Source organism: Agelaius phoeniceus, chromosome 3 (genome assembly GCF_051311805.1).
Source record: "Agelaius phoeniceus isolate bAgePho1 chromosome 3, bAgePho1.hap1, whole genome shotgun sequence".
NCBI classification, from domain to species: Eukaryota; Metazoa; Chordata; class Aves; order Passeriformes; family Icteridae; genus Agelaius; species Agelaius phoeniceus.
The window spans coordinates 58,414,913-58,538,495 of NC_135267.1; the positions used below are offsets into that span (position 1 = coordinate 58,414,913).

The following is a 123,583-nucleotide window of genomic DNA, read 5'->3' on the forward strand; positions in this document are numbered from 1 at the left end:
CCATGGACTGTAAGCTATTTTTACTGTCTTGATCCCAGGAGCAAATATAAATAAATGTAGTACTTGGAACTGTAGAATACAGCAACCAGAGGAATCTGTACTCATTGCTAAAACAGCAGCTGAAACAGCAGAAGAAAATAGAGACATGTGGAAAGAAGGGAAAATCAAAATGAGGGGAAAAAAAACATGGAGAGTGAAAGGAAAAGCAAAAGAGTAGCAAAGAGGTTCCTGTTTCTCTCCTCATAGGATAGGAAAAATCAGACATGACCATTTTGAAGACGAGCCTATATCTGTCATTTTGAGAAGCCATCCTAAATCTGCAGTGTGTGCTCATTCTCACTCTCCCAGCTTTTCCCCCCACTGCCAAGGTGCAGGAGGTGGGGGTCACTTGGGGTTTAAGTGCCAACAGCCCCTGGGGCTCCCCCAGGCTCGTCCTCTCTGCATCCACCAGGTCTCCCTCCCTGACACCCCACACCTTTCTTTGCACAGGCTCTTTCCTGGGGTGTAGCAGTCTCTGCTCAAGGCCAATGGGATCCTGCTGGATCCCATTGTGCTTTGTTACCCAAACCCAGTGCTGTTCCACCCCCAGGGTGGCTGCACACCACTCATCTTTCCTGTTGGAGAATATCAGGTACCACACATTTGGGTGCTTGCAGATGATAGCCTGACTCTCAGCATACTGAGGGAAAGCAGCAGAAATGTGTCTCTGCACACAGGGGTGGAAACACTTGCTTGCCAGGATTTCAGCTCAGGATCTGAGACAGGCTCGGGAACTGAAAGGGCTCACCAGTTTCCTCAAGGCCAGCTGAAGGAAAGGCAGCCAGAGGAAAAAAGGATTCCTACATATGCATTTTCAAAGTCTATGTCACCCAGGAGGTCAGTGAAGAGGTTACACCAGGCTCCACCTTCCTGTTCAGATAAATGTGCCATAATTCCACAGCATGTTTATCAGGTTCCTTGCTAATGACTCAGAATAAGCAAGCATTTCAGCCATAAGATAAGACAAGCCAAGTTCACCAGAGGATATTTTACACAATGGAGTAAACAGGGTGTATTTCCAGAGGTGGGTGTAAAGGTGTAATAAAATGAAAATGTTCCCTCTCACGTCATCAGACAGGTGTAAATCACAAAGTTGCTTCCTCTCTCAGCTGCACTGCCTCAAGTTCTGCTTAAAAGTCAGAAAAATCACTTTGGTTCTGTTTGTGATTTCTTCATTGTTGCACGTCCCTCCCCTATGACTCAGTTTCCACGAAGCTTGGAAGCCAACATTTCCAAATACTAATAAATGGACTTTACTTTAAAATTCACCAATCCATTTTGTGAGAATAAAGATGAAACTTTTAAATCTTATCAGTGATGGTGTCGGTGCAATGGAGAGTTCTGAGGGTCCCTCCTCTCTACCTTTTTACTTCCCTAGCTATGAAAAGGCAATTCCATTTTTTTAAAAAAGGAGAAAAAAAAAACCTCATGAAACCCCTTGCAGGATTTTTAACATTGGACTCAGTTATTTACTTTCATACTGATTCTCAGTTTTACTTTTATTTTCAGTATTCCCAGCAAGCCTCTTTCTTTTTGGCCTTTCTATTGCATTTTTTTGACTGGGAACCCTCAGGAATGTAAAAGACCACTAAGGTGGCCAGTGTAACAAAATGCCAGTATTCATATACATGAGAAGAAAGTAACAGAGAAATTCCCCCAGACCACCACTGCCCATCTTATGGGCAGCTTTAGGTAGAAGCAGTATGATCTGATGTAGGAAAGAATTCAGGTTCAAAATACCCCATGAACCTTAAGATTTAGTTGATCAAAGTCCACATGGGAGAATAAATATACATTTTATATTTATGTGAAAAATTATCTAATCTCAACAGATTTCTGGTTTCTATCTTTCCAAGACAACAGCAAATTATTTTTAATGCCACTGAAAAAGAACTGAGAAACAGCTCTGCAGAAACTAAAAAAGCTGCAGGATCAGGGTGAGTTCAGAGCAGCAGCAGAGATCCAGCACACTCCAAATGGACCAGGGAAAGTTCAAGTCATCCTGGAAGGATGGATGGGAACTGGTAATTTCTCAGTGCCTTTCTCTATTCTCCCTGTCGTTGCTTTTGGAAACCCTTAGCAGTTACAATCTATTTATAGTTCACTCTGTTTTTGTAGTTTATCTCTGCTATAACATCATGTCCCTTGTCCTGACTGCACAATATCAACCCAAAGGAATTCTTCACAGCTGGGTTCTCACCTCCTGCTTTATTAGTATGCTTTATTAATAGGAAGAGGGACGAGACTACTCTCATCAGGCCGCATGAACCTGCTCTCTGTTCATGATCCAGCTCTTAGCACACTACTTAAAATGGACATTTTTGGGTATGTGGCCCTACCACAGGGTACTTCAGTTACTCAGTTGTTTTAATGTTTATTTGATTTTAAATGTCAGTGTATTTATTACACAGGCTTTATTTTGTTTTCCTTTCCCAAGCAAATATTCCTGAATGTATCTGAGTATACTTAAGAAAAAAAAACCGTAAGGATGTAAATATCTGACGTGAAGATGCAAAGCAAGAATGATTCAACAAATTCAAAAATGAAGAAATTGTTTACATTGGTCTAAGAACCCCAAATCCTGAGTAAAGAGATGAACTGAAACAAAGGCCACACAAGCTGAGTGGCCTGAAAAGGATGCAGTACTTGTATCCATTTTCCCATGCAGTGACTGGATGGCCAGTGTAACACCTGTGTCACAGGGAGCTGGCCCAGCTAAAATAATGGAACTGGCAAAGGAAGCCCCTGAGACGAATTCTGTATTTCTAGGCTGAGCTTTCAGTGCCCAAACCCAGGCCTTGACAGAGGACCCTGAGTGAGGGGCGTGCAGGGACCAGGAATCTTGGAGAGTTGGTCCCTGGCAGCGTCACCACGATGCAGCAGGCGGAAAGCCCTGGGCGCTGGGAGCTGGAGGGCATCACCTGCAAAGATGCTCCTCCTGCTGCAAGGCTGCTCCCACTGGCATGGGCTGTCAGCAGGAGCAGTGCAGCCCTTGGCTCAGCCCCGGCAGACATGCAGTGGCCAAGAGCTGAGGCTGCTGGATGATGAAGGGACATTTTCAACCACAGACAAGGGATGGCACCACTGCTCCCCAGCTCCTTGCTGGCCAGCTGCCCTGGAAAGGGGAAACTGGGAGGTCTTGTAAAGTCTGGGATGGTGCCATTTGCTGCCAGGGTGGATAGCACTCCTTGGTTGCAAGCCCATCCTTCATCCTTCAGGGGAGCAAGGGTTTCCAGTCCCACATATCTGCTCCTCTGCACGGAGATGAGGAGATGGGGAATAGACCAATTTCAGTAAACAAGAAGTTCCTGGACTAACTGCCAGCTCCTTGAAACTTAGATTTAGGAGACTGATTCAGAGATGAACTTTATGAAAATATTATTTAGAGGATTAGTTCATATGGTATTTTTAGCAAAAATGATAGCTGAAGACAAGCAAAAAGGATTGCTTTGAGTTTGTTTAATAAATGAAAAGAGCAACGTTACCACATAATTTCCATATATGCAGCAGTACAGCAGCTGGCACCCTCCTGACCCCTCAAATTACTGTCCCCCTCCAGTCCTGTTACAACAGCAAACTGCTCCTGGGTCAGTGGGGCCAAGGAAATGTTTGTGTTCCTACATAGTCAGCAGGCACCAGCATGGACCTCATGCTCTCCTCATCTGCAGCAGGACTGCAGACATCACCCCCTTCCCATGGGGTGAGAAGGAGCAGAGCCTATCCCAGACTCACATCCCACCCAGCACAGGGTGGCAGAGCAGGGGTGCAAGGTGATACACCTGTGGGAGCACTTTGTGCAGCTGAGGAAAGCTGTCTGTCACACACCTCATGCTTGGCAGGCCCTGGATCTCACTCTCCCAACATGGGGGAGGTTTAAAGGCAACTTCACCAACCTCCTTCTGCTTCAAAATCATTCTTCTTCCTTCCTTTCAGCAGCATGATTAAAATGGCAATTTATACTAAAGTACCAGGAATGCCTCATTCACATTCTTCCTGGTAACAGCTTTTGCTCAGACAAGTGGCACTGCCAAGCAATTTGGCAGCTTTCAACAAGGAAGATCCTTCTTTATCTTCTGGAAGTCTAAGGTGTTCCCAGCCAGTCATTCACTGACTTTTCTATATCCAAGGAAGCTTCTCTCCTGATTTTCCCATTACATAATGTTTTGTTCTTATATTATTCTGCTGCACTTCTATTTTCCTTCCTCTGAGAATGAATCTTTCAGGAAAGTCCTGTTTGCTCCTGGACAAAACCAGAAACTTGAAAACCTCTGTGTACAATATGAGAAATCCCTCTTCCCATTGCTCTCCTGTCCCATACAGCCAACAATCCAGGAGGAAACACTAGCCCTGTGACCAACATAAGGAGGCCTTGCAACCACAGTCCCAGTTGTGATCCCTGATAGATTATACTGTGCCAAGATCTTCTGGAGATTCATTGACTCAGGCTGTGTCCAGACTTCTGTGTACAGATTGCAGAATTTTTGCCAGGAGAGGATTAAAGCACATTCTTAAGAAGTCTGTTTTAAGAGGCAATAGGAACAGGCTGAACTGTTCCCTTTGAACACCAGGATATATCTTTCTAGCATGAGGATGACTGAGTGCTGGAACAAGTGGCCCAGAGAGGTTGTGGAGTCTCCATCCTTGGAGATACTCAAAAGCCATCTGAGAGTGATCCAGATTCCAGGTGGCTCTGCTTGAGCTGGGGGGCTGGAGCAGGTGATCTTCACAAGTGCCTTTCAATCTCAACCAATCTGTGATGATTCTGTGTTTCCTTTTCCTTGCAAAGCTCCAAGCAACTGCAGTCCTTAGGTAACTGTGTTACCTGTGCTAAGCCAATACACCGGAAAGGCAAGCTGGGCTTCTCTGACTTCACCTCTGCTTTCTTATGCTTTTGTCAGAAAATATTCTGTGTGTGCAAAAACAAGTACAGGACTGCCAAATAGCAGGAGGGACTAATGAGGTCACAGAAGTGAGGGGAAGCACGATTGCTCATCCAGTGGCTGTCACTGTCAAGTAGAGATAGATAATATTGAAACTCAGCACTGTTGACTGTTACAGCAGAATTAATACTGCCACCACCTCCATATGTCATCCACAGGGACATAGCATTCCTGCACCCTCCCATTCAGCCTCTGTCTCTGATCACTCCTGGTGCCTGCTTAGAAAACCTTGGCTCATTACTTTGGAACTTCTGAAAATTTTCAGACATGTTTCAGCTTCTCACTTGCTATGCAACAGTTTCATTTTGTGGACCTAGGGGCTATTCCTTAAGATTTTTTCAGAGATTTCACTGTTCCTGGGAACACCAAGAACACCACAGTGCAAACAGAAGTTTAAACAAAGTTGTTACGTGCTATCATATGACTTTCTCAAAAGCTTTCCTCTTAACTACTGCCACCTTTAATTATCTCAGAGCACACGCAAGTCTTATAGGATGTTCCTGACCAGGTCAGAGTTTGGGAGTCTGCAGTGTATTTCTCCCTGCTCAGTAGCTGTCAGATTTATTTTGCATTGGGCATGGCTCTACTATCTGTTGGATCAGCCCAGCAGAGCACCTGTATGTGAGCCACCACAAAGTACATCCACCCTGGGAAAGGAGCCTCTGCTGAGCTCTACTGTCCCAAACTCACTGAAACTCTGGCTGGGTATTGTCCTTGATTACTGTATTTCTATTTATTGGCCTGTGGCATTTAAGAAAACAAGGAGTGAAGTCACACATATCCCACACACCAGAAGTGCCTGATGCACAGAGTGTCCATGCACCACCAGCAGCAACATCAGACAGAGAGTCTCTGGTCAGCATGGCTGTAAGGCTTCTAGTGCTGGGTAAAAATGGTGCATAAACGTGCTCAGCTGATTTTGGTTTAGCCAGAAAGTATTGAAGAGACTTAACAGTATCTGGGCTGGCTGAGATCCTTCTCTGTCTGCAGGTTGGGTATGACCTGTCATGCTGGGGCTGGCCTTAAAACTGATGTGAAGGCAGAGCTGGCGTAGGTCCTGTGTCATGTGCACTCATTTGACAGAACCATGACTTGGGCTCCAGGCCAGTTTCAAAGGCTGTCTGAACTGGGAACCAGCCCTGGTGTCACTGGTATGGGACAATTCTGCTGCCGGTCACAGAGGAAACACACCCTGAAATTAGGAGGGAAAGCTGAGATCCCAGTATCTTCAGCTCTAACCAAGGGGCAGATGTAGTTAAATATTAACATTGCTGTGATACAGCTGTGACCTGGCCCAACAGTATTACATACACTGTGTTTTATGTGCATGTATTACACACCTTGTGGTTTATGTACTTTGTCGCACATGTGGCTAAGTGGGTGGTCTCCACAGGTATGACTAACCACCCTTCCCACCCACTTTCAACCTTAGGGACTCAGAAAGATAATTAAATGACAATTTAGGCTCACAATTTCTTGGTACAATCACAGTCCACTTATGGGAGCAGGCCAGTAATTCAGAAGTTATCAATAATCTCTTGTACTGAATGGGCAGCTTGCCCCATAGGAGAGTCAGGACATACATTTTACAAGGTCACTCATTCCAAAGTACCTCCCTGGAGAGCAGCCTGTGCATTGTAAAACTGCCTGTGCTGCTGGCTCTGCAGCCTCAGCCTTGGTAAAGCAGAGTTGCCCACCAGTGCTGTGGGCATGGCTGGCCATGCAGGTCACGGGGAGTCTGTTTGGCCATCACCTGCTGGGAAATGCAGGATCCCCCTGCACACACACTGTCCCGTGTACACACACAGGGACAGGCTGCTGTCCCACTGTGGCTCCTTCTGTGAATGCTGCCTACACTTGGTCCTTGTTTTTACCTAGATCTGATTAACAGGCTGAGCTCCAGTCACTTAACTTGCTTGAATTCATGCCTTAGTTTCAGGCCACTGAGAATGGCTCTTCCACAGGAGCTCCCCTGCCTTCACTTCACCAATTCCTCCTGAGTCAGAAGTGGACCTGCTCTGGCTCAGCAGTGTCCCTGTGCTGGCTTTATACTTCATCCATACAAAGTGCCAAGTTCAATGATCTCATTCCACCCACTCCCTTAGTGTAAAGTGACTCAGTTTTCCCTTGGATATTTCACTTCAAAAGATGCTTGTTGAAGAGCAGACCAACCCTATGGTGCTCAAGGGTCACATCTCACTGAAGCACATGGGCAATTTAGCACTGCTCCAAACAGGATATCTGCTGGTGACTATCACTGTCTCACTTCCACCACTAAGGTCCACCCACTGCCTCATCTCTTACCCTGCAGACCACTATGAAGGCATTTATTGCAGCAGGGAGGGAGCACCAAAGCCCACTGGGCAGCACAGACAGGCAATTAGCATGGGAAGACTCAACCAGAAAACATTGCTCTCTGTTTCTTATTTCGTGTGGCATGTGTTTGGCTTCAAATTTGCCTGCTAGCTAGCGTCCTTATGCTTGACTCCCCCACTGCCCTGAGCAGCCTCTTTTAGTGTACTTCTAGCTAGTCACACTGAAATTTAGTCCTGGGGCTAAAGTGAAGCAGGGCTGTCTGCATTCATGATAGATTGGCAGAGTTCAGTCTGAATTCCCTACCAAAGGTTGACTGTCTGTCTATGAATGTTGGGTCTGTACATCCCCTTTGGACTTAAACTATGACACCTTCTTGCCATTGCTCCTTGATGGTTTTCTTTACCCTTGAAGATCCTGAGAAACTGTGTTTATTGTGTTTGTATTAGCCCACTTGTAGCTGCAAGTGGATTTGCGTCATCAGTATATTTCATTATCTCTCAGACGTGTAGACAGACACCCAAATGTTCACAAAACTAAATTACAATATATCAAAACCCAAACATGAACAACTCAGACTAAGAAATGGAAATAAAAGTTGAGAGCAAGAACTCTTAGCCTGTCCTGAAAGGAAGACTTTGGAGCACCTGACATGACAAGTAGTGTTGGATCCCTCCTCCCCTACTGGGGCAGCACATCACTTCCAAGCACCTTGGATGTCAGAGGCATTGGGCTTGAACACAAAATCTCACAGACCAATGTGCCGTTTCTCAGCTACAAAATGACTATTTTTTAAAAGCAGTTTGAGCAGAAGAAATAGCTTCATTTCCTGCTGAGCAGAAAGCTCTTTTAGAAACATAAATGTCCACTCTAATAACAATTGTGTAAACAAACACTGACAAACTGCATCCCAGCTGTGTGCTTATGATACTTAACTCCCCAAAGATTCAAGTTTGCGAAATATATCTGAACTCCTTTTGCATTCAGAAAAAAAATATTCAAACGCAGAGTCAAGAAGTCTTTCCTTAAATCTGTTGCTTAATTAGGATTAATCCCCAATTACAATTTTCATAGGTCAGTATTAACAGCTTTGTTGTTCTTTTTAGCAAGTGTTTTGTGTTTGATTCCAAGCTTTTGGCAATTTAAAGAGCAATTCATGATGCCAAGAGATATAGGTGTGTTCACTCAGTTCACAAAAGTGCTACAACAATGATTTAGCTGAGGACCATATGGAAGATCCCAGAATATTGTTCATAATGACTCTGAAGTTGAAGTCTTCTGGAATGGTGTAGTTGGGAGAATTCTGTAATTCCCAGCCTCTCATTAGACCCCATTCACACCAGTGATCCTAACAGCTGCATGGTGATATGCAAGGAGCAAGGCTGTCAGAAATTCAGAAAAATCAGTTCTCATAATGTTATACCATCTTTTATTCTACTAGGGCTGGGTTTAGACAGCCCAGTCCTCTGGTTGATGGCATTTTGCTGCCTCAAGGATCAAACAGGATTTCTGAAGGGGTTGGGCCAAAAACAGGGACGGCAGGAGGAGTCAAAGGGGACTGTCACAGACTGAGGCAGGGCACAGAGGTGAGTTAGGGAACTTTGACTGGGAGCATTTGGTCTCAAAGGACAAGAGCAGTCTCTCCTCACACCCTCTTGTTCCTGTCCATCTTCCATGGCCAGGACACGTTGCTCCAGAGCAGTCTTGTCCGATGAAACAGAGGGTCACCACCTTCTTCAGAAGATGAAGCACCCCTCAGAGAAGCACCCCTGTCTCCCCCTCCCTCTGGGCACCTCTGCACAGCTGCCATTCCCACTCCAGAGGTGGAGAAAGGCGTGGGCCAGGACAGAGCTCCAGAAAGCAGGGATCTGGAGCCCCCTGATGATGGAAACTGTTATAGGATGTGCTGCTCCTTGTCACCTTCCCTCCTAGGCTGCTCAGAGCAGCAGCACTGGGAGCAGAGACCTGCAGAGGTGGGAACAGGACACCCCTGCTCTGATCCCTGCAGGACAGCCTCAACCCCTGCCACCACTTTTGGTCCTGCTCTGAGCCTGGTGAGGAGCCAGGGATGGCCCCATGCCTCCCCTCGAGCTGTGCAGCTGTGATATCCTGTCTGAGCACAGCAGTAAGCACATGATTGATATGTGTAATCTAGGAACCTATTAAGCAATCACAGTCCCAAGACCTTACTGCAAAATTAAATGCTTGTAATTAACTACATTTTAAAGTCTTGGAACAGGCCCAGTTCCAAACTGCAAACCTGCTCGCTACTTGCTGGTTTGCTTTCTCCTATTCTTTTGGTTTTTTTCTTTCTTCCCTTTTGAATTTGCAAGCTTTCTTCAAGCTTTGCTTCACATGACACCTACTTAACTTGACTCTTCCTTCTTATCTGGCCATGAAGCAGCTCCCAATCCTGCAGAGCTGGTGGTCCAAAAGAAGCTTCTACACATGGGACAGAAGGAGCCAATGTGCTTAAGCCAACTCAGGAGTGACCATGCCCAGGCAGAGATCAGTGAAATAGGCTCCACCTCAGCCCCTGACAGGTACCTTTGGGTGCAGTTACCCAGTGTGTCATGACAGCAAAGCCTGCCTTCATCACCAGCAGCAGAAATGTATGTTATGATGCAGCCTCAGTCCCCAGCTGATCCCAGCCAGGCTGTTTATCAAGTGCTCTGAGCAGGATCTAGCCTTGTAACACCCATACTGTTTGCACTGCTTGTCTCAGGCAGGTCCTGCTGCCTTTACAGCAGGTATCAGCAGTTGAACTGAGCAAAAGAAATAACAAAGCTAAGGCTTAGGCTGCAAGCCCTTGTTCTCTACAGTCACACTGGGCTGCTTACAGGGAGCTGAAGCCATGGCTATGGTGTCACAGAGATAACCATGGGTGATGGTGTGTGCTGTACCTGTGCTGTGACATCCCAGAGCTGGGAAGGCTGGTCCCCCAGCTCCATCCTTGACTCTGCTGATAGATGTAGTTACCCCTTCCAGACTTGGAGGAGTTTTGTGAAGTGGATGGGTGGATGGGCTCAGGAAAATTCTCTGATCAGCATTTAAAAAAACCTGTGTGTTTTTCCTGAGGTACCTAGCACACCCTCCAGGCTCTGTGCCATGAGTTACAGGGCTGCCTGGACTCCTCTGCTCACTTTGGTAACCTGTTATCAGTGCCCTTTGATAAGAGTAGCTCTACAAACCCCAAGCACACTGTGGGGTGACCTTGCCATCTCCTTGGGAAGTCAGAACAAAGCAACAGCACCCTAGGGACCATGGCACAGGTTCACAACAAGCCAATCTGTCCCAGGGTGAATTTCCTCTCCCTGGGCAGCACAAGCATCCTCATCCTGGCCAAAGAGTGCTCACACAGCACTGCAGCAGCCCAAGAGGCCAAATGCCAGTGGTACAGCAGCTCAGCATGCTCCTGGTCTTGGCAAAAGCCATGCCACCTCATGGCTGCAGAAATGAAACCTTCAGAGGACAAACTCCAAGAACATGTCGTGCTCTGTGCCACGGCAGAAGCTGAGGAGTAAGGACTGAGCACTGAGCTGTCTTTGTCACCAAGGGAGATATTCCTGGGTTGCACAATACTAAGTGGTAATTAATGTGCAAGGAAGAAATGAGCTCAAGCTGTGACTTTTGGATCTAGATGCAAATAATCTTAAACTAGAGGGTTTTGCCAAATACAAAGTGATTATCATCTGAGAAAAATGTGTTAGTAGTATATGAGCCAGCCATAAAGTACACTTTGTTTCTCTCAGTTATAAAATAAGTTCTCATGGTGCAAATAAATACCAAGTGCAAACATGAGCCTTTTGAAATAACTTAAGCAGCCTAAAAACAAGGTGCATAGGCTCCCTCTACAGTCAGTCCTTGGGTATCCAGCTCTCAGTGCTGACCTGAAGAGCTGAGATCCCATGGCTCCAGCTGCTATTAGCAGCTCTGGGTGCACAGATCTGCCATTAAGCACCGCTGTAGGCTCCTGCTTCGCGTGTGGATATATATCCAGAGGTAACTAGATGCTACATGTTCAGCTTTTACATGGCTGACATTAGCCCAGGTGAAATCCTACCAAAAACTACAAGGCAGATGGTTTTTCCATCACCACAGGGACATCCTGCTTCTTCCCTCTTCTTTCCAGCTTCCTTCTCCCAGCAGATTGAGCCATGTGATCCTGTGCCTTCCTTTGTGCTGAATTTTCCTCATCCCTTCACTGAACCCTACAACTACTACTGCAGGTAGGATTGGCCTCCATCTTCATAGCAAGCTGAGCCAGTTAATTGTCTACAGGATTAACAAATGCCACCACAGGCTGTAGGAAAGGGGATGGGGCTTTGCACCAAGAAATCGGACTGGCTCAGCCTGGCTGAAGTAGCTACATCCCAATGCACAGGCAGGGCATCTCAGTGGGTGCATTATTTGATGCTTCCAGGGATGTTTCCAGTGATTCTCCATCACATTCATGTGAATCAAGCATGTCCTGCTCAGGTACAGAGTAGCATGTGATTCTGACAGACAGCATGCTCAGAGCTCCCTGTTAAAAGTCTATGTTCTTGGTATATTCACAGGAAACAGAGCTATGATAAGATCCAAATTCACAGGGAAGTACTGAACCAAAATCATCACTAAGAATGACTCACTAGAAGGAAATCAATGCAGAAGTGTTTACTCATGCAAGAAGGTTTGTAGGACATGTCAGCATGCTCCTGGTGGGAAACTCTGAATGGGAAAGTCTGTCTAAGGTGCCTCTAGAAACTGTTTTAGCCTAAATTCTCAAAGATCTGAAAAGCAGTTTCTCTGAAAAGCTAACCTGCTAGATCTCTCTGCCTCAGTTTCTCAGTCTTCACGAGTGTGATTTCGTGAGAGGATGCTTTCAGATCTTTGAATTGGGGCTATTGTTTGGCAGCCAACAGCTATTTATACAATCATTATCAGTATGCCTTTCATCTGTAATTTTTTTACAGGAGTGTGGTAGGCTTGGCTTTGCTCACATTTCACCAACCCTTCGAGCCTACATCTAAAGCTCAGGAGGTCAGAGTACAGGAACGCTCACCCCAGCTTTTGAAGGCTGACTTGTTTTAAAGCAGGCATGGTAATGCTTCACTACTGCAGACTGAAGGGATTACTGATTATACCCAGCAAACCTGACACACTTGACAGTGTTTCATGAACCTGCCACTGCAGAGTGATATAGGTCTTCTGTCAGGGACATGGATGCCCTCTGCTAAAAGAGCTGCTCTGGCTTTCTTCCCTTTTCTCATCTGGCTGAATTACCTGCTGTATGGTGGTGGGTGCTGTGCTGCATCTGTGCTGATAAATGGAAAGGCTGGAGGCACTGGCTCACCTCTGTACACACCATCCCCAGTCGGGGTGATCTTTTCCCTCCTGACTGCCAGAAACAGCCTGCCTGACATCACCTCCCCAGACCTGCCTGGGTGTTGTGGGGTGCTAACAGGAATCAGGCAAAACAGTACTGGGGAGGGTGGAAAAGATGAAGCACAGTGGCTAAGAGACAGTGCTTGAGCCCCTGCAGAGTCATGTTCAGATTTTCAGTACAGATGTCAGCCTGGCCAGCTCTCATGCTGCCTCCACTCTCATGCACTCAGATCCACCAGCAGAACTGTATGCATGCTCCCTGCCTGCTCTGGCCCCAGCAAAGTAGAAAAAAACCACCCTAAAAACATCTTAAAGACATCGTAGTCAGGGATATCCAGGTGAGAAGAGTCGCCTGCCTTTATGTTGGTGGGATGGAGCACTCAGTTCCCTCAAGACTGGTGAGACCATACACAGGAGAGAGTCTGGCCAGGATTATTCAAGGGCAGCTTGGATGACAGTAGCCAAAACCTCTGGACATCCTGCAATATGTCAAGCTACCCATGGTCGCTCCCACTGTAGGACAACACTTTTCTTCCTGGCAATAAAAGAGAATACTCAAGTGACAGTGAAGGTTTTCCAGAAGAAATAACATTAATCACCCTCAGAGATCCAACCTTCTGCCAGGATAACTGGCTTGTGAACACCACACTGGCAGCTCTCACTTTCTCCAGCATGAAACCACAGTAGGCAGAATCAGGAAAGGGAGTAAAGCAGATTTCCAGAGTTTATGCACTTCCTGTTGCATTTAGTTCAGTTTTGGCTGGGACAGGCTTTAGCTGTTAACCACTGCATCAGATATGTGCACTGCTGAGCAGTCTGTGTGCAGGAGGGTGCAAGGTTTAAAGGCTGCTGGTGCAGTGAGCTCCTTGAGCATTAACAGGGGGAATAGTCCCCTCTCTGCTTCTAATGAAACCAGACTGAACAGAGATAGGTAAACTCTTCAGTTGCACACAGTCAAAGGGCTGGTCTTTTCTTAGACCAAAATGTCACAAATCACAAACGGGACTGCTCCTTTGCAATAAACTTCTGCAAAAGATGTTTATTGCAAAGGAGAAGTCTTGTTTGTAATTCATGACATTTCCTAGGAATGCTGGTCGTTGTAACTCAAGAGTGCTTGTTTGTAATAGCTCTTTTAAATATTATATTACTTATCACCTCTGTTTTCCTCATTATTTAGTTTTGTGCTCCATAAAACTCAGAGAGGGCACTGAGTGCTCCTCAGGAGAAAATTAACCCAGGGACAGCAGCCTGCTCAGAGGTTCCCTTCAGAAGCACTAACCAAGCTATAGAGTCTGTGTCTGGCTTAGAAAGATTTGCAGACAGAAAGATGGCAGAAAATTTTCAGGCAGAGTTCGTTGCCCATAAATTTTCTTTGTCCAAAACCACACTTTTGATTTTCAGCTGCACTGAACCTCTTCCAGTCCTCCATCATTGGAAGAAATGGGGAACAACATGAAAGTACCTTATGCAGTCATGGCCATGGGAACACAACATTAATCACCCTCTCAAGTAAAGGAGCTGAGGATGTCTCCATTGCTTAATCACACATTTACACATTAGCATTGTCTAATAAATTCTCATTAAACAGCTGCAAACTGTTTGTGAGATGGGGCTGTATCTTGCAGCAGCCTCTACCCTCTGCCTCCCCAGGGTGCAGGGCAGGGCAGGAGGCAGAGGGCAGGATGGGCATGCAAGGGCTGGTGACCAATCTCAGGGCCACTCTCAGTTCCCTGAGTGTGGGTCAGCTGCATGTGAACCTCTGCAACTTCAGTTTGGCCACCTTTGACTCAGAGGCCAACTCATACTGCAGTGACTGGTCTGCTTCCCATTTGAGGCCCAACACTATTCTTCAACCACTAAGTAGCTAAAAGAAATTTGCCCCGTTGTGGTTTTGCTGTATTGTATTCTCCTATTCCCTCAAAAGAGCATACAAGTAATTATCTATGTCCACTGTAATTTTAAGATTCTCCATTTGTATATGCACATGAGGAAAAGGATCACATTGCTTTAATAGTGTTTATGGCCTCTGAAAATGCTGAACAGAGTAATTACCACCTGCACCATCCTGTGCATGGGCAGATTGTCAGTGACAGACTGAAATGGCCATAAGCTAAGGCTACAGATCTTGCATTTCAAGTATGTCCAATAACAACAGAAGCCAAAAAGAAGAGCCAAAGTGTGTTTAGAAACAGCAGTTAAGAAACAAAAGTTGCAATGTGTGACTTGACAATTGACAAACTTAACTGATTATATGAGTTTAAATCAAACACCTCAGCTCTTATCTAGGCAGGCAGTGAAAGCCAAAGCTCTGGAAAGTTGGATACTTCCATGGTTTGTGACACACAAAGATGCCAGCCTTGGAGAACATTTTGGAGCACGTCAGAGAATTTGACTTCTTTCAGAAGAAAGCCTTCTTTATCTTATGCCTGCTTTCTGTTACTTTTGCTCCCATTTATGAAGGGATATTTTTCCTGGGATTTACCCCTGAATATCTCCAGCCCCGGGGTGGCTGAGCTGAGCCAGCGCTGTGGCTGGAGCCTGGAGGAGCAGCTGAATCACACAGTTCCCGAGTGGGATGGCCACGGGGCCAGCTTCAGCAGCCGCTGCAGGAGGTACGAGGTGGACTGGAACACAACAGGCATCAGCTGCACCGACCCCCTCGGCAGCCTGGGGGGCACTGGGGACCCCGTCCTGGTGTATTTTCAGGGATCCTGTGGCAGGGAGGAATGATGAATCTGACTCCATGTTCTCAGAATGCTAATTTATTGTTTTATGATACTATATTATATTAAAGAATCCTATTCTAAACTATACTAAGGAATACAGAAGGGATACTTACAGAATGCTAAAATGCTAATAGTGAAAACTTGTGACTCTCTCCAGAGTGCCAGCACAGCTTGGCACTGATTGGCCAATGAGTCAAAACAACTCACACCAGAATCTGATGAAACAATTACCTGTGGATAAACAAACAATCTCCAAACACATTCCAGATGAGCAAAACATGGGAGAAGCAAATGAGATAATAATTGTTTTCCTTTTTCTCTGAGGCTTCTCAGCTTCCCAGGAGAAAAATCCTGGGCAAAGGGATTTTTCAGAGAATGTGAATGCCACCCTGTCCCCCTTGATCCCTGCCAGGATGGCTGGGTCTATGACTCTCCAGGGAGCTCTGTTGTGATAGAGGTGAGGCATAGCTTGTCCAGAAAAATCACTCTTGTTTGCACAGCTTAAAGATAGAACATGCTGGACTAATAAAGTTTGCTTTTGGTGTACAGTCTGAGTTTGACTCCTAATAAACACTCAATGTCAGAACCTGCTAGGCACTTAGGGCAAACATCCACCCACGTAAACAAGGGGAAATGATTGCTTTTCCTGTCACATAATACTGCAGTCATAAATGGCTATTCTCATAATTATTATTTCCATCACCAAACTGAGGGTAGCACCCTATAGCCCAAACCAAGGAATTGCACTTTTGGATGATAATCCAGACACTCCTCCATAATGAACAAGAAGTAGAGGATAGGGCTACATTTCTCACATAATGCTTTAGCTACAGCAGTACTCCTTTATCTCAATTTACAGTATCTAAACCAGATAATCTAGAATATGAAAATTAGTGCAAAGCAGTACTAATAGTCTTAAAACCATGTAGAGACCTGAAGTATTGGACTATTAGAATGATCTCCAAACAGATCTCTTCTACTTCCCCTCCACTGCTAAGTCTGTATTAGATATACCTAAACTGTGCCTAGCAGATGTTTGTGTAGCTCGACCTTAAAAAACCTCCCAGCTTCCCTGGGTAGGGCATTCATATTTCCCTGCTTCACTATCATCACTGTTACAAAGCAAGTCCATCTCCTTTTCCCTTGGGGCAGAGGAGAGCACTCCAGCTGTCCTCCACACCAGGGAAACCAAGCTGAACTCTTTGGTATGGCCCCAGCAAACTTGTCTGCGTTAGGCAAAGATTAAATAAACAGCCAAATACATTCATGCTTCTTTCTGGGCTGAGGGCTAATTACACTTGAGTGAATACTTCCAGCTGTGGAGAAGTTATTACCAATTTGCCCTCCTCCCTTTGTGGGGTGTGTCCTGACAACCTGTTAACTGTAAATCAAAAGCAAGTTCACAAGTACCCCTTCCCTTCAGAGAAAAGCCAGCCAAATCCTGGGCCTTTTGCCAGTGCTATTGAGGTGAGGGTCACCCCAGCTCCTGGCTCCACCCCAGCAGCACCTCCACCTCTCTCACCTGGCACTGCTTTTGCAGCAAGCTTTTGCACATGGTTTGAGACAGGGCTTGGCATCTGGGAAGGAGATGATGTTCCAAGTGTCCTCCAAATTTCAAGCAGATAGGTGATGACAAGAGGATGAGATTTTTCTGAGTTTTTTGTTTGTTCTTTCAGAGTTTTCCTCCCTTTTTCAGTTTCCTTATGTGTTGTTATGCAATCATTTTCTGGGGTGAAACTTTCACAAGGTTGGGGAAAGTCCAAACAAGATGTAATGCACATGTCAGCTTAAGAAGATAGAGGGTTTCTTTCCCTCTGTTTTCTAGTTGATGCCATTGGTTTCCTTCCTTCTCAAACAGCCATGGTTTGGGGGAATGCCCCTGAGCTTCTAACTGTGTTTGCCCTTACAGTTTAATCTGGTGTGTGAGGACTCCTGGAAGCTGGAGCTCTTCCAGTGGTGTGTGGTGCTGGGATTTTATTGGCTACATGACAGACAGGTGGGTGTGTGTAGACAGGGATGGAATGAACTCTTTCTTCTGGTTGCTTTCTGATGTTGTTGAACAACCTTCCCAGTCCAGAAAGGAAATAAATGCAACCAAAACCTGATTGAAAAGGTCTGTGTGTCACTTAAAAGGGAGATGGGTGGTGGTTTCTAAGGTCCTACTTTCAATGGCTGTTGTGACCCAAAAATCCACAAAAATGCCAAGGTGTCACTCCACTTTTACAACCCTGAGGAATTCACACAAGTGGAGAGACTTTGTTTTCTCTCATAGGTGCAAACTGCAACACAAGCTCAGAGTCCAAGATGAAATAGTTCTTGCACCAAGAACTATTTGCTCATCTTTGCAATAAATTTGTTTCACATTAATTTTAACAGTATCCAGATGGCCATAAATCAGTTTCAAACTAGGAGAGTTTTTCTCAGAAAACAGAAGCAGAAATATTCTTCCATTTTCTACAGAAATAGAAGCAGTTGTTCCTTCCTAAATTTTATTTGATCCTTTTTTTTTTCAGCTGAGTCTGTATTTAGCCAGTTCTAGACATTATTGTCCTTCATTTCCTCTTTTCCATCATAATTATCATTGTGCCATATATCTGCCCAGTGAATTTTTTTTTTAGGTTAAACTTTGAACAAATTCAGTGTTTTGTAGCTGCTCTGTCTCTGCATATTTACTAAAAATAACAAGGGAGGATAAGAATGGAATTTCAAGAAATGGGGGTAAGAGGAAGTGAACAATCCTTCTGGAGATCCAGTCTGTCTTGATTTTTTTTTTCTTTGTATTCTCAATAGCCTTTTCCTCCAAAGACTGCCCCAATATTGTCTCTGTTGAACAGATATTGCTATTGTTCTCTTATTTTCACTGTCCCACTCCTCCAAGGGGAAAGGTCTATGGGAAGGGACATAGCCATTCCCCTGCAGAACTTCTGCAGTGTCACAAAATGAGGATGGGGCTGTGTTTGTGTGTTTCTCTCATTTGTCCCTGCTCCCTGGTTTCAGTGCAGGCAAACACACCATCAGTTAGGTTGTGCAGATGAATCTGCTTGTGAAGGAGCTCATTGATGCACAGATTGCTTTCCCATCCTCATTAAATCCTTACCATACTGCCAATGAACCAGACAGGCTTTTTTAGAAGCTTCCTGCTTAAATGGATTTTTCATCAGTAGATAGTGATTTATTGAAGTAACTTTTTGTGGCCACATCTTGTGTGTGTGGCTACACCTTTGGCAAAAGAAATTCTCAGGTGAAAACCATCAAATGGATACAGCAGTACCACAAAAATCCTACATCCAGTCTTCCATCCTGGGATGGAGTCCTCTGTCCCATTCCAAGGACAAAAGTGGACAGACTTATGACAATTTCTGCTTTTCTTCACATGCATTTTGGAAGACCTTTGTTTTGTTTTAATCAGAAACATTTGTCACCTCCCTCATCCTCTCATTCTCTTAAATCCAAGTTCTTGATTTCTGACTAATCTCCTAGTAAACTTGAAAACATTCCATCTTTTTTTCCAGAACTGAGGCTTGGGTGGTGATGCACCCACATCCAGGCATAACAGGACATGAAACAGCAGAGAGCAGATTTCATGGCTGTCACAAGCACCACTCTTCAGAGCACCTTTCCAAGCAATCATTTTCCCTAGCCAAGGCATTTCTTGCCACCATATGATGGTGAGAGCCAGCAGAAACCAGAGCTTCCAAATTCATAGCCATTTATAGCCAAAATGCTCTTCTGTCTCTCTCTGTCAAAATACTGCAGGATCTTTTTGCAAAGGCTTTTTGTGAAGCAGGATCATGGTAAGACATGAGGGAGTAGGATACAGTTCCTCCTAAGATAAAACAAATACTTGTCAGAGTGTTCAGAAGGGGTCTGCACCCTGCTCACACCACCCTGTCCCAGCTCACTGCTGCTCCTGCACTGAGAGCACCCAAGAGCAACACGAAATACTATAACTAGAATGTGTTGTGCTCAGGGTAAAAACAAAACCAGAAGTCTCAAACGTGGTCTGATGAGGCTCTCATGGGCTAAACTTTAAGTCAAGTCAAAAATGTCTCTATGTTGGGCTCATGACAGGATGAGGTTTGAATGATGGATTTACTGATGTTACTGCGAAAAACAAAAGACACTTATTTTGGCTGGTAGTTATTATCATGCTATTTTTGTTAGTGGATACTGACTAATTTAATGGCTTTTATAATTCATACTTCTAACTGAATGTGTATCTCTGTCAGCTAGAAATCAAATGCCTTTCCAGTGTTCCAGTCATCTTGTTTGTTTTGGAAACCCTCTATTTCTGACTACCGGTGAGTCACAGTGAAAAAGGGAATAACAAAAGACAGTGATGTACAAAACCCTACTCAAGAAGAGCTCAATAGTCAGCCAGGGTTGATAAGAAAATATGAAAAGATCACAGTTAGCAAACAAATCCCCATAAAAAAAGCTATGGCAGCTTTGAAAGATGGGTTGGGAAGCCAAATCAAAGCAATCTTGAATTCATTGGCCAAGTCTGAACCAAAAGTGAGCAATGATCTGAAAACACAAGGCAGGGTGTGACCGTGGTCACAGGGGTTTTCAGGATGAGAGGAGAGACGAGAATGTTGACTCCATGATCAGAAGGCTTGATTTATTATTTTATGATATATATATTACATTATAACTATACTAAAAAGAAAAAGAAGGACAGGTTTTCTCAGAAGGTAGCAAAGCTAAGAATAGAAAAGAATGATAACAAAGGCAGCTCTCTCAGACTCTGTCTGAGATAGCTCAGTCCTTGATTGGCCATTAATTATAAATATCTAAAATGGGCCAATCATAGGTGGGCCTGTTGCATTCTACAGCAGCAGATAACCATTGTTTACATTCTGTCTCTGAGGCCTCTCAGCTTCTCAGAAGGAAAAATCCTAAAGAAAGAATTTTTAGTGAAAAGATGTCTTCAACAGAGCAGGGGAGTTCCCTAGAGGGAAATTCCATAGAGGTGGTTAATGCTGCAAATGAAGAACAGATATAGACTCCTATTCAAAATCAGCTCTCCAGCTTCTTCAAACCCTTTGGTTTGCCCCCTACCCTTCCAGGACCTGAGCTTCTTTCTTCTCTTTTTTTCCCTCCATATTGTTGTTCTATTTCTAGAGTCCCATACTGTTGTTATCAGATTTCTAAAGTCCCATACCTCCTCAGTGTGTTCTTATGGCCGCAGATCTTCACAGCACAGGCTCCTTCTTCTGCATGCCATTCTTTCTTAGTTCAGGGCTCTATCAAGGCTCTCCCTGACTGGCTAACCCACCCCCTTTTATCCCAGTTATCCTCATTGGTCACAGCTGCAGCCCATCAAGGACAATCATCAAATCAGGGACCTCCCGGGACAAAGCCTATATACAGATATTCAAGTACAATACTTCTATTTTGCTAGGACTCAAAGGTGACCTCTACTATACCTCCACAGATTTGGGCACACATTCTGCCTTCTGATCACAGTTCTCACCAATGTGGTTTCAGGGGTTCTGATGGCTTGCACTGAGCTACACCTGGACAGTGACATTTGGCCGGATCCAGGGACTGGTCAGCAAGGGAGGCTGGCTCACAGGCTGTCCTCAGGTACTCAGTTTGCAATTGCACCTTCTGGGCAGGCACCCCTGGTTAGCAACAGGCCTGACCCCCACTGACACCGTCTGATTTTCAAAGCACTGTCTGTAACATGAGCAGACTTCCTGAGCCAGAAGCATTTTTCCTTTGCTCCCTCATGGACCACCCTGCAAAATTTTTCTATTTGCCTCCTGAACACTTTCATGTTTCTGATGTTCCAGAGCATCTGGCAGCAGCAGCTCATAGGGAAAAGTGGGAAATTCATAAAGGAACACTTTCTTTTGCTTCTTATAAAACTAGAAATTGCTTTGGGCTGCTCACAGCTCATTTCTGCAGCAAGCAGGAGTGCAGTCATGAGCCCAACTCACTTCCTCCAAACTACATCTGACTCAGCACAAAAGTAGTATAGAGGCAGTATCTGATTTACTGTCATTTACTGATTTACTGTATCTGATTCCCTCTACCGCCCTTAAAATCTTGGTGCTTTTGGTCTATAATTCAGCTCTGCCACTCAGCAGTGAGCACTGCCACTGTATAGCCCACCATGGGAGCCCGAGGCATCCACAAGCCCCTTTTCCTTCCTACTTCTGTTCCTCTTCTTCCAGAGAAATAAGTATAAAAAACAAGCACCTCTAAGCCCAGGCTGGCTTTTAAGATTTGGCATTCCAGAATTTGACTAGATATTAGGCAAGCTGGAAAATGAAAAAAAAAAAAGACAATCAGGAGTTGGAGGCACTGAATCCTCAGGACGTGTTGGGCCGTGTACAATTGCATCAACATTTGGGATCAGTGACAGGGAAGGGGCAGAAAGCCCCATCACAGACATCCCCTGGGACCAGCACAAACAATAACAGGACACTCTGCCCTGCAGATTAAAGCACATTAAAGTTTGTGTTTATGCATGAATGTTTTCCTAATGCCCTCAGCTTGATTATTTACATGGCCAAACTCCAAACATCTGTCAGAAGTAAGTACTGAGGCAGGGGGAAAGATAAGCCAAAAAAGGAGTTAAGGATGTGGCTTTTAAAGTAGTTTTCTCTCCATACCATGGTGGAAAATCACTGCTGTAGTGCCTTTGAAGGTTGACGAGTCCTCTCCATAGCTCTTGAGAAGCTGTGACTCACAACACGTTCATCAACTTATATTTATTCTCTGGATTTGAGTTTGCCTCCTGACCAGTGCTCATTGTGGAAGAAGGCCCAATTTCTCAATATTTTAAAATATTAAGGATGTAGGACGACACAGTGCTGTAGACAAGGGATGGGGTAGGAAAAGAGAAGTGTCCAAACAACAGCTATGCTTGCATGTTGGCATTTGGATTTAGGTGCTGACAGCAACAGCAGAGGATGAGAACAGTGCTTAGAAAAGTGCAGCCCTTGGCCACAAGATCATCTGCCCATCAGATGATGCCAGGGAGAACACCAGAAAATTTGTTAAAGTAAATCTGGTTGGCCAAAACCCATTTGGTGAAGGCTGGTGGGTATCCCAAAACATGGAGCTTTTAAGTTCTCTTCAGGCACAGCTGTTGTAAAGTCCAGGTTTAAGTAATTAGGTGAGGAGGAGGGTCTTTTTTAGGGGTCAGTCCCACTTTAATTAATCTGGCCCTGTTTACTCGCTCCCAAGCTCATTACCAGAGTCAGATGGTGCTTGGTCCTGAAGTGCTCCTTCCCAAGCTCCACTGGCACTGGTTATGTTCCAGCAGCCCCGGGAGCAGAGAGGCTCCAGCTGTTCTTTAGGGGAAGGGAAGCTGTCAAACTGTGTTACCTGAGGCAGGATGTGAGCTCCACCCCAGCCTGGGGGTGACACACTCCTGCCACCCCCAGAACACAGTGTGGCTGCTCCCCATTTTGAGAGCAGCCGTGTGCAGCTGGACCAGCTTTTACATCCCTCTGACTTCCCAGCTCCAGGAATCAATCCATCAATGGGCAAAGGTCACTAGCAAAGAAATGAATGAAGGACATTTGCCCTTGTGTTTATTAAGCTGCCAGCAGAAAGAGATGCCACTATCAAATGTAGGTGACTTCAAAGCGAAGGCGTGCCAGAGCCTGCCACCTCTGTAGCTCCTGCTGTGGCAGTGGCAGTGCTTGTGGGAATAAATACCAGTGTGATGGGTAAGGGTCTTGGGACTCAGCTTTTGTAATTATTTATTTATTCATCTCAGTCTTTGCTTTGCTTAACTTGTTGCTACCACCCCCATTTTCTACCTGCAGAGTTTTCAACAGGTTTTATATCGAAGAATTGTAAGTCAGAAGTTCTGACAGATTTCTTTTAGTGCAGAGAAGAGACATGTCTGCAACCAGAGCAGGATATCAGCTCTACCAGACACATAATTACACCCCCACTGTTCCTCTTGCCCTCTCAGGACAAGCTCATTCCCCTCTGATCCTGAAGCAAATAGTAGTTTTGCAACTGCCTGGGCCAAAGTCATGTCATTCCTGATCTGTCCCTACTCTTCTCAGGCAACCTTGCCATGGCCCTGCCTCTCTGGACAGCACACTTCCCTGCCCCGGAGGCCCTCACAGCAGCACTGAACATTAACTGAGGTTCAGGTCAGCTGAAAGCAGGTGCAAGGTCACTGGGATGCAATCCTGGGGAATTTCACCCTGCCTGCTAGAGTCCAGCAGTGTCTTGCTCAACTGGGAGTTCTCTCCCTGCAGCTGATTGTCAATGAGCAGAGGTGTATCTTGTACCCTGCTCACAGTATCCTTATGGAAAACCAGTGGTTTTTCCAGATAGGGACCAGGAACACAAACAGGGAAGGGGAGCCACAGGACCATTGTCCCTGTGTTGCCCTGCAACCACAGGTCTGTTACAGTCTCTCAACAGGGTGGACTAGGACATTTCTGAAGGTGCTGGACATTTCCTGGAAGACCCAGTGCTGTTCCTGATTCTCCTTGATGCCCAGGACCCTTGGTAAGGGTCCTGCATGTTCCCAAGCCTGATCCCAGCTCACTGCAAAGGAATGCCCCTGCAGGGCACATGTACAATGCTATTACCTCGTTAAGGATTAAGAATGTTTCTCCTATGCATGCTCTGGAGTTGCCACATGCCCATCCTTGTCAGTATACATCCTTGTGAGTAGCCAGTAAAATAGGAGAAAATAAAATCAGTCTTTTTAAAAACTGTGCAAGTTGTCACACGACTGAACCAGGTTTGTAGTTACCTTGATTCTACAATGGAGATAAATACCATATTATGCTGCTTCTACTTAAGAGAAACCAAAAAGTCAGACTTTATGAAGACTTACAAAGTTTTGTTGGTATTGATCCTACCATACTCAAGTTAAGCCTCTTGAAGTCCACGTTGGAGTCCACACAGCTGGTACAAAATTTCCCAGCCCTAAAATATATTTCTCTTAGTGTACAGAGGTGGAAGCAGCTATGCAGGAATTGGGACAATCCCATCAGAAAACCCTAAACGCTGTAAATAAAGGATATGCATAGAAATTGAAATAAGAGAGGCAAGATTTTGAGAGGGTATTTATTCTAAGTGGCATTTCTGTGTTACTGCCCTAAAGCAGACTACGCAGCAAGAGCTACACCTTCTTCAGCCACGTGTTACTTCTGATCCTTGGACGTGGAGATAGATTTTTTTGGCCATTGGAGCACTTTGCCTGCAAGAGTAATAAGACATGAACATCAACCAGGAATGAAGTTGTTCAGGGAGCATCCAAGTTCTTCACCTGCTCTGCCTTGGCCCCAATAAAATGACCATATACATTCCCTTAGGTTTGCTCTGGCTCCTCAGCAGACACTGGTGCTTCACATACCACATATGAAGCTGCTGTCAAGAATGCCCTTTTCCTCTTCAATTGTTAAGGCATTCTTTTAAACACAAATACCATTTATAATGGTGTTGCAGCACTTTTGAGAGACTAGTGCAGCTATTTACAGGCCAGTAAAGGCTTAGGCTACCTGTTCTCAAGATGCTTAGGTAGACATGGGATAAAAGGAGTCTGGAATCTGTCCAGTGAGAGTCTGGAAATTACCCAACAACTTATTGGAAACAAACAAGGCAGCCAAGTAACCCCTGGGATTCCCCCCGGACAGGGATTTTGCCCAATTTCAAGTGAAAACTGCTACATGTTCATCATCATGACTCACCTGTGAAAGTTTTCAACATCCTCCACAGTCTCAGGCAAAACTCTTCCTTTAGTTTCAGGCAGAAGCAGCACCAATCCACCCGCAATCAAGCCAAGCACAGCTTCAAAACAGAGGCACAAAGAGCTTGTAAGCATTTAGCAGCCACTAGCTACTGCCAGACTGAATGGACTTGTCACTGACACTTTATTTTGTCCTTTATACAAGGTGTGCACCTCAAGTCTCATATGCAAAACTGTCATGCTGCTGCAAAAATGGAGGATGTGGCTGCCCTGTGGAGACAGCACCAAGCCAAGTCCTCTTGTGAGTTATGCATGAACTAGGACACCTCAAACTGGGCAGATTCTTCCTCTGTAGAGGAAAGAACTCTTTTCAGTGCTAGAGCATGACAGGAAACACATTCCATCTTTATGCCATTCACATAAGATTAGAAAATGTACACTCAATGTATTATCTTCTAAGCAACACAATCAAATTCTCCTCTGATAATTTCTCTTATCCAGTTTGTACGTGTTTGGCATGCATTTTAAAACTACTAAGCAACCTTCTAGATGTCTTGTCTTTCAAAATCTGCATATTGCCATTCAAGGTATTTTTCTGAAAATAATGTGCTGACCTAAAGATTCATAAAAGTGTTGCAGGCCCTGACCTGAGAGTTCAGGTCACTAGTCTGTAAAACTTATCTTGCATTTATTTACCAGCTACTTTCCAAGTAGTTGGAGAAGAGCCAGTTGACAAAGTGTCAGAAAAGCTGAAGCATAACAGCCATACTTGTGCTCCATTAAATAGCGAATTACATAAAATTCTAGGGTTTGACTGCTGGACAAAGACAGTATAATTCACAGAAGAGCAGCAAATCAGCTTTTCATCCATCAAATATTAAGCTCATCAAAATTTTTATGAGTTCTTTGCCATGTGTCAAACACGTATTTGACTCAAACTTCCTTTAAAATGCAAGCAGAAATCATAGGGGTAAGGGAGACATGAGTGCATAAACAAGTTCCAGCTTGTCATAAACTGAAGGCTAAGGCCTTGTAGAGAGCAGGGGGCTTCTGCTGAACTTAAAGCAGCTGCGTTGGTGGCTTTTCCCTCCCTTTGGAACTTGGGTCCCCCACTGCACCCTGGAAGGGGCTGGCAAGGAGGGAAGGTGGCACTTACTGAAGACAACCAGTGGCAGATCATGCCAGATCTCCACCAGTCTGTAGACAATGAATGGGGCGATGACTCCACCAATATCACACAAAGAGGAGCAAACCATCACCCCAAGGTTCCTGGTTTGGCAGCAAAGGGATCGTGTTAGTGTCAGAGTACTGCAGTTGGAAGGGGATGGATCACAACTCTCACCCTCACATAGGACAGATCCAGGCACTGTGTGGAACTTCAGATTCCTCACCCACCCTGGTTCTCCCAAATTTTCCCTTTATTTCAGTCATGTGAGTTTCCCCTTGTCTAAAAGTACATTTCTTTTCTTTCTTAAACTACCTTTTTAAGCACTTTAATTGTGCTTCACCTACCTTATGTTCAATAGTACCTGTGTAGTTCTGAAACATTTGAGGATAACTGAATTTAGCATAAAACATAACATACACATCAGCCTCAACTATTTGTTTCCAGACCAAATGTCAACTGGGAAGAGGATGCACTTACCTGATATAAGTTGGATACAGTTCTGTGTTTACAAAGCAAACCATTTCAAAAGCCATTGTAATTCCCATTCTCCCAATGCAAGCAGTAATCACTTTTAACCAATGTATGTCTGCAGAGAAAATACATTCAACACACTTAAAAGCATCCCAATGATTAGCAGGTGTCAATTGACACAACAGTGTTATTCTGTGGGACCTCTAGTCCCATGTCAGTTGATGTTTCTAAGGGATGTTTGGTTTTTTTCTTTCACCCGTGTGAGTGAGGGAACGGGAACAGTGAGGACTCATGAACAGTGGCAAAGGGACCCTCACAAAGCAGCACAGAGGTCCCAGAGGACACGGTGGGACCCCAGAGGGTTTCATTCAGGTGACTCACCCTCTGGAATGAGGGCTGTGGCAAGGCAGGCAGCCCCAGCCACCAGGTTGGACACAGCCCAGGGGTAGCGCCGCCCGACCCGGTCAATAGTGATGATGATGAAGAAGGCAGCTGGGAACTCAACGAGTGCAGAGTAGAGGAAATCCAGGTACATGTTCTCAGCAGCCATTCCCATGTGCATGATGAGCCCCTGGTAGAGGACGGAGCTCGTGAACCTGGGCAGAGAAGAGCATCCTGGATTTGTTAGATAGTAAGAGAGCAGACATCCATGTCCTGATGGAGTGGTCAAATCCAGAGCTCCAAAACTAGCTGTCTAGTGCTACATTCTTACCAGTTGTACATCAAAATGAGTGTGTTTTTTCTTATCTGTGGTGTCCTGAAAAGGTCCATCAGTGAGGGATTCTGCTTTCCACAATCTTCCTCTTCAAATTTGATATCCTATGGAAGAGCCAGTACATAGCACATTAAATTTCTCTGGGTGAACTGATGCAAGGTACTGTCATGATGCTTACTTGCACGTACAAGCAAACCCTGAGCTCACCTTAAAATGGGAAGGCATCTTTTTCTGATTTTTTTTAGCCATATTTCTGACAATTTTCATAGCTTTGTCATTTTTTCCTTGAGATATCAGCCACCTGGGAGACTCTGGGAGGCACCTACAATGCAAGTGGATGCCATTATACAACAAAACATAAAGCCTACCTATTCTCCCATGGGCAGAGACTTTGGAGGGATTAAATAGAGGTAGATGGATTTTTTTTTGTTGGTTGATTGGGTTTCATGTGATACTTCCCACTCCCCCAGTGAGGAAAAGTAGTACATCCCATGGCTGAGACTGGAAGAGGAGGCAGCGGCTTTGGTCAAAGAGGAGTTTACTAAAGATAAATCAGGGAGAAGTTTTGAGTGAGAGTAGTGCTGTCAGCTTATCCAGCCCATTCACCACAAACCAGCTTCTCTTAGGGAGCCATTTTTCACTTCTGTCAATACAGGTTAAGAAGTACTAATTGCCAATTCAAAAATATGGAGAAAGAAGGCAACAAATTTCTTTCTACTATTCCTAACCCCTTGACCCATCCAGACAATTTCTCAAATCCAAAGCACTCAAACCAAAAAATATTTGTTAAAAAGAGAAGAGAGAAACGAAAATGAAGAAGTACCCAAGTGTTTTTTTTTTTCAGTTGGACCATAAAACTGCAATTTCTCTGCCTTAAAAGAACATGCTAACAGCCTGTTACAGTTATGTTAGCATTAGACAGTTTGTGAATAATCATATTTTCAGTGTAAGACAATTAAGTTATGCCAAAGCACCTATTTTCATTTATGAATTGCCTAAAGAAAGGAGTAAATTATACTAGTCCAATTTTCCCACAGTGTTTTTCCAAGTGGTCTGATTTTTAAACACAAGGTCAGATGAGGTGCACAGGCTAAGATTCAACAATATCTCAGCTGCTGAGGAGTCCCGTTTCCCTCTCCTTTGTGCCGGGAGCCTCCTCTTTGCACCAAGAGGTGTGTGCAGCAGAAAGGAGCGCCCTGTTCCTCCCAGTGCCAACCCTTGGGAGGCAGGAGGAGCTGGGATTTTTGGGTGGCGGGCAGAGGCGCGCCACAGGGCACTCACCAGTAGTAGAGCAGGAGGAAGCAGGTGGGCAGGGTGACGGTGAGCTGCAGCCACCGCCAGTGCGGGAGGGCGTAGGCGAGGCCGTCGAAGAGCAGGAGCCCGACGGAGAAGGCGGCCTGGTAGAGGATCCCCACCGTCCTGCGGTACTGCGGGCCCACCACCTCTGTCACTGCGGGCGAGCACAGCGACACGTCAGCGCCATGCCTGCCCCACAGAGCAGGAACCACCCAGGGCACGCTGCAGGACCAGTGCTATGGTAACTCCTTGGAGAAACCTCGGGCATCACAGGCTTCCCGGCATAATGCCTCCCAACAAAACCCCCTGCTGCACTTTTCCGGCACCCAGACTCCAGCAGAGAGGAAAACACTGCTGCTGGCCGTGCACAGGCCTGAGGCATCCAGGAGTGTCTTCTGCTGCAGAGATCTCAGAGTAAGTCAGGCATTTGTCACAGTGCACAGATGGATTTTGTTGTGAAATCTAATGCCAACATACGTAATGTCTCCAACCCAATAACAAAGCTGAATATTTTGTTTACAAAGAACAGGCTTTCAGCCTGCTTCTCCCTCCAAGTAATAAGGAAAACCTGTATCACAGGATGGCTCTGAGCTCCCAGGCCAGGGTGGGATCACTATTCGTCTGCTCTTTGCTACTCCACACCACAGCACAGAGCCATACATCTGTGGGTCTCTGTATCTTGTGGATACAGAGTTAAAAGTAACTATTCCAGCAGGCAGGCACAAGCACATTTTGCATCCAGTTGTGTGACTTCAAGAAAGCAAACTCATTAGAAAAAGAGCAGTAAGGAACTAATTAGCAGCCAAATGAGCTGCTGAGTTTTGGAGCCACAGATTAGCTAATGCTGCTCAGCTGAAGATGCACAAAGACATCTCTTGCAAAGATAGGCTCAGCAGCACTGAGCCAGAAGCAGCTGAAGGGTACATGAGCAGGATAACAAGGTTGTTCTGTCCTTGTATCCTTCCCTGGACATTCAGTATTGGCCACCCTCAGGGAGAAGATACAAATTTAAGGGAGTTTTGGGGCTGGTTCATGATCTTTTGCATAGGAGAGTTTCAAGAGATTCCAGGAGTAACAAGACATAACAGAGAGAAAATACCAGGATGGGGGAAAACATTGTCCTGAAAAGGACTTCATGCTCTAAAACAGGTTCAAGTTCCCCAGAAGAAGGGATAGAGCTTTCATACATGCCAGGAAAAGATTTAAGAGGCCAAGCAAGCACCCAGAAATGCACAGGAAGGAATAATCATGTCTTAGCAGAAGACAGTCTGTAGGTGCTTTTATTTATATCAGACATCTGGATAACTGAATTAGCAAGGTGCCCAAAGTGAAAGATTTCATGGAAGTTTAGGGCACTGACTTTTACATTTTTACCACTATCACAATGAACTGCATATCTCTCAGAGATATTTGTTGGAGCCACCCGCCACCCTAACCCAGTTAATGTTCTGTGGGTCAGCTTTTAAAATACTTGATCTGCTGCTTCAGTGATTGCTTGCAGTTGGGTATTTTGGACAAGAGATGGAACTCCACTCCAGAAAAATCAGAGAAATCCCAGGCAGCTCTACCCTGAAGCAGAAAGAGGTCCTGAGATGGTCCCAGACCCAGCCTGGCCACCCAGCTGTGCCTCACCAGCAGAAACAGCTGGTGCAGGGCACTGGGAGAGAGAGGCATCCACACGGGCTGGCTCCTCCATGGCTTGGCCTCTGCTCAGCCCAGTGCATACACACAGGTACACCAACACCTCGCCTTCTTATCAGCAAATACATGCTGTTCTTCAGTTATTTTTATGTTCTCTGTTTCCCTCCTTGTGTCATAAAAATGTCTCAAGTTTTCCCCACCCTCTGCCTGCTTCTTTAATGGCCTCGTCTGTCCCCATCCTGTCTGCACCTGGACCAGAGGGGCTGTGACTGCCTGGTTACCTTCCCTAGCCAGAGCCTGATGGAAGGAAGAGGAGCCATGGGGCCCAGACAGATCTGCAAGGGTGAGCTGCACCATAGGCAAAAGCCTATCTCGAGGTAAGAGCCCTAATACACCACCACTTGCTTGAGCTTTGAAGGCTACTGTTGTTTCTCCCTAATGACAGTGCTTGAAAACATCCTAAGGAGTCAAAGAGGGAGAAAACTTCTTAATAAAATACCATGGGGGGCATTTTTAAAACGGCTTCTTTTTCAAGTTTTTTGGAGTTGAGTTTTGTTCCTTCATCATCTGCAGCTAATCTAGCATAGAAGCTAGGCCTTCTCCTGGGAGCAGGTCCTGCACTCACCCAGGATGTAGCCTGCAGTCCAGCAGCCCTTGCTGACCAGCCCTTGCAAGAAGCGGATGATGACTATCCACACGTAGCTGGGCACGAAGACCAGAAGGAGCCCACACACAATATTGGCAACGATTGTTGTTAAAAGGCAAAATTTACGGCCAAACCTGGGTTGGAAAATGATAGGCATGAAGCAAACCACTAGTCATGGAAGCATTTTAAACTAGCAAGAGCTTTGTGTATATTCAGGGGGGAAAAAATCCAATTTTGCTATGCAATATAGAGACATGGTTTTTTTCTTTGCCCATTATTCACTTATCTGCTTTTCTATGCCATGAAAAGCTACTGTGCCAGTTGCTCAGCAATTCCACAAAAACTTTAAGGAAAAAAAAATAGTCCCATGTTTACATATATTACATTGGGACTGAAAAATAAATAAGGGTTCCACATGCACCAGATTTATAAGGGATTTATTCACCACAATCTTAACCTTTAAAACAGTAGTAATGTATGGATCTACTTGTGAGTGGGCTGCATTTCTCAGCTGGAGCAACTCAGAGCCTGCTGTGCTAACAGTCCTAGGGGAGCAAGGGGGAAAACAGGCCCTCGAGTACTGACATTTGTTTCTCTTTAACCCCAGGTGCCTGAGCCAGGGAGTCTGACTCTGCTGGCTCTGAACAGGGAGCTAGAGGGACTATCTGTTTTTTTCACAGTGACTGCTGCTGCACACATCTGGCAATGTGCGACAACTCTTTCTAAGCTTCTCCAAGCTGCAGCCACACAGAGTGTGGCAGGTTAAGTGGGAGATCCAAACCATGCATTTCCTGGCTTTGGTTAACATCTGAGGGCCCTGATATGGCACAGTAGGACGTTTGGGGTGTACAATTCTAAAGTAGAATGTGCTCTGCAGAGCTCTCTGAACAGACCTGTGCTAACCACCAGGCACAACCTGAAAGGCAGGATACTGGCTCATGCTGTCACTGAAGGTCCAGGGGGATGACCTTATTTTCAGAAGAGCAGAGATGTATCACTTGCACAACCTTTATCTAGGTTTGGCTGCTGAACATTGATAAGGGAGGTCAGAGGGTTTTGCTGTCAGCCCACACGTACCTGTCTGCAATGTAGCCAATGTTTAAGGAGCCAATAAAAAACCCAGCGTTCACAGAAGCCTGAAAGAGATCCAACTTCCAGGAGTCCTCACACACCAGGTCAAACTAAAGGAGCAACCACAGTCAGAGACAAAAGAGTGAAATGAGGAGCTGGCTCATGTCCACAACTCTCCTTCACTTCAGTTAAAGATTTAAACTTGTTCAAATGGGTCATGTTTCTGCAGTTAAAGATTTAAACTTGTTTAAATGGGTCATGTTTCTGCCTGTTTTGCCAGCACACAGAAATCCTACTAACTTAACTAATTGTCCAACATTAAAAACTGGAAAAAGCCCTTGAGCAGTTTCCTAGCATCTCCCACTCATGTCTCATCTCTCTTTTCTGGAAAGAGCATAAGCGAGTTGTTATCTGTCAAAACTGGCACCCCAACCTGTGTTGGCCCTCATTGATCAAATCAGCATGGATCTGACAATCACCCTGAGTTTTTCAAACAGCTTTTTTTTGTGGCTGATGGTGAACATTTCTAAGCAGTTCTTGTTGCCTCATACCCTGGCATGGTAGATTACTCCCCACAGACCACTAAGTGTGATGCCTTTACTAGAAGCATCTTAGATGCCTTCAGGAGCCTGCCTTGCCCAGGTCCCATGGAGCACTGGCTTTCTGCAGGAGGGTAGAAGTATCTGCATCTGCCCTGAGACCACAGCATTTTCTCTCTGCTCTGGTTTTTAGCTCAGCTACATTGTTGCATGTGTCTGGAGAGCAGACAGTTTTTATCCAGGACTGAGCTTTATACCGCATGGATACCGACATACATTTGCCATCTAGTCTTGTCCTACCTTACTGGTAGAAATACATAAAAGCTACTAGAGAAAAAGTAATTGCCAAAACTTCTCCTAATATGACTGAGAATCCCTTCCCTTCCTCCTGGTAGCTGGGTTTAATTGAATCTATGCATCCATAATTAACATAAAACCAAATATTTCTTCTGATGCTCTTATGGGACTTCCCATGAGGACCTTCTTCCATATGCAAACTTTTGCTTTGAAATAACATGATTTACACTGCACTATCCTTTCCTTTTCTTAGCTATCAGAGCAAGGGACAACATATCAGAACCTGAGAAGTTTCACAGAAACAGTGACCACAAGGAACTCACTGACAAAATGCAGAGTTATGTGACACATCTGGTTACCCCACGAAGGAAGCAGCCCATGGGCCTGGCCTTGCAGCCCTTCAGCAGGAAAGGGGAGACTGCTGATGTGAGAGCATGACTGCATAAGCTCACACAGACTGCAAGTGCTCAGCTTCCCACAGCCTCAGGAGATGATGACGGGGGCATCTGACCACGGGATCTGCTGGAGCATTTTCCAGTGAGATGTGCTGCTGAGCTGCTGCTGCATAGAAGGCCTGGCTCAGCCTGCATTTGAGGTGCCTCACTTCCTCCCTTTCATATCTCACAGCCCATAACTTGCTGAAAGAAGTACACTTAGATTGCACCCCCTTATATCCAGGGCCAGTCTCTTACAAAACTATGAATGCTGAAGTTGCTCAAACACAGATTTTAACTGCTTCTGCATTAGACGTATAGGGGAAAGAATCCTGACTGCCTCTAAACATTTGGTGGAACTTTCTATGATGAGTTCAAGCTTGTTATCCCAGTAACTGGTTTCTTCCTTAAGTTAAAGCACCTGAAGTGCTAAAAGTACAGCAAGTAGTTTAAGTACCACTTTCAGTTTATTCACACTCCTTCCAAAAACACAGTTTCTACAGTTTCTTCCTGACTTAGGTTGTTTAATTGTGGGAAGCAATACCTTTCCTCACACTGACTGCAATTAATTTTTATTTAAAACCAACTTTAAAAGACATTATTCATAAAAAAAAAAAAAAGAAGAAAAAAGGAAGGGGTTGGGGGGGGGTGAGAAATCAAGACCATTACATTGGCCAGTTTTGTTTGCAGCACTGCTAGCTGCACTGTTTACACACCTTCACCAATTGGACCTCTCATGTGACAGGAATTTCATTCAGAACTGGACTTTATCTACCTGGGGATTTATTTGCTGAAATATGCTTTGCTCCCCAGCTGGAGATATAAGCCTCCTGAGCAGCCAAGGCAGCACTTCACAGCAAGGACAGAGGGACGATGACTTGTAAACCCCCAAGCGCAAGTTCACAGTAAGAGCCAATCCCTCCTCCAGGTAAGCAGGGCATATTTTAACACAGCCAAGGCTCCACCAACCCTCTCCCCCAGCCCTCACCTGGTCTTTAACAGAGGGGACAGGACGAAGGGGGTTGTTTTTACCTCTGTCACGATAGAGCTCCCTGGGGAGTCGTAGACCCAGCCATCCCGGCAGGGCCCGAGGGGGACGGGGTCCCCAGTGCCCCCCAGGCTGCCGAGGGGGTCGGTGCAGCTGATGCCTGTTGTGTTCCAGTCCACCTCGTACCTCCTGCAGCGGCTGCTGAAGCTGGCCCCGTGGCCATCCCACTCGGGAACTGTGTGATTCAGCTGCTCCTCCAGGCTCCAGCCACAGCGCTGGCTCAGCTCAGCCACCCCGGGGCTGGAGCAGCGGTGCTCGGGGGTGAACCCAAAGAAGACAACCCCCACGTACACTGGGGTGAAGGAGGCAGATAACAAACATAGGACAAAAAAGGTTTGCTTCTGGAACCTGTCAAATTCGCCAACATGCTCTAAAATGTCATCTAGGGTTGGCATTTTGGCACCCAGACCACCTCAAAAACCTCAACCAGGTCCTCTCTGCAGCCCTGATATATTTAGTTGGCAACAAAGCTACTTAACTTACAAAGATATTTGACCAAAAGTCAAGACTAACTCTATAAATTATTAAACTACATGTTGCAAGCTCTATTTTTTAGGTTTCATTTGAAATCAGACCTTAATTCACCCAAGGCGAATTTCTCTTTAACCCCTAATCAGAGCACTTATGCATTCCTGTTCTCTGGAACAGCCCCTATGGGCCACAGCCCTTCAGATTTTTTGGGGAGTTTTGAGGTTATTTTTTTAGTTAGGCAAGTCAGTTCCTCAAATAATAAGCATTTTTAAACAGTAAACATAGGTGGAAAATTCTACCAACATACAAGCAACACATGGGTTTAGTGCAGAATGGCTGGGCACCACATGAGCAAAGCTTCATAACCAGGATCTGTAAAAAATAGGTGGGTACACTATGAAAAAGGAATGTCTACACATTGAGCCATAGAGCAGTAAAGGAACTGCTTTCCTGAAAACTCTGTCACATGTGTCTCACCCCTCACCCTCCACACTCTTCCACTCCCAAGGAAAACCTCTCCCCATCAGGGAACACACTTTCACCTGACCATATTTTTGCAGTGATCCAAAAGAGAAAAAGCAGTCATTACAGAATTATGCACTGGGAATAGCTGTGGAAAGCCATACTATACAGTGTCTATGGCCAAAACAGCTATTTTTTTTTTTTTACCACAGAAGACCTATAGTACTTCAGGTAGGCTTCATTGCAGGCACCTCAAATAAATGCAGTTGTATTAGGCTCCAGTGGTACATTGTCCTGCCTATGGATAGATACCAGCTACTCCCTTATCTTTTACTGACAACAGCAGCCTTCCATCAGAAAGAAAAGCCTAAGTGGAAGTAACATTTAAAAGACTTTTTAAAAAGTGAAAAATTGTCTGGAAAGCAATAGGCAACAAGGAAAAAAAATTAAAGACACAATACACTCTGAAAAAAATAAACCAGCTTAGAAGGCCATTCTGGGCCAGGCATTGAAACAGAACTTGGTCTCACTGCTCAGCTACAGACCAAGACTGGCCTGAGCAGTTGTGAAAGCTGCTTTGCAAACCAACACTTCAAGATCATTCCCCGCATCACACAGATGTGCTTTCTCCCCTCCTGCTTCATCCTCTTCTCCATCAGGAACATCTACACCAAGTTAACAAGAGCTCCTCTCCTGGCCGCTCAGAGCTGTGTCACCCTCAGCCAAGCACAGCACCACCCCACTGCAGACCTTTGCCTCTCCAGCTGCAGGAGTTCCATGGGGAACTGGGAAGCGGAACAGGGACACAAACGTGCACAGCAGTCACCGCACTAAGAGCCAGGCCCTGCGACCTTCCTCAGCAGGGGCAAGTGTGCAGTCAGCTGGAGCCAAGGGAACTGAAGTCAAAGCCTGCCTGGGATGCGGATGAAGCTAAGGCATTAGGCTGCATCTTAAAAACACACCCCAAATCCCCTCACATCACTTCTTTTCCAACAGTTTTATTTAAACAGTTGGTAATGGTGTGGAAAAGTTTCCCTTGAACTACGAAAGTTTGATCCAGACTGGGCCAGTTTTCCCCATTTCCTACCATTCTCTCTGCAGCCAGCCCAGAGGGGCCTGTGTAGACTCTGCCAGGAAGGAGGTTTCTTTGGGACGTTTCCCAAGGTGTTGTGCTGCTGACTAGCAAAGCTTCTGCTCCTGGCCCAGCCATTTGTACAGACTCATCTGGGCCCCGCTATTCTCGTAACCCTTCCCTCCACATAGTTGAGTATTCTTCTGGAAAAATCGTCTGGTGAAGCTGGTTATGCATCCAGCTCTCTGCAAGGTAAAATCCAGCCAGGCTACCTACAAATGCCTGGGTAAAAAGTGGGCAGTAATTCCAAGACGAGGCACTGAAGTCACTCACTGTCAGATCCAAATTATAACATTGTTTTTGCTCAGATAAGCACTCCTAGACAGAGCAGCTCTGTTCTACCTAAGCCTTGCTAGGCACAGCCCAAACAAAGAGACTTTTGTTTTTGTGTGCGCTTTTATGCAGGAGAAATCATTTCATGCAGTTGGTTCATGGATCAAACTCCCAAATGCCAGCCTTGATGACCTGGGCAAGGGAAGCAGAGCCCTCTGACATGCATTGAGAGAACTGTTGTAATGATAACAGATGGAATTAAAAATACACCGTCAAGCCTCTCACTTCACCAAGCTCTCCTAATTATAAATATAAAAATTCCAATTTAAATTTGAGAAGATGCAGCTTAAGCCAAACTGACTCACAGCTACACTTGTAGCAGTACAAGAGGAACACCCAAGCCTGATAAAGAAAGAACACATCCACCAGGGCCTGTCTATATATTCTGATCTTTGTCATCAAACACTGGTTCTCATTTTGAGTGACATGATTGAGGTATTAGCCATCACAGCAGGAAAGGGCCTCACCAGGCTGGTGAGCAGCATACAGAATAGTGCAAGAAAGATTCCAGACTTGAGATGTGGGATTTGGAATACCCACTTCGTATCTTTTATTGAAATTGCAGAATGCTTTATATTACACTATTTTGATTCAAAATGGAGTTTTTATAAAAAGAAACCATTGTTGAAACTGAATAAGCCAGCCAAAAGGAACAACAAAAAGTTTCAAAAAATTCTGACCAATGCATGTTCTTGTACAATGCTTGAAACCCTAACATTGTCCATAATTTCATTTAGGAAACACCTGGAGAGGAGCAAGACTGCTAGAGAAAAACTGACTTGCATTTATTACCAGCAACATTTCAAATCAATGACCATGGCTAGGATCATAGCATACAGACTACAAATTAGGCTATCAGAAAATATTGGCCCAGATTTATTTTCTTGAAATTAATACCAGAGAGAGGCATTATGCAGACTAGGGCTCCTGTAGTCCTTGGGTTTTTCTTTATGATGACAAACTGGGTAGTGCAGACTCTATTACAGGAACTCTGCCTCTACGTTCTTGAAGACTCTGGCTCCCTGTGCAGTTGGCCTAGTCCAGCCATAATCAAGGAAAAAAAAAATCTTTGGGTGCTTGTCAGCTGCTTAGGCAAATACTGATGAAGTCAGTCATATGACCAGTACCAAAAAAAAAATACCATGCGAAGAACAGCAACCATTTCAGGCTAAAGCTATACAGAATTGTACCTTTCAGTCCACACCTCTGAACCAATGATCTGTTTAAATTAGAATGGATATTCAAATTTACAGGATAAATTAGACCAGTTCCAAAATTTACATCAAATCATCCCAACACACAAAAGTTATACTTTTCCTTGTCTCACAATGGGTGAGCCCATAGAAGAATACCCTGCCGGCAGGAAGAACATGTTACTATTAAGCAAACCTGAGTAGTGAGGATCAATAAATACAAGGAGTTAAAACGATAGTAGTCGGATAACTTGAGTCTCAGAAGCCAGGGGCTTCATTAAGCCTTAATCTTTTCCTTTCAAAGGTTTCTCTTTTTTAAGCAAGCATTTAACATCTATGCTGAGACTTAAAAAAAAAAAAAAAGTGTCCTGGCTAGAGAGAGTCAACTAACTCAGCCAACTGGATGTCAGAAATCCAGTCATTACTGAACAGATCATTGTAAACAACCAAGAAATCTTTCTCTTCTTCCCTTTTCAATGGTTTCTTGTTAAAGGCAAAATTCAGAAAAATCTTTCAGGCTGAAGTCCTCGTATTTGGTTGGAAATGTTGTCCTGTTATATATAATCTCTCTATATATATTTGATTAGGCACAAGAAGGGTTATTAAATATTCAACAAGTCCTCATCACTATCATCATGAAACGATGCTGTATTTGTAGAGTTCTGTGCCTGATGCTGGCCTGGCTTTGCTATTGCTTTTGTTTCCTTTCCTCCGTTCAGTAAATAAGATTTGTTATCACTGCCAAAATTGTGTGGCTTCTTTTGTGGGTGCTTGCTCTTGTCTAGTCCTCTTCCTGTTTGAATCTTTACATCTGGTATGGTTAACACTTCATCCTCACTGTCCAGGTCATCCACATGGAGAGAGGTAAGGGCTTCAGATGTAACAGACTTGGTAGCAATGTGACCGTTCTCCTGCCCTCCTTTGGCTGTTCTTGGATTTGGTGCTGCAACTTCCTCCATAAGCCACTCTGTCTCATTCTCATTAGCTTCTTCTTCACTGCTTATCTGCAAGAAAAGAAAAGAGGAGAATGCATCTGCCACTCTAGACCGACACAGACACTGATCTCCCCAGTTGTCAGACCCCGCAGCATGCACGGCCTTGTTTAAGGCAGCTGTGAGAGAGGAAACACTGCAAGAGCATCACTTTTCACTGTGCTGAAACTGACTTGGTTCTCTTCTTGTACATTGACATGTTATTTGGTGATTTATGGACTGCTCTTCATTTCCTCAACTCCATCTTCCTTTCCCATTTCACAGTATAAATAAATATATATAGATACAGATATATATATATATATACACATCAGCTATGTGGCTTTCCTGATGCCACACCATATGGTTTCCATGCATTAAAGGAGTTAGGAACTGAGGGGGTTATTTATTTATTAACAAAAGCTTCATATTATGAAAACTTGACAAGAAACAAATTTGATTTTGTCACTGTATTACCTTTGTGTATTTGTAAGAAACACCAGATGATCTTCTGCAGCAGTTTGTTATCTTGTTTATTACAATTTCCCTAAACAAAGGAAAGAATACTACATTAGGAACACTATATCCACTTATTAGCTCTCACTTTTCTTCTGGAATTTTACCATCAACATAAAGCATGTCAGCAAATGAGCTACAAACTATCACACTGACCCTGAACCACTATATCAAAATCCAGTCTGGGATAATGTACATCTTCCCCCTTGCTACAGCTTCAGGCTGACTATACTGAAACCCCTCTGGCCTTCACATCTAAGGGAAAAACCCCAAAAGTCATCTGGAAAGCAGAGGAACAGCAGGACTTGCACTTTTCCCCTGACACTGTTGTATGGATCTAGTCTGACTCCATGAAAGTGGAGGGATATCAAATATTAACAATATTGTCATACTGTTTTATGCTCCTTAATTAGCAGCTGCCCACAAGAGACCAACTCAGTTTTACACCCCAGCCCTCTTTACATGGGCCTTTAGACAGTAATGGAGAATTTGAAGGAACCAGCAGTTTGACAGCTGATGCTGCCAGCTGAAAAACAGAACCCAAATCTCTAAAGTTTACTATTTTCCTTTCATTTCTGGCAGAAAACCAAATCCTGACAAAGAAACTTCTAAAGCCTCTTAATAATTTCTTACCTCCTCTCTTTTTTGTAGAACAGCAAGATTATGAGACACGCAGTGAGAACAACCAGGAGGACACTAAGCACAGCACCAACAGCCTGGCTTCTCCTTGAAAGACCTTTATGTATTTGGGTCTCCTCATCTGTCTGATGCTGATTGTTTCCTGGATCATTGGTTGATCTAGCAATGTAAATTGAAAAGATAAGGTCTATTGATAAAATTTTTTAAACTGGATTAGAAACAGCAGATTAAAAGAAGACATGCCACACCATCCTGTCATTCCCATCTAACAACTGCACGAACTGAATTTAGGGGAGTTTGCCTGTGCTTTCAGGCTAGCAGCCAGAAAGGAAACACTCCCAGAAGTAGTCACTCAATTTTTCACAGTGAGGCTGCCTACCTGTCAAGAACATTGCAAGCACCTAGATACAGACACTCCCCTTTTAACACTGTCCCCTCACTAATCAGTAGATTAGCTGATCATATTTAATTGCAGAAATGCTTCATTGCTGCTTGAAGACCTGTAATGATTTTCCATTCCAGGTTAAAGAAGTGGGCAGATAGAGGGGAAGGCCAGTCTTTGTCACAGCTTTGAAGTTTTCCAGACAGTGAGGCAAGGGGGACCAAACATCTCACCCACAAACAGTTTGCTCCTCTCAGTAACACGAAATAGCATGTTCTGTCAGCTACAGTAGCTTTTACTTAGGGAAAACAATTACATTAATTCCACTGTGCCTCTCCAGCTCTAAGTCCAGATCAGTTTGGCAAGCTTTTATTCAGTAGTCATGTGCCCAAACGCTGCATACATGATCATCAATTTATCTATAACCCTACTGCTTTTTTTGCTTTTCCCCTTTTCCCAATAACTGTGACAAAAAAATACAAAAAAGCCTTTTGCTGAGAAGTGCTGACAGAAGCTGCTTTCAGGAAACAGTTATCTACTCACATTAATGGACACACAGCAGATGTGTACCAGGTAAATAAATACTGGCAATCTGCTGTCTCATGAAGGAATTCAGGGATGCCTTCCTTTGCTTCAGGGTTGCAGTGGAAGAAAATGGTTGAAGACACAAACTTTGTTTTATCTTTACCACATCTGGAGTCAGATGAAAATATGACATCCAAATCATCATCTACAATGAGAAGAAAAAATAGTTTACATCCTTGAGAAGAGTCTGTAAACACTAGACCCTGGAAAAAAAAGTAGGTAGCTAAAGGAAATCATTGCAGTATATGAGCACAGATGAAAACAGGAGATGAAAGTCTTCCAACTTCAATTCTTTCTGTCTTCAAGTGTCAAGCCCTAACCCCTATTAAAGCCATATTTGCAACTGAGCTTACACAGCAAAAAAACAGGAAAAAAAAAGAAATCTAAATTATGCTAGACAGACTTTGAATAGCTTTACAGAAATGGATTAGCATAGATGTTGTCAACCAAGAGCCATTTTCTGCTGAAGCAATTCACAGAGTACCAAGCAATTCTGTCTGGTGATCACATACTTACCATCAACGTAGTACTTGGCATTTCTGGCAGAACCAACTCTCCGAATGCGCCGCTCATTGGTTTTCACCTGGCAGATGTTGGCTCCAAAGCATTCTGGGGAACTTGAGTTTGTTATACCAGAAAGTTGAATTTGATACACATATTTATCGCCATTTGCCCGTACATCACCAGAAGCTGTGTACAACCTGAGGAAACAGAGGAAAAATCTATTCTTAAGTCTAAATTCACAGGTTTGGGTTATTCCAAGACTGGCAGCAGTGGTAGATGCTATCACTGGTTGATTCCAGAGCATGCTGAGTGTGATTCAGCAACCAGAAAAGATGCAGGACTGTGGATTCCTCCTTGAAGTAGAAATAAGGATTATATTTAGCATAAATATAATCTTTTGCAAGCACAGAAAGCAGATTTTTCCAGCTATACTGCCCATTTAAGAGAGTATGAAGACAAAAGTGTGATTCAGTGGCTCATATACCCTACTGACTGTGAGAACCACCTGGTGTGCTCTGCAGCTATGATAAATGGCACAGTTTAGCAATCTTCTCCAGAAAGGTAACTAGTTCTACCATTCTGCTTTTTTGGGGTTTGTTTGGGGTTTTTTTACTCACTTGGAATAAACATCCCCTAAAGAAAAGTTTTTCCCAGTTGCAGGATTAATGACTGTTCCATTCACCACCTCTACCTCCTGCTGCTTCACAGCACAAGCTGCACGTGTGTCCCACGTGATGTAGTAAGCACAGTTTTCTTCATCAAACCTACCAAATAAAAGATAAAGCTGATTATTCCAAGAAAGAGTAACAAGTTTTTAGCACCTTGAGAAAAGGAAAAGACAACTGCAAACCCACATGTTGACAATGTCCTGCCTAAGTATCACACCTAGAGTAAGCGAAAATAGTCAAGCAGCACTCAAATAAAAAAAAAAAACCTACCTGAAGAATTACCTTGGATTTTTCTGCAGTTTCATGATTTTAGAAGACTTGGCTGCACCTGAACTTCCTACTGAAAATTCCAGAATTCCCACAGGGTATCAAAGGGTTTTATTGATATATTTCAGCTACCAAACACATCAGGCTGCTTTTCTGCAGCACGTTAAACCTGCCTTTTATTTAAGCAGGACAAGAAGTATAAGCTAATGCCTTGGTTCTGGCCACGAAGCAGAAGTCCTCAAGTTTTCTTAGTATTTGTGATCATGCATATATGCCTTATTTTAGAGAGCTTCTGGTTATATACACTGTTTTGAGGCAGAAATAACCTATGCTTTATTAGCTCAATCACTTACCTACAGAAAATGTTCTTTAATAAATTGATTTTGGACAGAGGTTAGAGTGGTTTTACAATGATATTGGCTACTGACACTGAAAACAACAGCATCCGAGCCATTGTCAGATCTAATTCAGAAGCAGAATGCTTAATTTTTTTCCCAGAAATTTCAGGATAAATAAAAAATATAATGTTTATGAAAATGAACAATTGCACAAACTCCAAAGACTCTATGCCTTGCAAGTACAGACCATGGATTATTTTTGAGAATGTCCAACAGAGCAGAGAGTTCCTGTCTTGAGATTTAAGGGGTTACTAGAGAGGTACAAATCAGCCATGAAGGTATGTAAATTTATTACTCACCTCTGCAGCATGGGCATGCCAACTGTTCTTGCACATTTCAGTTCTATAATTGTTGTTACTTTCTTATTCTTCCTACATTCTTGCCCACTGGAATAACTAATATATACTGTATCACCTAGAAGAAAAAAAGGTGACAAAAAGTTTTTGTAAGCAGCTGTCAGAAATTTCCTTTGCTCCTTTGCCCTCTCACAACTACAGAATCACAGATGAGCTGAGGGTGGAAGGGATTCCTGGAGGTCATCTGGTCCAAACCCCCTGCTCAAGTGGGGTCACTTGGGGCCAGCTGTCCAGGACTATGTCCAGACAGTCTTTGAATACCCCCAAGGTAGCAAACTCCACAACCTCCTTAGACAACCTGTGCCAGTGCTTGGGCAACCTCACTGTAATAAGAGGGTTTCTTGATATTCAGATAGATAATTCATTTCTTAAAGCTTTAATGACAACACTGTGTAATTGCTTCAATGTTTTCTCATGCCTTAAACATCACATTCGGTTTTCATTTTTAAACAGAAGATTCACTGATAAAATATTTCAAAATAAAAGCTTCAGCATACTTTAAAAACTACTGCAGCCAGGCTGTAAGATTTAAATCTTTAATCTCTAGCTCTCCACAGGAAGAAAAAGTAACCCCACCTGTCACATTCAGCTTCTGTGTATGAACAAGTCCAAGAACTTGGACATCTCCATCGTAGCTTTTCCTGCAAATACTGGCTCTTTCAGGACAGCCCATGGGTCCCTCATGTACCCTCTGACAGAGGTTCACATAGTACCTATACAGAACATGGAAAACAAAACTTCTTTAAAATTCTTTTAGGCTAAACTGAAGAAGTGATACACAAACTTTAGAATCTTTGTGGTAAGCTAGACAGGTTGCAACAAACTAAATCTCAAATTAGCTGACAGACTAAAACATGTACTAAGGTTTGGCAGATTACTTCTAACTATCATTTCCAAGGTTAAGACTGTGCAAAAAATAAAATTGCTCATTAACAGTGACTAATCTGGTACATTTTGACCTAGGTCCAGACTAGAAACTGGAAGAGAGTCAAGAAATATCCTGAAGTTTTTTCATTTATAAAAGTTATAGTACTACCCTAAATTCAGCATCTCCTCAGTTATACCAGCTCAGATATGTTAGAGCAGAGAACTGCTGGCAAGCTGGTGAATGAAGCATTTTGCCACCCTACAGTTTATCATAAGTTTAGAATTAGATGCTGTCATCTTTGCCAGTTTGTTTCTATTTCCTAGCTGGAGGAGGGAGGCTGGAGAAGTTGAAGACTTCCTGACATCCATATTTTCCACTACACTAATACATTGAGGAGTATGGGTGAAAAGCCCCAGTAAAACATCAGAAAATAAGTTGTACATTTGAGTCAAAAGAAAGCAACTAAGTAATTAAGATTTTTCTTCAACAAGATTAAGAATCAAAAAAATAGCATTTCAACAACAAAATTACATTTTTAAGATAGCAGTTTAAATATAAAGTTTTTTTAAATAGCTTTTAGTTTAGATGTATTCATCCTTTAAAAAGGGTTACCAATAGAGGGAAAGGGTGAGAATGAAGAATGTGATTACTCAGTCCCTTCAGATAAAATGGGTTCCTTTCTCAGTTTTTTTCATTTATATGAAGTGTTAAGCACTGACAGTTTTAAGACACTGAGCAGGGACTAAATAGAAATTCTATGCCACATTGCAACTTTACCGATGAGCAAGCTGCTCCCTGTGAGTTGCTCAATACTCACGAGTTCCCATTGTGGAAAAAGATCCAGGATCCTGTCAGGGAAGAGAGCATTCTCAAGTCATATGTTCTGTGTTTTTGGACAAACTTGCACTCCATTTTCTTGGGAGGACAAACAGCTTGAGTCTTCCATTCAAATGTCACAGCACAACCAAGAGTCTCACTGAGAAGGTATGGGCTCCCAATACCAGCATTTTCATCACATGTAAAGATAATGGTAGATTCCTTTCTTGCAGTTGCTATAAGCAGAAAGGTTGGAAAAAAAGAAAAAGTGTAATTTACAGGAGGCTTGCAGGCATGTATGGATTTTAGTGCAGATAAATCTCTGTGTTAGCTAACACCCTTGTACATAAAGTATAGGAAGTACTTACTGCTACTACAGAATCCCCACTTTTCATCTCCCTGGTAGTTTTCAGTTGTAGCACACCATGGCTTATTCCTCCCTTCTGTAATACATTCCTCATAGGTCTTCCCTTTGTATTTGAAGGGGAACACACAGAGCTCTCCCTTGTCAGTCACTGAGAAGGAAAGGTATAATCTCATAACTACACTCAGTAGAATAGAGGCATATCTGTATTCAGAACCTTATTCAAAGCCTGTACTTCAATGCTAAAGAAAGGTCAGTGGCAGACAACAGAAATACTGAAACACTGAATTTAAACCCGATTAGAAAACCAGAAGAAGCATACAATTAGCTACAATCATCACTACAGAAAAGTTGCACTGTCTCTTCCAGGGAGATATGTGTTGATGTTGCAGATTAATATGATGCTTGTGATTTAGCAAAACTGCATGTTTCTATTGCTGTATGTAAAATCTAGGTTGCTTCCTCCTGTCACAACAAAACCTTCTGTTTTAAGGGAAAAATATTTTCAACATCAAGAATGGGCCTGCTTGGATCTCACCTGGAGGGCACCGATCACCTCCTGTGTATTGCAAGATGACTGTCTCATCCTGGTGGCTATAGTCCATTCTCATTTCCTTTATGTTTCCAAAAGATGACACACCACTTTTAGATGTCAGACACACTGCCCCATCTCTGCATTTTCCCTGGGGCAAGCCTACGCTGCACACACCAATGTGATAATTGTTGGATCCAGAAAATACCTGTGTAGACAATCAGAAGCATTACAGCAAGTCTAGAGTCAGTACTTAGAAAGTCACACGAGCGTTTCATAAAACCAAGTCTCAGGCAGCATTTGCATACTGCAGAAGGAAGAGATAACTCTAATTTTTCAAGTCTGGCCTTCCTTAATATGACAAAACTGCAGATAAAGCACACAGGATCACAGATAAAATATGTTCAGCAGACCTGCTTTCTCATCCAAGATTCTGTCAAAGGTGAAGATTTCTCATTCCTTTACCCATCACTGTGTCCATTAACTTCACTCTCGAAAGCATTAAAATGTTATCCTCTCTAATATTATTCCCTCTGTCAGAAGCCAAACAAGTATCAATACTGACCACAGCACGTTTCAGCTTTTTCTCACACAGAATGCTTAAAAGAAATCCTTCCTGTATTTTTAAAATGTAGATAGCAATAGGTTATTATAAATAAAAAAATAAATAAATGTCACACCACAAGAAAGCATTACCTCAAATGATCTTCCAGAAAGGCTGGTCAGGTTAAATGTATAGTGAAGCTGTTCATCAATCACAGAGCAGCCCAAAGTTTTCACTTTATCAGGACACACAAGTGGAGTTTCCCACTCAAACACAAATGTGCAGTCAACTTTCCTTATCATCTTTGGCTTACCCTGTTACCAAAGAACACAGGAAGACACGTTTAATTTTTTGAGAGTTTGCTGTTGTCTCTGCACTTTTCCCCTTCCCCAGCAGTTAATCTCAGTTACTACCATGGCTAGACTTCATTGATTGTAGAACAAACACCGTATTATAAGCAGTACCAAAAAAATTTTCAAGGGAAGTGCATTCTACCTAGCTCCACAAAAAAATCAAGGTACACAAGCTTTCTTCTTAATTAGAGCTGAGATTTTGACGTTCAGCACAGCTGCAAGAAGCAAAAGTGTGAGAGGTGTGCTTCTTAATGGCAGAGAGCATTAAAAAATTTCACTGAGTTAAGGTTTAGAGAGAATACTGTTTACTTTATCATGTTTTAAACCGAAGTATTAGTATGTGTAGTATTCAGAGCTGCCTCAAGTTTCAGCTCATGCCCTATGTTGATGGAAAATATTTTCATGATCTTCAGCACGCTCTAGTTTGACAAACATATATAAGTGCTTATTTACAGTTTGTTGAAGCATTAAAAAAATTCAAGAAGATTCACATCACCATGCAAGCTCAATTTAGTGTCCAGGTGTTGACACAAAATAAAAACACAAGTAATTAATTGCAAATTTTTTAAGTTGTGTGTGATTATAGAAAATGTTATCGCATAGGAGGAACACTTCAGAGTAATACCTGTACGGTTACACTGGTTATTGTGTTAGCTTGAGGTAGAAGTACAAACTTTAGGATCTAAATGAAGTGCAATACAGCATTAAGTTGAATGCCAGCAGTAAGTTATCATTACATTACTTCTGTGCAATCTGATGCTTGAAATCATCAGAATCTGTTACTCTCAAGCTTAAAGTTCATGCCCTCAATAAAATTTTAGCCAGTCAAGAAAATAAATATTATACTTCTTGAAGTGAGTCCATCCATACATTAGAGAAACAAACCCTTGACTTAGTTTTAAACAAAGCTAACACTGGTTACTACCCACTTTCCATTACATTTCAATATCAACCTAAGTTGAATAGATGTCTTACCAGACCAGTTCCTTGGCCACAGTGAAATACAATAATAGAAGTATAGTTCAATCCATTGTTTATCTGACAAGGAGTAGTGCTGTTGTAAGTGATGTAAACTTCATTTGCTGCCTTATTGAACTGGGGAGGTTCAGTAACACGGCCAATATCCTACACAAGCAAAAATATGTATTAATACAATTACAGGACACATCTAGATTCCAGGCCCAGAGATCAGCCCAGAGATTCAGCCCAGAGATTCAGATCAATTCAGATTCATCTATTTGGTTTGGACAGGAGCACAACTACTACACTTTCAAAAACTTGCAATCTATACTCAAAGAACAGCCATTACATCTCAATCCTAACAAAACATAAGTTGAGCAACTCAAAACAGTTTTTCACTGAGCTAGACAAAAGCCAAGGAGTTTCTGCCTCTTAGAGGTAGATTCTTCTTTACATCAATGTGCCAAATTACCACCACATCACTTAAAAATAGCATTAACAATGGAATAAGGTCCCTACATGACTATGGAAATTTGTCGAAAACAATCACGGCTTTTTTGCATCTATCTTCAAGAGCTTGCAAACAAGTCCTCAAAAAAAAACCAAAAAAACCCCTAGATCTCTCAAGGTAATGACACAGACAAGTTAGTCAATCCTCTGTAACAGGCTTGCTACTTTTGTAGCTGTCAAGTTCTTACATGAAAGACCTAAATGCATTTTGAAGCGTACTAGCATCTAGACTGCTTCCAATTGCAACAGGCTATCACAAGATCAATCAAGCCACAGAAAGGCTAAGACATTCTGCTTCCCAGTGTCCATATTTGGCACACAGCACTTGGGCACACAAATTCTTTTCCACTACATGAAAAAAAATTCTCTGTAGCAATTTTTAGATTTATCACTGTATTTAATCTTCTGACACCCAAAAAAGACCACTGGGGTTCAGTATAGGAAAATACTTCTTCATAGGGAAAAGCAATAAAAGGGAACTTTGCAGAGGAGATTTTGATTCTGCATTCCATTTCTTCAATCCACTGTCAAGCCTCTGGTTCAAATCAGGTCTCTAGGCAGGGATACTATATTAAACGCTTAAGGAAATGCACATTTCAGTGATTCTTGGCATAGTACTTACTATTGGTGATGCATTAACAGGAACCATGCAAACAGCTGCTCCAGGCGGGCAATTGACATCTTTGATAGGATTAAGAGGCTCACAAATGTTGATGTAGAAGTCTGGAGAAACATCTGTAATATCTTCATCAACAAATGCCTCATAATACCCAGTGCGATGGATCAGAGGAGACAGGTCAATAATGGAACTGCCATTCATCACTGAGCACTTCACCTACAAGAAGGTATATTAATTGCTCTTATTCTTTTATTACTCGCTTTGATTAATTGACAAACATCCTTCTTGGGGCCAGAAGCATGGCTACATTTAAAAGTTTCAAATGTAGTAAAGCAGCATTTGTTATAATTTTTGCTTGTCTATAGACACGAAGCACCATATGAAAAACTTTGATCATTTAAACATTCTTATGGAATGAAGTCCCTGTCAGAACAATACCAAGACAAAGCTCTGGCACACATATACCAGCATACATAGTCACTATGACTTCCTCAGATCAGGCCCCATGCCTTCCTCTCCTCATCTGCACCACCTCCAACAAACAAGCCTGGTTATAACATTATAACAATGTAAAGTTAGTGCATTGCAAGTTGATGGCTTGAGTACTACCTTTCCACAGAACCAATTTCACACACTCTTAACATGCACAAACCTACTGAGAGTCTGTGAGGAATTTGAGAAATCTATTCTTCTTTAGATACTGGAAAAGAAGCAACTAACACAATTAACATTAAATTTCAGGACAAATAATCATTGTCACTACCTAGATATCATCACACTGAAATAGCTTGGGTCACTTTGAAAAAAGGGATCAGAATGTCACTACAGATCACTAAATGGAATTAACAGGCTAGAAAACACTGGGGTTGGGTACTGTTGATTTGCATTGCAGCATGGTACATGTTACTGAAGGGGAAACCAGAACTGTGTGTAGCTGAAGGAGAGAATGTGACAGTTCCTGTTGGCAAAATTAAAATTGGAACATCTTTTTCTAAATGGAAGCGAGAGCTATTGTAGTATAGTTGAAACAGTGATAAGGAGGAAAAACAACTTGTTGCAGAGAATGATGGTCACACTAGAGGTAATCAAAGCAGCAAAAAGAATGATTAGGCAGATTCACAAAAGAAAATATTCAGGTATTAAGAAAAGATCTAAACTCATCCAATAGTTCATTTGGCCTTCTATTCCTAGTGCTGCCTTTTACTCCATGTATCCACCCTCTACTGGTCATTTTTAAATAGCTAAAATTAACTAAAGACTACCTCAATGCATTGTCTGGAGCACCAGTTCAACTAAACTGACCAGATTATGTTGTTACAGCACGTGCTGTACATCAGAAGCTAAATTCACTCTGCCAAGATCTATCAGGTTTTGCACCAAGCAAACTGATCATGCACATGCCTGGCCTCTAGTCACCTGCCCAGAAACAAAGACCATCCCCATGCACAGAGATGTTATCCTTCCTCCAGTCAACCTCAGCTCTGCTGGCCTGCTGCACTGGAGGATCTTCACCACTGCTTCCCAACATGACACCCTATGGCTTCGATTTGAACTGTACAGAAAAGCAGGGTTATTCTCAAGTGTTAGAAGTTTTAACTTGGCTCAACATGCCAAGAAGGAGTTCGTCAAGTGTTGCTCACCCCTGTTTAAATGTTAGTATGGAAAGCATTCAAGAACTCCTCCATGAACTTGGGTTCTGTACTACAGGAAGAAATCTTTCCCTCAAGGAATTTAAAATATACTGCTTATATATCTAACCCCTCTCAGAAATTTTAAGTCCCACAAGTGTTTTCTGCAAACGTGATTCTTACCTCTTCTTCACAAGCCAAGGAAGTATGCCAAGAGAAGTAACTAGTGCATGTCTGCTCATCAAAAGACACAAAAACAGGCCGGCTCTCATCTCCAGCATCAGACTTGCATACAAAGCTAAAATAGCTTTTATGCTTCAGTGCAGGGTCTGTAGGGCAAGGATCTCCATCTTCATAGACAAGCTTTAACACCTGATCTTCATAACTTAAAGTTTTACTCTGTTTTCCAGCATTAACTGGTTTTTGGCCACTTGTGATGCAGACCGCTAAAGTGGAAAAAAGAAAAATTAAGAGAACAGATCAAGTCTGATGCAACTGCCCTCAAAAATTGCACCATACAACATAAACAGCAGGAAGATTAAGATTTTAGCATCACTTTAATTTTTCTAATAACGAATGGCTTTGCTACAGCATCTGGAGTTGCCATTAAACTGAGCTGAACTGCACTGATACAAAGACCAAATATTGCCTTCGTTACTTCATCAACCAGCTGAATGTACTGCACCTATACATGCTTAAGCAGTGTTTGGTTATCACCGCCCTGAAAACCAAGCAATTAACACAAAATGTCAGACAGCTTATATATATTTTTATTAAGATGCCTCTTAAAAAACAAATCAATCCAATATTTTCTTCTAACTCCACAAAAATAATTTTCACGACAAGCAGTATTCCTATTTTAGCATTTAAAATGCTTACGGATTATTTCATATTCAATTTGACACAAGAGCTAGTAATTCAACCTGCAATTAAGCAGGTATAAAACCAATTAATTAAGCAGAAAGTTAACTTCTACTGATGTTTCAGAAGCACCCAGAACAGAAAAAGAGGATTGCAAAAGTTTGAAGTGCAGACACAAAGCCCAGTGCAGATGTATTACAGCAATGCAGCACTATAACGTTCACTCTAGCTGGAAGATTGTAATGTCTCCATTTTCACAGCATTAAGGACATGCAGTAGAAGCAACTACATTCCTGACCTCATGTCCATTCATTAGGAACTAAAAGGACTGGGACTTGAAGTGAGCCCATGTGAATGGTGTTGGGTAAAAAATATATGGCCTCATTTCCTAAAACAGCTTTAGGTTCTTTTCCTGGTCAGTACAGCCATGAGCTGCTCCCTTCACTCTCCTCTGCATTTGCAGTAAACCATCACATTTTACAGTAAACTTGAGCATAAGCATTTCTTTTGGTTACCCTATAGTCAATGATTACAGTACCAGAAAGGATAAGTTGCTTACCAGCTCCATTAGCACATGAACTTTTAACTTCAGCACAAACATTCAACTCAATGATTCTGTTGTGTGAATCACTGATGGTATAGCCAGACTCTCGCTTTAAAGATGTCAGATCAAAGAGGTGGCCTATAGGGAGATCAGGGAACAATTTAATCTCTTATTCAGATTCAAAATCAAGATATTTCTTTGTATTATAAGCTTTCAGTAACTTAATTTAATCAGAAGGTTAACCAGACCCTATTTGTCTGCTAGCTTAGAAAGGCAAACAGTTACTTATTCACACTAATAGAGGAAAAACTAGTGTTTCAACTATCAGCTATTTATGCTCCAAGTGACATTGCAGGACAAGAGATTTCTACCATCAGTGAGCTTGTTGGTCACTATCTAGAGGATGTGTCATACTGCTCTTTACTAACAAATTCCTCCAAGAATACAAATACAGCAGTGCTGCTTCCAGCAGCCTCTTCCACACACAAAATCCTGAGGCCTCCTCCTTACCTGTGGCAGGATTGGTTACCCGACAGTCATTTTGCACACTGCTTTTGAGAGGACATGCAGCAGCAGTGAACCATAAGAAGGTATATTCACAATCTTCAATGGCAGTTATAAGTTCTGGCTTTGATTCCTAAATACAAAATAGTGGAGAGAGCAACATCTCTATAGAGTGACAGTGTAAGATTCCATGCCAACAGGTTTATCCCTGCAGCTGTAGCTGAGCTCAGTTCAAACACCAGTCCTAAAACCTGACAGATCATCATGGTCCAGTGAATTCATCCAAGAACAGAATATTTAACTGTGATTATGTCAAATACACAGTAGTACAGAATCATTATCAGGAGAAATAAAATCAATGAGAGGAGATCTAAAGGTAGCCTAGGGCAATAGAAAATCCTAAAGGCAATTCACATCTCATCAAATGGAAGAGTACTTAACGGCAGGGCATAGAGATGTGTAAGAGTTAAGAGCTACACAGTCAATAGCATTATTTACTACTTGAAACACTTCCCAACGTGCACTACATTCATCTTCAAGATGTAAGCAGACAATCTGAAACTATTACAGATGACAAAATTTATGCTAACAGAGTGTACAAAAAGATCTCTTAAAAATTGCTCAGCATCTTCAATTCAAGTACTATAAGTCCTTCTGTTAGCATGAAGACATAAAACTCCAGCAGAAGGAACCCACTTACAATTCTGCTTTCATCACACTTGAGTCGCAATATTGTTGTTTTGTTCCGCATTTGATCTGGACACAGATCTCCATTAACATATTTCAGGATAAAAGTGACATTTTCCCAACGAGGACCATCAGCCACTTCCCCAAGACTGGTACATTTTGTACCCTCAATGAGGGAGGCAGCAGCATCAGAAGGGCAGGAACCTATACAGATAAACAAAAACTGCATTATTACTCCAAAGGTTAGTAAGGTGTACTTGGCTGGAATAAAAGTCCACTACTCTACTTTCAGGTATATCATGGCTGATCTATCTGCAAGCCATTGTCCAAACCATACTCATTGGGGTGCATTTTCCCCAAAAACTGCAACTAGCAACAATTGTCTCACTTCACTTAAAATCATGCAAAAAGTAACAGCAGCTACCACAGGGGAAGTACACTACTACAGAGTGGACGGCTACAGTCTGGCCTTGCACTGCACAAAACATAGATTCAGTCAGAAGATGCCATAGGGAAATTCTGATCTGATTATTTTAATCTTTAAGAGCTATAGCAAACTTTGGATAAGGACTGAAGAGCTAAAGTGCCAAAGCTATTAAGAGCTGCTTTTGAATCTCACCCACTAAGAGGATGGAAATCAGGCTCACAATCTACCTTTCCTTCTGGTGCTAAAATCACACCACTGTCTCTGCATGCTTTGCTTTGTGATTTATTTCACTGCCACCAGCAGTACTGTCCTACCACTTGCCTCCCTAGCTGTAGGAAGAATATATCTGTATTTTGCACTCACGTGTAGCACTATATGGTACCAAGGGTCTGCAGACATTAATGTAGTATTTCTGGGTAGTAGCAGATATAGCAATGGCCTCCCAGTTCTCCCTGTGTCGCGTCAGAGATGAAAAGTCATAGAAATTTCCTTCAGCATCCCTGTACAAAAGATTATAGGCATGTAAAATAATTAAGCACTTTAAAGTTGCAATTCCTAAGTTACTACAGCAATTTCAACCTGCTAACTCTAAGCAGATTATTACACTGGAAAAGGAGTCTGCATCAGACACAGTGCCCCCCTAGAAACTTCAAATTCAGTAGAGGGATAACACCACTGCACCAGCTATTCCCACAGAAACTGTCCACATGCACACAGCTCTCAGCCAGTTCAAGAGTAACTCCAACTTGTAATTCAAGCATGTTGGCTTTCAGTGCACGGCAAGCGTACACACAGTTACAGTGTGTATGTATTTAACACACAGTTAAAATCCACTGTTTTACCTTAGGGTAGAGACCTATAATGAGGCCAGATGTCTGAATTCTGGGCCAGATATTAGCCACATTTGACCCCCACATCCAGTCTTAATGAGCTAATACTTGGTTGTGACAGATATAAATGACATTTTTCCTGAAGCACTGTTTGGTGGAAGTTCCAAACAGACAGTTGTAGCCTTATTTAAATTAGCTGTTGTTAAATAACTAGACACTTGCAACAACCTAACATACTCAGCATTCAACCATCAATAAATATAGACCAAACAGCTCCCTTTTATTATTCCCCAGAAGAATCTCAAAGTTGGTGGGGTTTTTTTTCCAATTAAATTAGTTTTCAGAAGCACAAATTGCAGAACTTATTTAAAATATTATGCACTGGCATTGAATGCTACATTAGCTGGTCAAAACACAATAGGTAAAGGGGCAGGGTTCAGAGAATTGCAAGAAGGCTGTATTTGTCTCTCTCAACATACAGCTCCATTTAATTTTGTGGAAACAACTTACTTGTAGGAGCACTCAGTAGATTTAACAGGTGGACAAGCATATGGAGTATGCCATTCAAACATGTAGGTGCAGTCTGGAGTTTCCTTCAAAAATACAGGCTGAAAGAACACAATATGAAATTAATGTGCTTTCTCATTTAGACACATGGAAACAATGAAATGCCTCAGTCATGCTTCAGGAAGATCCAAGTACATGCATATTATCTTAAAACCACACTATGCCTCTGACCAGCTAAGCATGGTTTCTCCCAAACTGGAGTTTATCCACATGGACACTTCTGATAAAAGAGCAGCCATTAGGAATTGCTGCCTCTCCCAGGAAATAAGAAGAGCAAAAGTAATTCTAGATGTAATTGTTTAAGAACAGTAAGGGAAGCACAAATTAGATACCAAAAGCAAGTAACCAGCTTATTTTAGTCTGGCCATGTAGTCCTGCTTTCCTGCACATTCAACCTTCTACTTTTTATTTCTTACAAAGAAACAGCTGTGATTTATGGAAGAACATCCCTTCCCAACTTCTCCAAGAGCTCTGGTAATGATAGATATCCCTTAAAGGAACAATATGCACTGATCTTCCTGGGCAATGATAAAGGTACCATCCATAAACAGGAGATTCAAAACATTCTTCATCTTTTTGTCCCCTCTCAGGACCTTTGAATTGCTTGTCTAATCTGTAAATGATTAGGCATGTTCATGTTCTTCACCCTAACTTTCCATACTTTAAAAAAGAGAGTAACTCTGGAAGACAGTATATACAGGAAGCATGTTTTGAAACTAACCTCAGATGTAGTCTTGTCACAATAGAATAATATAGCCGTTGATCGTTCATATATTTTATGACATTTTTCTCCCCTGGTGTAATTAATCATTATGAGACCATTTTTGAAAGTCAGTTTGTCTGTATGCAAGCCTAGAAGTGAAGAGTTGAGAAAAGTCAACAGCTACAGTAAACACACAACTGCAGTAATGCCTCTGACAACAGGGTCACATAATCAGCAATAAAATGCACAATTAAAGAATAGATAGACAGACCTCAACCTTCCTCTCAAACTTGCAATCAGTTATTGTGGGACTACTACTCCAGCACAGTAAGGCTGAACTCATTGAGTGTCAAGGTAACTACACATATGCCATTTTATCTGCACATTGAGCAAAAGCAGTGAGGTGTTTTATCTCTTTAGATGTACTAGATTAGCAAGAACCCTTCTATTACACCCTGGTTAATCTTCCTGTTCCCTAGGTTTGTTTAGGTAAGTGCAGTACCTGCTACTTTTTTGAAATTAGGGTCCATCTTCTTTACTTGACACGATGCAACACCGTGATGCTCTGCAGGGCAATGCTCTGTTATTTCTCCACAAACTCTGAAGTAGTAGTCATACTCATCTGTACTCACTTTGATGTCTTTATTGGATAGTGGCTTCAGATCAAAAACATGACCATACCTTGGATCTTTCACCTGGCAATCTTTTCCTTTAAAGAGAAATTAACAATTTCAAATATAACTTAAGATCTATTAGCCTCGCCAAATGCACTGGGGACAATTAAGGCTTACTGGACAAATAAGGCCACAAAAATGAGTAGCTACTTTAAGGCAGTGACACTGAAGAACCATCTTACTATAAATGGGACATTTCTTTTATAACTGCCACTAAAGCAAGATGCAAAAGCCACACTGTAGTTCAGAAACTGCCTCACAGTGGTCTCAAGTTCTTCTTTCAGCTGTGCTGAAGGTTAAGTACAAAATCAGAGACACTAAGTCCAAGACATGCTTAATTATCTGGAAAGAACAGCAAGGTCACAAGATCAAAGCAAGAGGTGTCCTAGATGTCAGTCTTGTATCTTCTTTTAACAGCTCTGAAGTTTGATGAGTTAAGAAAATAATCAGTCATAGGAAATATTTATTCCAGCTTACAAATCTACAAAGATGCATATAAAAGGAGGTTTAGGAAAATTCTAGTTTCCTGAGTCTCATTAGCTGATACATGTCAGTGACTTTGCTGTTGCTCAAGTCCTCAGTTTTAAAGTGACCCTTTTCTGAAGCTTTTTATTATTTATTTATTATATATTCTGAAGCTATTTATTATTTATATTCTGAAGCTTTTTAAAAAATCATCAGATTGTATCATTTGAATATTATGCTCTTTTCGATCATACATGTTGGTACCCAGCTAAAGAAATCAGCTTTCCTCCTTCAAAACCACAATTCAGTCACCAGTGTCCTGCACAGTAATTATGTGCTACAGAGCAGCAGTTTGTGAACATTCCTCATGCCATGTCAGATTATCAGCAGTTTCAATAATGACTAGGACCATTGTGATAGATCCTTTACAGGAAGGCCAGGAATAAGGAATTATCTACAAGCAGCAAAACAAAGCTTGCAAAGGCAGAGAAGATGCCTACATACTCCATCTTCCATCTAAGACACAATCAAGTACCGGAACTAAAACTTGTGACTTCTTGTTGCACATCCTGGAGTCAAATACAAACTGAGATTCCCCCACTGGCCTCTCCCCCATTGTCTAACTAGGGTCAAGTTTAGTCTTGCTTCCAGTCTGGTGAGGAACAGGGAATGGACTTGCCAGGCACAGAATCAACTCCGTTCTCATGAAACCTGATGCTTTAATATTTACTAGCAATTCTGTCTGTGATATAACAAGAGAGTAATAATGCTGTTTTGATAAAGTATTGTACTACATGTTCTTTCCCTAGATAGGCAAGTACATTTACCTGTCATCCTAACTTGCACTTTTGACATTAGATAGGGTTTGTAGTTAGCTTAAAGCTCAGAATAGACATTCCTCCACAAGCCAACACTTTTTACACAAAGATTCACAAGGCAAGAAACCAACATAGTTTCATTCAAGTATTTATTACTTGTACAGTTTGACTGATACTTTAAATCTCAAATAACTACTTACCTTCTGCTTTGTGAACAGGACATGCTGCCAAAGTCCTCCAAACAAAGACAAACTCACAGTCATTCTCTTGCTCCAACACTGGTGATCCCTACAGAAAGAGCCATATGAAGGAGGCTTACTAATAATTACACTACAAGTCTCAAAACATACACACATGGCTTTTCTTTTTTTTTACTGCAGTTTCACAGTTTAAAGTCTCCACTACCAAATTGCAGTATTCATGTTCAGCAAAGAGCTGCTTTTGGTGGCTCACAGGATTCCATGACAGCTCACAATTCTGTTCTACAGGTTCAGTAAAACAGACAGCATTTTCAAGAAGAGACAAGGAAAAACCCAGTATGTAAGATTTTACTTTTTAGAATCAGTCTCTCCATTTTAAGAGGAATAAACATGGTCTATTTTGGTACAAGCACTAAAGTCCTCAATAATAGCAAGTAGAAGAGAAAATTACCGTTATTTGATCACACTGGAAGATGATACGTGTAGAATAACGCTGATTATCTTTGCACGTGTCACCATTCAAGTAGATAATGCTTAAGGACCCATCAGTAGCAGCCTGGGGGTTTATCTGAATGACTCCCAGGTTCTTGCTTTTATCAGTGTATTTCACACAAGATCCTATGGCACCACCTACAGGAAAAGAACTGGGGTTTAGTTCAAAGCTTTGACAACTAGTGTTAAATTGATTGTAAAATAAAATAACAGAGTAGCTTTAAGAGAGCTTTGAAGTAAACTGTCTCAAACTCCTGAAGCAGAACACAACACACACATATTCATCAATACAGTTAGAGACACTGTGTAGCTGAAGCCTTTGAGGAATATAACAAGTTACTCCTACATACTCAAATCTTTCAAACTGCACTAATTTATCTGATTCCACAGACTTGTAAAAGACTGTGTCTTTTACAGTACAGTTAAATACATTAAACTGGCTAGAAATGGAGTACGACATGGCATAAGCTTCTCATTCTGGCTTCATTCAGTTAGGAGGCTTCAACAAGATTTGACTTTGTGTACTAGTTTCAGTTTAATTTTCTTCATTATTGGTGGTGAGTATGGGGCTGTGTTTTGGATTTGTGCTGAACACAGGGTTGATAATATAGAGGTTTTTTGGTATTGCTGAGCAGAGCTTACATAGAGCCAAGGCCTTTTCTGCTTTTCCTACTATAACATGGCAAGGGAAGTTGAGGGTGCACAGAAGGCTGGGAGGAGACATAGCAGGGGCAGGTGACACAAACTGATCAAAGGGATATTTCAGACCATATGACATCATGCTCATATAAAGTGGGGGAAGGAGGAGGAAGGAGGGACATTTGGAATTATAATTATTCCATTATTTGGAATAATGTCGCAAACAGTGACATTCCCAAGTCACTGTTACATGTGATGCAGCCCTGCCCTCCTGGAGATGGCTGAACACCTGCCTCCCCATGAGAAGCAGGGATTGTTTTGCTTTGTCTGTATGCTCAGCTTATGCTTTGCCCATTAAAGTGTCTTTACCAGAAACCATAATTTCTCACCCTTGCCCTTCTGATTTTCACCCTGATCCTGCTGGTGGGGAAGCAAGCAAGCAGCTGAATGGAGCTGATTGCTGGCTGGGGTTAAACTATGACACTTTAAATCCTATCTTCTTTAGAAAATAATAATAAGCTCACAGATCCTGGCAATAATGCCCTCAATGCAATTTTCCCAAATGCATTAATATACATCTCAATGCAGGAGTCCTGATGAGCATTAAGACTGCTCTCAGCTTGCAGAAGTCTGTTTATTAATGCTCCTGCATATGTCACCCAGACACATGGGTGACATACACCATCCAGATCTATGCTATTTCTGTGATTAAACGGAAAGGAGTCAATAAATCTTACTAAAACACCCAGGGACATTCACTCTGACTATAAGGTCTTGCATCAGAAGACACAAGTTAAGAAGTGCTTCCCACTTGGCTTACCAGGACATCCAGTCACATAGGGCAAGGGCTTGCAGACATTCAAGAAAAACGTTCGCTTCTTCGCTTCCTTTGAAGTATCTATAGCAACCCATGGCTCACCATCTTTGCTCAAGTCACTTAAGTCGTACTCATTGCCAGCAGCATCTAGAAGAAATGCAGTAAGCTGAGAGAACTTAATACTTGCAGCAGAACTGGATTTGAAATGATACCAGTTTCACTGACAAATACACAACTCAAAATAACTTTCAGAATCACATTAGATAAGTATTAAGAGAATGTACTGCTGCCACAAAGACATCACCATGCCAAATGTAGAACGTGGTTCTCTTGACAGTTACTTCCCAAATGTAACTTCTCCACAAATCACAGGTGCATTTTTACAGATGTCAATACTAAATTAACTCATTTTCTTTAGAGTAGGGCTGAAGCAGCATCAGTCACAGTAATGATTAAATGTTTTCAAAGTAATTATCAACTTTCTTGTGTATACCACAATGTTTTAAATTAGCTTCTTTCCCCGTTTTTTAAGTTAAGCCTGCTTCAAACAACTTACCTCTTCTCCCACCCTACAACTTCTACAAAGATTTTAAGTCTTACAAATGTCTTCTCAATAGGTAATCTTAAAGCCCTCCACTGAGCAGAAGTTTGCTGTTCAGTTAATCCTTCCAACATGGGAAAGAGCCCACCTAAATTCCAGGTACTTACCTGTAACCTGACAATCTACAGGAGCAGGAGCACAAGCCAGAGCTGTGTGAAACTCAAAAAAAGTATCATGGACGTCCAGCACGCTGTTTATCTCCTCACGCACAAACTTAAGCTCTCCAGGATATGAATCATTACAAATGAAAGTCACTCTGAACATGTCTGATGTTCCTATAAAACAAACATTTATCTACTGATGGTTCTGTTTGGAACATTTGAATTTAAGTTCAAGCTAATACTCGACTTCAAAATTTTCTAAGAGTTTCTTATTAATAACTGCTTCAAGGATAACACTACCTTGCTGATTATGGGGTTTCAGCTGTAAATATGCAAGCCTTCTTCAGAGAGCCATGAAACATTGCCTAGCAGCCACCATTGCCTCTACAAATAAGAGACCAAAATATGCCTTGACAATGTAATCATCTTGTTGAAATGTGTCTCCTTGACACATTTCAACAACATGATTACCTTTATTGATCTCTGCTCCCTATGTTCTTTGACATATATGAAGAAACAGAAACCTTTTAAAACACCACCCCAGCAATTAAGCATGCTGAAGCCTTTGAGGTTCCTGAATACAAAATCCAGTTTTCCCAAGGTCTTTTGTTGTTAAGATGTCATATTCCTCTCTACAAAGCTCAGTTTCATTATAATTGAAGAGCATTTACTATCAGAAAACCAGATATACATTTTTAATTCATTTTACCTGCAAAAGATATAATTCATGAAGTAGGTGCATATGAAGTATTAGAGCACTAATTCAAAAAATTCCATACAGGAGAGTACAAGCTTACTGAAAACTGACTTTTCAGATATGAAACACCTTTAGAAAGAATTATCCATGAAACTGAAGCTAAAAGCTATTACTTTACTTAGAAAAAGAACCTGAGTTCATTTTGTTTTCCCAATTTGACTATACATTTCTCCATGCAAGGACCAGTATCCTTCATCTGCTAAGGAGAAAACCCTATAGGGTATTGAGTCACTTTCCTAGAGTTTTGAAATGCACATGTATTACTGAGCCATTACCATTCTGTGTAACTTCATTTCTTCCTAAAATTTCCATAGGAGCAAGCTTGTTTAAGTAATTAATACCAAGCCAAATATACTTCAGCACATGAACAAAAGAAGGAATGAAGATCACTCACACTAAGTTTTTACAATACCCTGTGTATTTCCTGAACTCACCTGATTCCACATGAAGAAGGCCTCTGTAGGTAAGAGTTAGAAACCCTTCACTGGATAGATAAAGGGTTTTGTCCAATTCCAGTGGCCTCAGAGGTGTCAGATTTTCTCTTTCACACCCAGCAGCTGTTTCGCCATTGATTTTACCACAATATGGCAAGCGTCCACAAATGTTTAGCTAGAAGTTTTGAAAACATGTAGATGTACATAGTATTAACTGCATCAGAAAAACAAGGTCCACATAGCCATTTCTACATCAGTAAAACACTTGTAGAGAACTATTTGAAACAACACAGTTGTCTTGCAGCGCAGAAATTACAGACTCTAATTCAACTATAATACAGTAAGAGTATCCTCAATGTTCGAATTATGGGGTCCATAAATTCTCCCCACTAGGAGAGTAAAGGATGTGGTTCAGCATGTTTATTCTTGGCCTAAAGATATCAGTATGGGATTATCTATGACAGCCTAGGATTACTGACATGCAGATTACATTAAAAACACTGATATGGACAGACTAAATCCCTTTCTAGGCTTTCCCTGTCAATTTCTTCAGAATCAGCAGATAAATTGGCAGTACACAACAGAGTCCAGGAGGGGAAAATCACCTCAAAAAGGAGCCTCAAAAGTGTGGCTACCTCATGTTCTCCAAGAACCAGAAGTTTACCGCTTTCAAGATTAAGGCAAATTAAGTTATCTTTCATTCCCTCCCTCAACCACAATGCTTTCCTGCCAACTCATACTTCCTAAGAAGACTGAGTGAAAGCTCCCCTAGATCACTATGCAAGACAAAAAATGCAACAACAGCACTCAAACAACATAGAATGCAGTCAGAATCTTTACCGAGAATGTTTTCCCATTGCCAGTAACTGTATACCCTTGCTCAGAAGCCAATGGCTGCAGGTTGAACACAAAGCCGGTGTTCGGATCTCGCACAGAGCACGACTGGGAAAAAAATTACAACAAAATTATTTTCTCCTTCTGCATTTCTTCTGTTTAGATTTTACCTCTAACTCGTTTCAAGAACCAAAGCAGTGATTTAGACATATTCCTACCCTGCATATAGAACACCAGAAAACAGCTCTGACAGTAGCTTCATTCAATTCTTTTGTATATTTGTTCAAGTCTTTTGTTCCACTGACAATCAGCCACACCAACATATGAAAGTGGAATTTAACAGATGGCATCTATCATATTAGCTAAGAGCATGGAAATTTTAACTGAGGGCTGTTTTCACGCTAATGTGTTTATGCTGAGACCTGTAGGGCAGAAGCAACTGAGTAGATTTCACAGAATGTTTTGCATTGGAAGGGACCCACAAGGATCGAGTCCAACTGTTTAATGTATGGCTCATATGGGGATCAAACAGGAATCAAACCCTCAACCTTGGTTTTAGTAGCATCATGCTCTGAGCAACCGAGCTAATCTCATGGTTTAGTGTGAAAAAAGAAAAGCCTCATCTCATGATCTGCAGAAAACAAGGATATTACATATCCATACATATAAACTCAAGTTTTACTAGCAACATAGCAAGGGAATGAAACATTAAATGAAGCATTCAAGAGGAAGTAAACTGTTCTCACAAGAAAGCATTTGAGTATTTTTGTCAGAAGTTAGGCATTTCAGAAACACTTCAAAAATACAACATGATAAGATATCACAAGACTACATCATAATCAACTTAAGACTTCACTTTAGGTAGTTTTCTTCAAGAGCCATTTAAACAGAGAAACCAAGAGTGCTATAAATAAACATTGTACATTGATTCTATAAATACGATTTATATTCTCCTTTCTCACCTGGGAATCATCTTTTGCTTCCTTTATTGGGCAAGCAGCCTCAGTTTCCCATAAGAAAGTGGCCACACAATCCAGAATAGCTATAAACCGTGGGCTGCTACTCTGGAAACAGATTGCAGAGGAAGACTAGAGTAAGTGCAATAGCTAACACTTTGTCATATTTGAGATGCCTCCTTAGAGAAACTGTCAGGTTCTTCTAAAAGACTTCACTACAAAGGCACACAATTTCCACCCCACTTCCCTCTCCCTGGTTTATTTTGAAGGTCATCACTGAAAACTTATTCTAGTTAAGCATTTACTATGTGACCAAGCATTAGCCAAGAACAGAATCTGACATCCAAATACTCAGATTAAAGTCAATATTTAATCTAGACACATATAACTAGATCTTATCTCAGTCTAAGCTTTGAGGAATTTTGGTGTATAATACACAGTCCATAATTAAAAAAAAAAAAGGCAAAAGTAAAGCAACAGAAATCTGTTAGGTGAGGTAACAAGGTAACAGGAATATTAATTATGTACACTTCATGTCAGTGTTTTAGACAAAAGCAAAGCAGTTCATAACTGCTTCATGTCACAGATTTTTCACCACACCTCTTGGGCTAAAGATCACGTGGGTAAGGGGAGAGCAAGACCTGCAGATTCAAAAAGCCAGGAATACAAGTCTACACAAGCTTAAGTCTAATAATCCCCACAATCTAATCTTCAGTATGTGGAGTTGTAGCCCAAAAAGCTCTACAGATTTAAGAATTCTAGAATCAACAGTCTAGGGAGAATGCAGAACCTAAGCCTGAGAATGCACTTTACAATATTTTTCTGCTTAAGAGTGTCCACAATGCTTGCTGTTTTAAGTACTCATTTTCACATAATAGTATTTTTCATGCTAATTAGACTAGTCCAAAATACTACTGTTCATCAAGGGTGTTAGTTTGTATCTAGTTCTTGTTTATGATAAAATACTCAGACATGTGCTCCTCTAGCATCTAAATCAGTTTTGGTTTTACATCTCAATTTCAAACGCTCAAGAAGTCTCCTTTGCCACAAATCTGCTATACACTACACATCTTCATGTGGCTTCATGTTATAGGATGAGAAACCTACTATGATGAAATAACAACTGGAAGATCATTTGCCCTTACAAGAGTGCCCCTGGAACAGACAAAGTGGATGGTAGTGGTGTAAGTAGTTGTCTTTCCATCAGCATTGATGCACACAGAGCCATTTGCGTAGGTTAGAGAAACATGTCCAGGTCTTTCAATTACTAGTTCTTTGCTGGCAACACCAAGATTACTAATAGAGGTGACTTCAGAATAAGAAGCCTAGAAATAAAGAAAAGCATGTCAAAAACTTTTAAAAAAATAGATACAACCACAAAGAAGATACCTACTACAGTACTCTTGTACACAGGTTAATAGCTTTGAAGACAACAAAGCTCTCAACATTTCTCTCCCATTCTATATTCAAGTTTCACATTTTTAACAGACAACCTCCACAACAAGGTACAATTCCATTTTTGTTGGTTTTATTTTTACTACAATAAGGTGCTTGTAGTACCTTAGAACACCCATCTGCATCTCCTGGGCTACATAGTTTAGCAATTTAGGGAGGCCTGTGTCTTCTGCAATAGATAGAATTTATTGTAGAGCTCTTTGAAACAATATGTAGAAGCCTCCAGGTGTTCTCAGCATTGACTTTAGGGAACTGCCATGCTTAGCTAAGGCTAAAAATCAGTGACAGAAACTGAGCACTAGAAAGACAGTAGGTGCGACTACCAAAGTCTGAAGTCATTGTCACTGCAACATAACTGGTGTTTCCTAGTTTTAAGACACTACTTTAAGTCAATAGCAGGAACAAACTGAAGAATATACCTCCAAAACAGCTGTCCACAGACTTCTGCCCTTTTAATTTTTTTTTAACAACTCTTTAGATTGACCCAATGCACTCACCTTTTACTCACTATCTCAAGCAGTGAAGTAATAAAGCTCTAAAGTGTCTCTACATGTAAAGGAAGCAGCCTTGCACAACAAGGCCTATTGCAACCACAGAGAATGAGCAATAATTATCTCTCAAGTGCTGTGTTGGCAATGACTGGCTTCAGTCACTAACGCATCCCCTTTAAGAGGAAGGTGTTCTCTCTGTTTGATAGAAGGAACTAGGACGGCTGGGTGAGCCTCTAGCTCAGCTTTCCCTACAGCTCTGAGCAGCAACGAAGTCAGTGAGGGCAATGGGTCAATTCAGCCTGTCAGCTGCTATCACTTCCATGATAAATTGTTATACTTCAGGGCAATACAGAAGTAGAGGCCCATAACATCCACCAGCGGTGTTTCTTCTTTTATTTGCTTGGCAACATCCACCTAATCTACTCTTCAGATCCAAAGCAAGCTCAGGGAGGGCAGGGATGCAACAAAGAATCTTTAAACAAATTTTTTCCACAGTTCAATCTAAAACAAGCCCGAAGCATGACAAAATATCCAGGAGGACAGCCTGTTCCTAAAGAAATGTGTATTCCTAGCAGTCTCTGAGACTCCAGCAAAAGAGATGCAGCATGTCTGCCTCTGAAACACAGGGCAAAAAATCAGCAGTGTCAAACATGACATTGGTACACTTGTAAAAATTAAAGCTTTATTCTTTGAAGAGGTGGACAGGAGCTCTACCATTTTGCTATGATTATGCAACTATAATGGTACACAAAATATCCCTTTGCACAAGGAATAAGAATTCACATGGCTGTTTTAATCTCACTCGTGCTCTTTCAGTCTCACTCATGTGGCAAACCAGCTCTGAGTTGGGCTGGAAAGGGTACTCACAGAAACCTGCTTATATTCCATCTGACAGACAGATGCTCGCCGGTCACATCCTGGGACAGCAATCAGGGGTCGACAGACATTTATGTAGTACTTCTTGCGCTCACTTGGTCTTGAATTATCCATGGCATACCAGTTTTCACCTCTCTTTTCAGATTTTGCTAATCTGAGCAGAAAGAGAAAGTTCTGCTCTAAGGACACACATGCTTCATAGACTCTCTCCAGCTTTCTCAGTCTCAAGAAGCAGAGCAACCCTAAGGCATTCCCGACTAACTTCTCCCCCTCATTTTTAAGTGCTACAATTAGAAAGAATACTCCTGGGACACAGAGCACAGTTGACAAGGTAATATGTTTTTATAAGCAAAACCATCCCAAAAAGTCAGTTTACATCCTAGGAGGCAAGCCAACATACTAGAGGGGTTTCACCATACTTGCAGTCAAGACTCTGACGAGGTGAAGCTTCTGGTGCTGTCTACACAGGAAACCAACTTCAGCCAGAACACCAAACTAGAATAGCTAAGTTACACTGCATGTGTCACTTTCCTACCTTGACAAGTCATATTGGTCCATGGTGTTGCGATCTGTCACAACACATTCCAGCGGGATTTCTGGACAAGCATGTTCAGTGTACCACCTGAAGTTGTAGGTATAGTTATCTTCTTTCTACAAATGAGCAGAATAGCTAAGAGAGGCTTTTCACATTGACAACTTTGTGACTCACAGCTACTGCTTTATACATCAAGCTTGGTATCTCTCCTGGGTTTTGGGATATATCTTCTCAGACTGATTTGTGTTGGTCTGTCCTGTTATAGATCTTGCCATTCCCTGTGTCACCAAAAATGCTCTTGCCAAAAAAAACTGCTCTGGTTCTGTTAAACTGCTGTCTGCTGGGTACACAGTCATATCGTCTGTTACTTCTCAGCCACTTTGGGTTTTTTCCAGCTAGAAATATGAGACAACCAAAAGCACTAATTACATGGCCCACTAGAAGAGAGTGAGGTAACAATCTGGACCCAGGTAAACAGTTTACTGTTCACTGGTCAAGGAAAGCTTTATGGCTGCAACAAGAGTCAAATATACCAAGAGAAATAACTATTTATTTTAGTCTGCATTACAGATACTGGGTATTTCCACACATAACACCCCGCTTGTACAGACCTAGTAGCTATTGTCAGTATTTTAGGATGGAGATCCTTCCTTTCTTCATTTAGAACTTCTTACCTGATACTCAGGCTGACCTATTCCAGCATCATGGTCACACAGGAAAGTTATAAGGGTAGAGCGCTGTGTTTTATTCTCATTGTTGTATGCTGCACCATTTTTGTAGGTCAACTGAATCAGACCATCATAATAGGAAAGTTTGGAATTGGGCAGTCCAAGACTCCAAGACTGATCATTACTAGAAAATAAAAAGTGAGTTTTGAGAGTGAACAGAATGCAAAATCGTCTCCAAGAGAAGTTTTACAAATAGAAACCACATAAGTTTACACAAGACACCATAATAAGGCATAATAATTAAATAAGGTTGATTAGACGTCAGTGAGCTGGGATAAAAAGAACGCTGCCAAAAGGAAACTTAAAACATGAACAGATGTCCTCCTTTGAAAAGGAAAAGAAGTTACATATTGCTAAGATATCTAGAAAACTTGAGTACTCCTGTCTCTAAAAGGGTGACAATACCATCAAGTTCTCATTCTCCAAAGTGGAAGTCAAACTGCAGACACTCTCATCTTGGGGTCAAACTGGCCTCATCCAATTACAATGGATGAGGGCAATGAAGACCTAGGACTGCACAACAGCTCTCTGCTAGGTATCAGCTTTGGTTCAGGAGTGTTTTGTCACTGACTTAACATTGACTCTATCAGACCTAGCTTGATCATCTTCCTCTGAAGAACATTTCTAGGGTCTGCAGAAAAGTGTCCTTGGCTGGAGAGTAACTCAGGGCCAAGTACCCCATCTCTGGCAGCAGGCTGACCTGGAAACCTGAAGTACACAGGTATTTCTGATGCTACCTCAGCCATAGTTTATAGGAGGCAAAAGCAGTGATGCTGTCAGAGTAGCAGTACACACTAGGACTGTACATGGAACAGCCCATTTAGTAAGAGAGATTATAAAATTGTTAAGGTTGGAAAAGACCTCCCAGATCAAGTCCAACCATCAACTTAGTACCACCACCAAATCTTTCCACTGAACCATGTCCTCAAGTCCATATCCATACATATTTTGAACACTTCCAGGGATGGCAGTTCCACCACTTCCTTGGGCAGCCTGCTTCAATGCCTGACAACCCTTTCCATGAAGAAACTTTTCCTACTATCTAATCTAAATATCCACTGGCACAACCTGAGGCCATATGGTACAACATTCAAGATCTGGGCTTCACTACTACCTAAGGCAGCCCCTGCTCATCCCAAGTGCAGCAAGCTCACATTCTTTAGGCCAGCTCTTGGAACAGAGCTGACCCTCAATCTCTGGATTATAGGTTGCCTTACTACAGCTGCAGCAGTAATCTAGAATTTACAGTCCCTATGGATAACAAAAGGGAGAGCAATGGGCACATTGCATCTCACAAGTTAGCTGTAAGCAAGGCTACATATATGTGCATTTGGCTTGAAACAGCTGGCAGTGTAATTACTGCAAATTATATGCTAATTACCTGAATCTATTACAAGTAGCCCAGTAATTACTTTACATGCAAATTGTTCATTGTTGCACACCAACAACACATCATGCAACAAGACATCTTCCCTTACAGACAAGAGAATGAGTTACTCACCTCCGCGTTACTTGGCAAGCTGCCGATTTTGTGTGACACCGGTCATCAGGCAGACTGCCACAGACGCTTATGTAAAACCAGTACTCCTTCGTAGTAACTGTATAGAAACTTTTTGCCTTGGCCAGAGGTGATAAATCAAAAGAGAAGCCTGATCAGGAAGGAATAAACTGTATCAGTTTGATTTTGTCCTGATATTTCTCACAGGTTTTGATTCAGTCAGTCACATGGCTAGCTCACCTCCCCCTGAATAAGCCTCCTTCTATGCAATTACTGTTCCAGAAACAAAGTGGAAAAGTAAAAGCATGGTTTCTTATACAGAGAGATCTACTTCAGTAAAATACATATTACATCTATTTTCCTACATTCACTGGGAGAGTATTAAGCTCATGCTGTTCTGATCTTCCATATGCACATACTTAAAACTGTGGGTACTTAGCATTAGGCTGAACTCACCTTGCTCCCGGGTATCATAAGGACTTATTTGTTGTGGCATAAGTTTTATCTCTAATGACCTTTTGATTTGCTGAACAGAAATACATACCTGCCTGAGGATCAGACACCTGACAGTCATCTCCTTCAGTTTTAGACAGGACACACGCAGCAGCAGTATACCACTCAAATGCATACGAACACTCAAGCTCTGCCATCAAGATTGGAGCACTTTCTAGATCACCTGGTATGACAAGAGCAACGCGTTACACATACAGACAGCTGGGCTGCCAACAGGAACTAGGAATCTACACCTAAGAAACCAATTTCTCCTCAAAAGCCAAGGTAACTATAAAAGTACCTGTTCTTTGAAAATGGAATCAAAAATATTTTTCACAGACTTTGCATCATCCTCCCCAAAAATAAAAGTTTACCACAGAAGTAAAGGCACAGGGCTCAATCTGCTCCTGAGAACCATCACAATATTTGAAATAAAGTCTAGTTTGATATACAAAACTGGTATTTTGATATATAAAACTGGTTTTACTACAAAGCAATAGCTGTATTAGCAAATAGTGCATAATCTGATCCTAACAGCCAGCACACTTGGAAGTTCCAAGTTCCTCAGGCAGAGGTAGAGGAACGAAGGTTTTCTATTTTCCTGGGAGATAGTTAACTAGCAGGCTATTATAATCGACATGAACAATATTAACTTCCTTTCATAAACTGCCAGCAGTTTAGATACAAACCATATTTATTGGAAAAGAAGGCTAAAGTATTTGATCTCAGTTCAGAACTACTCTTTCCCATCAAGATAACTAGAGAAAGAAAGTGCTTCCAGATATTTGTATCGCTTCCAGATATTTGTGGAGTCTTAAACACTTAAGCATACTTTAATCACGTTTGAAAGAATCTTATTTCAAGAGTTTTTAAAGAGTATTTTTATAAAAGGTAAATAACTAAATACCTGCAATTATATTGCCATCATCCTAGTAAACAAACCCTGATACTTCAAGCTTGTGCATAGAAAGAGATAGAAAACATGCTAATATTTAGCACATGCTAATATTTTGCACTCATGTCTGGGCTTATTAGATAACCTACAGTTTTTAACTGGACCAATGAACAGGGTGTGGATGTTCTTACCTGGTCTGCATATTAGAGTGATAACTGTTTGGATTTTTTTGTTTTCTTTAGAAGGACAGCTGTCTCCATTTGAATAGATAAGTTGAATATTCTCTCCAACCTTCTTTGGAGAAGATACAAATGTTCCAAGATTCTTGCTGTTGTTTTGCTTATCTGTAAAAACAGTAAATACAGAACTTTTGTTTCTCTGAAAAGAAGTGAAACTTCTGTTAGATACTAAGACTTTCCACTTGTCTAGTTAATGAGAAAGTATCATTAGGAGTTTGATTTTACCTTGCCAAACCATGCTGTGGTTCTTTAGTTAGAAAAAGCTGTGCATTCTTTCTTCAAGCGTTTCTGAGATCACAAAAGAAACATGCTCCTAACTTCTGTATCCTCAAATAAATGAAGGCACTCAGGACAACCAACCCCATTTGCACAGGAAGTGCCAAGCCTTCAGAGGCTTAAAAAACCAGTGAACCAAAAAAACTCCATAAACACCACCAACAAAAACCCAACTCACCTACAGAGCAAATAGCAGCACCATCTGAACAGCTGAAAGCTCCTCCTCTCTTCAACACCTTATGGCAGACATTGATGTAGTAATGTTTCCTTCCTACCTCTGAAAAGCTACTGTCCACAGCTTCCCAGTTCTGGGCTGACTCTGAAATATAGAGGGTCATTAAGAACAAGTCACCTGGCTAAACTGTTGCAGCATCTCCATACCAAAATGCCTCTTATTATAGGGTAGCCCACATTTATTTGCGTGATAACCTCTCCTTCAGAGCATCCCTGAAGCCCTGATTTGAGCTCCATTCCCCCACCAGCAGAGATTACCACCTACATCTGTCCCCTGAAGCCATAGCTGCCAAATCTTGCCATTTTTGGATGTGTCTCCTTTGCACAAGTCACTGGATGGAAGCTGCTGAGCCATGGTGGATCCTGACTGGCTCAGGCTTCCCAGAGAGATGGTGGATGCCCCCTCCCTGGAAGTGTTCAAGGCCAGGCTGGATGGGGCTTTGAGCAAACTGGTCTAGGGGAAGGTGTACCTGCCCATGACAGAGGAGTCAGGCTAAATGATCTTTAATGGCCCCTTCCAACGCAAACTGTGATTCTGTGGCTGAAAACCACTTATGATGGCAGCAACCAAGGCAGTCATGGACATGGCAACTAAGGCACTCAGTCTGTTTGGAATGAGGGAAGCAAACACCAGCATCCCAGAAATTCACTAAGAACAACAAAAGCTGACTAATACTCAGCTAGAGAATTGCACTGGGGATGGCATGTAAACTCAGGACTGCAGAAGTAACTGAAAGTCACTAGTTTTTATTGCCATACCTGAACTGCGGATAAGAGGTGACAAGTCATAGTGTTTTCTCTTGTCAGTAACTCTGCAAAGGAGATCTTTTTCCTCTTTAACACATGCGTATTTTGTATCCCAAGTGAAAAAATAGGTGCAGTCAACTTCACCGGTGAATACTGGAGTTCCTCTACCATCATTACCTTAACATGGGAAACAGATGAACACATATGAAGTTTCTAGAGGGGGAAGGGGAAAAAAGCAAGAAGACTTGACGACTAGCAATGAGCAAGGAAGACAAAAAGTCCTTTTGCTGCAGAGGACTTGTGTTTCTGGTTTTTTACCACTGGCTAAGAAAAAAAGGCGCTTTTATACTTCCATCTTCTCAATCATCAGTGTAAATTTAGACTAGCAGTGCCACTACACAGCACATCCTGCCAGCCATCAAAATTACTGCTTGATGTAACAATTTCTTGTGTTAGCTGTGGCTCAAAGCAAGCATTCATTTGAGCATAAGGTCTACTAGCAAGCATGGGAGTTAAACCCTGAGCAGAGCTGTCAGAGCTTGTTAAACTCACCTGCTGTTTCGTTGCACTCGAAGTTTATGACAGTCATTCTCTGAAAGCCAGAACTACATGCATCCCCATTTGGATAAATTAAAGTGAGATCCCCATCCGAGTATCTGAGGAAGAAGTCAGTTTTAGATAGAAATATAGGGTCAGACAATCACACAGTGTTCTTCACATAACAGAAGTCACACTCTTGTTCAATTATAAATTGTTTCACTACAAGGGAAAACAAATGCTAGTTCAACATTAATAATGACATTTCTACAGCAATGAAGGCTTGCATCCACTGATTTTTCTGATCATTTTTCATTAATTTCTATAGAAATTAAAGAATGCTCTAAAGCTCCCTTAGGTATGATGGGATATTTATTCCCACTAGTTTATTGTGTGGCTGTTTCTGCAAGAGGAGGAAGTCATACTTCCTGGAAAATCACTGCAACAAACCTGTCACAGACAAAATGGAAGATCATATCCACATGAATTAATCTCTGCTTTACAATCTCATACAAACTATTATCCCTATATGCCACTTGGGAACCAGCTTCTATTGATACTGCTTTACATGTAAAACATGTAAAAAGGAAGACAACAGGCAGTGCACCACAATCTGCAATTGGGACAACAAAGTCAGTGGAAGTCTTTCTGTCTAGCCAATGGCCTCTGCCAATCTCACCAGCTCCTTTGTTTGCTAATGCTATCCTGCTATACTGTTACGGTTTTTCTGACAAAAAAAGTGACAAAAAATGCTTGCATTTTGTATCAATTGTTGATTATGTGACAAGTAAGTAAGCATCAAAGCAGGAAACGGACCAATCAGACCAGTCAGCAGGGCTGAAGAGCATTTACACACCTTAGGGTTTGGTTCGCATATCTTCCTGCCACTCTTTGCTGGTTATTTGAAACTTTTACTTGGCAAGATGAAATGTATCCTGTATCATCCTTGCAGTTACCTGCAGTGGTTTTCCCACATACATTCAAGTAATAGTAATACTCCTCTTTGTCATCTTTGGCTGCATATGGTGTGACATATTCTGAATGAATAAAAAAAAGTGTTTTAACATACATCAGGACAGACATGAAACTCCAAATATCACCCGGGACATTTTTTTTCTGTCCCTAAATAAGGAAATGCAAAACTGGCTAGTAAAAACCACAAAAACAAAAGAAAAATACTGAGCTTACCAGAAAATTGATTAAGTGGACTTAAATCAATAGAGATATCATGTTGCTCATTAGTCAGACAACAGTTCTTACTCTCCAGGTAATCCCTGTGACAGGCATACTCAGTAACCCACTCAATTTCATACCGGCAGTTTGTTTTTGCTGTAAGTTTGGGACCTGAACTCTAAAACAGAAGTGAACAGAAATTAAATTATAAGTTGACTTACTTGAAATATAATCTTTAAAGCAACAGTATCACATTCCTCTAAGATCAGTAACAACTACTTCACCTCTAATACTAAAGATGTGCGTTTCTGGCGTCTCTGAAATAGGTGTTGAGAAGAAATAAAACAGGTCTTATAAATGATGTAGCAAACTATTACAAGTCTAAGCAGAAGTAAAGCATCAGACATTAGGAGAAAGACAGCAAAAGTAATAGTGCTTTTAAAAGTACTTTTCCTTAATGTGCTGGAAAAAGCAAAGATGTGAGCCCAAATGGCCTAAGCTAGGATTGTGTTTGCCTCAGAGAAGTCCTCAGTGCAGGAAATAGAGATCAAATGCTCTCTGAAGGCAAAGCAGACTTTTAGACACTGATGTTTCAGCAGCTTTGATTCCCTCAGTCCAAATCAAAATAGAGATATTTGAGAACTCTTTAGCCAACAATTCTGTCAGATGAGTTATCTGTTGTGATATATTTTTGCACGTCCAGGAGAAGCAATAGTCTTGGCTTTCCCCACTTTAAAGTGAAACACTAGAAATGTAAATTGTTTCATAAATCTGTATTTCTGCCATCCACTGGAACAACTGGCAGATACACAGGTATGAGGTAAATTACAGGCACAAGTATCATCAGTAATACTACTCATCCTACAAGAGTGCATAGCTATAGCAAGGTAGTACAAAGTGACAGTACAAAAGAGCCGGGTTTATTTCTGCAGCAACAAGAGTGAAGTGTGGGACCTATCTAGGTCATATGAGGGACTAGACATTAAACCAAAAATTAGCCAGACAAGAGCTCCCTCTTCACTAATCTGCAACAAAAAGCATCACTATATGAAATGGCAGAGCATTAGCAATTGCCCACTTCAAGGAGTGTAGGTTGCTGAAATTACCCGGCATTACTTGGAAGTTACTGTCACATTGCATTCAAGTTAGAACACTATAGATTTTACTTAAAAAGAATTAATGAGCCTGCTTAGTAAGTGACAGACCCTTGCCACGCAATGACACTTACTAGCTACTTTTTTCCCTGAGGAAGAACAGATTAATAAAGAAACCAAGTAACAGGCAACAGCTGTAAGCCTGCCCAGCCTGACTGAGGAGGAAGAGTGCTCATTAGCAAGCAAAGCTCTGTGCCAATGTGCCCAGGAGTAACTCTACACTAAGTCCTCCTATGCTCAGAGATAAGTCTTGAACCCTTGTTGCCCCCTGTAAAGGGATAACCAAATTCACCAATACAAGAGACAACACATTCCTGGGGAAATTCTGTTCAGGTTCTTATTTCTTAAGTTCTAGAAGACTTTAAGAGTACATCTAGAATCTCACACTCTTCACAAGCTACAAGCCAAAAATACTTACGCTCTCTTCAGGTCTGAATAAAAATAAATAATAAAACACAAAAGTTAAATACCAACCAGTTAACACAAACTAAAACTTTGAAGTTACCTCTTCTCCCCTCTTTGATGGGCAAACAAAAGTGATTGTCACTGCTGGATTGTGGCCTAGGCAGAAGCCGGGCCTTTCTTCATCATGCTTGTATAGTGTCTCATAACTCAATACAAGCCTAGAAATAGAAAACAACAAACCAAAAAGACAGTTAAGACACCACACTCTACAGAAAAAGGATATTCTTGAAATGCTCAATCTTTGCTAGATGCTCCAACAGAATATACCAATGCGGCCCTGCTCCTAAAAGCAACTTTTAGGGAGATCCTCATTCCTTTAATCTTAAGAGTTAATTAAAAATAGAAATTAAAATAGTCCCAGCAAAATTACTTAATACAGTATCTTCTGGTACCCTACTTAAGACTATGTTGAATGCCTTGTGACTCATATTGTAGCAAGAATTTAGTTGATAATCACAGGAACACAGGATAATCGCAGTTTTGCTCTCAAAACTACTGCTGGAGAGCAGATGTGGCAAATGTTCTTGCAACTTTTGAAAGCAGTGTCCACTCAAGTTTTGTCACATTACGGTACTTTTTCACCTCTCTACATATAAACTCTTTCCATTCTGCCCCTAGAATTAACAGCAAAATGAACTCATTAGCAAATTGACAGGAGCAAGGCAAGTGGGTCAAATCAGGTGAAGCAGGAGAAGGAGAATAAAACATGGTAACTAACAGGGAGACAAATAGCAAGATGACTTGGATGAGAGAACAGGATGATCACCACAACTTCCCAGCTATGCATTATTATTCTGTGCAGTTTAACAGGCAGAAGACAACAGCTCCCAGAGCAGTACATTCTGGCTTCAGATTAGCCACAGCACAGAAAGGCATCATCTGCTCCTATTCCCAATTTTTCAAGTACTCCTGGGTAGTAGAGTGAGCCAAATGCATTTAGCCAGTGGGACCTCAGGCAGTAGACAGACAGGACCAAATCTTACCCTGCTGCCTGTGGGCCAAGAGCACTTATCGCCCCTTGCTTCTATGAGTTCTGCAATTCTGTAAAAAGGAGTCTCTCACAACAAAGGAGAAAATTTGATCTGTTGTGGCAGTACCACAGGACAGAGTGCTCTGACAGTATTTTTGAACAGTTTTCTGCTAATGCTTCAACACTGAAGAAGTATTAATGTTACCTTTTAGGAGACTCATCTGTTACCAAGAACGTTGTTTCCAGGCCAGATGACTGAAGTGCCCACAGAAGTATGACCACAAAAATTGCATACCTGTCTTTGTCTTGAAGCTTCAGCTGCTCCTTTGGACGGCCAACATCATACGCCAGACCGTCATGTAACAAGCAAGCAGCACTGCCAGCAGGGCACTTTCTGGTCTCTCCACTTGAACCTCCTGGTTATTAGCACATAGAAAAGAAGTTATAGGACTCAGTTTCTAAGCCCTGCTCTACCTGAAGTATCTCGCCATTTCATCTGTGGGTTCTTCTAAAAATAGTTCTAAAAATCAGGCTACATTAGACTGTAAAATTGACAAGACAAAACCTGCAGTGCTTGTGGTAATTCATGCTGCCCTGGTTGGGGACAGCAAATTCATCCTTCCTGACAAAACAGCCACAGCTATTTGCTACTACAGCTGCTGGATACACAGGGCTTTGAAAACTTCCAAAAGTGTGCCAAGTATTTCTTTTTTTTTCCCACAACCAAGTCAGGGGTAACCCCTCCTTACTCCTCCCCTTCTTTGTCTATTATTAACCACCTAATTCAAAGCTGTGAGCAAAAAGTTTCATACTAGTGAGATGTTTAAAAGAATAGACCTCTCACTACAACTAGAAGCATTAAACCCTTAACAGGGGCACAAACCACATATTTAACTACTAAGTAAAAATCTCAATGAGAGTATACAGCTAAACTAACCTTTTCAGCAAGTTTCAAATATGTTTTTTTCTGGTTTAATTCCTTATACATATGGCTCTCAACTGAGAGGGAAGTGCTAGCTATGCACCAGTACTTAGGCAAGCACCTAAACAGAGCTTAGATGCACTTAGATGCTTTAGATGCACCTCAGGACATTCATCAGGAACTGGGCAACAACCTGGAGTCCAAAGGAATAAACTTGGAACACATGAAGCCCTGTGAACAACACTGGTCCTATTTGGCAGTAGATACAAGACAAGCTGCCCTCTCCCACTTAGAAAAAGTGTCCTGACAGTATTTGCACATCCAGAAGGGGCCTATCTCTGAACACCTCAATACTTGGAGAGTAGGGAGTTCAAAATAATTATCTAAGTCTTGAAATACTGATCTTTGAACATAGGACAACTTTAACGGAGACAATGGCGAAGAACCACGTTACAAGAGATTTACACACTGACAGGTGACATAAACAACCATTCAAACCTATATCCCTGCAGACATTTATGAACAAGGAATCATCATCAGAATCATCCACCAAGTAGTGTCCTGAAACTTGGATGAGAGGACTCAAGTCATGTTTCTTGAGATCTTCATCAAACACATAGCAAGGGACCTAGAACAACAACAAAAAAAATTACATGCAAACCATGCTACACAAGTAGAGGGAAGTTATGAACAGGAATATATGAAGCCCAGTTAGTATTTGGAAAAGTTTTTTTACTTTTGGAAGCTCAAAGCTAGACATGCTGATTAAAATGAGGCATCCAAAGTTAGACTAATTTGCTCCAGCTTTTAAAAGGGCTTTACTATAAACAACCACCCAAATTCTCAGCCCCACCAACTTCCAACATTTATTCTTTACATATCTAAAAAACATAGGTTTATGGAGGTTGTTTGAATTAATCTGGGGTGGGGGCAGGTAATCAGAGTAAAATTCTCACGTATGTGAAGAGTAACTTCTGCATGGATAGTACATAGATTACCTCTTTCACAGGTTTAAACAAGTCTTTCTTGCAAGCCACAAAGGTCCTCCATTCAAAATAGTGCACACACTCTGTTGCTGTTACAAATTCAGGGGTACCCTATTTTAAGTAAGAAAAAATAATGCTTTGAAAAACAGACTGGTTTTATTTTACATCTGTAGACATTAAGAAGTTTATTCAAGAAGTTAAGAAAAACAGAATACAGCACATCAAAGAACAAGGGCATACAATTTCTTAATGGCATTTGTTTACAGCAAGATTGTTATGTAACAGCTTTGTTGGGCCACTCAGGAAGATGCAGGATGCCAAATCCATAGTCTGCACCAATACTCAACATATCCAGTCCTAATATGCAGTAACTGTATTCCATCCTTTAGAAGTGCTCACTATGTCAGCTGACAGAAGCACCAGTTCTATCTGCTTACTAGAAAGGAAGGAAGACACCAATAGAAATGCATATAAATAGGTTAACACAGTGAGGCAATGCATGGTTTACCCATGGTTCCCTTTTATCCTACAGAAACAACTGATTAGCAGCCTCTTCCGCTACACAGAAATAATATCCCTGACCTGAGCTGCCTATTTTTATAGGCTCATGTTATACACATTTGTATATATTTCAAGATGGGTGTTCTACCATGGTTCAGAAACGGATGTTCAACTGAATGTCAACAGTGAAAACACAACAATTTTTCACTTGGCTCTCCATCCCCTCAGCTAGAAGCAGTTTAGCACACAAACTGATTACCTCTCTCATTTAACCCTGCCATAAAAGGGGACGAAACAAGTTGCTCCAGACAGTATTACAAAATCCTTTTACTATGTCACGAGACAAACAGGTATTAGAACTGAGCTAACCAGAAGAAGCCTGAAGATCAGTATGATCTGGTGTTACAGTTGAAGTTGAGCAATAATTTTTAATTTAGTTTAAAGAGTCATCTGCTGCAACAGAACAAGAAGCTTTTAAGTCTCTGCTGCACTGGCACTTTGTTTGAACTGGCTGGATTTCCAAGGGGGGGTGTGCAATAGCATTGTCAGTGCCAAGAGCAGCACCAATAAATACCTCTCCCGGAAACACAAATATGGGAGCTGATTACAGCCCATAGTGAGCCCTCCTGTCTGTTAAGTCTGTGGAGGATGTAACTCCAAAAGCATTTTGAAGGGAACTGCATGTACACAGGCCCCTAAAACTTTTCAGGGATCTCCAATCACACTTCAAACACATTCTCACAAAAAACTATTTCCTCAGAAGCCCAGCTGGCTGTATAAGCACTGTTAGCTCAACAATGTGCAGACCAAGCCTAAGGCTTACTGCTGTCAACTATGCTGCCCCACAACAGAGGTCAGTCATTTAAACAGTCCTGCCAGATTCACAGCTAAGGCACAGCCAACAATTAAACAACAGCTCACACTGTTATGGTACCCTGCACACTGTTGACTCATTCCTCCATATTAAGCTAATAAAATACTACAGTGCCAACCATGTAAAAGAACTGAAGACAAAGAAGAGCCCAGAACCAGAACTAAGCTGCAGACCTGCAACAATTTTCTACCAGAACTGAATTTTGAAAGCCACAATAAATTATGACTTTTAACTTAATAGTAAAACATAATTGGCTCTTCTTTAAGCTGTGAAGCTCAGTAATCAGTACATCCAAAAGCACAGCAAGTCTCTTTAAAAAGCAAGTCAGAACTACTTATCATTTCCATTGAAGATAACAGCACATTATTTAGACTTACCAGTGTTTTCCCACACAGGAAGTTAATATTGCTTTGAATTTGGTGTTGACTGCCTTGCTGCAAGCAGTTACGTGTAGTGTTGAGCTCCAGAAGACTTTCAGAAACTTTCTGCAAGGCTAATTCACCTAGGGTTTAAAAATGAGAAGGTGGGGGAAAAAAGACTGTTATAATACAACACCTTCCTAGAAGCTCAACAGACAGGGTCTAGTTTCAACCACTGAGCAGCACAGGAGATACCAGTCCACTTGAAGACAGTACAACTAAAGATCTTTGTGGATTTTCTGATTTGGAAGATCAGATCCAAGTTAAGATAGTATTTGACTCTCTCATCACACTTGTACTTTCTTAAAGGTTTTTAGCAAACACTTTCTAAAATGAAAGTAAAACAGCAGGTGCTACTACAATCCAGTCACCTCCTTAGGAACAAGGAAAGCTGTTACCAACTAGTTTCAATCACAATTCACTCCTTCCTCCTACGAGTTTCTATTTATCAGTTTCTCAGCCTTTATATCATTTATATTAATAGCATCAGCACAAGATGAGAGAGAGTCTATCACAGAATGGTTTTTGCTTAGAAGGGAGCCCTCTGCAATAAGCAGGGACATCTTCAACTCTATCAGTTGCTTAGAGCCCTGTTCAGCCTGACCTTGAACATTTTCAGGATGGGGCATCTGCAAACTCTGTGGACAACTTGTTCCACTGCCTCACCACCATCATCACTAAGAAATTTATTCCTTATATCTAGTCTGGATCTACCCTCCTTTGGTTTAAAATTATTACTTCCTGTAATAATTTTATTAAAGAGGTAATAATTAATTTCCTCTAACTACGGGCCCTGCTAAGTCCTCATTTTTCCTTATGAGCCTCCTATAAGCACTGGAATGCTGCAATAAGGTTTCCCTGGAGCCTTCTCTTCCCCAAGCTAACCAACCTCAACTCTCTCATTCTGTCTTCACAGGAGAGGTGCTCCAGCCCTGTGAGCATTTTTGTGACCCTCCTCCAGACCTGTTCCCACAGGGGCATGCCCTTCCTGTGCTGAAGACCCCAAAACTGGATGCAGTAGCTGAGGTGCAGTCTCACCAGAGAGAAAGGAGGGGCAGAATCACCTCCCTCGACCTGCTGGCCACATTGCTTTTGATACAGCTGGCTTTCTGGGCTGCAGGTGCACATTGCTGGCTCTACTTAATCTTTAATCTACTTAATGAAGAACACACTGGTGCCTGTGCACTGGCACTCTCTGCAGACAAACCCAGCACAGATCCACTGCCTCAGTGCAAATCCCCCATCCCCTTTAGCACAGCTCACATGCCGCATGATGAGTAGGGGCAGTGCTTTGTCACTGCACACTGCTCTCCTCCCCAGCACTTGACATGAAGGGGAAAGGTGGAGCACATTTCAAGTCACACTGAACACCAGCTCAGGCCACTGAAATGTTCCTGCTCAAGCCCATTTTGGTTAATATTAAACACCAAGTGCTTTTAGATCTTACATGCTAACACCAGGCTGTTCTTTTTTTTTTTTTTTTAAGGAAGTAGATTTTAATTCTGCAATGAGTTTGGTTTGAACAACAGAAAATGCTATAAAGTGTGAGCATGGATCAGCTTCCCCGTTTCCATTTTAGTTTATGTCTACACTAGGGAGAAAGCAAGTCGAATCTGTAATCATTGCAGATAGCAGCTTTGCACTTAGGCCAAATGTTATTTCATTTTAAAAAACACACTTGTAGGAACTTTGCTGAGCCTGTTACCTCCTCACTTAAGGCAAGGAAAACTACACTGCACCCACGTAAGACAGCCTAGAGAACAAAAGGGGAGCAGAAGCCAAAAAACCGTGCAGAAAGATCATACATGTGGTTTGTGCCTTTGTTATTTCCTGTATTATCAAAACACAATCTTCAGGTTCTACAGCTTCCAGCACTGATGCTAGCCAAAGTGCTATGCAGCTGTCTTAAATCTAAGAGCTACATACTGCTTTGAGAGCAAGAGTGTAACTTATCACATGATTGCTTAGAAGATACTGTCAAGGTGTCCCCTTTTCTTCCACAGATTAGCAGAAGGAAGCCAACACAACTTCTAGGCAAGAGATGTATATAGTAACAATATGCACATGACTTAAAACCCCTCCAGTTATAAATGTATACAGCTAGAAGCTCCCATTTAGCAGGGAACTTATGGCAGCACCATCTGAGGACTTCGTGCTCTGTATGCACTAGCTTCTCTCTGTGCTAAAAACACAGTACACTGCGTTAAAGGCACTTCTGAGCTGATTCCAATTTTCTCAGTTAAAGTAATATTCAAGAAAAAACAAGTTTAGCCACTAAATCTTGTTTACTACAGGCCAACACATATGCTCTCTTCCCCTTACATGCTTACAATTAGTTTGAGAACTTGCTAAAAGTCTCTTCAGTGGCACATGCCTCATCACACTCTTGCTCACAGGGCAGGGAACATCAGCCCCTCACATGATCAGCTTCCTTCCACAGCTGCAACCACTTTTACTGTAGCATCAAGCTCCCTCTACAATCATCACTCATGTTTCTTCATGCCTTCAGAGATATGTTGCTTCCACAAAGCAACACGCTATACAAATCAGCTAGAACTGTTCACAGAAATTAGCACCAAATACTTCATATTACATAGGTGTGCTAAATTAGTACCAAAGGCACTGTCCACAACATCTTCTGTTCATTGACTCCATCTGTTTAGCTACTTAGCAGGATAAAGGCACTCATGGAAGGTATCTAATCAGTTGTCCAGGAGAAAGAGGGACTTAGGTGGCAGCTATCATTTCATGTCCACCCATCCTACAGCAGCTGGACAAAGTGCACCTTCCACCATCAGGTTAAGAGACACTTAAAGTAATAGCTCCATTTTCTAGGAGCAGTCCAAGTACATAGCACATGAGCCACTAGGCATCATGGTAAGCTGAAAAGTTAAATAACTACCATGTCATTTTGATCCTCACTGATGTTCATGAACTAAACATTTGCCTACCCTTGAAAACTTCTAGGATTTCTGATCAATAAAAGTGCAGAGGAGAGGCCTCTGGGGTCTCCGTGCAAACCCTGGTATGTCATTGACACACAGTTATGATTAGCCACAAGGCTTGCCTGGGATACAGGCTGATTGCTGCCACAGAGCATATGGCCTAAACACCCCTCAGAGCTGGGAGCAACAAGCAGTCCTACAGCTGTCATCCTTTGCACAGCTAATATATATTAAAAAAAAAAAAAAAAAAAACAATTGTTTGCATTGTTGGTTGTGGGTTTTTTGGTTTTTTTTGGTTTTTTTCTGGAAGAATGAAGAAGAGAACTGATTTAGCCCATATCTGAAGAAAGCTTACTACTTAAAATTTATCAGTTAACAAACTGCCCTTCTTCCCCAAAATAAATGTCCTTCATCAGCCCACAGTTTTGGGATACAGGTAACCTCATGTCATCTGGATTGCTTGAAGACAAGTATGTGGTTTAGCTGGTTTAGGTAACCAGGAATCTACACCTGCCTAGACCTGGATAAGAGATTCCTCTTTTCTCACTAGGAGTGATTTTTTTTTTTTTTTTTAACAAAGAAGTTTGATGACCCATTAGCATGATCTAAACTCAGTGTGATGGTGATGAAGCTTCAAGGCATTTAGAGGCATGAGCAAGCACAAAACTTGGACAATTTGACCAATTAAAAAAAACAAAATTCAATAACAATGTTAACTGCTCACCTTGTTTTTGCACTTTATTGCAGGGTAGTTAAAAACATATCCCACTTGAACAAGATTCATGGCTTAGCCTTTGAAAGTCATTTCAAACTGCCTTGGCAAGACCACAGTATATCTATTGCTAAATCCTCTTCCACTCAGAAGCACAGAGGCACTCAGGAACTCAAGGTTTGCACACAGAGGAATATTTGATACTGCTCAGTCACCACCCAGCTCTGTTCACCCTTCCTCTCTCCACAAGAAGTGTGCAACAAAACCTACACAAGCCTCTAGTTCTCACACCTCCCTGTGGAGAACAGACTTCCTCAATCTCACTCCACCTGCCACATTCCAGTCTCACCCAAAGCAGCATGTTAAAACAAACGCTCAGATGCTGCTTTCTTTTCTAACCCACAGGCAACTGAAGCCTCAACAACATATGAGCTGAGACCCCCATCAGCAGAAAATAAAAATGTGTTTCATTCCTAAAATGTATAACAAGAATAACAGCATCAAGTGCTCTAACATGCCATACTCCTCAGAGAAGATGCTACACTACATGCAGATGCAGTTTGAATACAAATGCCATCTTACCAGTCATCCCAGAGAACTCTGGAGCCTGAATATACCTTTATTCATGCACTCAGCAATTCCGAAAGCCTGGGTGCCAACATTAACAGTTTGTTTGAAAAGCACTCATCGACCATAGACTAAAACCAAAGTATCTCTACTATTAATAGAGAGCTGTGGGGAGAATGGCAGCTGACTAGCTGCTGTGCATTGGCATACAGATGAGAAACTTTCCTCTTCACCACACCAGCTTGAATTGCTTGCAGTTCAAGCTCAAGCAATTCAATGAAGAATCATAGCTGCTTTTAAGAGCTGTCTGCCAATGGCTGGCAAGATTGGCAAGCATGTTAAATCAGACTTCAGATCTGCAGATACTATGAAGCAGTCTGAAGAGATATTGCTCTTCAGAATGCTATTACTTTATTCTATTAGAACTTACAGTCAACCTCACGGTTGACTCTTGAACAGTACTCATATATTATTGTCTCATTAGCCAAAACACAAGGGCAACCTCGAAAGCGACAAACATGCATGAAAATAAATCACATAAACTCATGAAAAAATACTGTTCAGAGCACAAGTTGCTTCTGACTGATGAAATCACGTGTACATGTAGAGGAATACGTCAGTTTCATATTTAGATCAGCATGCACAAGTCCGCCTCTCCTCAGAATACCAAGGACATCTGTGAACTCCTGAAGCTGACACCAGATTTCACAAGTGTAACCACACCAAAGAACTGCATGTAATTAGCTTCCTTTCCGTGTGGAACAACTTGAAGATGACACCTCAGACCCTTAGCAATACTCCCAAGATTGCATTACAAAGAGTAACCTGCCTCTGAACAAAGACCTGACATTACATCAGGCTAGGTTGAGTACACTTTAGAGCTGTAACTCAAGCTCCGTCCTGTGTTCAGTATTTACAAAGTTGTGCACAGCCGATACCCTGCCACAGGTAGATGCACTTATTGTACCAGAGGTAGCCTTGCATACTTTCACACTAGATTACAGTTAACTAGAGCGTAAGATACATTTCACTGTCCCATAAAGTCACTGTCTACAATCAGATCATGTTTTACCAAATCTCCCTAGTAAATCTGCAAAAAACCAAAGTTTTACACAGTTCCAAGGTGGGGGGGAGTAGGGGGAAATCTTTGCTAACACATCAAACTTTGCAACAGTTAAAAGATCATGCATTAACATGGTACTGAACTACCTACAAGACACTTAATACTTACCTACAGACAGATGGGTATTCGTCTTCTTGTCATACGCACAGACTGCACTTGTCCTTCCACACTCTTCAACACCAGAACAGAAATTTATTTTATAAAGCACCTCTTTGTCTGCATCAATTGCTTCCCAAGTGTAACTGAAAAGACAAAAACGCCTGTCAGTTGGTATTCAAATTGTCTGAATTGAATCTCATCTAGATACCAGTCCCTGAAATAACCAAGTTAAAGGCTAAGAGCACCACTAACTTAAATTCCTATTCATGTTCTATATTTGTAAATGCCAGAAATAATTGCTATTTTGTTGGAACTAAGAGCAGAACAGATTTAGCCACTTGTGGAATGTAACATCGAGTCCATTTTTCCCTGTCTGGAACACCCAAGTATCCATTCTTCCCCATCAAATCTCTGTGAAGGCTACCCTAAGGATCATCACCTGTGATACGTTATCCTTGACAGCTCAATAAATTTCTCAGATGACTTTGGCAGGCTGGACACTACTGCATTGTAGTGTTCTGGCCAACAACAGTGGCAGAAGTGCTAAGTCTATGTGGAATAGAGCAGTAGAGTCTCCCAGCCTCAGGGTCAAAACTGGGGTTGAGAGTCTTACAGTATTCTGACCAAAAGATGCTAACAGTGCTTATTAGGGCCTAGCTGCACCTTTAGGCATTACATATATGTGAATAACTGGAAACCAAGCAGGGCTATCCTCAAGACACCCAGTGAAAGATCACACTACCTAGCTACAGGCCTATCAGAAAGCCAGCTGTCTAAAAACTGGAAAAGGAACACGAAGCTCAGGTTAAATATAACCAGGAATAAATCTGAGTAACAGCGGAAAAAAAATGAAATGCAGCACAGTTGAGAGGCAGAGCAAGGATTCCTTCCCCTCACAGCAGGCAGTATGTCTGCAGTGAAATGTGGTCAGTTGCATGACACAGCACTGCTCAGTTTTGAGGCAGGCCCAGGTCATCTAGTTTAGAGCCAGGAGCTCTTTAGACAGCCTGGCTTACTATCAGGGTGCTCTGGCCAAGCTCTGTTAAAAAAGCACAACTCAATAAATGTTTGCTGTCACCTTGGCTCAGCTATCCCTCTTCTGGCACTGGCAGCAGCCTACATCTTCTGGACACTTGATTTTTGCAACTTAACAGATTCCCCAGCTGCCTTTCTATTCCAAGTGGAAACTTCAGTAGGATTAATACACATTCATCAACACATCAGAAAAATGAGGACACTACAGGGACTTATTAGGCATTCCTGTTATTTAAAACACACGAAATTTAGTGCACCTATCTGACCCACAGAAGCATTTGTCTTAATGCACAAATCTCAGTTGATAAGAAGCTTCACCCATCAGGTTTGTTTGCCTTAATCTCTAGGGCATATGTGTTGCACCACTCAGCATTATCATACTCCAGATCCCCCCAGGAGGAGAAACCATTCCTGTTCAGCTCTGAACTTCAGTCCGTGGATGAGAAAGGGGCAACAACAGTTTATCTACTTTATTTTAAATTTTAAATCCTCTGAGAATTCCTCTCAAACCCAATGCATCCCATATCTAATCAAAGAGCCAGCAGTAAGATATCACATACTTTTCCATTTTAATTACTGACTACGGGGCTCTTGGATTCCCTGTACTACAGCAGCCCTGCTCAATTCAGACTGCTGATGGCTGGAACAAGTTAGGAACAAATACAAGAGCATTCTCTGTGAACTAAAAAAAACAAAGAAAATCTTTATACATTAGCATAATATTATATTTGAGGCTTTACATCCCAATATAAGGGTAAAAAATAACTTGCCAGGTATTGAGTCATACCCAAAGCATCAATAAAAGTATGTATTCAAGGACTGGGTCTCTGTCAGTCCTACACAAATACTTGCCATTATTCTTTCCTCATAAGCAGGCAGACCTGACCTTTTACAATCATACTGATTAGTTCTCTCAGCTAGTCTGTTGCATTTCTGAAGTGGACAGAGGCAATATTGATGCAGGAGGATGATGAGAATTTAGCTACAGTACAGAATAACCAAAGTTCAGCAATGGAATAAAGCTTCTCAACACACAAAAAAAAAAGAAGTTAGAAGAACCTGACTATCTTCAAGAGCTCTGAAAACAGCAAGAGATTAAAATCAAAGCTTGTTTTACATCCAGGATAAAATGCATTTCAATCCAAACCAAATTTCTTCACAGTGAAGTTCCAGAAAGTTAGCATTTCTCAAATTGAGAACTGAAAATTTCTGAAGGGCTTCAGTACTCTTTTTTTTTTTTTTTTTTGACTGGTTTTGGAAGATGACAAAAAGGTAACATATAATACTAAGGCACAATGGTTTTGATCAATCTGGGGTGTTCTTCAGCGTCTTTTTGGTTTTTATAGAGACCTTGTAAGCTAAAATCTATTTGTGAATGGAACAAGAATTTAAGTCCTTCACACAACAGAATTATCACTCTGAGATTAAGGTTTTGCTTTTCCAGTTCCATGTTATGAAATAGAGGAAATAAGCATCTTCAAGTCAGTTCACCCACAGGCCAGAAGCAAAACAGAAACAAGATGTGCAGCTTACAGAACAGAAGCAAAGCAGCCACTGAAGCCAGACCTTCCCTCTGCCCTGTAACAGGCCCCTGGACAGGGAAGGTTGAGGAATCCTTCAAAACAGTCTGCACAAAAGAAATATGAAATCCAATGTTCAATCATGTTCCAAACCACAACTTCAGGGGGACAGAGAAGTGAACATCTAGTGCAGTTTCAGAGTAGTATTATATTACTTTCATAGATGTTACAGAGACTTCTATTTTTTCTAATGTGTAGGAGGAGCAAGGTAGGATTTATTCATTGTGAGTAACAGTAGCCCAGATGTAGCCTAAGCAGCTGTTCTCACAGAGATGCAAAGTACTTTCACAGTAAAAGCAAGAATTATTTCTCACACAAGTAAGACTCCGGGCATTAAATCAGTACCTGTGAATAGTTTCAAGTTGCATGTGCTCTACTTTCCAGTAAGATACAAGCTGACCTCTGTACTGCAATCCATAATGGAAACAATCTGTTGGCAACCACACTGCCCATCCTGACCATGTGACATGGACTGGCTTCCTCCAGCCTGCTCAGCACTCACCTCCACCAGTGGTGATGCCTGATGTAATCACCTCTTTGCCAGGGCCAGAAGAAGTTATCTTGTTTGAAGGGCTTAAGCTACCCTGCTTCAATGCAGTTGAGCTAGTTAGGGAGCTGTTATATCAGCACCTTTAAAAAGCAACAGCCACAATGGTGGCGGGGGGGGGCGTGATGCAACCTCTGATCCAGGGGGCTCAGTACAGATGCCATCTCACAGATTAAACCATTCAAACAGCCATTTCTGGAGCAGTTCAAGGTCAGGGCTCAAACATGCTGGCTGCCCTAAATAAAACTGTCAAACAGTTATTTTTGCTGAAACCACAACATGACACTTGTTTTCTGATAAACCCAACTGCGAGCTATCCCACAATTAAGGGATGAAACACACACCCACGTCAATCCCCCCAGGGCAGGCTCTCCTGTCTCCTGCCAGCCTTGCTGGCCCGAGCACCTGACACAAGCTGGGCCCAGGGACTGTCCTCTCTCCAAATTAACTCAGCAAAAACAACAGGTGCATGTGAACGTGTGTAGAGGGGACTGAGCCTGGCCAGTTCCCCGACTGGCTCACGGTGGTTTCTGGCCATGCACCAGCAGCAGGAGGCACGGCCAGCTCAGACCACTGTCAAAAGCAGTTGTGCAAGCAAGGTCCAAATGAGTTATTGGGAATAACCCTGCCTGCAGGTCAGCCTTTTCAGCTACCTAGCATTGTTCTTGAGACACTGAAGCAATCATATGAAAAAGAAAATTAATCTACTTTTTGGCAAGCTGCAACATCAAATGAGAGCTCTGTTTTTTTTAACAAATCAAAGAAGCAATATGAAAAAATAACATGAGAAAGGGAAAAGCAAGCCTAGTTTACTTTGTGATGAGAAGCTGAGGCACTGAAGTCAAGCAAGGTGCAAAAGGCTAACTCCTGTCACAGCAAGCACATCCTGTGAAAAATGCCAATCACTTGTTTTTAAAATTTTAAAGGTTTAATAGTAATAAAATGGTTATAAAAATAGAAATATAATTACAGTAGTAATAATTTGGACAATTTGGGTTAGGAAAATATGAGACAATAGAAACAAAGAGTTACAGACATCTGGGTACCTTTTTCTGGGCAAAATAAGCCTGAGAAAGGACACCTGCTAACAAAGGATTAACCCTTAAAAACAATAGCCTGTTGCATACTCATACACCTCATACACAATGCATAAATTCCATTCAAACACAGGATTCTGTCTGGTCATCATCAACTTCTTCTTCTTAATCCTAAAGGCATCTTCAGGGCTGAGCAAGGCAGGAAGAATTTCATTTCTTTTGATAAGAGAGCAATAAATTATTTTTTTCTGAAAGATTTAGGTGTCTCGTGGCTGCTATTTCGGTGCAAGTCCTTTCTTTAAAAAAAGTATCTTACATAGCATAGTTTCTATTTTAACCTTATGTTATAGCCTAAAACTATATTTAACACACAACTTAAAAATTAATACAGAATAACTTTCTAACATAACACATGTAATTTTAAAATTTGTGAAAAGCCAATCATAAAATATGCATTTTTCACAATCCCAATGCCAGAGCCACTTTGAGACCTGAGCGCTAGGGAACCATTTCAAATCAGCAGAGCACCAGAGAGACCACTGCCACCAATCCCCAACAACAGTTCAAGCTTTTTGGCTCTCAAAGTGTCACCCAAGGGGTGACTGCTGGAGGAACAGCGCACCCTGCTCCAAAGGGCTGTAAAGCACAGTCGCAAAGAATCATGTGTTCCCTCTCGGGGGAATGCACTGAAATAGCTCATTTTGCTGAGGGGGTGTTGTACAGACGACCTGGCAGAGAGACAAGGCAACCCACAGCCACAGAGCTGGAAAGCACATCCACATGTGATTATGCAGCCGCACGATTTTGTGCCCAGATGCTTCTCAGCTATTAGAACACTGCAGAGATTAAACAAGTATCCAAAGCTCTTCACCAGCAGTTTCAACCAACACAATCTCGGGCAGACAAGATCAGGAACAATTTCCAGGATGGCCACTGTAAATTTGAAGCTTGCAGCTCACTTGCCACAGAAATTACTATTAAATGTGACTAGCCTTTTCACACAAATGTGTACTGTAAAGAAATCTCTATGTCAAAGCAAGCTCTCCTTACAGAAAATGAGAGCTTGAACAGCACAAAGTACAGCCATCACTATGCCTCAAGAGCTTTTTAATGCATCCCTATTCATGCATAATTCTGCTCTAGCTCACCCGTCCCCTTTTCCAGCTACCACGCACACTGTGTATCTTCAGGCAAGTTTTCTTGCATGTGCATCATGCATGAGAAGCCTCAGTTACACTACAAGCTCTTCTGCTTTTTGCATCCAGAAGACATTTGGTCTTTCATGCTGCACTCTAAACCACATCTACTACACCATTTCACAGAATGCTTAAGAAAAGGGGTAGCAACCTGGAGTTTAAGTAAGTGAGAGCTATAGGAGGAGGCTCATGTGCTGAGAAATCACACTCAGACACTACAGTGGCAGCTTCCCAGGCACGTGACACACCCATTCACATCAGTATATAAGTCCAGTAATACCTTATTTATGACATCTCCCACTTCAATATGTCAAAGCACTTAATAGAACTGAATGAGTGCACTCAAAGGTCACCTCTCTGTACTCAGCACGTGCTTCTTCACCAAGGCCAAGCCTGGGCTTTCAAGCAGCACAGATGAGCACAATTGTGGTTTCACAACAAAGGCTGAAAAGACAATGTTTTGAATGAGCAAAAGTGTAGGTACAGTCAGTTGTAGGAGTTGTGTTATTAAAAACTACACATCTAAAATAAAATAGAATTGACTTACAACTCCAAAATTTGGAGTCAGTGTAATAGCAGTCTTGTGTTGTTCAGCAGTTTGAGATTCCCTTACATCCACAAGTCAAAAAATCACTGAAGTTATGCATCAGCTCCTATCCTTGCAAGGGGGCAAAAACATCACCAGTCATTAAATCACCTCTCATCCAGTATAGATTTTCAGGTGAAACAGCTCACAGAGGATGTAGTTTGTATTTGCTGCTCTACCATCACACTTAAAACATATTCTTCTTTTTCTTTAGAAAGAAAGGAAAATTACACATCAACTTTTGCAGTGTAATGTAGAAGGTGAACCCAAACTGTCAAGATTTCTTTTGAAGTAGATGGACTTAAATAACATGTCACAAAATTAACTCTGAGTCCAGAATTTTTCCTGCATTGTAACGTGAAATATATAAGGGGAAGAAGAATAACTGGGAGAGACCAAGCTGGCCAGTAACTTCCTATATCCAACCAGTTCCCTGTGCTCTTTCCCAGGTACTCATAAGGCAGCAATCCTGGAGAAACCTCTACACAGAAGATAAAAAAAGAATTCCAACTGCAAGTCACATGACAGCCCCAGTCAGCTGTCGGAGCGCACAAGAACAAAGGAGAAAGCATAACAAAATCAGTGACTGAAGCCATGCCATTAGACAAAGTTTCAGGGAATGAAAGCTTTTCTTCTTTCCCGAGACCATCCAAGCATAGCAGCAGTAAGGCTACACAAAACAAACAATGAAAAGCTCCAACTCAAGTTTAAGTAGCCTCATGCCGCAGTTCTTGCGCAAAACAGTTTTGACACCTTTCCTCCTCCCTGCAAAACAGCTTTCCTACTCTTACTTAAAGGAGAGACAGTGCCCCTTCTAACCCCCAGCAATTTCCTTCTTTGCCCACCTTCTGACACTCACACACCAGACACAACAGCTGCTGCAGTTTCACCAGCCCTATTACAGCACACAAAACCCAGGACGCTGTTTTCTTAACAGCAGTAAAACAAATAAAAAACCTTGCTTTAAGCCAGTATAAAAATAGGTTGGTCAGGGACTTGTCCTGCACACCAACATTGTAACTTTTGGCTGGGAAATCCACCAGTAGTGTGTTTGCATTGCCTGCATCATTCCTCACTTGGTAAAGTTTTTTGGCAACTGTACCCAAGAAGAAACTTCACCACTGAACTCCATGGGGACTTCCCACCTATCAGAGCACAAGTTCTTATTTTTTCTTTTACCCATTATGGATTACTGGACATAAATCCTCCAAAGCAGTTTTTTCCCCACCACGGCACAACAGCAAATACATGTTTTTGAAGCAGTCCATCTTAAAAGGAAACCTGCTGATTATGCTATCTACGTGCAAATTATTTCTAATTGCCAGTAACAAAATGAAACCAGCTGAAGTAATTTGCATCCAAAATGAGACTGCATGTCTCTCCATAGGACTCTCAAATATTCCTCTAGTCATAGACACACAACAAAGCCAGAGAAAAAGGGAAAAAAACAACAATAACAAAAATCACTCATCAGAGTAGCTAAATTCCCTCCAAAAGCTACACAATAGTGCCTTGATTCTGCAATAAGGGTGGTCATCTGACAAAACCACAAAACCAATTTTTGCCACCTTCATGGGTTATTCTTGCAAGCCAACCCATATTTTCCCCCCTTTTTTCATCATTTAAAAATATCATATTGCTTATTATATCATATCCCAAATTCTGCCAGGTGAAGAGCCCATTTCCTCCAGGGATCTGACCCTAGTGCTACATTCACCCTGCAACACTGGTGCTTCCACAGTGACACTGACTGAAATAACATGTTCTTGTATGCACTCCGCATATTCTGGCCAAATAATTAAGAAATTAAGACTGGCGAGATATTGGTGCTATATAAATTCACGGATGAAACTGGAGCAGAAAAATGTCATGACATGAATAATGGTGCCATTTGCACGTGCTAAGTTTCCCAAAGCTTTCTTAACTCGCTTGTAAGCAACCGAATGGGTCATGGTGATACTTTTAGCAAGGAGCCAACTCTCAAGTGACATCCCTTCCAAACCAACACCGCTTTGTGTTTTTCAGACTAGACCGACCACAGGCGCCTTGCAGAGCGCAAGCCTACCCATCCTCTCGCCCGCAGATTTCCTATATCTGCGGAGACCCACGCAGAGAGGTCCCGCAGGCAGCGGCCCCTCAAGCTCCCAGCCCTGCTGAGCCTTCGCCGCGGACCAGCCTCGGCCTCACGCCCGGGGACACGGCCGCTGCTTCCCCCAGGGATTCCCGGCCTGACCCTTCCGGGACGGGCGAGCAATAGCCCGGGGGACCGTGCCCGCGCTGCCGAGTCCCGGTGCTGCGCTCCGCGGAGGGCAGGAGCAGCACGGGCACCAAGATACACCGCCCCCCCTCCCCGTACCCCCGGTACAGCCCTTCCCCAGCCGCCCCATCGCGTCCCAGCGGCCGCCCACCTGCACAGGTCCTGGTAGGAGTCGGGGAGCGCGGCGGCGGCGGCCGCGGCGGCGGGCGGGAGCAGCGCCAGGAGGGCGCCGAGCAGCAGCGAGGCCATGGGCGCCATGGGCCGGGCTGCCCCGGGACGTCAGGCGCCGCCGCGTCATGTGACCGCCGCGCGCCCCGGCCATGTGACCGCCGCCGTGCGCGGACACGGCGCTCACGTGAGGCGCGTCCCCTACCCCCGGGCCGCGCGGCGACAGCGGGACACGGCGACAGGGGGACACGGCGACAGCGGGACACGGCGACAGGGGGGCACCGCGATAGCGGGATACCCGTGTCCTCGGGGCTGCTGGCCGGCCGGCTGAGGAGCGCAGGGGCCCGGCCGGTGGGGCGCGCCGCCAGCGGGTTGCAGCGTCCCGGAGCGAGTCCCGCTGAGGGCAGCAAAGGTGAAGGGACCCGAGCAAGTCTTAGCAAGGACAGGCTGGGGGAGCTGGGCCTGGAGAAGGGATCTCGTCAGTGTCTGTAAGTGTGTTAAGGGGGAGTGCCGAGAGGGTGTTCCAGGCTCTCCTTGTGGTGCCCAGCAGTAGGACAAGAGGCTGAAACTGATTCACAGGAAGATCCCGCTGAACACGAGGAAGAACTTCTTTACTGTGCGAGTAACCACGCACTGGAACAGGTTGCCCAGAGAGAGTGTGGAGTCTCCCTCACTGGAGATTCCCTCACTGGAATCACCTGTACGCATTCCTGTGCCATGCGCTCTGGGACCACCCTTCCTGAGCAGGGAGGTTGGACCAGATGACCCACTGCGGTCCCTTCTGACCTGAACCACTCTGTGATTCTGTGGCTTGGTGCTTGAGTCAAAGAAATGCTGTTTAGGAAACATTAAGAGAGGTTTTAAATAAGTTATTCAAAATGTACAGCGAAATATTGTGAGAGATCAGGAGACAAAACCCATTAGGGAGGAAGGCTGAGGAGGCAATGACAGTGGTTAGTTGTCTGGCTGCAAGAATTATTACTGCAGCAGGGAGGCTGGTGTGGTGTGGAAATTGCCCCCGTTTCAGCAGAGGGCAGGAGGGGAGGCTTGCACAAGGCAGCCGCAGCCTTGTCAGCAGGAAGTGAAACACACGCTGTCCTACCTCCACTGCCTCCTGGCCTACAGAGAAAAGTGACCCAGCCTGGAGCTTGCATAATTATCTCCAGAATTTAGCAAATTTTAACTGCACTGTAAAGATTCAAGAAGGAATTCATTAGTAAATTTTTATGAAAGTGCAGTTAAGAAGAAAAGCACCTTTGAGAGTGGTAAGTGGCATAAGGGTGGGAGAAAGAAAGAAAACTAAAAGTTACACTCATTAAACAGACAGCTGTCTTCTGTGAAGAAATCCTGTTCTCTAATTATGAATACTTTCCAAAAGCCATTTGCACAAAAAAAAAACCACACCCAAAAAAGGCCTAAAACTGAAATAGTTTTTCTTGCTCCATTCCCTAGCATCCATGAGAATGAGGCAGCACTGAAGATCTGCCTCTCAGGCAGTTCAGCATGGTTCCAGGCTGCTGTGATCTCCTTCTCCTCTCTTTTCTCTCAGACAGAGCCCAGCTCTCTGGTAGCATTAGCTCTGCAGCAGGGCAGGCAGCTGCCTGAAGGTGCTGCCCTGGCTGAAAGCTGGCACACTATTCTGATTGTTTTGTGCAGGTTTGCAGCTGAACCTCTCACCTGACTTGCTAGGCTCACTGCATATCTGCACAAACACCAGCAGCAGCTCCAGAAGGGGCAGAGGAACTGCAGAAAAAGAACTGTTAAAAGGGACTGAGTAAATGCTATTGTCCTCTGCAGTTTTCTACTGCAATATAATGGATTATTGTCAATTCTTTGTCTTTTATTTTAGCCTTCAGTGGATTCCTGAAAGTTCTAAATCTGATTACCCAAGAATCCCTGTTGTCTGCTTTTAAGACTCCAGCCTGTATAAAGAGAAGCTTGATGACACCAACTCAAAGGCTCAAAAAGACAAAACAAAAGCAGTTGACAAAAAGAATACTAAGTTTGTTAATTTCTGGGGTTATGTTTCTTAAACTTTGCTGCTCTGCTGGCAGGACTAGCATCACTCACTTTCCACAGAGCAGTGCAAAAAGAAGAGACTTGGTGGAAATCCTGTCTCTGCTTACCAACTTGAATTAAAAATGTATCAGCCAGGAAATTCACTGCAGACAGCAGAGCAGGCAGACATTCTGTAGCTGCTGATCCTATTAGCTACCCAGGTTTCTGCAAATAGGGCTTTATCCCTGAAATTTTCTTTGTGTAGATTTAAGTACCTGAATACCACTGAAGACAATGTGACATCTCACCTTGTAACATTAAGAATACGTATGAATATTGCAGTGTCAGGGCCTGGTAGTGCAGAAACAGTTAATTTCAGTTATCTGGTAAGAGCTAACTCAAAGTTGTTTACTGACAAAAGAATGAAGAAGTTTAGAGTGGCATTCTTCACTCTTTGTACTGCTATGAATGCTTAGGCCTCTGTATTTGCACAAGACTTCAGAGCAGTTTCTTTGCATACAGAGGAAAGTATGTGAACATCTATCTAGGAAGAAGGAAAGAAATTGACATACCTGGGGGCAAAATCCCAGTTAGAAAGGAAAAGGAACAGACCAGAAATTCTTCTTTCATCTGCTGTGCTAATACATAAACATCAACCTAACAATGAACCAGTGTTGCAACACAGCAAGGGTGCTGCAGAAATACTGAAATACACAATGTAAGTGCAAATACCTTTAAAATAAAATGAAATAAAAGTTTGCAAGTTCCAATCATGTGACTGTTTCCATTTACTACATATTTTCCTTAGCCTTTATAATCTGGTGGATGCAGCAATTCTTTCAAGATTCATGGATTTTTTGCCATGTTTCAAGCTAGCTACATGCAATAGAAATTGTCAGGACCTATGTGTCAGTCATTTTTGTATCCTAAACTATTTTGCAAATAGCCCATAGGAATATGTAATTCTGAGTGTGATTTATAAATAATAAAGTATAATAAATATTTACCTCCCATACTTAATCATACTGGCATCTCAGCTAACCATGTACCATGACAGAGTGTTAAAATATTCTGAAACTATGCAATTGTCCTAATCTTACCTTTTCCCTTCCCTCAGGAGAAGTTGAGCATGATGGCTGTTAGTTATATGGAGTAAATCCCAGTACACCTGAAAGTCTTGCTGCAATTTCCAAACCACTGTGGATGGTTTTCAGTAGGCACAGTGTCATGAATAAGTGATGGATACACGGGTCCTCCAGGATTCTTCTTTTCCTCTTGCCAGGTGTCAAGTGTCGCATCATTTTTTGTTCTTCTGACTCAGAGTCTTGCTTCATGTGGCCACCATCAGCTGTGCAGGTCAGGCAGGCTGAGAGGCAGCTCACTTCTACTGCTACTGTCTCAGTTCCCTCTAACACTCATATCTGATCTCTAATTCTTTTCAGTAATTGGAACAAAAAAATTTTCAGCATCCAGAGCTGTTTTTACATTTGATCGTGGGAAATTCCTTATCCTGTGAGGTCTGGAGAGTTTCTTTCTATCTGTCTGTAAGCTACATTATGTTGAAGTAATTACTTTTATACTTCATGGAAACTTCATAAGGCTCTTCCGTGGAGCTGTGCAGTTTTTCAAAAAGCACAGATATGCCACTCACTGGGTAGTTTATTTTTCTTTCCTGTTCTCTTGCTTGCTGTTCTATACTTCAGTCTTCTAATGTTACTCCCATTGCCATTACTTCTAAATGCTCCTTATTCTTTTTGCTGCTTGTTTCTGATGCTTCCTACTTCTTTCTGTTCTACGTCTACTCTCCTTAGCATTTTTAAAGGCAAGCTCTCGATAAGAGCTACCTTCTGATTTGTTCTGATGAGTTACCCTGCTTTATAACAAAGAAAACCAGTCCCTGATGACCTTGTTTTGCAGACTTAGGTTTAGGCTTCCCAAAGCAGTTAGGGAGATAATGAATGACATTTCCTAATCTAGATGGTACTGTTCAATGCTACCTTAAAAGAACATCAGCTTTGTCTGAGCACTTTATGTGAAATCTTTGTCTTGTTGGGGACGTCCTTACGTGCTGTACTCAGTGTTTGCACTGAAAAGGGCCCTGTTTTGTGCTGTGGCTTAGGAGTTAGTGTTGATAATATAGAGGTGTTTTGGTTATTGCTGAGCAGGGCTCACACAGCATCAAGGTCTTTTCTGCCTCTCACCTCCCCCCAGCCACCACTGAGAGGGCTGGAGGTGCACAGGGTGTTGGGAGGGGACACAGGCAGGACAGCCAAGCCCAAGTGACCACAGGGATATCCCACACCACACAGCACCGTGCTTACATGTGGAGCTGCGGGAAGAAGGAGGAAGAGGGGATGTTTGGGGTGACAGTGTGTGTCTTCCCTAGTCACTGTTCCACATGATGAAGCCGAGCTTTCCTGGGGATGGTTGAACACCTGCCTGCCTGTGGGAGCAGTGAATGAATGCCTTGTTCACTTTGCTTGTGGCGTGCCTTATGCTTTCGCTATTTAATTGTCTTTATCTCAGCCTGCAAGTTTTCTCACTTTTACCCTTCCAGTTCTCTCCTGAAAGAGAGAGCAAGTGGCTCATGGAGGTTGGTTGCCAGCTGGGTCTAAACCACAGCACTAACCTAGAGCAATGCCTGAAGCTGGAAACTGCTGTGGATCCTGGGCTGGGAGAAGTGCAAGCTGGTACAAGATGTGTAAAGACCACCTTTTTACAATGGCAAAAACCTGCAGATGTCTCATGCGGAGCTGAAGTGAAAAAATGAATCATCTGGAAGTCTTACTGCTTCATCGTGTTTTATTTTTATTGTAAGACAATAGGCAACATTTCTTTTTCTCTTTCAGTAGTTATTTCACCTAATTCAGTAGTATTATGTAAGAAAATATGTTGTCATCTGTTCCTTCTTGATTGTTACAAGGTAGCTGATAAATTTCTGGTTTGCTGTATTTTTCCTGGTTCTTTGTAATGGGAAATTTCAAAGAAAAACAAATTCTTCTTTCCCATGTAGCTGCATTTCCCATTTCAGCATCACACTTAAAAAATAACAAACTTCATACACAGCAGAGAAATTTAAAAAAATTGTTTCATTTAAAGCATCAAGGCTCAACCTACATTTTCTTTCTTCCTAGTCCTCTCAGAGGTAAAGAACTTTGTGAAGGACTAAAATATGTGGTATACTTTATTCAGGTGATTTTTCTATCACCCTGCCTTGCTTGAATTTATTGATATATTCTGATGATACATTTATATATTCTGTCCATGCATATATATATTTGTTTTTATAGCCACATTCATAAATAGGTTTAGGCCAGTATTAAACTTCTTCTAGGCATGCATTTTATTTCCATTACATTTGTCTGTAAAACATTTTAAGATATCTGAAGTAGAAGAAAGAAGTGTACATATTAATTTACTTAGAAGAAAAGTAACAATCTGGGTTTTTTTAATAATAGATACCGCATTGCCCTAGATGTTTTATATTCACAAGTTGCTGAAGGAGATAGGGTAGAGAAAAATAAGTATCAGTGTACGCATGAAGGCCCAGGTAAGCCATTACAGTATTGAATAAATGGTTCGATTAGAGATTCACATTAGATCATAAAAACCGGTTGCACATGTGGATCACAAGACAAGAAGGAGATCTCCATACTGCACAGTTTCGGATCTGTAATATTGCCATCTGAATCTGTGCAGTAATCCAGATTTTCCTTGCCTTTTTCAGTCAGAGCCAGAGTAAAATGAACAGAAAGTATACAAATATGATAGTGAATGTGCTAAGAAATATGCATCAGATAGACATGGAATGACAACTGTCTTAAAGAGTTTTCTGGCATTTTTTCATGTACTGATATGACATTTAAAGATATGATAGATGTTACAGTGGGGAAGAAAATCTTTCGGTTCACCCTTACTGAAGTGAACACCGTAGTGAAAAAATTGCTAGTAATAAATACTGATATTATCAGACAGTTATTGCCTTAGCAGCTGAAATAAAGTAATATTAGGAAATGCCATATGTGTTCTCATCCAAAATAGGATAGAAGGTTTGTCCCACACAAGAGAGAAAATAGTTTTCTCTGTATATTATTTGTCTTAACTTTTACCTTCTCAATGTTCTAACATGTGCTCGAGCCTCAGAGTCTGCTCTCTGAAGCAGGTGTTGGAGCTTTCTCATGAGCTAGCAGTAATTTGTCTTTGAAGCCTTCAATAAAACTAGTCGGAGGGATTTTCTGTGTCTTTTCTCTCTTGCTGCTCCACACAAAGCAATAATGAGGAGACTGAGACTGTTTGATGATGGGCAGTGATGCTGAAAGCTTGTTGAGTCCCTTGGGCAGTGTTTTGTTATCCCAGAGCTACAGCAGGGACATGATGTCATGAGCATGGCCAAGAGAAGAACATGATAGCTGCACTGACTCTGAGTAAACAGGACAGGAGGCATCAATTCTATGCAGGATTTTACAAGCCTTATGTGAATAATGAAACTGGGGGAGGTATGAGTGGAGTACACAGTAGGAAACTCAGGGTGAATAGATAGCTGAGAGATGCAGGGCATGTATCTCACCGTGTCTGCCCAAGGAGTTAAAATAGCTGCGCTGTTGTAGGCTTGAAGTCTCCTGCCACAGGGATTAAACAAGGGAGAACCCACAGGATGTCACATGCAGTGGCTGAATGGTGCTTTGGGAGGTGACATCAAATCCAGACACAAAAGTACAGAGAAAAGTTTCTCCACATTGAATGGTGCTAAGAAACAGAGGCCAGTGTTGTACTGAAATGCTATATGTGCTGACAGATAAATGAACCAAAAGAGAGGTGACAGTATAAAGAATATAGTTATTGAGCAGAGCTATATTTACAGAGGACCTCAGCCAGACCAAGGTTAGCAATAGAGATACTGTTTACTGTTCAGACACTGGTCTGACAGGCTCAGCCTGTCCCCTGGCTAAGGGCAGGTCCATTCCAGCCCATGCCCAGGGAAAGGAAAAAAAAATTAGCCAAAACAAAAGTTACTGATTGTATATATTTATTTTCACAAAATAATTACATTTTGCTGTAGTATATAATTGAGTACAGTCATTGAGCTTAGCATATGTGGTCATCTGAAATACTTTACTTGTAACAAAGAGAACTTTTTTCCTATAAATAATATAAAAAGTTATATCTGAAACACATATATCACTCTTTGAGTTCAAAAATAAATCCAGATAGACCAAAGACAACATGAAACATAAAGCACCCTCCTCTAATGCATTAAGCAAATGGAGTTTTTGTTCTAAGACAGAGCATTGATACCAAGGTGTTTAGTCCATCTCCTGCATGTAGCTGTTAAATTTTACATCTCTTTGAACACTATACCTAAAAATACTGATTCTATGAATATTTTAATTTATTCTTTACCTCAAAATGCTGATAACTTTTATCATTATAATTGTTATCTATTTGCTATAATGTCCACTTTTCTAGAGCCATATATTTTATAAAGAAAATTCTTAACAGGAGAAATAAATAATTAAAAGGTACTCCAATTCCAGAGATGCTTTGTGTCCAGAGGGAAAAAAAATGTGTGCTCTAAGAGAAAAAAAATTAGTTGCTTTGTATTGCATCTTGCTTAGTGGTGTTAAAATGATAGAATCCAAGTAAGAATTTCATTCTCCAATTCCTGAAAAAAATCCTTCAGAATAAACATGAAATACTTCTGTGAAAGTGTTGAAGACATAAAAAACTCATATGGCTTCCATGGAGGTCAGATGTTTTTGTTGGAGAAATCCATTGAAAGTTACCAAGTGTAAAGATTTCTAGAGCAAAGTGTTTCTGAGCTGATAACTGCTGAAGGCTTGGAGAGGATGAGAATGAAGAATGATATGGGTTTGCTCTGTTCCTTCTCCTCTGTAGGCATCTGCTTGGGAACACTGCTGGAGACAGGATTAGGGGCCAGATGGATACAGCCACAGCCGCTCCCTCCCCTTTCCTACCCTTCATATCTCTGAAACACCTGAAGCAAGGACTCTAGAAATACTTAACTAAGCCAGCAGCAGGTCTAGTCTTGTGTATTTAATGAGGCAAGAGTCCAGTTTGGAGAAAAAAATAGGTTGCAATGATATAATTAAAAATGGAATGTTATATGCAAGGAAGAAGTATTAGAATCATTCAGGCTATCTCAGTACCTCTAATTTGAATTCAGAGTTTTGCACCTGTAATACTTTTGTTTGAATGTGGATCCTGATGCTTCATCTTTTAGGCTTGTGTGAATCAACTGGAAAATAAAATAATTCCATGTGGACATCGCACAAATGCCTGGGCAACCAAATAGAAAGCAAACTGGCTTTCCAGTTGGATAGGCAGCTAGAAACCCTGTGTAGTGGATTTTAGTGAATTATTTCTGCATGGAGTTGGGAAGAGAAGCAGCAGGCACACAAATGGCAAGGCAGCATTGTATGGTATGAGCTACACATAAGCTCACACTGACTTTCTGCTTTCCCTTGGCCTGGTACCTTCTGAGAGTATCTTCTGCTGGCCACTACCATCACTGCAACGTCTGCTCATAAAACCCAGTGTGTGGGTCGTGCTCTCCCTGGGACTGCCACAGCAGGAGGACTTGAGAAGGAAGAATCTCTCTGGGGGGAGCCAGACAATCTATCTAGGGTTTTTGGAGGACCCTGCAAAGGAACCATCCCTCTTACCCTCACTCCACAAAGTGACCTGAGGCATTTTACCAGGGAATGCTATGGACTTGTGGATGGTTCTCATGCTGAGAAAGGGAGGTTTGTTGTTTGCAGCAACCAGTACAACTGGGAAACATTTCAGCTTCCTTTAGAGGATTTCCCAGGGTATGCTCCAGGCTAGAAGTAAACTGGGCAATATCATGTTCCTCACTTCTCTGTCCTTGTTGTCACAAGGACTGTTCACAAAGTCCTTAACTCACAAAGTCTGTGAGTTATAGAGGAAAGCTGCTGCATAAACCATCACATCATTTTGGGCCTGAAACAGCAGCCTGTCCCATATCATCCTCTGCACCCAAGGAGTAGCTAAAGAACAAAAACTATTCTGTGTCTAGGGAAGTGACTTTTCTCCTTGTATTTCTAGTCACACTTTTACAGCCCACAACATTCATTAGTATCAATTTGATCAGAAGCCTGGTAAAGAGCATTTTAACAAAGCAAGCTGTATACAGGACATTACTTTCCTGAATAATTCCTTGTCTTGGCAGCACAGCAAAATTACATCCTTATTATCCCAGACATTACAAGAGATAACCAAGAGATAGTTGCTGTTCTAAAGTGCCTGTAGTGCAAATGTGAAAGCACAACACTGGAGGCAAAATAATACAACTCTCATTTTATAGGTAGGAAAGAGTGGCACAGAAAAATTAGATGCCAATACTGCATTAAAATAGAACCCACCTCTCTAAGCTCCATCGATAGTACTTGACCCTCAAGACAACCTTTCCTGTTCTGCACCACTAAAGAGTGCTAAAACCATCTGATTTGCACAGTGGTATTTCAATCTCTCCCACAGTTGCAAATAATTTTTAAAGATGCAAGCTGGTGGGGAATCACGTCCTTGTTGTGCAACAAATTGTCACATTTTCCATGTCTTGGGTTTTGGTTTTTTTTTAATCATGGAATCATGTGCTTATTAGTTCCCCTTGTACTGCAGCCTGTCTGCACAGAGAACAGTCACCAGGTGCTATGATAAAGAAGAAAGAACATCCATAAGTTATTTTTATCAATCCACTGGGAAATATTAATAATTTTTCAACTGTTAGATGTTCATTCTTATTTGTCCTTCTGGATGTGCATCTCATGCTGAGTTTTAATTTTTGTTGCTTTGGGAACTGATCTACGGACTGTTGTCCAAAATCTGAAACATTTGGAGGCATGGCCAGGTGAAAAGGGGTAATAAGCTAAAAGCTAGAGCATTATTCAGCTCACAAGCATCCCCATTGCCCTGCTGCATATTATTGCCTCTTCAGATCTACTGCCCTGGCTGCATGCATGGTGATCTTTAACCCAAGCCTGTTGTAATAATCTGGATATGTTTAAGCACTGGAAATCATGTGCCTTACCTCACCTGAATCACTCTGAGAGAACTGGGTTCCATGTGTGGCTACAGCAGAAGCATGTGTTGGAGATGCTTCTGTTGCCCCTGTCTCTGGTTCTCTGTGTGATTATTGTAAAAAGTTTTGAGGTAAGGGTAGGGAACAGCTTTAAAGGAAAGTCTGGGGGTTTTTAAGAGGGGCTAGATCTATCCTAGTATTTAAGTTTATGGCATTCATCAGTGTTGACAAATTTCCCTGCAGTCCCCCAGCCCTCAGCAGCTGCGTGCACATACATGACACATGTATGTGGACATCACACTCACTTTTCCCCCTGGCCCTCCCTCACAAGGTGTCCAGAGACCTCCTTGCCCTCTCCTGCACTCCCCATCGACAAGGGGGTGCAGCTCAGCTGATGTGTCATTCCAGCAGCACAGTAGATCTCTGTCCTAAGAGAGAAGAGACTCCATTCATCTACCACCCGAACCAGTAGATGTGACAAGCCTGGGACTGGAGTTTCAATGACAAAAACTGGGACTGGGGGAGGGCTGTCATAGGTAAAGGTTTTGATGGAGTGAGGGACTCAGGAAGATGTAGGAGTAACTTCTTCCTTCTCCCAAGTCTTCTACAATGACACATTGCAAAGCTTTAATATAAGGAGGAAGGGGCACGTGTAGAAAGAACATTTATTCTTCTGAGATCTCTTTTCTACATGAATTCCCATCTGATCCTCTGTCTAAACCTACAATCTTCCTTATTCCAGGACTGGCAGTCTTTCAGCAAAGGAGGGGTGGGTTGTATTTTTCTTTCCCCAGTTAGCTATTAAGTGTGCCAATGGAAACTTGGCGGGAAGCTGAAGATGCTGCCTTTGCTTGTAGGGGGAGGTCTCAGCTCCTGCTGAATTTGGAGCTCCTTGGGGGCCAGAAGCAAATGTGTGTCTCTTTAAATGTGCCACTGTGCTCTGACTGACAAAATCTGCCATGTTCTGTGTGATAAAGCTCATCTGGCCCCATCATATCTTTCCTATTGTCCTCTGCACTCTGCAGCTTGGCTATAGTTGGGCAAGTGACCCTGGGAATTAAACGCCACAAAATAGCAGCCCCAGTACCCTGGTATACAACAGAGGGAGGCAGGCAGCTGGAAAAGTGTGGCTGGTGTGTAGCTCCAGTTATTCATTGTGTAAGGCACCTTTCTTTTTTCTGTTTTTCCAAAACTGGTTGTTATAAAACAGAGAGGCCACACAGGGGACATATATTCTCCAAAGAAAAGATAAATACTAACTATGTGGTTGGGACAGCAAATATTGGGACTGACTTTCTCATAGACTCCTTGAATATCTAAACCTACAGGAATGCTGACATTTTTGGGGATAAGCCTGCCTCACCCTTCATAATTAGGGCAAAAGCCTCTGTGAGTTGGCAACATCCCTGTGTTGCCAGATACTCCTATGTGTCAAGTACCGAATTATCCAAGGACCCAGAGACATCTTGGTGTCAGTGGAAATTATGCAACATATACTTTGAAAACAAATTCTGAAGTTTAACAACAGATTAATTAGGCCATTTAACATATACTTAAATGTCTTTCTAGATCAAAGTTGCACCATATGTGCCTTGCTATGTATGGGGACTGACTGTCATACATGGATTTCTTCCTCTGTTTCCCCCAGGGAGCAGCTCTTTTGCGCACTTAAACGAGCTGGAAACAGTTGAAATTAAATCCCAGTATGTAACGTGAATCCTGTGTTTAGTGGGTTTGACTTTTAAAAATGCGAACACACACAGGCCCTGATGACTTCAATAGCATTTATGGGTGCTCGGTGATTTTATAAATGTCACACTATTTATAACATATTTCTGTGTCCTTTTTTAATATTCTCTGTTGGCCTATCCATTTTTCACTGTGGTATCTTTGATTGGTATAGTCACATCAGGATGTAGCATGTATTTGAATAATTAAGAAAATACAAATTAAAAAAAAAACAAATAAAAGTTATCTTTATTCTAGTCCCTGTTTTTCCATTGCTCAACCACCAAAGATAACAATATCATTTCACCTTTGCTTTTTACATTCTATGAAAAATACTTTTCGTTTTGCAGAGGCTTATTAAATGTTCCACGTCCAATTATTTCAATCATGTGCCCCTACAGTTTCCCCCCTAAGCTTTAGAAAATTGTTTCGGCTATATCCAAACTCATGCCCACTTCCTGGCTTCTTGGCCGCAAGCCATCAGTGAGAGCTCTGCTAAGAACCACTTTGAGGCTCTCCTTGAACCTCCTCTTCTTGCTGCTTCCTACAAAGAAGTAAACCAGGGGGTTGATGCTACTGTTAACGGTGGAGAGAACAATGGTGACGTGGTTCTGCTGGCTGAGCAAAGATGACCAGTGGTGGTAATTCAGAAGATACAGCAGCCTCATAGGCATGGCAAAGATGAGGAAGACAATGACTGTGGCCACAATGATGATGTAGAGCTTTGACGAATGAGGTCTCAGGGAGTTACGGCGAATCCTGATAACCAAGATCAGGCTGGACAGAATCATTAGAGGAATGAAGATCATGAAAGTCAGGATCCACGTGAAGATGAGCAGTGCTTGGCAATGGTTGCCGTCGTCGAATTGTTCCTTGGTTGAATCATCTTTGCATGTTAAATATTCGGCCACTGTCATGAAAAAAGACAGAGTCCACAGAATGGCGCACACGATTGCCGACTGGTGCTGCGACCGGTGGCATCGGTACCAGATGGGGTAAACAATAGACAGACACCTCTCAATACTGATGGCTGTCAGGAGATAGAGACCAGTATTATAGCCAAGAAGGAAGACAATAGATAGTGTGGTGGTTACATAATAGTAAAAACCGTATGCGAATCCAAAACCAGCAATGTACTCAATTGACAGAATAAACGTACAAAGCAGTAAGGAGATATCAGCAATGGACAAGTGTGTGATGTACGCAGTGAATGGGTTTCTTTTGATCTGGAAGCAGAGGCACCAGAGGACAATTCCATTTTCACAAAAACCCAGGAAGGAGATGATCATAATTACCCAAAGTGGGGTCAATATCTCCCAGACCCTTTCCTGTGTAGAAATGTTTCTGTGCATTGAGATGTTCTCTGTGCCTTCGCTGGGATGAAACGTTATGTTTGACTCATCCATGGGGAAAGCTCAAGTTTGGATAGCACAGCTCTTCCTTCTGTAAATATGTATAAAAATATACTGTGAGCATTGTGTGCTCCTCCCCTCCCCCTTCTCCTTCTGTTTTGTGGACCCTCAATTTCTGGACATACATGACGGCCTTGGAAAAAGGCACACCAGCTTTGATATACTGATGCTAGATAAAACCCAATTAGAACTGCTCTCGCCAATGTTAAAGGTCACTAAGCCCATCATGCTAGCAGAAATCCTGAGCTGCCTTCTCCAAGGGGCTCAGCCTGTGAGTGCTAAACCACAGCTAAAGAGATTCTCTTAAAGAGCTCTTGGACAAGCAATGTCCCCATCACATTGCACAGTTTCATTATATAGTCATGACAAATGGCATTGGTAGCTCTTGTTAGAGCCCTGGATTGTTCCCAGAGAGGTCTCTTCAGTTCCTATTGAAGTTAATGGCATTAATTTTAAGTTAAACTTATTCATTTGAAGTGAACTTGGCTCATAGGTTTTTTGGCTTAAAAAAAAACATTAATACCAACATCAGTTTTCCAGAAAGGGATTTAATTAAGTAAAAATAATTTGTAGTTATTCAGCATTGTATTTCCTCCAAGTACAGAGGTGGAGGGAAGGCAAAATGGCACTGTTTTGAGAGAGCAATTTCTTACCTGCTTTAAGTGCCATTTATCACAGCATAACAAAATTTAAACATGTTTACACACTCTGAACACTTAACATGACTGCAGGTATCTTGCAAACATTATAAATCTAACCCATCACAAGGAGATGTTGTTCATCACATCGTGTTCATCATCATCATCATCACCACAATCTGTTCAGTTTCCCTGCCATTGTTACAATGGTTTTAACTGTTGTTTTGCTGAGTTATGGGGTAAGTTCTCCTTTTATCTCATAACAGAGAGTTGGTAGCATTGGCTTCTGCTGATTTTCATACAAATATTTCATACCCCATTCCCTGTTAACTTCCCAGCTGCCCTGTGATGATGCACAGTCACATTCAGGACACTTCTGGATTTACTGATGTTAACAGGGACTAACTGTTGACAATAAGCTTGCCTAGCTGACTTGGTTCATCCACATAAGTTACCTTGTTCATTAACGTACCCATACTGTCAAGTAGTTAAGAACATCAAATGCAAGGTAAAGAAGTTTTACTGGAGCAACGATTATTTAAAGAGAGCCATTCACCCTAGTCATAATTTTTCTCTCATGACCCTTGCATTTCCTGATTTTAAAATAGCTCCTTAAGACAAGGATATCACAGTCTAAGAATGAGCATTCTGTAACAACCTGGGAAGCCTCAGGCCTTGCTGGCATTTAAACCTGTGCAAAAATGTTAATGATGATCCCACCTGTATGCTGACCATGCTACCACCTGAGACAGTTGAAGACAACAAACAACATAGCTGGAGATGTGGTAGGGGACAGTGAATGCAGCAAGTAAATGCAGTGACCAGAATGAGCGGCAAGCCTCCCAAAAGCAGTGCTCTGCAAAAACTGCAAAGGAAAGGTGCTCAAAGAGTGTGCTGCTGGAAGTCCAGTAAAGGTTCACAGTAACAAAAAGGAGAGGAGAATCTACTTCAAGAGTTAAAACAAGTAGGAAAGGAAAAAGAGAATTAAAAGACTCAAGTATGAAAAAGCAACAGAGTATGAAAATATTCAAGCAAGTTCTGGATTTGTATCACTGTAGGAAAAGAGTTTTCTCTCTGGAGAGTAAAACCAAGAGGAAAAAGTTCTTGACTTACTGAGGTCATTCCCACATGATAGCATTCAGAGATGAGGATGGAAAGAATCCTCTTCTTCCAGATACATCCATGGTTTGTCCAGATTTCCTTGAGGCTGTTGAAGAACTTCCTTGAAGAAGCTGAAGTTCACCTTCTCCAACCATTTGCCTTTGGTAAGAGGGGGAGCAAACAGGGACTCTGACCATGACTCAAAAAGAAGTGTGCAGTCCTCCCATTGCTCCAAAAGTCTGAGGCATGCCAAATAAAAGGTCCCAGGCTCATCATCTGAGGCTAAGCTTCAAATGGCATCACTCAGTAGCTGGCAACCCATCTAGCTGAAAGCCTGGGATTTAACTCTTGTGGGAACTGAAGGGCAGTATATGGAAAGTTGTCCTGAGCTGCTACAATACCAAGAGACCTAGTTTAAACAAACAAACATGAAGGGAGTAGAAAATCTATTTGGGGATGTTAAGATCCAAAGAAAAAAATCTCAATTTAGAACTGTGCCACCACATGCCATCTAAAAGAAAAAAAAAGTCAATTCGCTAATTTGTTTCATATTTTTTGATATGAGAAAACAAGAAAGTGAGAAAGACAAAGAGAAAGTGAAAAAAAAAAGGAAAGGAAAGGAAAGGAAAGGAAAGGAAAGGAAAGGAAAGGAAAGGAAAGGAAAGGAAAGGAAAGGAAAGGAAAGGAAAGGAAAGGAAAGGAAAGGAAAGGAAAGGAAAGGAAAGGAAAGGAAAGGAAAGGAAAGGAAAGGAAAGGAAAGGAAAGGGTCACAGAGGAAAGAAAATAGCCCATCATTGAGTTAGTTTCATACATCCATTCCTCTAGGTAAAATCTATATCTAAAGATTATTCTTTAAAAAAAACCAAAAAAATCAACCAAACACAAAAATCTTTTCATGACATTTAAATAGTCTCCCCTGAAAAGTTCAAACAAAACTAGGAGCTTGAAAAGTCTCCTGAGGATACCCCCTGCTTTTGTCCCAAGAATTAGGTTGTTTTTACATTCAGATATTAGCAGAACAAACATTCTTAGCCAAATAAGGAGAGAGTTTGCTTGGTCTTCTCCTTTAAATGTTTCACTAAAACTACCAAATCCCCAAACGGGAAGAGCAACTAGCTAATGTGAGAAATAAATGACCCCAAAGGGAGGGTCAGAATAAAGTTAGGAAGGGAACACAGTGAAATAAAACAACTTCTAACTGTTTTGTTGGCTTAAGTTGTAACCTACCTTACATTCAACACCTATGGGACCAAAAATTTCAAGCTACATCTGAAAAAGGAAAAAATCTGCTCCTTTCCCCAAAAAGGAAATATGCATACAAGTAATGAGAGAGTCATTACAGCAATATGTTAACATGTCAAGATTGACCAGGTACTTGTGTTTGCAGCCCACTGCAGTCCAAAGTTGGAAATGCCCTGGCATCCCAGTCTCCCAGAGGCAGTTGGATTGTGAGATCTCCCTCAGGCACACGGCCCCTCCTGCATGACTGATCCCTGTAGCACCCTCAGTCACCATCCACATGGCCAGGGCACCAGAGTGAAACCTGGTCTTGAGGGAATGGGTCAAACACACCTTATCCTCGGTGATTTTGGGAGTAAGAGGAAGGCTGAATAGCAGTCTTTATATCAGCTATTTCTGAATCAGTTTAAATATTCAGATATGAACAAGGGGGCTACAATAGCACAATGTGGAACTTGAACTGATTTTGGGACTAGAAATTAGTACTGACAGTAAAGACATGATGGGCAATATGGAAACTCTTGTAATTTTGATCTAAACTGAATATACAGCAAGATGTCACATGAATGATAATTTATCCTAAAATCTTTCTCTCTGATGCTAACTTGCAGTGGGTGTAAACTGAATGGACTAACACTTGTAAGTATCCTGTATGTAGGAAGCTAGTAGTGTTACCTTTTATCTTATACATTTTTCTTAGAGTCTTTGAATAATTTAATTTTCTCCCACCTCCAATTCCTGGAAGCAGAAGGCAACCTGTAAAGAACTTCCAATTTGTTCATTAAACACAACCCAACAACCTAGGATTTATAAACCAGATTAGAGGGGTTTATGTGGTTGGTACAGGTGCCAGTGTATAAAAAAGCCTCTGTGTACCCAGGGGTCAGGTCTCCCACTTTATATTTATATGAGCTTATATATATACTTATATATACTTATATATATACTTATATAACCAAAACCCATCAGGGATGAGCTTTGTAGCACTTTCAGGAAGTGCAGTTTTTCCTGATGGTCATTCAGTCATTACCACTTTCCAGCTGAAATTTGTTCCTTAATTATTCAGCTCTAACAAAGGGTAGGAGTTGGGCTTAGGTTTCAGAGTGTGGACTGAAGATCTGGATGCAAACCACTTACAGAGAGCTGAAGAGCACACTGAGAAACAGGGGTTGTAAGAGGGCCAGAAACTAAACAGGAGGCTTTAGAGTGCAAACAGAGGATATGGGACACACTGAAAACAAGCTGGAGAGGGACTTCTTACAAGGGCATGTAGTGACAGGACAAAGGGAAATGGCTTTGAACTGAAAGAGAGTGGGTTTAGATCAGATTTTAGGAAAACATCCTTTACTGTGAGGGTGGTGAGGCACTGGAATGACTTTTCCAGACAAGCTGTGGATGCCCATGCCTGGAAATGTTCCAGACAAGGTTATGGGGCTCTGAGGAATCTGATCTACTGGAAGGTGTCCTTCCTCATGGCAAGGAGATGAGAACTGGATGATATTTAAGGTGCCTTCCAACACAAACCATTCTGTGACTACAAAATGCATGGATCCTAAGAGTTTTAAGACCCCTTAAGTCTCACAGAGACTGGAAGAGCCATGATGACTTATGGATACTCCTCAGTAGGTGATGTGAGAGTGTCATTAAAGTTGGAGTTAGGTGTGGGGTAAACTTAAGAATTAAGGTTAACCTAAAATTCACCACAGAACTTGCTGGACATCTTTTATCCTACTCCTACCAGCCATGATCCTAGCATATACCAGTTCCCTAAAGGGTGGTAACTGATGGCTTGTGTTTAATAGGCAACAGGCATGAAAGCTGGCTTTAGTGCTGCTTTCTGCAAAACAAGGTGAAAATATATGTCACCAGCAAGCTTTGAAGCCAACACAGGTCATCTGTTAACAGCTAAAAGTAAGGTTATGGTAGGAGTTAAAATACAAGAAAACATAGGATAAAGATGACTAGGTCTGGAATTGGTATAAGGCTGAAGACTTCTTGGTGGCTGCTCAGTTGCTGTAAGGCCAATTGTAAAATCCTATTAGTGGCAATAACAGGATTGTGCTTTCATGAGAACAGTATGAAATAGCAGGCTCTGAATCAAGGATTCCTGCTTAATCCTGTAATCCTGAGAAATTTTGACAGCTAAAGTTGGTTGAGGTGAATTAATCGTATTATTTTGTGGGTGGTTAAGACCCACCACATTATGTTTATGAAAATGGATTTAGGGCCTGAAAGCCAAGTCTACTGTGGGAAACAGGGAAGAACCTTACCTGAAGAAAGAATTAAGCATATAGTGAGAGATGAGGTGGTTTATAGCTGGTGTTGGGACCATACAGGCTCCTAAAATTGTTTGGCAAGGCTGTTTTCAGATTACTTGTCTATTTTTTGTCAGAGAAATTTTTGAATGATTCATGAATTTTAGGTTCTGCTCTGAAAATGCTGATGAGAAAAGGGTAATCAATAGCAGAAAACAAGGTAGGGCCAGGCAAGCCCCACTCTGGTCTCTGGAAGCAAAGTGAAGTGTCTGGTCCATTACTCTGGTGGTGTTGCCCAGGCTGGTGGAAGGTTAGAGGACTTGTTTATGTGTTAACTTTATGGACTGACTGTCTCACGAGCAAGGGAGGATTTGGAGATGTTCCTGCTCCTGACTTGAGCCACACCTTCTTTTTTCTGACCTGCCCAGCTCTGGGTGGCAAAGCAGGGCTCAGCACTCGGGGTGATGCCAGCAGCAGCCAGAGCAGAGCTCCAGCTCGGCAGCCTCGGGGCAGGGCGTGTGCTGCTCACCAAACCCGTGACTGCTGAATTTTGTGGGGACACGGCTGGCTCCACTCCCCACAGCCAGAGGGGAAATTGGCCAGTTTGGCTATAGAAGCTGTACAGACCTATTCACACAATAGCAGATGTCCGTGTTTACCCACCTGGGTGGCAGCACACGTGGTGTTCTGTATCTGAGCTCATACCTCTGTGTCTCGTCACAGCTGGTGAGAAAGCAGCCAGAGTAAATTGCAGGGAGTTTCCCAAATCAGAGAGAATATCATAACAAGTGAGGAGCTCTTGGTGTTGCTGTGAGCTGGGGAAAATGAATACAAAATAATTGTATATACAAAAAAATATAATAATAATACTATAATAATAATAATATAATACAAAATAATTGTTTCCTAATGCCGATCTTTATCCCCTGTATCCTTGGGTTCCAGAGGCTCCCCAGCTGTCTGCAGACCTGCCTTCAGCCATAACATGAATAGCAGGTGGTTGTTCTTATCTTGAAGACAGTGAAGTCTGTCCCCAGTGGAAATCTACCCTTGCTAAAATCATTCTCAGACTTATTTCCCTCTTGTTCTGGTCACTGACGGCACAAATCCTTGCACCAAACCCAGGGTCATCACGCATCAAAAGAGAAGATACCGTGCACCTGTCTGCTGGCAGCCCAACAGCAACCAAGCATGAGGGCCACCACAGCTGTGCAGTGTAAGACAATACAGGAAACAGTGTTTTCTCTCTACATTTTCATTTTGTGTATGCAAAACAATGCAGGAAACCACTGGGGAGACAATTGGGTAAGAATGGCAGCAATAACCTGGTGTGTATGATTAGTATAGGCGGTTTAAACCACTCTAGCTTCAGTTGTGCAAAGAAGAAGTTACAGTTAGAAAATGTGACTGAGGCATGATAGAGATGAGTCAGAGCTTCCCATGAAAAAATGCTGGAAGGAAAGCTCTGAATGCTGATTAGCCAGTAGTGCATATAGAGTAAGACATTTTGTATTATTGATCAAGTTAATGAAAGAAGGGTCTGATACCATGGTGCTCTCTCTTTCAACACATGTTGTTTCTGGATGTCCCCAGCAACATATATCCAAATTCTTCTTGAAAAAGTGTTGTTTGTCAGACTGAGTTGTGTCTGTTAAGTGCCCACCCTTGTAAGAAAGATCACCCTGAAATAATCTTTAATCTTGAATGTACTAATCTGCCTCTTGTCTTTTAATCTGCATCACATATTTATCATTTGCATGTATTTCCAGCCTTCCATAAATTAGCCATTATTCTTTATTTGCCCTCTGTACTGCAGGAGTAGGTGGTTAAGTAAGATGCTTGATGCATGGTACTGTGAAACCTCTGTCTCTAGTGGTCAGTTCACTGAACACTCAGGATTTTTCACCTGAAGTCTGATGGCTCACCTGTCTCCCTGTTCTCTGCACGAGAGAAATAGCTATACTACTGAAGATTCCTTGTACTGGAAAATTGTTTAAAAGGATGATAACTGGTGTATGGAGTCACCAGGAGCTAAAAAAATTATGTAGATGACACAGGAATTGTTAACAGCCCTTTCTGGACACTCTTTGGAATCAGCCAGGAGAGGTCTGTAAGTCCTTAGGACAACATCTTTGCGAGTCATCTAATGACATGCTGAAAACGGAGCTACTGTGTATGACTGTAGTTAGATAATAAGCAGTAAACAACAAGAGCTTTATAATGACATGCCTGAATGAGGTGTGTATTACAATGTGTTGGTGGGGCTTAAAGAAGGAATTTCCACCAGAACTGTAAAAGTAGTCTAAAGGCCCATGAATTAATTCAGTATTTTAAAAATCAAAATTTCAGTGTTGTGATGGGTGTGTGTATATCACATTGTGGTTTTGCAGGGAAACCGTAGCCCAGTTTTCTCATGTCTCATTTCTCCTTTTTGAACAGAGCCTCCCACAGTGCACCATGGAATATGACTTTGTATTACAATCCTCTTTTCTCTTGGTCTCCAGCTGGGAGCATGACTAATAGAGAAGAACCAGAGCAGAGTGCATCAAAATATCATTGCAGAAGGAAAATATTTCCTCCTGCTTTAGGATTTTTCCCAAATGCTGAATTTTTAAATGAAGACTCTCAAGAAGCTAAACATTTTCCTTTGAGTAAAGTTCTTCTATTATTTCTAAATTGCCTCTAATACCCATCTCTTTCCAAAGACAAAACATAGACTCTGAGATAATTTTTATTTTTCAAGGTGATGTATCTTGAAAACAAGTGCAAAACAAGCTCATGCAGTGGGTTTACTGCATGAAGTCAGAAGGTCACTGAATGAAAACACTGAACTGTCTCTTCTATCAAGTGTACATATATACATGGGGAGGGTCTAGAGTCCTAAAATATAAAAAAGGCCATTATACTTTCTGAAAAATGAAATTGTTCAAGTGTAGCAAGACTACAGGACAATGACTCTGAGGGTAGAAATCATGAGGCCTGGGATTACTCTGTTTCAGACTGCCTCAACATCATCAAAATTCCTCCTCTGCAAAAATGGGAGGAGCATGGGAGCACTGGGAGGCCAACTTCAAATCTGTGAGACACTTATCTAACACAGTAATATAAATACTAAAAATACAAGGAATTTACTGACTGCTTCAACCTCACAAGAACAATAAGAAATTAGTTTGAGCCTCTTACAGGAAAAACAAGGAGTCTTGGCTTTTTATTTATATATTTTCACCTTTTTCAACTTTCACCTTTATACCTTTGACAGAAATGGGACTAGATGCTAAGCTGTGGTAGTCATCACATGGAAATCCATGTCATGAAACCACATCATAATTCAGGCCCTGCACTGTGGGGGAACAGAATGTAAGAGAATAGTGCAGAAGGCAATCTCACCCCTGAGGAGTTGCAGCTGTGCTAATCACCAAAGATTAGGAACAGGCCTGCCCTTAACAGGCCACAGCTGTGTCCAATAAGAAGAAGAGTGCTACAAAAGAGTGGGTTAGCTGCTTGAGAAGGGAGTTGGAGTTTGTGCTGTGAAGAAGGAGTCAGTGCCGTGAGGAGCTGCCTGTGAGAAATCACTGAGAAGGTATGGGAACTTTTGTAATAAAATGCCAACACTGCACATGAAAAAAGGCTGTTCTTGAGGACTTTGAGTTCAGGGTTTCTGTCTCCTACAGTGATGTAGTGGTACATCTTGCCAAAGTTCCAGCATAAATGCCTATATTGGTTATGTCACCAGTTTGCTTTCAGAAACAGTGTTGACTTGTCCTCTTCTATGCATAGTTTGATTTGGTAACAAAGTATTTGCCCTGCAGAGCTGAGATAACACTATGTAAGTTGTGTTGTGGACAACAACCAACCGAATTGCAGCTGGAGATAAAGAACCTGAAATTCTGTGGTTTTAGGTGTTCTGCTTCTTCCTCCTCGATTAAAACAGAAGTTTCCTTCTTCCTTTGAGCTGGAGGGATTAAAGACACCACTTCTTTCTCTTTCCTTAACAGGGACTTCAAAAACTAAAATATGTTGAGTCAACTGAAGTTTCTATTTTCTTTATTTAATAGAAAATATTTTCCTTGAATTTAGATGTTCCAGGGACTACTGCTGCCTCTATTTCCTGCTGAATACATTTCCCAGGACTACATTTTTTATTCCTGGTCATACTTTGCCTTTATCTTTTGATGGCAAGCACCCATGATTTTCCTTGCCCTATGAGCAGCACACCAGCATTTCGTGTGGCTCTTAGCCATGCAATAAGTGTTGCTGATCACAATGGAGGCAGATGCAGGTGGGGCTCCAGGGCATGTCCCAGGGGGGTGGCTGTGTCTGCTTGTGCACCCACAGTGGGATGGAGTGGGCCTGATACAGCTGTGCAGTGTAGAAATGTTCAGGCTACCACCAGCCCCCATGTCACCACATTGCTCTTCACAGAGAAAAGCAAGGTACAATTCTTCCCAAGAATATTTCTGGTTTTCACATTCTCTGAACCTCAGAGAAAGAAAAAACAATTATTATCTCATTTACTGCTCCTGTGTTTGTTCACAAGTGGAATGCATCATGGAAGATTGTTTACCTGAAGGGAATTGATAATTGGATTCTGGTATGAGTGTTTTGATTCACTGGCCAATTGAATCCATGTGTGTGTCGGGACTGTTGGCTGACAGTCACGGGATGCTGGGCAGTGGAGTGCAGTTCAGTGCTTGGCAGATTCAGTTTAGATGTAATGTAATATAGTATAGAATAATAAAGTAATTATTTAGCCTTCTGATAAGATGGAGTCCTCCTCACCATTCCTCCCCTTTGCTGGGGATGAAAATATCTCCTATACCCCCAGGCCAACACAGTCCCATGGGATGTAGCCCTGGCAACAAAGCACTTTGACTGCACTTTCACTGCTCACAAGGCACCTACACAAAAAAGACTGAAGGCTGGTGGCTCTGTATCCTCTATCCTGTTTCTTTCTCAGTATCTTTTATTTTCTCTCTCTCTCTCTCTGATCCTGGCTTAATCTCTTAATGCCTTGTTGTGGTTTACGTGTACCCACATTCCCACTGACGAATCCACGTTTTCAGGGAGGTGGACAAGCAGAGTTTACAGGCATGACTCAGGGCATGCCTAAATACACTTAATAAGTTTTCTGCAACTGTGTTATGTGGATTGTTCTGCTATGGTACAAAGAGATCAGACTCTAATCTGAGACATATTCTTAGCAAAGCTATTTCCTAGTCCTCCTCCAGCTACGGGTCGATGGAAGGAGATGGGAGGTGTCAGTCACAGAGCTATACAGCTCCTCCTCAGCAGGCCAAGTGTATCAATCACCCAGGTGACTGTGTAGTGCATAATATTTATATCTTACCAAAATTACACTTAGTACTCTCCCAGGTGAAGAAAGGCTTGGTTTCTGGCATTGGGGTATTTTTTTGAGAGACAGAGATGAGGGAAGGAAGAATCAGCAAGAGACTAGAATACAGTTGGTTGCGTATAAGCCATATGAGTCAGAGGAAAAAAGTAGATTAAGAGATTTGTAAAATAACCTGATAATCTGTATCTCTTTTTTTTCACTGGAAAGTTTTGGAGACATTGTGATGGCTGAAGACCAGAATCAGAGCTGTCTTTTGACACTGCACAGAGATGGAGTGCCAGCATTCAGAGCTGGGAGGTAACTCCAGCGACAGAGTCCTGAAGCAGAGCCTCCTGCAGCACCATGTCAGGATGGCATGGCAGTGGGGCTCACCCTTCACATGGCAGATGAGTCACTGGAGTCCATGTCTCTTGCACCATGGCTGTTGGTTTGATGACCCTGCTGGGACAGAGGAGGCAATAATAATAGATGCTGGCCAGAATCTGTAAACATGGGGTGGTTTTTGTTGCTATCACCTGTGATAGTCTCAGTGGGCATCTACTAATTCTGTTTTGGCAGAGCTAAACTACACTACAGCATATGTGAGCCCAAAACCAGGGAATGAGCCCCAGGTGCTGCCTGATCCCAGCTAACTAGTTTTACAAGGGTTTCTTGCATCCTCTCAGCTACTTAAGCGAGTGGCTATCTGTACCTCAGGATGGGATCAGGGTGCAGGTTCTGAATACAAGGCTTTGTATGGTATATAAAACACAAACTCTTCTGAAGGGCAAGCTCAAGTCAGGATGGAATGAGAACATGTCTTAAATGCCACCTAAATTCTAGCTGCTTCAGGCACTTTATTCAAACAAGGCTTAAATTCTTCAGTCTTCACATTTTCATCAGCCGGGAAGAAACAGCTGAGGGGTGGTGCTGCCTGTTCCATAATTGCAAATGTAAATCTTTCTTGGAATGATCATTAAACTGTAGGTGTGTGATTCCTGAAGGAACATTGTGCCAGGCAAAACAAGGCCAGGCTTTTCAAGCATTCATCCCCTTGTGTCAGTGGTGAAACAGACTTCCCTGGTGGGAAACATGGGATTGATTAAGCCTAATTATCCCTTCTGGCTTCCAAGAACAGGCTGTAGGTTAATGCAAGAGGAGATACAGTCTCTGCCCCAATTCACAGCCAAGAGCACTTCCCCACTGCAGTAACTGGCATGATCTGTGACTGGCAATACTCGTATTGTCTCTTGTTCCTCAGACATCTCAAATACACCATTATACCCCAGGCACGTGACCCCCTGGTATCGCTCTCAGACATGGCTGTTGTAGCACCATGAGGCAAATTCTGTGTTTGTGCACTTCAAAGCCTTTCTTTACATAGAAAGTATTGCCTAAGAGTCAGAATTCTCTGGAATAGGCACACGTGGCCCCTCTCTTCTAGGGTCATTTCTTTCTCATATATCGAAGCCAAGCTCAGATGAGGATTTGGAAACACTTCTGGGGAAAGGAGGGGAACCATTTCTTTTTTGGGTGTCTGCCCTGGTCTTTTCTGCTCTTGGATAGCTGCACAATCTGATGGCTGTAGAAGCCAGAGATGTTCTCCTGGGGCTAGGCAAAGGCCTGGGGTGCTGAATCGACTGCTCAACAGCTGATTTGAAAACAAACAGACCTTAAAATAGTATTTCTGCCATTCCATTGGCTGCAAACTTTCAGCCCTGTGTTGAATTGGACCAAGCAGAAGGAGCAAAATAAGCAGTACTGAAATTACTCTTCTGCCTCCTTTGTCCACCATATTACTCCTGTGTCCACAGCTTTGGGTGTTTCTATTTCCCTCTTCCTTCTTTATGGATTTTTTTTTCCTGCTCTGTCCTTTCTCTCATCATTTCTGCAGCTCTCCCTTGAGGTGTTCACTTTCTTCTTTTGAAAGCCTGAAGTACCAGACAAGACTTGAGAGACTGGGAAAATGGAAAGAAGAATGATCCAAAATTAAAAAACTCTGAGGTAAAGAGGTGTGGGACTTTCCCCTTAACTTCAGTGCAGACAGAGCCATCAAAGCATGAGTAAAACCAATATGGAGGGTGTGGAGAGTGCAGGCATCTTCAGTATCTCCCTGCCACATCCTCTCTGCATTTCTACTCAGCAAGCCACTAGTCTGATCATAACCTGCTTCAGACCCTTCTCCTGTCTCACCACCAGCAATTAAAGTTCTTCTCTCTCTACATGCTGATTTCAAACTCAGCCAGTGGCTCCAGGGAGCTGCCTTCACCCCCTCTTACATGTGCACCTTCTACCTCTGGGAGAAAATTTTTTGTCCAATTGTTTATGTAAAGTCCTTATTTGGTAGAGGTCTTCCAGGACACAGACATACACACAAAACACGGAATCTCAGAAGTTTCTTCCCTTTCCTAATTTAGGCAGAAAAGAAAACCTTTTGTGTCACCTTAACCCTTTAGATACACTGAGCATTGAAGGAATGTTACCTTTTGGGAGGCATTATGTCCCTCCAGTTACAACATCAGCCCCAGAGCTTGTCCAAGTGCATGTGGTTACCTGCCTCAGCTTCATCTTTCACTTTCTTCCCTCATGGCTCATCTACAGAGTTGGAACACCACTAACACACTTGGGAAAGGAGTCATGAGTTGGACTAGCTGGGGGTCCCCTCACCATGAGCATGGCAGCTGCCACTGAATGTCTGCAATTCTTCACATGCACAAGTACCATTATCTGCAAAAAAAGTAGCATGCTGGTGTTTTTTTAAGACAAAAATAATTATGTCTAACACATATCTTAAACATTTGAATTACCACAGCAGCTCCCACTGAAACCTCCAGCAAAACTCATCGTTTGGCTTAACTGAGAGCAGGACCCAGCCTGACACTTGTTTGAATGTTGACTTTACACTTTTTGTTCTGAAAGACTGAGGAAAACTGCCTGTGAAGCACACTCTTCTCCTCCAGTTAGGAAATTATATGATTACTTCTGTTGGACATTATCTAGAAGTGTCAGAGTGACTTGGCCTGGATGACGAGAGTGTATCAATCACCTCTAGAACAACAGTGAAACTGGGCTGGAAACTGATCTGGTGGCAGAGGACTATGGCTTTGGAATAAGCCTGAAATAAGATGAGGCAGAAAATCCTGAATACTTTCAGGAAAGAATATGATCAGCTTAAAGACTGGATTTTGGGGGTTATTTTAATTGCAATAACAAGAAATTTACCTTTGCAAAGAGCTCCCTTCTAGTCCTGCATTCCTTCTTGAGCACATTAATGATCTTACTTCAGTGTAGTGCAAAAAAAAAAAAAGTCAGCATATTCTCCTTTGCATCTCTTCTGCCCTTGGGGATTCTGGATTCAAGCACTTTTTGTGCAGGAGTGGTACTAATAAATCTGCTTATTTGGCTTTAATCTAGTTCATGAGTATGTCTGTGACTTTCCATTCCTGTACAACCAGTGGAGCCTTCAGCATCCCATTTGCTTCACTTTTCAGGTCTTACAAGCAGGAGTTGTGTGAGAAAGAAGGTGGTTGTCTCCTGCGAGTCCCTGGAGACCAGAGCAGTCTCAAACAACTGTAATAGCAAAATACACACCCTTGTGCCCACAGTTCCTCCTTCACAGGAAACAAAAAACACATGAGGCTGCCACAAGGCTCAGATTCAGCCCCAGCAAGAAGGACGTGGGGCTGGGAGGTGTGGGCACCATAAGCATAATGCAAGAGTCTTAGCAAATGCCTCTGAGCCACTTTGCTTATGAGAGAAGACAAATAGTTTGAATTATAATACTGGTTGACTCATTGTTTTAAATCAATGCCACCTAGTAGTCAATTCTTTTTTTCTGTGTCTTTTTTAATAAATAGAGTACACAAATAAGTATTTTAACAGTCTAAAGGGTTTCTGCCGTTTCATTCAAAACTCAGCGATCAAATGCTCCAAAATAGATTTCATTCCAAACTTAATTTTTTTAAGAGTCTCATTTTAAAGAGCAGTGGTAGGGTTTTATTCTCACTTATATTCTCTAAAAATGCCCTTGCACATTCACTGCTAGGTCTCTAAAAGCAGACTGATAAGGTTGGCAGGAGATAACCCGGGACACACTGGGGAAGGTCACAGTGACAAAGCAGAGTGCTCAGCCCTTCCTCACAACAGAGGCATTGAGGCCAAGTCTCCTTGCCTTGAGACACAGCCTCAGGGAGCACAAGACCATGGCACAACCAAGCTCTCCCCTTTGATGGATGTAGAGAATCGACTGAAATCATCCCACTGGAGCTGGAGAGATCAGTGCTGCACCCCCAGTTGAGTCCTTGGAAGGAAATTACAACAAAGTTCATGACTTGTGGAAAATGTAGGAGCTATTCCCTCCAAACTTTGACCATTATCAGCTGGTACTACCATAAATGGGGTAAAAGCTTCTTGGTACTTTGTGCTTTTCCAAATCTATGTAAATATGAGCAAACTACTATTTTTGCTAGATGGCAAAAGGCAAAAGATTGAAAGATACCATGAGTTATATTTACATTCTTTTATACATTTATCTATTAACACAGTACATTAATTACCATTTTAACACAGAGAAACACAGACCACTGATAAATTACTTTGTGTTCTCTAAAAAATCACGAACTGTTCAGTTAGATAAAGAAGACCTTATCCAGATGTTGATTTTTTCTTTGATGGTAGTTATGATTTCATCAGATTGGTTTCCATGTTAAGTACCTAGTAGCTAATGAAGCACTTTGTAATTCAGGTATTTGCCAACGTGGTTATATTTCCTGGGTCTTTATCAAATGCCTCAAAAGAGGAGAAGCATCTTACATTACTTTGGTTTCAGTGGGATGGAGGATTTCAAGAAATTAAGGTCTCTCAAACTGTTTGCTAAGGGCTCTGGGAGCAATGATGCAATCAGTATCTTCAGTAATTAATAACCTAATTTTTAACTCACTCATAGTTCTCTCCAGTTTGATCTTGTTCATCACTGTCTAAAAGTGGCCTCCAAATAAGGCTTGACCTTAGCATAGTGGTCAGTACCGTGACATTCCTCATCTTTGCCGTGCTGTCAGACTCACAACCGCTGTAAAACAAAGGCTTCCTGCATTGCTGCCACTCAGGCTCCTGTACATTTCTGCTTCATTCAGCATCACCAGCAGTGCAAAACCCCCAGCCTCCTTCTCTGTCAGGGCACGAAAGAAGATGAGAATTGGAGAAACCATTCAGAGAGCCCTGCAGAAAGCCTTAATGAATGGGACATGGGGAGCAAGGTGAGAACAGAAACAGAGCCAGGATGGGTTGGAAACGCAGAGGTTTAGTTACACCCTCTTGAAGGGATGCGCTCTGCAGATGGATGAGTTTTTCAGATTTTTGAAGACTACAAAGACAGCAAATTGCTACATGGTATTACCCAAGAAGAGTCATAGTCTTCAGCACAAGTGGATTTGAGGGGGAGGTGATACCAGTGGCAGGAGGCGGTGTCAGATTTGCAGCGTGACACAACCAAGCATTTTGCCATTGGTAAGGGAAATAAGTTTTTGAGGGGAAAAAAGTTAAACTTCACTTTTTTTTGTTTTAAAAAATAGTCCCATTTTTTTGTGGTGAAAACTCCATTTGTCAATGAATTTGGGATTTCTTGGAAAAACACCAAAACCCACTAAATCTTTTAAACTTAAATAAGATATAGCATTTCACATCTCAAAAAAATGAAGCACAAGTGGCTACAGAACAGGAAGCTGATGCTTGGGTATTGCAGGAATAAGGAGTGAAGGAAGGAATGTTTAATCCACCCTACCAGGTAGGCACCCTGCCCCTGGCTAGACTATTAAAATCACACAGGGTCCTTGCCAGAGTGATTCAAGGGAAATTTCCCCCCTGTCTCTGCCCCAGCTGAACAAGCCAGCTGAGCAGACTAAAAGGGGCAGAGAACCCAGCTCCAGCACAGAGGGCACTGGCACCAGTCCAGGCTGGTTCCTGCACCTGTGACAGGCTAGGGGCAGACTAGGGCAACCTTGGATGTATTCAGCTTCCTGGGACACCTGCCTGACAATGAGACACAGAGCCAGCACTATCCCTACACTGGAAAAACTGTTGGTGTCAGGGGAAATCCATACTTACAGAGGAAGCTGCATTCATTTCCCAACTT

General features: G+C 42.1%; 3 protein-coding genes and 1 long non-coding RNA gene across 5 annotated transcripts; 1 reads left to right on the forward strand and 3 right to left on the reverse strand.

Annotated features, from left to right (window-relative positions):
• Nucleotides 1-24,445: 24,445 nt before the first annotated feature.
• LOC129118459 (solute carrier family 22 member 2-like) lies at nt 24,446-34,785 on the reverse strand. Its single transcript, XM_054629837.2, has 11 exons — nt 34,375-34,785; nt 32,079-32,182; nt 30,981-31,135; nt 28,700-28,868; nt 27,626-27,740; nt 27,416-27,522; nt 27,085-27,299; nt 26,710-26,818; nt 26,221-26,333; nt 25,066-25,165; nt 24,446-24,575 (listed from the first exon to the last, which is right to left on the reverse strand). Exons 1-11 carry the CDS (start codon nt 34,783-34,785, stop codon nt 24,509-24,511), a joined length of 1,665 nt encoding a protein of 554 aa, XP_054485812.1. The 3' UTR covers nt 24,446-24,508.
• Nucleotides 34,786-37,301: 2,516 nt separating this feature from the next.
• On the reverse strand, nt 37,302-93,833 carry IGF2R (insulin like growth factor 2 receptor). The gene is made up of 48 exons (XM_054628752.2): nt 93,675-93,833; nt 85,295-85,428; nt 79,798-79,922; nt 78,058-78,156; nt 77,558-77,687; nt 76,433-76,553; nt 75,208-75,325; nt 73,564-73,726; nt 73,232-73,412; nt 72,391-72,494; nt 71,851-72,015; nt 71,036-71,176; nt 70,534-70,686; nt 69,500-69,631; nt 68,959-69,106; nt 67,404-67,581; nt 66,730-66,845; nt 66,186-66,348; nt 64,518-64,697; nt 63,379-63,480; nt 62,423-62,524; nt 61,583-61,757; nt 60,398-60,565; nt 59,693-59,836; nt 58,193-58,371; nt 57,742-57,829; nt 56,087-56,293; nt 55,603-55,733; nt 54,825-54,922; nt 53,848-53,984; nt 53,071-53,261; nt 52,377-52,503; nt 51,882-52,004; nt 50,645-50,907; nt 48,837-49,049; nt 47,720-47,869; nt 46,544-46,705; nt 45,854-46,055; nt 45,320-45,466; nt 44,953-45,187; nt 43,844-43,980; nt 43,211-43,325; nt 42,196-42,342; nt 41,591-41,775; nt 41,033-41,219; nt 40,102-40,266; nt 39,430-39,499; nt 37,302-38,985 (listed from the first exon to the last, which is right to left on the reverse strand). Exons 1-48 carry the CDS (start codon nt 93,779-93,781, stop codon nt 38,584-38,586), a joined length of 7,410 nt encoding a protein of 2,469 aa, XP_054484727.2. The 5' UTR covers nt 93,782-93,833; the 3' UTR covers nt 37,302-38,583.
• Nucleotides 93,834-93,874: 41 nt separating this feature from the next.
• LOC129118827 (uncharacterized) lies at nt 93,875-99,920 on the forward strand. Of its 2 annotated transcripts, none has more exons than XR_013181372.1 (3): nt 93,875-96,407; nt 96,807-97,343; nt 98,247-99,920. It is a non-coding gene; the product is annotated as an uncharacterized LOC129118827 (long non-coding RNA). The 2 variants fall into 2 exon arrangements; XR_008534015.2 differs by lacking the exon at nt 98,247-99,920 and having other exon boundaries at nt 96,807-97,045; nt 97,132-98,240.
• Nucleotides 99,921-105,892: 5,972 nt separating this feature from the next.
• Nucleotides 105,893-106,882, reverse strand: MAS1 (MAS1 proto-oncogene, G protein-coupled receptor). Its single transcript, XM_054630617.2, has one exon. The coding sequence runs from the start codon at nt 106,880-106,882 to the stop codon at nt 105,893-105,895; it is 990 nt and encodes a 329-aa protein (XP_054486592.1).
• Nucleotides 106,883-123,583: the final 16,701 nt, after the last annotated feature.

Bases quoted from the DNA above. Each gene is read 5' to 3' on its own strand.
- MAS1 (XM_054630617.2), bottom strand. From the start codon at position 106,882: ATGGATGAGTCAAACATAACGTTTCATCCCAGCGAAGGCACAGAGAAC.
- LOC129118459 (XM_054629837.2), bottom strand. From the start codon at position 34,785: ATGCCAACCCTAGATGACATTTTAGAGCATGTTGGCGAATTTGACAGG. The intron at 28,869-30,980 runs GTGAGTGCAGGA...GCTCGCCCGCAG, and splicing joins GACTGCAGGCTACATCCTGG to TGACAGAGGTGGTGGGCCCG. The intron at 25,166-26,220 runs GTAAGTGCCACC...TCTGTTTTGAAG, and splicing joins TCTGCCACTGGTTGTCTTCA to CTGTGCTTGGCTTGATTGCG.
- IGF2R (XM_054628752.2), bottom strand. From the start codon at position 93,781: ATGGCGCCCATGGCCTCGCTGCTGCTCGGCGCCCTCCTGGCGCTGCTC. The intron at 53,262-53,847 runs GTGAGTGCAAAA...TTATCTGTATAG, and splicing joins GGTACCATATAGTGCTACAC to GTTCCTGCCCTTCTGATGCT. The intron at 43,981-44,952 runs GTGAGTATTGAG...TGTTCTGTATAG, and splicing joins TTTTTCCACAATGGGAACTC to GTACTATGTGAACCTCTGTC.